Source organism: Emys orbicularis, chromosome 2, assembly GCF_028017835.1.
Source record: "Emys orbicularis isolate rEmyOrb1 chromosome 2, rEmyOrb1.hap1, whole genome shotgun sequence".
Classification (NCBI taxonomy): domain Eukaryota; kingdom Metazoa; phylum Chordata; order Testudines; family Emydidae; genus Emys; species Emys orbicularis.
In genome coordinates this window covers 238,838,824-238,983,002 of record NC_088684.1, presented here as the reverse complement: position 1 = coordinate 238,983,002, position 144,179 = coordinate 238,838,824, and the positions used below count along the sequence as shown (strand labels likewise).

The 144,179-nt window shown below is 44.6% G+C and overlaps 1 protein-coding gene across 1 annotated transcript; it reads left to right on the top strand.

The window, feature by feature from the left end:
• Positions 1-25,677: 25,677 nt before the first annotated feature.
• Positions 25,678-139,696, top strand: LOC135873824 (ATP-dependent translocase ABCB1-like). Its single transcript, XM_065398438.1, has 31 exons — positions 25,678-25,881; positions 25,998-26,600; positions 26,756-26,982; positions 27,512-27,679; positions 37,311-37,424; positions 56,768-57,002; positions 78,474-78,627; positions 79,838-79,865; positions 80,061-80,252; positions 81,337-81,508; positions 82,229-82,353; positions 85,836-86,013; positions 88,083-88,196; positions 90,427-90,537; positions 92,934-93,059; positions 94,610-94,813; positions 95,297-95,467; positions 99,483-99,644; positions 100,536-100,760; positions 103,856-104,002; positions 104,952-105,056; positions 105,721-105,798; positions 107,180-107,263; positions 118,212-118,415; positions 125,565-125,665; positions 127,613-127,753; positions 133,228-133,384; positions 135,577-135,774; positions 136,655-136,861; positions 137,824-137,970; positions 139,499-139,696. Exons 1-31 carry the CDS (start codon positions 25,678-25,680, stop codon positions 139,694-139,696), a joined length of 5,280 nt encoding a protein of 1,759 aa, XP_065254510.1.
• Positions 139,697-144,179: the final 4,483 nt, after the last annotated feature.

Genomic DNA, 144,179 nt, shown 5'->3' with positions numbered 1-144,179 from the left:
AGCCAAACCGAGGACTGCCAAAAACCTCTGAGGTGAACAAATCTGCCAGAAAGTGCAGAACCCACCAAGGTAGAGGAGGAATTTTATCACAACTCCCAAATAATAATTAAAAAAACCAGTAAGAGGACCAAAAACATGCCACCATGGCTAACCAACAGAGTAAAAGGGGCAGTTAGAGACAAAAAAACATCTTTTAAAAAATGGAAGTCAACACCTACTGAGGAAAATAGAACGGAGCATAAAATCTGGCAAGTCAAGTATAAAAGTAACAACAAAGACTGGTGGCACCTTAAAGACTAACAGATTTATTTGGGCATAAGCTTTCGTGAGTAAAAACCTCACTTCTTCGGATGCATAGAGTGAAAGTTACAGATGCAGGCATTATATACTGACACATGGAGAGCAGGGAGTTACTTCGCAAGTGGAGAACCAGTGTTGACAGTGCCAATTCAATCAGGGTGGATGTAGTCCACTCCCAATAATAGATGAGGAGGTGTCAATTCCAGGAGAGGAAAAGCTGCTTCTGTAATGAGCCAGCCACTCCCAGTCCCTATTCAAGCCCAGATTAATGGTGTTGAATTTGCAAATGAATTTTAGTTCTGCTGTTTCTCTTTGAAGTCTGTTTCTGAAGTTTTTTTGTTCAATGATAGTGACTTTTAAATCTGTAATAGAATGACCAGGGAGATCGAAGTGTTCACTTACTGGCTTATGTATGTTACCATTCCTGATGTCCGATTTGTGTCCATTTATTCTTTTGCGGAGGGACTGTCCGGTTTGGCCAATGTACATGGCAGAGGGGCATTGCTGGCACATGATGGCATATATAACATTAGTGGATGTGCAGGTGAATGAGCCCTTGATGGTGTGGCTGATGTGGTTGGGTCCTCTGATGGTGTCGCCAGAGTAGATATGGGGACAGAGTAGGCAACGAGGTTTGCTACAGGGATTGGTTCCTGGGTTGGTGTTTCTGTGGTGTGGTGTGTAGTTGCTGGTGAGTATTTGCTTCAGGTTGGGGGGTTGTCTGTAAGCGAGGACTGGCCTGCCTCCCAAGGTCTGTGAGAGTGAGGGATCATTTTCCAGGATAGGTTGTAGATTGTGGATAATGCGCTGGAGAGGTTTTAGCTGGGGGCTGTATGTGATGGCCAGTGGTGTTCTGTTATTGTCCTTGTTGGGCCTGTCCTGTAGTAGGTGATTTCTGGGTACCCGTCTTGCTCTGTCAATCTGTTTCCTCACTTCCCCAGGTGGGTATTGTAGTTTTACGAAAGCTTGATAAAGATCTTGTAGGTGTTTGTCTCTGTCTGAGGGGTTGGAGCAAATTCGGTTGTATCTTAGGGCTTGGCTGTAGACAATGGATCGTGTGATGTGTCTTGGATGGAAGCTGGAGGCATGTAGGTACGTATAGCGGTCAGTAGGTTTCCGGTATAGGGTGGTGTTTATGTGGCCATCGCTTATTTGCACTGTAGTGTCCAGGAAGTGGATCTCTTGTGTGGACTGGTCCAGGCTGAGGTTGATGGTGGGGTGGAAATTGTTGAAGTCCAGGTGGAATTCTTCAAGGGCCTCCTTTCCGTGGGTCCATATGATGAAGATGTCATCAATGTAGCGCAAGTAGAGGAGGGGTACTAGGGGACGAGAGCTGAGGAAGCGTTCTAAGTCAGCCATAAAAATGTTGGCATACTGTGGGGCCATGCGGGTACATTGTTTAAATTAGTATACTTTTGTAGCTGCTTATTCATTTCAGTTGACTACTAACTTCTATTTGATTATATTTATTAATGAATTGACACTGTAGTGTACTGTGAGCTGTTTATTTTTCTATCAGAGCTGTAACAGCTATGACATAGCATTAAGTTAATGCAACGTTATTGTACTTGCTCTCTAAAAAAATAAAAAAAGCAGTATTTCATCCCTGTGGAGTGTCATGTTTTGTAATACACTCATAGTATTTTATCATTGACGCTTTAAAAAAAAAATGTTTGTTATCCTCACTATCACACTTCCTCTAGGAATATAAAGGTAGTTCATTAGTCTGTAGGACTATGTTAAGGAAAGAGGAGTTTGCTTAAAACTGATCTATGATGGAATAGGACTGTATAAGGAGTGCTGGACCAAAATCTCAAGAAGCATGATTATTAGGTTTAGGTAAACATATGAAAGCATATGATGGTCCAGAACTCTGTCTGACACTGTAGCTAGGAATTTATCAGCAAACATATGGGCAGCATTGAGTATGTTGGAATAGTATCTGACTCCCCTTTGGGCATGTCTACGCTGCATCTGGAAGTGAGCCTTCCTGACTTGTGCTAGTAGCGCTCCTGCTAGTGCTCTAAAAATAGCTTTGTAGACAGTGCTTTGAGGTTGCAGAGCCTGAGCTCCAACCTGAGCTGCGAGGTCTACACGTGTATTTTTAGAGCACTAGCATGAGGCCCACTGGCACAAGTCTGTGGACCTGGGCTGGGAAGCTCACTAGCAGATGCAGTGTAGACACGCCCTTTGAAACATTGCTGAGACACTACTCAGTAAACTGTCTCTGAACCTCAGAGGAGTGTAACATAGCATAGCTAAGGGCATGAAGGCATGATTTGAATATTAATACGTGGCTAAAAATATCCCTCCTCCCTCTCTCTACAGATTATTCCTACTCTGGGTAAGAATTGGCTTGTTGGGGTTGGCTTGGAATAGGGTTGTACTTTTGAGCATACATCTGTTACCCGGGGTTCTTTCAACCCAAAGCTCTTGGTAACTTTTACTCTGTGCGAGGAGGTGTCAGGAAATAAATCAGGGGAGACACGGCCATCTGACCGATAGATGGCTGGCACAAACAGGACAACACAAGAGTGCTTTCACTTAAAGCTAAACTTTACTTAGACTCAGCACTTACACACGTCTGCAACAAGATTAGTAAAACACCCCCAACCCTTGATAATTACCAAAGCTGAGTGTGGCTCTCGAGTGGCACAGTGGCAGCCCGTCTGCCAGTGGGGAACACAAGATGCATCCAGAGGGAGAGACCAGTCCTGAAGAGTCCCCAAACGAGTCCCCTTATTTATACATTAGTAATAGAATGACATGTCCCTTAAAGAAACCTTGTTAAGTAAGCAGTTTCAAGCAAGAGGTTCCTTCTGATTATTGATTAACCAGGTGTGGGTTTTTCCAGAACTTGCAGCCTTGAGACCTCAATAGACATTCCTGGGGCATATCCTACTCTTTTAAAACGCATGTATCAGCAACTTCAACACAATTCTTATCAGGAAGGACGCGGGGTCAAGCTGCCCTTTCTGTGGCACCCAAAACCCCCTCCCCTCCTGCCTTGGTCAAGCTGCATGGCCATTTTACAGCCTGCTGACTAGGTTGCTTTTTAACAATAAGCCATATGGCTTCAAGCACTTTACTGGTTTGCCAAAGTCTCCCCGTACACATCTGTATCCTCATAAGACACAGTTATGCTGCTTTTCTAACACTGGCCAAAATGTAAATTGTGAAAGGGACATGCACTTTGTTCTTGTGTTGATTCTGGTCATAATAGTTTCCCTACAAAATTCTAGGCCAAACTGTTGACATGAAAAGGACTTCTATGCTTTAAGGACATACCTGATCAACTACAGAGACCGACAGGGGGCCAAGAAAGTCTAAATGAGCAGAGCTGTTTTCAAAACTTGCCCATGATGCGACACCACCAAAATTAACCTTTTTAGCTCAGTTTTGTTTCACAAAATCACTTCCTAGCCCTTAGTCATTCTTTCATCGTGACCATAAATTGCTAATTCTGGCAAGAACTGTTTTGTTTAATTGAAAATAGCACAACAGTGCCGGGACAAGACTTAGCATTCAAGTAAGGGCTGCTGTGTTCATGACAATCTGTATGTCACTTACATGAGCCCTTGGACTCAGCAACGCAAGAGAGAAACCTTGGAAATGATATAGGGCAACATAAGAAGAGAATGTTCTAAATGTTAAGAAAAGGAAAAATGTATCATTTTACGTCTTTTTTTTCTTTCAAATGTTAGAACGATGACCACAATTTTCATAATTTCAGTGGAAGAGGACGAAGTTGAGGAACTGTTAGAGGCAAAGTATGAGCTATAGCAAATAAACTTATGCACCTACAAAGCCCTCTCCCCATTAACGACAGTGGTCCTGGTACCAAGCTATGTGGTGCATCTCCCAGTGCTCACCCCTGTTGTGGAATGATGGTAAAAGAGCTTTATGAAGCCTTTCTCTTTCTCCACATAGGATGTGAAATGCAGCTATTAAACTGGACTATTTGTCCACATAGTAATAGTTTTTGGCACCATTATAGCATAATGTCTTATAATTATTCACGTCATTCATCTCATTGCATAGTCAGTGACCCTAATAGGGATTAAGGTGGTTTGGCTCCAATCTAATGCTACTCATATTGTTTTGCAGATCCCCTTGACAAGAAAAAAGCTTGTAGTTCAAGCTCTCAGAAGAGAAGGGAAACCTATCTTACAGCCTCTAGAGCCTAGGGATGAAAGAGGCCCTGACTTCAACTACTTCTTTGACAACAGTGATGTAGGCGTACTCCCCTATTGTGTAATTTCAGTCTCTGCAGGATTCCCGTTGTGCTAAGGGCAAGATTTGACCCAACATACCTAAAGAAGTGTAAGAGTCGTCTGTGTCTGCGTGAGTGAGAGAGAGAGCTGACCAAAAAGATCTGTGTTAAAAAGCACAATGATGGTTTGAGTAAAGATCTGGAGTACATAGTGGCACTATAGCAACTAGAAAGGGATCATTGGGAGGGGGGAGCGAGGAGAAGAAGCTGTTATCGAGCTGAGCATTACTAGCAGAAGAGCGGATTTTGAAGGGTGTTGGAGGGTTTTATTTTGTTGATCTACAATAAAGAAAAGAACCTTGGAAATATGCGCTTGCAACGCTGGGTTTATAACAAAACATTTAAAATGTACGAAATAAATAAAACTTTAATTGTACAGAAAACTTGCCTGGCCTGAAACTGTCTGAGAGGGCGCTATCTCCTGTGTTGTCAGCATGAACGAATAGCTTGTGGTACTGAAGCTGCTAGCTCCCGTTGATGCTGTTGGGAGAGAGTGCGTGTGTGCGCACGTCCAAAGAACTGACCCCTAAATGTTTAGCTAACCCAGGAAATAAGATCTGTTCCCCATGATGGGGAGTAATGGGTGCACAGCACTCACCAACCTCTAATACCTGGACCCAGGGCCTACCAAGGCTGCATGGCGAGAGTGTGGCATGCTCCGCGTCAGCTCCTGTGCTTTCCACTCAGCCCAGATCATCATCTGGCCTTTAATCATTTTCTTGACTTCAAACCAAACAATGCCCCAACATATGAATGTTGTTGTTCTGTAATGACATTTCTGAATGTAAATAGAGATGCAATAAAACGATTAGCAGCAAAACAAATCATTCAGGTATCAGTTACTGAAGGGAGGCTCTCCAATATATTTTTAAATTCAGTCAAATTTTAATTAGCAAACAGAAACCAACACATTTGGCCAGATTCATTACTGCTGTAAAAGAGTTTGCAGCTCCATTGAAATCAACAGAACTGCACTCGAAACAGGTCTGAATTTGGCTGATGGAGATCGTGATTTCCACCACTGAGGACTCCTCACTGCAGATATCTCACCCATTGACCCAAAGGGCCTTCTCAGCAATGTTGGTAATTATTTTTTTATTTATTTTTTATTTTTTTGGTGAGAAGGAAGTCTATTGTGCAGGGCACAGTGACTCTCAAATGGGTCAACTTGACCTGCTCTGCAGCCACAGCCTTCTGGGTCTCTTGCAGCATGGAAAAAAAACAGTTGTTTCTTTCGGGACTATCCAGCCTAAAATAAATGGGGATTCTCAAGCTAAGTTGTAGTCTGGGGGGCCTATTGTTTCATGGCCTCTGCAATGGATATGCCACACAATGTGCACAGTACCCATCAAATACCTTAGTTGTGAGTGAGCATAAACATGCGTTTGTGTAACTATGACATTTCTCTGTGTATCTGTGCACATGGGAATACATGGAGTTTACTCACTTACATGCATATTTTCCATGGCTCAGTTATTGGACAGGACTTTGAAAGTGTGACCTTGTATATGACAAACAATTAGGAGATCAATGTTTTCTCATTCTTCTTCTTCAAGAATAGATATGAAGGAGAATGCTTATGCAGACTGTTCTGCAAACCAGCAGAAAGTTGAATTTCCTATTAAGAAAATACATTGTTGTATGAAAGAGGGAAAACGGACCATCTACTGTGTTACATATTATCAAAAATAAAAATTAGTTGGATCAAGTTCCAGCCAAAGAACCAGGCCCTTTCGGTTTCAATGATTTTATATTAGCCTTGACTTAAGATTATAGTCCTGCCTCGCCATCAGCCTCAGAATTCACCTTCATGCCTCCACATGCCCACGAGGGACGTCAATTTCTCATTTTCCCACCCACAACCCAATTCTATTCTGGTGGAAGCAGCAAAGCAAAGAACAAAGCAGCCACACTACCGGCCCACTCCAAAGGACAAGGACCTCAAAGCCTTGACCTCCTAGACCGCAAGGTTTTTCATCCTGTTCTACTCTACAATTTAGAATTGCAAATTATTATGCCCTCCTTGCAAGCTATGACCATGACAACTACAACAAGCTCTTTGATTTGCCTCCCACATACTGGAGGACAGGAGAGCGGACTTCAAGTTAGTCCTCGTTGAAGGTCAATTGGTGTCTAGGACGGCACTACAAGCGTCCATGGACATGGCTGATCCAGCAGCCCGCACCACTGCAGTGGTGATGCGCCATTCTTCCTGGCTCTCGGCATCTGGTATCCCCAAAGATTTGAAGTCCAAAGTGGAGGTTCTCCCCTTTGACAAAGATAAACTCTTTTCCAACAACAACAACAAAAGATGAAGTCCTTCACACTGTGAAAGACTCTAGAGCCACTTTGCGCACATTGGGCATATACCCATTCATCCCCAGGAGACCACAGTATCAACCTTATCAGAGGCCCAGCGCACAACAATATCACCGACCCCAGTCCAGACAGTAAGACACTGGGAAAAACCACAACAGACCTCATAGGTGCAGGCAAAATGAGGCGCAACAAACTACTTCCCACCATCAGGTAACAAACAATTTTGAAGTGCTGGTTGGGGTCTGTGCGACCACCCCTTGACTCCGCCGCCTATTTGCCCATTTGGCTACCGCCTCCAGGCTTTCCACCATGTCTGGCAACAGATCACGCAGGACTGCTGGGTCCTGGAAATAGCTCAGTCAGGTTACTCCATCCATTTCCTATCTCCCCCACCCACCCTTTCCCCTTCCCCGTCCCTCTTAGGGACCCCTCTGACGAGCACCTTCTCTGCGTGGAGGTGGCTCATCTTCTCCACCTAGGTGCAGTCAAACATGTACCGACGCAACATCGGGGGAAAGGATTCTACTCCCACTACTTTCTAACCCAAAAGAAAGGCGGGGGGTGGAGACCTATATTGGACCTACACCGACTGAACAACTTTGTATGTGTACAAAACGTTTTGGTGCTTTAACCATGCTGATATGGTACAACCTCCCCCAGGGCCGCCCAGAGGATTCAGGGGGCCTGGGGCTAAGCGTGGGAGCTGCGGCGCTTGTACTCACCCGGCAGCGGACTGGATCTTCGGCAGCATTTCGGCGGCGGGGGACCCTTCAGTCGCGTGGAGGAGTCCTCAGTTTTCTGTTCATTTTATAATGTATAATACTAACATTGGGTACGGTGAGATGGGAAAAGATTTTTAATTGTATTTAATTTCTCGGTGGCTGTGTTTTACTTAGGAATTTATTTGTTCATTGTTCATTTGTTCATAAATCAATTTGACAAATAGGGAGAGGAAATTTTATGACAAAGGAAGAAGCTAGGAGTCCAAAATTAGTGCACAAGCTGAACGTATCCTGGAAATGTGTATTATTAGCCCGATTTGTATATTAAGTTGAACCTTCCTCTTTGTATTTTAAAATAAATTGGACCAAATTTCCAAACATAGATGCAATGGCCAAACCTGCCAAAAATTGCTCTTGCACATACTCCTGGGTAGCTGCCACCCTTACTTCTATGCTGCTGCTGGCAGTGGTGCTCCCTTCAGAGCTAGGTGCCTGTCCATCAGCCACTGATCTCCACTTTGCCTTCAGAGCTGGCAGCCAAAGGCCAGATTTCATGGGGGAGACCAAATTTCGCAGTCTGTGACATGATTTTCATGGCTGCAAATTTGATTGACCCCTATTTATAAAGCTGGAGTAATGCCATGGTTGAATCAGGCCCAAAATTATATGCATTGTAAAGAGCTGGCTGTAAGTAACCATGCGCTTTAATTCATGCTAAGGAATTGGTTGCAGATTGTGGCATCAGCGAAGCCCTGAGACTAAATTAGTATATTTATTCTGTATCAACTATTATCTTCTCAATTGTTGTACAAGTACTGTAAATCAACACATTGATTTATACAGTGATGCAGTGACACTGCAAAGTTGCAACATCATCCTCTACAATGCATTGGATCTATGCCACCCGAGGAGCCTCCTACTTTAGAGTAATCAGCCACTAGCCAGCACTGTCAGCTTCACGTTCAATTTGTGCCAGTGGAGCAGGGAAATTGCAAGAAATTGATTTTTTTTTTAAAATATATTGATTCTTTGCCTTTAAAGATGAGCATTGTTTTATGAACTGAATATAGAATCTGATTGTAAATTGTAAACTCGCAGCAAAAATCTATAATGAAGTATGGCCAATACGCCTTTTATAACAGCATCAACTAGTGCAGCAATTGTTGTATTCTAATAATATCAATATTTCTATTAAAAAGTGCTGTTTTCATGATGACAAGCTATTACTTAACAGTGATGTCTTGGATCTGTGAAGGAGTATTTGGTAGTATTTAACACGGGCTTTTTCAGTTCTGTCCAGTGGTTTCAAATCTCAAGGGAACACTCCTTTCCTCATCAAGGAATCCCTCCTCCACACTTGAATTGGTCAGATATTCATATAACTACTGTTTATTCATCTGTTTCTGAATTATGCCTATTAAAAATCTGCTTTGTTACAGCTTGGGAGACTCTGGGATTCTAAACTGGCCATGTGCCATTGTTTCCACATGTAAACTCCGAGTTACTCTCAATCTCCATAGTTGCTTTGCGTTTTTACAACTTCATGGTTATATTTATTTCCGTTCGTTTTTACAGGGCCTGTCTGGGATTCTAGGTGCCTTACAAATTTTAAAACCAACCAATTTAAAGTCATAAATCCTTAGACTCCACTTCTGTGCCTTGTTTTGTGTGAGCAGACACCTGTTCTCATTCACCTTACTGAAATCAGCAATACACCCATTAGATACAACTTCCAACAGCAGGGCCAGATGGCAAAATTCACCCTTGTGCAGAGGTTCAACATAAGGACTGTGCCCCTCTTTAATTACACTTAAACCCGAGATCTTAAATTTGTGAAATTTGTGGTGCATAGACATTGTTCTACACAAGGATTAATTGTCACCCCTATAGAATTTTCCATTCCCAATAACACAATAGCCCACCAGATTGTTGTAGCCTATAATCTAAACCCTCCATACCACTGCATATGTAAAATTGATTTCACATCTTTTTTTTTTTTTTTTTTTAAAAAGGAACCACAGCAAGGCAGGGCGCTGGATCAATTTGTACAGTGGGGATGCTGAAAGCCACTGAACCAAACTGCAATCCCTGTGTATGATAGAAACTACTTCAAGCCAGTAGGCTGTGGTAGCACCCCCAGCACTCCTTTTTCCAGCACCTATGCAGCTAGATACAATAGTTTGTGTTGTGTATTGCATAATAAATAATGTCCTGGAAACATGAGGAGCCAAATCGTAGTCCCAGTAAACTCAACTGTGAAATTCCCATTGACTTCAATGAGAGCGGAATTAGGTCCTATGAATTTATTATAAAAAAAAAAAATAAAAAAATAAAAAAAAAAAAAAATTAACAGGCCAAATTTCATTCTGTTAAACTTCTGTATTGCCACTGAAGACTTACCTGCCTTTGTTTCTGCCTTTGTTCACTCCCTTGAAGTTAATGAAGTTGCACGGGTGTAAATGAAAGCAGAGTTCTGCCATTTGTCTATTACTCAAATAATTGATTTTTTTTTATTTGTTAAACTTAGTAGTTTTTGCAGAATGTTATACGCTTATGGATTCAAACACTGTGCTTCTTCCTTGCAGTACCTTGTTGGATTTGCACTTACATTTATTACATTTTTTTTAAGAGAAGTAGATCAAATTGAGACTGTTCATGTTATTTGTTCAAGTTATTTATTCAGTAAAAGAAAAACTGGTTTAGTATTATTTAAGTAGAGCAATTGTGCCATCCAGTGGCTGGCTAGATGAACTCATATGAACTGTTTTAGTGTGATCATTCAGGTAGTTTCTTATTTAAGGATAGATTTAATTAACATGGATTTTTTAAGGTGAATGACTACAATGTGACGAGAGTAACAGACTGGATGTTGTGGATGTGCAAGAACCCACTCAATGCATTTTCTAAAAATAGATATTTGAGACAGAAAAATGTGAATGAGATGAATATTCCTATGGACTGTGCTGGTGCTGTCACATGCTTGAGAAATTCCAGGCCTGAGAAATTCAATGTAATAGCCACCCTCTTCTGTATATAGACATTAATGACACAGTACACAGTAAGAGGCACCGCTCCATGAGTCAATGTTTGGAGAAAGAGTGCACCATTACAAGGATGGTAGATTGCTAAGTTGTGGATCATGTATTACTCAACACCAAAAGTGCCCAAACCAGCCCTGTTTCATAGTGCAATACACTGTGTATGGTAAGATCAGAAATATGCAAAGTTACAATACAAGTAAAGGGCTATATTGTTGCTGCTCCTGCAAGAGCGTTTGCAGGGTAGAGAAGGATGCAAGGAGCCTTTTCCCATCCCTCTGCACTTCTGCTTGGGCTTGTCACAGGCCTTGTGGTCCCCAGGTTCAAGTACAAAGACTACCTAAAGGGACTGGAAAGGAGTGGAAGCAAGGGAGAGCAGAGCGCCCATCGTAAGGCATATGTTGCACCCTGTTTTGCAGCTCCCACTCTGATGTGTGCTCCCGCAGAGGAATTCTGACTGAATCAGCCATATCAACTCTTAGAAACACCACTATCATGGAGTCACGGTTCTCTTTCTCCACACAGCCCTAACATTGACCATGGCTTAATGAATCATGATATTGTCCGTAAAGAATTAAATTTTTCCTTGGGAATTGGGTATTTTCTGTATGACAAGGGATAATAACTGCACAGTCAGCAGCTGAGAGTTTCTATGAAATCTCCTGGTAACATTGTAGTGTGATAATGCCCCTGAAAGACTTGACTTGCTGTGGGTTCTCACTGTATTTTGTAATTTGCAGTTCGATAGAAAAGAATAGTTGACCCAGTTGTAACTTTCTTCTTATGGAAACAGTATGTGTCTCTTGAGGGGAAGTACTTTGAGCTACTCAAAATTATATCTTGGCCTAATTTTTTTTTAAATGGCTAGTTGGTTGGGGTGTGTGGGATTTTAGGTGTCCAATTTAAGATACCTTAAAATGGCTTTGTTTTCAGATGGTGGGAGCTCAGCCCCTTTTTCAAAATCAGGCCCCTCCAAGACATGTCACTTTGGACACACAGAAAGTAAGGCCTCCAAAATCACTAGTCATTTATTAGAATGTAGTCTGAGATGCCCGGGTCCCCCTAAAAATATCCGCATCTGTAAAACAGCTTTGGTATGTGTCATTATATTGTAGCACTGAGGCTGAAAAAGGCACTTTTATTATTAACCTTTGTTTTCGGACATTGCCAATTTTCATGAAAAAAAATCCATTGCCCTGAAATCTCATATTTGGTCTCAAGCTGAGGGTGAAATTTTTGGTAAATTTAGTAACCTTACATTGGTTTATTTTTGAGTTCTTCTTTCAAGGAAAGCCCAATTTTTCCATGCTTAAAAAATCAGATACTTATTTGTCCTTAGATAACTCAAAAATTGCACAATCGTTTTTTTGTTTGTATTTCATTCAATTCAATTTTTTCTCGGTTCTTATTATTTTCCTTATTGTTGAAGACCAAGGCTTGTTAAAAACACGTAAGCTTGGCCTGGACCTAGTTCCCACTGATAAAATGTAATGAGGAGAAGTTAAGGTTGACTGGAGCCACCTGTTCTTGGTCCCCAAGGGAAATCAAGTCCTGGTTAGCTGACAAGAGCTTCTCAATCAAGGTTCCACTTAACTCTTCATTAATGCAATTCCATTTGGGAGAAGGGACATTGACAACTTTAAGGTCAATGATAAAACTTTTTTTTGACTTCACTAGGAGTAGGACCCAGGGCCTCTGCGATATCGGGCAAGCTGTTTAGAACTGGATCTTGGATTAACCTTTGTGAGGTCCTTTGAAAAAGGAAGGTGCTAATAGGTATTCTCACACTGCAGTCCAACCACATTATCTGCAGTGCGAGTCTCTGCTGGGTATCCTATAAGTGTACAACAGATAGAACCCACAAGTGAAGTCAATGTGACTTCTGCAAGCAGATACAGATTCATACCAAAGTTCTCATCTCTGCTATGTAAGGGCTATCTTTTCAAAGGCAGGCATCTAAGCTGTTCTAACAAATATGTAATATTTGTAAATGTGAAATATTGGGCCTGCATCCAGGGCCGGCTCCAGGCACCAGCCTACCAAGCATGTGCTTGGGGCGGCACCTGGAGGGGGGCAGCGCTCCCGCCGGTCGGGGAGAGCGGGGCCCCCGCCGGGCTCGCCGCCCTCCCCCCGGCGCTCCCGCCGGTCGGGGAGAGCGGGGCCCCCGCCGGGCTCGCCGCCCTCCCCCCGGCGCTCCCGCCGGTCGGGGAGAGCGGGGCCCCCGCCGGGCTCGCCGCCCTCCCCCCGGCGCTCCCGCCGGTCGGGGAGAGCGGGGCCCCCGCCGGGCTCGCCGCCCTCCCCCCGGCGCTCCCGCCGGTCGGGGAGAGCGGGGCCCCCGCCGGGCTCGCCGCCCTCCCCCCGGCGCGCTCCCTGCCGGGGGGCGGGGGGCAGCAGGCAGCTTTTTTGCCTGGGGTGGCAAAAAAGCCAGAGCCAGCCCTGCCTGCATCAATGCTTGCATAAATTTTGCATGGTGGAACTTAAGTAATAATAAGCATACCTCACTCTTTCTTTATGTTGTGTACCTATACCTCTACCCACATATTTAATTTGTCATCCCATCATGGGTTTTTTGCCTTATTTAGACTGCATACTCCTCAGAGAGCTTTGTACTTGGCAGCAAAACGCCACGCATAGCTATGATATCTGTAACAGTGTGGACTCACCCCTGCGGCGCTTCCTGCTGGTGACTTCCGGGAATTAGCTCGTTCCAGCTCCGGAGCACCCTCTGCAGGCTGGTGATCTGCCTGTCCTCTAGCCCTTGTGTCCCTCCCTGGACCCCAGTGCCCTTGTACCTGGGGTGCTGCCCACTGGCAGTAACCCCTCAGTCTTAGGGTGTCCCCTCCCAGGGGAACCCCCACCCACTAGCCCCACTTTGCCTCAGTCTTGGCTACTGCCCAGTCTCCATCTAGCCCCATTCACTAAGGCAGACTGCAGTATCAGCCACTCATCACAGGCAAAGGGGTTCAGACCTGCTGCCTCTGCCTAACCATGGGCTGCCCCCTGCAACCATACACCTACTAGGCCTTGCCAGGCCTGCAGCCTGAGGCTTTCCTAGGCCAGAGCTCCCAGCTCCTCTGGCCCTTCCACAGCCCTGCTCCCAATCTAGGTATCTGGTAAAACTCCCTACAGCCAAACCCTTCTCTCTCTGAACACAGAGACTGTCTGCTTGAGCTCCTGGCTCAAGCCTTTATAGGGCCATCTGGGCCCTGATTGGGGCGTGGCCCCAGCAGGGCCTACTTCCTCCCAATCAGCCCAGGCATCTTGCCCTTCCACAGCCCTCTTCCAGGGCTGTTTTAAACCCCTCAGGGCAGGAGCGGGTAACCACCCCGTTACAGTGCCATATACATAATTTTAAAAATTAAGTTTGATCTTTTACACAAAATGGTGAAAATAAGGGACATTTAATCAAATCATTGAGCAGCTTGTCATTCATGGTATTTCCAGTTGAAACCTGGTTTTAGACATAGGAAAACACACATAGGAAAAAAAGGTTGGTTGGCACCAGACACAGTTAGGATTCTCGGCAATGAGGGTGGCATCTGTTCTGTTTAGAGGGCTTTGAAATTATTAGCAAACTTTCTCTGTTTGGTGCTGTATCTGACATAGGATATGGGGCTGATTGGAACAGAAGTAGGAGATGTAGGTGGCATTCCAGGCTTCCTTCCAGAAGACCTCAACATGAGGGATTGGAAAGTCTCTGCTCTAGTTCTGTAAATACATTTTTTACTTTTGCCTTATTTTAACATAGTGAAGATACATGGGTTGGAGTGTAAAATCCAGGACTGCTGGCAGCTGTGCTCTTCTAATAATTCATTAGATTCTGACTAGAACTGGAAGGGGTGGGGGGAAGAGAGCATCACTTGGTCCTGTCATCTGCTCTTAAAAGGCTCTAGGCTATCTCTAGAGGAAATACATATCAATCCCCCACATTCCAAATTTCCTTCTGAGGATAAATTCATTAGTGTTTGGAAGGCAGTCAGGCCCAGATACTCAAAGGTATTTAGGTGCCTAATTCCCATTGAAATCAGCAGCAAAATATATTTGAGAATCTGGGCTTCAGTAACAACACTAATGAGACCGTATAAGTACTAAACTAGCTAGCTGTCACAGTAGCACTTTGTGAGATAGTAATAAAAATAAGATCCTTAGATAGTAAAGATTGAAAACCACGAACCAGGGTACATAGAAGTATACATGGCAGAGATGTGGTGTCACTCATTTTCAGGTAAGTAGAATATAATCGCCTTAGTATTTAGCCAAGAAAAGACATCACTCTTAGCAAAACCTCTATGCTTGAAAGAAATATCGTGAATTTTAAAGGAAAGCAAGTTCTCCTTTATTTGGGTGAGTATAAAAAAGTCCTAGTTTGTCTTAATTTTGTGTCCTGCCCAAGTACATTTTTATAAATATTTTGGGTATACTATAAAACAGGGTTAGGCAACCTTTCAGAAGTGGTGTGCCGAGTCTTCATTTATTCACTTTAATTTAAGGTTTTGCGTGCCAGTAATACATGTTAACGTTTTTTAGAAGGTCTCTCTCTATAAGTCTATATTATATAACTAAACTATTGTTGTATGTAAAGTAAACAAGGTTTTCAAAATGTTTAAGAAGCTTCCTTTAAAATTAAATTAAAATGCTGATCTTACGCCGCCAGCCTGCTCAGCCCGCTTCCAGCCTGGGGTTCTGTTCACCTAGGCCTGCAGCGGGCTGAGCGGGGTGACTCGAGATCAGGGCAGAGGTCTGGGGTGTGTGTGGAGGTGCAGGGAAGAAGGATGGGTGTTGGGGGGAGGTCAGGGCAGAGGGCTGGGTGTTGGGGGTGACTTGAGGTCAGGGCAGAGGGCTGGCGGTGTGTGGAGGTGCAGGGCAGAAGGCTGGGTGTTGGGGGCGACTCGAGGTCAGAGCAGAGGGCTGGGGTGTGTGTGGAGGTGCAGGGCAGAAGCCTGGGTGTGGGGGGGTGCAGGGCAGAGGGCTGGGGTGTGTGTGGAGGTGCAGGGTAGAAGGCTGGGTGTTGGGGGGAGGTCAGGGCAGAGGGCTGGGGGTGTGTGGAGGTGCAGGGCAGAAGGCTGGGTGTTGGGGGAGGTCAGGGCAGAGGGCTGGGGGTGTGTGTGGGGGTGCAGGGCAGAAGGCTGGGTGTTGGGGGTGACTTGAGGTCAGGGCAGAGGGCTGGGGTGTGTGTGGAGGTGCAGGGCAGAAGGCTGGGTGTTGGGGGGAGGTCAGGGCAGAGGGCTGGGGGGGTGTGTGGAGGTGCAGGGCAGAAGGCTGGGTGTTGGGGGGAGGTCAGGGCAGAGGGCTGGAGGGTGTGTGGGGGTGCAGGGCAGATGGCTGGGTGTTGGGGGCGACTCAAGGTCAGGGAGGAGGGCTGGGGTGTGTGGAGGTGCAGGGCAGAAGGCTGGGTGTGTGTGTGGGGGTGCAGGGAAGAAGGCTGGGTGTTGGGGGTGACTCGGGGTCAGGGCAGAGGGCTGGGGTGTGTGTGGAGGTGCAGGGCAGAAGGCTGGGTGTTGGGGGGAGGTCAGGGCAGAGGGCTGGGGGTGTGTGTGGAGGTGCAGGGCCGAAGGCTGGGTGTTGGGGGGAGGTCAGGGCACAGGGCTGGAGGGTGTGTGGGGGTGCAGGGCAGAAGGCTGGGTGTGTGTGGGGGGGGTGCAGGGCAGAGGGCTGAGGGGGTGTGGAGGTGCAGGGCAGAAGGCTGGGTGTTGGGGGCGACTCGAGGTCAGGGCAGAGGGCTGGGGTGTGTGTGGAGGTGCAGGGCAGAAGGCTGGGTGTGGGGGGGTGCAGGGCAGAGGGGTGGGGTGTGTGTGGAGGTGCAGGGCAGAAGGCTGGGTGTTGGGGGAGGTCAGGGCAGAGGGCTGGGGGTGTGTGTGGAGGTGCAGGGCAGAAGGCTCGGTGTTGGGGGAGGTCAGGGCAGAGGGCTGGGGGTGTGTGTGGAGGTGCAGGGCAGAAGGCTGGGTGTTGGGGGGAGGTCAGGGCAGAGGGCTGGGTGTGTGTGTGGAGGTGCAGGGCAGAAGGCTGGGTGTTGGGGGCGACTCGAGGTCAGAGCAGAGGGCTGGGGTGTGTGTGGAGGTGCAGGGCAGAAGCCTGGGTGTGGGGGGGTGCAGGGCAGAGGGCTGGGGTGTGTGTGGAGGTGCAGGGTAGAAGGCTGGGTGTTGGGGGGAGGTCAGGGCAGAGGGCTGGGGGTGTGTGGAGGTGCAGGGCAGAAGGCTGGGTGTTGGGGGAGGTCAGGGCAGAGGGCTGGGGGTGTGTGTGGGGGTGCAGGGCAGAAGGCTGGGTGTTGGGGGTGACTTGAGGTCAGGGCAGAGGGCTGGGGTGTGTGTGGAGGTGCAGGGCAGAAGGCTGGGTGTTGGGGGGAGGTCAGGGCAGAGGGCTGGGGGGGGGTGTGGAGGTGCAGGGCAGAAGGCTGGGTGTTGGGGGGAGGTCAGGGCAGAGGGCTGGAGGGTGTGTGGGGGTGCAGGGCAGATGGCTGGGTGTTGGGGGCGACTCAAGGTCAGGGAGGAGGGCTGGGGTGTGTGGAGGTGCAGGGCAGAAGGCTGGGTGTGTGTGTGGGGGTGCAGGGAAGAAGGCTGGGTGTTGGGGGTGACTCGGGGTCAGGGCAGAGGGCTGGGGTGTGTGTGGAGGTGCAGGGCAGAAGGCTGGGTGTTGGGGGGAGGTCAGGGCAGAGGGCTGGGGGTGTGTGTGGAGGTGCAGGGCCGAAGGCTGGGTGTTGGGGGGAGGTCAGGGCAGAGGGCTGGAGGGTGTGTGGGGGTGCAGGGCAGAAGGCTGGGTGTGTGTGGGGGGGGTGCAGGGCAGAGGGCTGAGGGGGTGTGGAGGTGCAGGGCAGAAGGCTGGGTGTTGGGGGCGACTCGAGGTCAGGGCAGAGGGCTGGGGTGTGTGTGGAGGTGCAGGGCAGAAGGCTGGGTGTGGGGGGGTGCAGGGCAGAGGGGTGGGGTGTGTGTGGAGGTGCAGGGCAGAAGGCTGGGTGTTGGGGGAGGTCAGGGCAGAGGGCTGGGGGTGTGTGTGGAGGTGCAGGGCAGAAGGCTCGGTGTTGGGGGAGGTCAGGGCAGAGGGCTGGGGGTGTGTGTGGAGGTGCAGGGCAGAAGGCTGGGTGTTGGGGGGAGGTCAGGGCAGAGGGCTGGGTGTGTGTGTGGAGGTGCAGGGCAGAAGGCTGGGTGTGTGGGGGGTGCAGAGCAGAGGGCTGGGGGGGTGTGGAGGTGCAGGGCAGAAGGCTGGGTGTTGGGGGGAGGTCAGGGCAGAGGGCTGGGGGTGTGTGTGGAGGTGCAGGGCAGAAGGCTGGGTGTGGGGGGGGGTGCAGGGCAGAGGGCTGAGGGGGTGTGGAGATGCAGGGCAGAAGGCTGGGTGTTGGGGGCGACTCGAGGTCAGGGCAGAGGGCTGGGGTGTGTGTGGAGATGCAGGGCAGAAGGCTGGGTGTGTGTGGGGGTGCAGGGCAGAGGGCTGGGGTGTGTGTGGAGGTGCAGGGCAGAAGGCTGGGTGTTGGGGGAGGTCAGGGCAGAGGGCTGGGGTGTGTGTGAAGGTGCAGGGCAGAAGGCTGGGTGTTGGGGGGAGGTCAGGGCAGGGGGCTGGGAGGGATATGACCTGTTCCACCCCCTTCCCCAAGGCCCGTCCCTACCTCTCTCTACCTCCTCTACGGAGCAGGGAGCACGCTGCCGCTCGGCTCCGCTCCCCCTCGCAAGGGCTGTCGCCAGCAGGGAGAGCGGGGAGGAGGAGGAAGAGGGGCCGGAATGCACCACGTTGTGGGAAGAAATGGGGGAGGGGGGAGCTTGGCTGCCGCAGGACCAAGCTTCTGCCTCCTGCCCCCGCACGGGAGAGCGGTGGGCGGGGGGGCTGAGTGGGGCGGGGGGCGTGGGGCCGGGACCCCCCCCCCCCGCTCTCTCCTGCAGGGGCAGGAGGCAGAAGCTTGGTCCTGCGGCAGCCAAGCTTCCCTCCTCCCCCGCTTCTTCCCCCAGCGTGGCGCTTTCCGGCCCCTCCGCCCCTCCTCCTCCTCCTCCTCTCACCGGGCAGGCAGCGTGCCACTCAGAATCGGCTCGCGTGTCGTGTTTGGCATGCGTGCCGTAGGTTGCCGACCCCTGCTATAAAATATTAAACTTCACACTCTCACACATGGAAATATTTGAAATAACTAATTGAATGTGAGGAACGTGTTGCTCTTTAGACTAGTAAGCCTGACTAATCCATATCCTACTTAAATGTCTCTAATTTATAATGTCCATTCCTACTTCTCCATAAGTAATTTTCTTTCAACTGGTTTGCATGTAATTTGCGCCCACATTCTCCCCATTTTTGTTTAATATTTAGTTAACTATTTCTTTGTGCCACTGAAATTTGAAGACATATTAAACCTCGCAACAGAATTCTGTCACACCTACTGACAATACACCAGTTTTTCCTGAGATGTCATTTATTATGTTAGTGCCAATATACTATGTACTGTACAACACAGAGAGAAAGACATTGTCCCTTCTCTGAGGCGCATAAAATATAATATAAGAACAGACACCATGTATAGGATAACAAACCATAGAAGGTGAAGGGGCAAGGAAAGATGAGGGTTACCAAAGTAAGATCACACAGGTACTCCATTTAGTTACATGCACATCTTGGTGTTTGAATTCAAAGGTGGCTTTTAAAGACAATACTCAGTATTTGTTATAATTGACTCACGTATTGGGGGATCATTCATTCATTGTTCATTTACAAAACCTTTTCAGTTCACCCTTAAAAGGCCCCGGGTGCTCCAACTGTGCTGACTGGGAAGGAAAGAGACATTGCCTAAAATTAAAATAAAATGCCTATGTTTGAAAAAGGGATGGTAGTGAAGTCATCACAATCTCATTCATCTCAAGTTGTCTAGAATCAACTCAAATCAAATGGGCAAAGTATGAGAAACTGTATTTAGTATTATGTGAAGCATGCTTTATCTTAGAGAAATAATGGTTTAGATTTTAAAATAATATATATTGTTCTATTAACACACATTGAATCCTATGGATTTAGTTAACAGTTAATTAAGGCCCCCGATTTAATTGCCCTTTAAGTCTGGGCATCTTTCCATTGGTTTTGGTGGGAGTCGGATTGGGTCCCAAAAGAAGGTATGTTTTCAGAGTGAGCTTCAAATGAAGGAAACTGGATTGCTGATGCTATGACTTATGACTTTGTGCCTAATATGATCTGGAACAGTTTTAATTAGTTTTAAGGCCTAAAAGATTATTGGTTTATTATTCATTATTTTCCACTGTACATTTTTGTCCTTATATTTGGTATTCAATAATGAGGCAATATTAACATTTTTAATTTAAAATATTTGGACATGTTAATACCATGTGCACATGACTAATAATGGCCCAAGGAAAGAGAGAGGACTTTGGAGGGAGGTTTTTTCCCCTCTTTCCCTGTCCACTTGTCCAAGATGCTACTCCCCCAATCACACCAAAGACAAGCCCACAGCTTCTCTGACTCATTGAGCTTCCCACAGCTTCATTGACTCAGTTCTGAGTAAAAAGGAGATAAAGCAAAAATGTGTAAGTAGAAACAGCAAGCTCTTCTTTCTCCGCTTACCATAATATTTCTCCAGTTAACACTCCTGCTCAGTAAATACCATGAGATAGATTTTCACAAGCAGCTAAAGGATTTAGAAGCCCAGGTGCTTTTGAATATCTCCTTCACAGTTTTTATTAACCAGGAGTAACTGTGTGGGACTTTGAATGGGACTTAGGCTCCTGAATTGCTTAGATGTGTTTGAAAATTTTACCAAGTCCCAGTGGAACTTCAGCTCCCAAATTTCCTAGTTTTTGAAAATCTCCCCATGTAGTTTAGTGAGCACCTGGGTGAGCAGGAACCCAGCTATCCTCTGGTTGCAGAGATGGGGCAAGGCTGGGACAACCAGAGAATACTCAGCATCAGGACATCTTCACTGCCACCTTGGACAATGTCTGGGTGGCCTTCTAACATCATCCCCATGAGTAACAATGGCTCTGTGTGATTTATGAGATGGCAAGGCTTACTAAGCTTAGTTTCTAACCATTGCAGCCTGGCTGCCCCAGGTATTGAATGGGGCTTGGGGAAAAGATTAGGTAGGCTGATGGAGTGATTTAGGTGAAAATCAGAGGCAAGTTTTATAGGGACAGAGGGTATGAAAGAAGGATGGAACACCACATCGTGTGAGTCAGCAATGACATCAGAGATCTCACAGATTCTCTAAACTGATATGTTTATTAAGAATTATGTATTCAGTGAGACATGGTGCAGGAAGTATGCTCTGTTCCCTGGTAGGAAGTATGGTCAAGCAGTTAGGGCATTAGCCTGGACCTCTACAGACAGGGATTCAATTCTCTGCTCCACCAGAAACTTCCTGTCTCACCTTGGGCAAGTCACTTGGTCTCCCTGTGCTGCTGTTCCCCCTCTGTAAAATATAGATGACAGCTCTTCCCCACCTCACAGGTGCATTGTGAGGATAAATGAATTAGACTCATAGACTTTAAGGCTAGAAGGACACATCATGATCATCTAGTATGACCTCCCGCACACTACAGGCCACAGAACCTCACCCACCCATTCCTGTAATAGACCCCGAACCTCTGCTCAGTTACTGAAAACATAATTTAAAGACTTTGAGTTACAAAGAATTCACCATTTACACTAGTTTAAACCTGCAAGTGACCCGTGCCCCAGGCTGCAGAGGAAGGCAAAAAAACGTAGGGTCTCTGCCAATCTGATTCAGGGGGAAATTCCTTCCTGACCCCAAATATGGCCATCAGTTAGACCCTGAGCATGTGGGCAAGACCCAGCAGCCAGACACCTGGGAAAGAATTCTCTGTAGTAACTCAGAACTTTCCCCATCTAGTGTCTCATCATTAGCCATTGGAGATATTTGCTGCTAGCAGTCGCAAATCGGCTACATGCCATTGTAGGCAGTCTCATACTCTCCCCATTAAAGACTATGAGTGATCAGATGTAATGGTACATTGTATATACCTTAGATTGTGACAATGGCTCAGTAGTTCTGCGTATGAGTGAAAGGAAAGCAATGTTGCTGTCCCGCATTTCTAACTGGCTGTAGCCAAAAGCCTTTCAAAGCAACTACAGAATGGAGTTGAAGAACAATAGCATTCATTGGAGGCAGATTTTCAGTGAGGTCTGTACACACCTCTCTAGCATATCTCATTGGCTTTATGTAATGTACTGAGTCTACAGGTCTCACCCAATGAAGTTTCTCCTTCTTTTTTTGCCTTTCTAGAGTCAGCTGTCCTTGCAGGCAAAACTCTCAGAGATGTAAATGTAAGAAAATTCCTATCAGTTAGAGAGCTTGATTCACTCTTGTATCAGTCCAGTTTACACGGGTCTAACCCAGTAAAGCATATTGAGACCTCTGCTCCATGGTATTTTATGTGTATTTGGTACAAAACTGCACCATGTGGAGATATCCTCTGCCCCTTCACTCCCACCCCCCCCACACAGCGGAAGGCAGAACAGTTGAGTCTGACCCTTCAGGAGAATTATCTTTTACCTGGCTGAAATGATTTATCTTTTGGCCTGCCACACCAGAGTGTCTAGATAAAGTGCCATGTAAAACGTTGTCTATAGAGTTCTGTCTGTAGTGTCATGTTGTCAGTAGTGTTGTCTCTATTGTTTCCTGGCTCTGACTGTGATGCAGCATAGTGTTTGCAAAACAGTATGAAACCAATTGCTCTTGGAAATGAATTGCTCTAAGAGTCTGTGTGGTGAATGCCAATGGTACGATGCCTACCGTAGCTGTGTCTCATTAGGCACAAGTAATGACTGTGCACATGAATAGAGACCCTTATTCACAGAACTTTAAAAGCTGATGGTAAGGGCATGACTATTTGAAGATGACAGCACACTTACTCTTTGCTGGAGCTGTGCCTATCTGATGTTACTTCATTTTTGCTCACCATTCGAGGGCACAGTAACATCATTTTTCCTCCTTTGTTGTTCCATTCCTCATTATGTTTTCCAAGTTAGTCGCTTAGGTCTAACAGTCCATTAGCTAATAGTCAGGATTTATAAGTCAGCTTTTTGAAACAAGGGGGTAGTTTAGCAAGTCTTCAGTATTATGTTTAATAAAAAACAATATGGTGGATGCAGCTAAAAGTCCCTTTCTAGTTCCAATTAAGTTAAAGTGATTAGAAAAAAAATTGGGAACTGGATTTTTTCCCCAAGTTCTTTTTAGTTTTTGTCTATCTAGAAATATTTCAGTCTCAATTACTGTACCTAATGCACTCCTCGTTTCTCATTACGATAACCAGGGAGGGAGGCAACGCTACTAGACAAACCAATTTACATTAAGGGTAGTCATGGAAAGTGTTTACATTATTCACAACTGACCTGACATAACTCAGCCATAATCTCATGCTCTATAACCTACTTCAGGAAGTTTTATATCAGTATTTCTAAAACTGATTGATGATTCTCCTCCTCCTGTGTTGATAGCATATAGTTTGACAGAAAAGAGGAAAGGCTAGGCAAACAAACTTCAGAAAGTAAATAACCTTTCATACGCTATACTTTTGTTGGTTTGCTGGTATGATACAGAGACAATAAAAGTTCTTCTTTGAGTGATTGCTCATGTGTATTCCACAGTAGGTGTGCGTGCTCACCACGTGCACTGGGTCCGGAAGTTTTTCCCCTAGCAGTACCTGTAGTGGGGGAGCGCCCCCTGCGACCCCTGGAGTGGCACCTGCCTGACGCGGTTTAAGGGGAGCTGCACGCTCCCCCCAACCTCAGTTCCTTCTTGCCACCAGTGAAGGTGCGTCGGAACTGCTCATCTTCAGCCTTGCTACAGCTTGTCCCCAGAACTGTTAGTTCAGTAGTACCTGTAGTCAGTTTAGCTTTCAGTGAAGTTTAGTTAGTTAGTGAGCCCGGGCCGGGGCATGCCCCGTGCCTCGGGATTTAAGTCGTGCGGCTCCTCTAGACGTTCTATGCCAAGGAGTGACCCGCACACAGACTGTCTGCGCTGTTTGGGAGAAATCCATATCAGCGAAAGGTGTAAGATTTGCAAGTCGTTCAAGCCCCGGATTAAAAAAGAAAGGGACATTAGACTGCGGGCCATCCTGATGAAGTCAGCGCTGGACCCGACCCTGCACGCCACTCCGATCCGGTACCCGGCACCGCGGTGTCCGTGCACGGAGACCCTCCGGTACCTTCGACTGGTCAGCACTGCTCCCCTTCCACGGGGCATGCCAAGCGGACCAGAAAGACTCCCTCTTTGCAACGGCTCTGAGGGAAGTCTGGAACAGAGACGAGACCCATGTCGGGTAGTCCTCGGTCCCCATCGGGCCCTAGGCCTCCGACTCACGCAGAGCGCGTAGCCCGGCCCCTTCGGAGCAGGCCTATCCAGATGTCTGGATGCCATCTACGCCCGAAGCCCTCCAGGTGGCTAAGGACGTCATGTCCATGCCGGTGCCGGGAGTGCCACCGATGTCGGCCCCACGCTCCAGAGGCAAGCCACCACTGGGATCACCGCAGTCACCACCGACCCGGTACCGGTCTTGGTTGAGGGAACGTTCCTGACACCGCTTGCTGCCCAGGGACCGTTCAGGGCTCAGTCCTTGTGGATCGCCCTCGACGCCGGCTAGACTGTCTGGATGGGTGCCATCCGATCGGGACTCCCGGCACCGCTTGTCTTCATGGAGCGAGCACAGACAGGACCACGGCGGACGTCACCAATGGTCCTCGTCTCAAAGGCGGTACCACAGTCGGTCGTGGCATGACCATCGATGCCATTCCCACTTGGAATCCTGCTCAAAGTCTCCGCCAAGGCACCGTAGTGCCGGACATCAATCGCTGGCTCCTTGCTGTCGTGGGTCCACCCGTTGAGATCCCTTGCGGAGCACCCACTACCGTCAGTCCCGTTCTCCTACCTCGAGGTCACCCACGCCACTCCTGGTCCGGAGGCAGCAGCATGTCATACGCCAGCCCGTCCTCCGCTCACAGTCGCCCGTCTACAGGCCAGGCTAGCCAGCCTGATTGGCAGGCCCCACCGGTGCCTCAGCAAGTGCAATGGCACCGTGTGTCATGGCTGGCCCAGTGGTACCAGTGGGTACCGTGGACTCCAGTGCAGCCCCCGGTGGGGGCTTGCTCGGTGGCCGGGGCGTCGAAAGTAACATCGGCCTCCATCACTAGGCCGCCAAGAAAAGGGTCGATGGGCCCCTCTTCCTTGGTGCCATGCCCGGAGTCCGACCAGGTGGTGGACCCTCCGGTGCCGGCCGACACCCAAAGCACCACATCGGCCTCCTCGCCTTGTTCTGAGGAGCTGATTGTGGCCCGCCCCCCTCTGTCCCGCAGGAGGACTACTGGGCCCATCAGGACTTGCTAAAAAGGGTGGCAGCGAGCCTCCATCTCCAGGCTGAGGAAATGGAAGAGCCCTCAGGCTCCCTGTTCAATGTGCTGTTCCCCTCGGCACCGGGCAAGGTGACCTTGATGCTCCATGAAGGGGTAGCGAAAATTTCAAATGCCCTGTGGCAAGCACCAGCCTCGTTGGTTCCCATCTCTAAAAAGGCAGCACGCAAGTACTTCGTACCCACTAAGGCGCATGAGTATCTGTATACCCACCCGGAGCCCAACTCCTTCGTGGTTGAGTCGGTCAACCACAGGGAGCAACAGAGGCAGCCAGCCCCGACCCCACAGAACAAAGACTCTCAGAGGCTGGATGCTTTAGGGAGAAAAATTTATTTGTCATCAAGCTTCCAGCTGAAAGTAGCAAACCATCAGGCTCTCCTGGGTTGCTATGAGTTTAACCTCTGGGGATCCCTCCCCGAGTTCGAGGACTCCCTCCAGGAGCGCGATAGAAAGGAGTTTAAGGCACTCGTGGAGGAAGGGGCAGCCACTGCAAGGGCGTCTCTGCAGGCTGCTTTGGATGCAGGGGACACGGCCGCACGGTCCATGGCCTCGGCACTGTCCATGAGACGGGTGTCCTGGCTTCTGCTCTGGGCTATCCAGCAAAGCACAATCGTCGATGCAAGATCTCCGTTTTGACGGGAAGGCGCAGTTTGCGGAGGAAACGGACACAAGGCTGAACGGCATGAAAGACTCTCGCATGACCCTCCAGACCCATGGCCTCTATGTCCCTGCTCTGGCAAAACCCAAGTTTAAGCCACAGCAGGCTCCCGCCCAGGCTGCCCTCCCGAAATATGAGGCTGCCCACAAGAAGCAACAGGACTATAAGAAATGCCCGCAAAGACAATACCGGCCTGCCCCCCAGCCTGGGTCCTCTAAGGGCAAGCAGGCGGGTAAAAGGCGGTTTTGACGGAACGCTCGGGGGTACCCCACCAGTTTTCAGCAGGAATCCACCCCCAATAAAGCTCCCCTTTTCCAATCGATTGTGTGCGTTCCTCCCCGGAGTGGTCATGGCTCACCTCGGACCATTGGGTCCTCAACACCATCTCCCGAGCTTACACCCTCCAGTTTACCTCCTACCCGCCCAATCACCCCCCACCCCCATCCCTCTTGGGGGACCCATTGCATGAGGCTCTGCTCGAGCGGGAGGTCCGGAGGCTCCTGGAACTAGGAGCGATAGAGGCGGTGCCCAAGGTGTTCCTGGGGAAGGGGTATTACTCCTGGTATTTCCTTATCCCGAAGGCCAAAGGGGGGCTCAGACCCATACTGGACCTGCAACGTCTGAACCGGTACTTGGTAAAACTCAAGTTTCGCATGGTTTTCCTGGCCTCCATCATCCCCTCCCCGGATCCCGGGGATTGGTACGCAGGCCTTGATCTACAGGACATGTACTTCCACATCCACATATTCGAGGGGCACAGGCGCTTCCTCTGTTTTGTGGTGGGACAGAATCACTACCAATTCACCGTCCTCCCATTTGGTCTGTCCATTGCCCCCAGGGTCTTTCCAAAGTGCATGTTGGTAGTAGCGGCCTACCTCAGGCGCCGGGGGGTCCAGATATTCCCCTATCTGGACGACTGGCTGGTCAAGGGAACCTCCCAGTCGCAGGTGAGGGATCATGTGGCACTCCTCCTGTCCACATGCACTGCCCTGGGCCTGTTGGTAAACAACACCAAGTCGACGTTAGTCCCCGTCCAATGCATAGAGTTTATCGGGACGCTCCTGGACGCAACGTTGGCCAGGGCCTCTCTCCCCCCAGACAGGTTCGAGACCCTGAAAGGCTCATCGACTTGATCGTAAGGTTCCCGGTGACGACAGTCAGGTCCTGCCTGCAGCTGCTAGGTCACATGTTGGCGTGCACGTATGTGGTCTGCCACGCCAGGCTCAGAATGAGGCCCCTACAACTCTGGCTGGCCTCACAGTTCTCCCAAGCCACAGACAGGTTGGACAAGGTCCTCACCGTGCCAAACTCGGTGGCTACCTCCCTACGGTGGTGGTCCACACCAAGCAACATGCTCCGAGGGGTCCCATTCAGGGACAGAGCCCCATCCGTGGAGCTGGTGTCCGATGCATCGGACCTGGGCTGGGGAGCCCATGTGGGGAATTTTCAGACCCAAGGCCTGTGGTCTCTGCAAGATCTGACCCTTCACATAAATGTCAAGGACTCAGGGCGGTGCGGCTGGCGTGTACGGCCTTCCGCTCACACCTGAAGGGCAAGGTAGTCAAGGTTCTCATGGACAACACGGCCTCGATGTTCTATATCAACACGCAAGGTGGGGCCTGATCCTCCGCCCTCTTCCACAAAGCCCTCAGCCTGTGGGACTTCTGTATAGCCCACGACATCCACCTAAAAGCCTTTCAACTATCGGGTGCCCAGAATGAGCAGGGACTTTTCCTCTCAGCACGAGTGGTCCCTACACCCGGAAGTGGCCCTCCAGCTTTTCCAGAGGTGGGGAACTCCCCAGGTGGACCTATTCGCGACCCCGACAGAACCGACGATGCCCCTGGTTCTGCTCCAGGGGGGGCCTGGGGAAGTGCGCTATCTCCGATGCCTTTATCCTGCCCATGTCAGGCCACCTCCTATACGCCTTCCCTCCATTCCCGCTGATCAGCACTGTCCTAGAGAAAATAAAGACGGACAAGGCCAAGGTCCTCCTCATTGCCCCGGCGTGGCCCAGGCAGCATTGGTACGGGACCCTCTTGGGCCTGGCAGTGGCTCCGCCATGGCCATTGCCGCTCTGCCTGGATCTGCTCTTGCGGGACCAGGGCCATCTCCTCCACCCCAACCTGGCAGCTCCTCACCTCACGGCATGGCTGCTCAGTGGCTAGGTGGTGAGGAGAGGACATGTTCAGCTCCGGTTCAGCACGTCCTCCTTGAGAGTAGATGGCTCTCCACTCGCCGATCCTACATGGCGAAGTGGTCTCGTTTTGCTAGGTGGGCGACTGACCAAGGTGTATCCCCAACGGCCGCCCCGATCCAACTTATCCTTGATTACCTCCTCCGCCTGAGGGCCCAGAGCCTGGCACCCTCGTCGGTCAGGGTGCATCTGGCAGCCATATTGGCTTTCCATCCCCCGGTGCAAGAACACACGGTGTTCTCCCATGCTATGACCGGCCGGTTCCTTAAGGGGTTGGACTGGCTTTACCCATATTTTAAGCCCCTGGTCCCACAGTGGGACCTGAATCTGGTGCTGGCTCGGCTGTTTGAGCCGCTGTCCATGTTCTCCTGGTCTCACCTCTTATGGAAGGTGGCCTTCTTGGTTGCTATCACGTCGGCCAGATGGGTCTCAGAGCTCAGGGCCCTGACCTCCGAGCCACTGTATACTGTGTTTCATAAGGACAAGGTCCAGCTCCGCCCACACCCTGCGTTCCTCCCGAAGGTGGTCTCTGCCTAGCACATGGGTCAGGACGTTTTTCTACCAGTCCTTTGCCCCAAACCTCACGTGACTAATAAGGAACGCCGCCTACACACGCCCGATATGAGGCAGGCTCTGGCTTTCTACCTAGAGTGAACCAAGCCATTCAGAAAGTCCTCACAGCTGTTTGTCGCCTCGGCTGAGTGTGCAACAGGCCAGCCGATTTCCACTCAGTGACTGTCCAACTGGATCACTTCACTCCCAGCCGCCAATTGTTAAGGCACACTCGATGAGGGTGCAGGCCTCGTTGACTGCCTTTGTGGCCCACCTCCCCATTCAGGACATCTGTAGGGCCGCCACGTGGTCTGCGATTCACACGTTCACCTCGCACTATGCGATAGTTTCCCAAACCAGGGATGATGCTGGGTTCAGCAGGGCGGTACTCCATCCCAAGAACTTGTGAACTCCTACCCACCTCCAGCAGATACAGCTTGGAATCATCTACAGTGGAATACACATGAGCAATCACTCGAAGAAGAAAAGACAGTTACCGTTTCCGTAACTGGTGTTCTTCGAGATGTGTTGCTCATGTCTATTCCACATCCCGCCCTCCTTCCCCGCTGCCACAGTTGTCTGGCAAGAAGGAACTGAGGGTGGTGGGGAGCACGCAGCTCCCCTTATACCGTGCCAGGCAGGTGCCACTCCAGAGGTTGGGGGGGCAATCCCCCACTATGGATACTGCTAGGGGAAAAACTTCCGCCACAGGTGCACGTGGCGAGCATGCACACCTGCTGTGGAATAGACATGAGCAACACATCTCGAAGAACACCAGTTACGGAAAAGGTAACTGTCTTTTTCCAACAGGCATCCCTTCTCTGAGGAGCATAAAATATAATATAAGAAAAGACACCATGTATAGGATAACAAACAGTAGAAGGTGAAAGGGCAAGGAAAGATGAGGATTACAAAAGTAAGATCACACAGGTACTCCATTTAGTTACATGCACATCTTGGTGTTTGAATTCAAAGGTGGCTTTTAAAGACAATACTCAGTATTTGTTATAATTGACTCACGTATTGGGGGATCATTCATTCATTGTTCATTTACAAAACCTTTTCAGTTCACCCTTCAAAGGCCCCGGGTGCTCCAACTGTGCTGACTGGGAAAGAAAGAGACATTGCCTAAAATTAAAATAAAATGCCTGTGTTTGAAAAAGGGATGGTAGTGAAGTCATCACAATCTCATTCATCTCACGTTGTCTAGAATCAACCCAAATCAAATGAGCAAAGTATGAGAAACTGTATTTAGTATTATGTGAAGCATGCTTTATCTTAGAGAAATAATGGTTTAGATTTTAAAATAATATATATTGTTCTATTAACAAACATTGAATCCTATGGATTTAGTTAACAGTTAATTAAGGCCCCCGATTTAATTCCCCTTTAAGTCTGGGCATCTTTCCATTGGTTTTGATGGGAGTTGAATTGGGTCCCAAAAGAAGGTATGTTTTCAGAGTGAGCTTTAAATGAAGGCAACTGGATTGCTGATGCTATGACTTACGACTTTCTGCCTAATATAATATTTTTCCAGTTAACACTCCTGCTCAGTAAATTCCATGAGATAGATTTTCAAAAGCAGCTAAAGGATTTGGAAACCCAGGTGCTTTTGAATATCTCCTTCACAGTCTTTATTAACCAGGAGTAACTGTGTGGGACTTTGGCTCCTGCATTGCTTAGATGTTTTTGAAAATGTTACCAAGTCCCAGTGGAACTTCAGCTCCTACATTTCCTATTTTTTTGAAAATCTCCCCATGTAGTTTAGTGAGCACCTGGGTGAGCAGGAACCCAGCTATCCTCTGGTTGCAGAGATGGGGCAAGGCTGGGACAACCAGAGAATACTCAGCATCAGGACATCTTCACTGCTACCTTGGACAGTGTCTGGGTGGCCTTCTAACATCATCCCCATGAGCAACAATGGCTCTGTGTGATTTATGAGATGGCAAGGCTTACTAAGCTTAGTTTCTAACCATTGCAGCCTGGCTGCCCCAGGTATTGAATGGGGCTTGGGGAAAAGATTAGGTAGGTTGATGGAGTGATTTAGGTGAAAATCAGAGGCAAGTTTTATAGGGACCCAGGGTATGAAAGAAGGACGGAACACCACATCGTGTGAGTCAGGAATGACATCACAGATCTCACAGATTCTCTAAACTGATATGTTTATTAAGAATTATGTAGTCAGTGAGACATGGTACAGGAAGTATGCTCTGTTCCCTTGTAGGAAGTATGGTCAAGCAGTTAGGGCATTAGCCTGGACCTCTACAGACAGGGATTCAATTCTCTGCTCCACCAGAAACTTCCTGTCTCGCCTTGGCCAAGTCACTTGTTCTCCCTGTGCTGCTGTTCCCACTCTGTAAAATATAGATGACACCACTTCCCCACCTCACAGGTGCATTGTGAGGATAAATGAATTAGACTCATAGACTTTAAGGCTAGAAGGACACATCATGATCATCTAGTATGACCTCCCGCACACTACAGGCCACAGAACCTCACCCACCCATTCCTGTAATAGACCCCGAACCTCTGCTCAGTTACTGAAATCATAATTTAAAGACTTTTGAGTTACAAAGAATTCACCATTTACACTAGTTTAAACCTGCAAGTGACCCGTGCCCCAGGCTGCAGAGGAAGGCAAAAAAAGTAGGGTCTCTGCCAATCTGATTCAGGGGGAAATTCCTTCCTGACCCCAAATATGGCCATCAGTTAGACCCTGAGCATGTGGGCAAGACCCAGCAGCCAAACACCTGGGAAAGAATTCTCTGTAGTAATTCAGAGCTTTCCCCATCTAGTGTCCCCTCACTAGCCGTTGGAGATATTTGCTTCTTGCAGTCGCAAATCGGCTACATGCCATTGTAGGCAGTCTCATACTCTCCCCATTAGAGACTATAAGTGATCAGATGTAATGGTACATTGTATGTACCTTAGATTGTGACAATGGCTCAGTAGTTCTGCATATGAGTGAAAGGAAAGCAATGTTGCTGTCCCGCATTTCTAACTGGCTGTAGCCAAAAGCCTTTCAAAGCAACTACAGGCTGGAGTTGAAGAACAATGGCAATCATTGGAGGCAGATTATCAGTGAGGTCTGTACACACCTCTCTAGCATATCTCATTGGCTTTATGTAATGTATTGAGTCTACAGGTCTCACCCAATGAAGTTTCTCCTTCTTTTTTTGCCTTTCTAGAGTCAGATGTCCTTGCAGGCAAAACTCTCAGAGATGTAAATGCAAGAAAATTCCTATCAGTTAGAGAGCTTGATTCACTCTTGTATCAGTCCAGTTTACACGGATCTAACCCAGTAAAGCATATTGAGACCTCTGCTTCATGGCATTTTATGTGTATTTGCTACAAAACTGCACCATGTGGAGGTATCCCCTGCCCCCACCCCCCACACACAGCGGAAGGCAGAACAGTTGAGTCTGACCCTTCAGGAGAATTATCTTTTACCTGGCTGAAATGATTTATCTTTTGGCCTGCCACACCAGAATGTCTAGATAAAGTGCCATGTAAAACGTTGTCTATAGTGTTCTGTCTGTAGTGTCATGTTGTCAGTAGTGCTGTCTCTATTGTTTCCTGGCTCTGACTGTGATGCAGCATAGTGTTTGCAAAACACTATGAAACCAAGGACAAAGAGTCCTGTGGCACCTTTGTCACTTTTTACAGATCCAGACTAACATGGCTACCCATCTGATACTTGACACTATGAAACCAATTGCTTTTGGAAATGAATTGCTCAAACAGTCTGTGTGGTGAATGCCAATGGTACAATGCCTACCGTAGCTGTGTCTCCTTAGGCACAAGTAATGACTGTGCACATGAATAGAGACCCTTATTCACAGAACTTTAAAAGCTGATGGTAAAGGCATGTGTAGCGGGATGGCTACCCCACTCCTGCCAGGAAGGGCTTAACACACCCCTGGCAGCGGGCTGCAGCTCTAAAAACCCTGGCTGATTGGGGGAAGTGGCTGCAGCTGGGCCACGCCCCAATCAGCCTTCAGCTGGCCTGTATAAAGAGGCTGGGAGCCAGAAGCTCAGCAGTCTTTCTCTGCCTTCAGAAAGAGAAGGGCCTGGTTGCAGCAAGCTTGAGACAGAGTACCTGAGTGGAGCAGGGCTGGGGGGCTCCAGCCTGGAAAGCCCCAGGCTGTGGCCTAGTAGAAGGCCAAGGGGTACTGGGGGTTGCAGAGGGCAGCCCAGGGCTAGGTCAAGGCAGCAGGTCCAAACTCTCCTTGCCTGTGATGAGTGGCCTATACTGCAGTCAGCCCCAGGGAGCGGGGGCTAGTTGGTGACTGGCAGTGGCCTTATTCTGAGGCAAGGTAGGGATAGTGGGTGTGGGTTCCCCAGGGAGGGGAGACCCTAGTACTGAGGGGTGTACTGCCAGGGGGCAGCACCCCAGATACAAGGGCACTGGGGTCTGGGAGGGACATGGGGGCCAGAGGACAGGTGGACCACTGGCCTGCAGAGGGTGCTCTAGAGGCTGGATTGAGCTAATTCCCAGAAGTCACCAGCAGGAGGTGTCGCAGGGGTGAGTCTGCTCCTCTACAGCATGAATATTTGAAGATGACACTTACTCTTTGCTGGAATATTTCATTTTCATTTCCTCGCTAGAGCTATGCCTATCTGATGTTACTTCATTTTTGCTCACCGTTTGATGTCACAGTAACATCATTTTTTGTCCTTTTTAGTATTGTAGTTCCATTTCTCATTGTTTTCCATGTTAGTCACTTAGGTCTAACAGTCCATTAGCTAATAGTCAGGATTTATAAGTCAGCTTTTTGAAACAAGGGGGTAGTTTAGCAAGTCTTCAGTATTATGTTTAATAAAAAATAATACGGTGGATGCAGCTAAAAGTCCCTTTCCAGGTCCAATTAAGTTAAAGTGATTAGAAAAAAATGGGGAAAAAAATCCAGCTCCCCAAGTTCTTTTTAGTGTTTGTTTATCTAGAAATATTTCAGTCTCAATTACTGTACCTAATGCACTCCGTTTCTCATTACGATAACCAGGGAGGGAGGCAATGCTACTAGACAAACAAATTTACATTAAGGTAGTCCTAGAAAGTGTTTACATCATTCACAACTGACCTGACATAACTCATCCATAATGTCATGCTCGATGATCTACTTCAGGAATTTTATATAAGTATTTCTAAAACTGATTGATGATTCTCCTCCTCCTGTGTTGATAGCATATAGTTTGACAGAAAATAGGAAGGACTACGCAAACAAACTACAGAGCATTAAAAACATGTGTAATCTTATAGTAAATAACCTTTCATACGCTATACAAGACATAACCTTTTGTTGGTTTGCTGTATGATAAAGAGACAGTAAAAGTTTTCAACAGGCTTCCCTTCTCTGACAACAATATTACTTTCTTATGCTTTAGAAAGTGGATTGGAGGTCTGTTTTCATACAATGAAATATTGAGCGCACGAACTGTTCTGCCCTTGGTATTTCATGTTTGCTCTGCCCGGCACTGTTGGTATTTCATGTTAAGGATTTTATAATTAAAGGTATGCCCACCCTCAGTCGTTGCATGGCTAAAAAACAAAAAGTGGTTTAGCCTAGAACTGGAAGGGACCTTGAAAGATCATTGAGTCCAGCCCCCTGCCTTCACTAGCAGGGCCAAGTACAGATTTTTGCCCCAGATCCCTAAGTGGCCCCCTCAAGGATTGAACTCACAACCCTCGGTTTAGCAGGCCAATGCTCAAACCACTGAGCTATCCCTCCCCCCTATTCTTCTCTTCATCCTGGTCCACTCTGGGCGGTGGGGGACATAGTTGCAGGTGGGTATACCCCCAGTTGTAATAGGGTGGGGCAATTAAAAAAAAAACATAAAAATCCCCGCTCCAAGCAAAAAAAAAAAAAAAAAAAAAAAAAAAAATCCTTGGTGCATACACCCTCAGCTGTAGCATAACTAAGCATAAAAGAAGAACTTAGGGTTTCTCGCTCTGCCCATGAAGGGTTTTATATTTGGTGTAGGGACCCTCGGTGGTGGTAGGCTGAGTAATACAGGGGAAGGCTTAGCGTTTCTCCCTCTGGCGCAGGCTGGGTTAACATTGTAAGCCCCGGAGCCGGCATGGGCAGCGTAAAATCTCAAGTAACTAAAAAAACCCTTAAAAGTTGTACTAACAAATTGTGACAACATGTTCAGGAAACAGAAGGGTACAACTGCAGACTCGAAAGTCCTGCAGTCATGAGTGATGGCCTCAACAATGGGTTCAAGGCAGGATGGATGGGCATTAGGGAGCTCGGACACGGGAGTCCCGCTGCCTGGCCCGCTGGTGTCACAGGAGGCTGGTGGACTTGATGCCCGTGCCATGGAAGGGGCGACAAGAAGGGACATGACTCTGTTGCCTCTTTCAAAGGTGGGGGTAAGAACCCCACCAAGGGGGATACAATCCCTGGGGATCCGTGGCAAAGCTTCAAAAAAAGCGTGCATACTTGGCAAAATTAGTTAAACCTGTATGCCAAGTATGAGAGACAGAAGGGTAAAAACTTAGGGGCAGCTATGGGATTGATGTAAACTGCAGTGGCTATGTGGTACCAAATGTTGTCAAAAATAAAAAAAAAGTTGGGGAAAAGGGCAGAAGTGTGTACCCGGCAGCTAGTAAAAATTAAGCAACTAAAAGAGCAAATTACTAACCAGGCAGCAACCCAAGCCTGTGCTCGTGAAAAGGGATGGTTCAACAACAACAACACAAAATTGGCCCCAAACAAGCAGGCAGGCAACAACAACAACAAAAAGTTAAAAACAGGTTGGAAGCCCTGAGGGCACAGTGACAGGAGTAAGGAAAGGAGTAAGTGCAGACATGGAAAATTCAAATCCCTAAAATAGTACTTAAAATGGTAACTTCTAAGTTAGGTAAGGTATCATTTTAAAAAATAAGCAAGTAATTATATAAAAAAAAGTAATAAGTGAACTCTGCAAAGGCTAAAAAAAAAGCAGTGAAACTTTTTTAAAAATATTTTTTTAAAAGTGTTATAAAAAAATTCTTGGTTTCTTTGCAGCCATTCTGAAGAAAAATGAGCCCTTTAAAAAAAAAAAAATGTCTGTAAATAATCCAGGCAAAAAAACTATCCAACTAAAATAATTTAACTATAAACAATTTAGTCAGATTTGCTAAAAAATGTAAGGGGGGTTCTATTAAAACTTAATTGCCCCAAATATATAAAAAAAATGTAATCTATACAGGTATATAAAAACAAAACAGTGTGAAAAAATGTGCATTTTCCCCAGAACATGTGCAGTGTGTATTGTAGAAGGGGTAAAAAAAAAATTGCAAACATACCATGCTACATAATTAAAATCCTATTCACGCTCCAAATAAAGCCACAATAGGTTGTTTCCTTTTTCAAATTTTTGTAGGTTTTAAAAGCAAAAGTTAACTTTTACCAGAGTTTTGATTACTTTTAATTGTATCCCTTTTAAAACAAAGTCTCTAAGATGCTAATGGTTTTGAATCCAAAAGCAAGCCAAAAAGCATCTGGCTTAATGCAAATTACCTAACTAAGAAAGGTAAAAACCATTATAAACTGGCCTGCCTATAAAACAAACACAAAAAAATATGGGGGTAATTCCTCTGTTTTGCCTGCAATCAGCAAGGGTACTTATAAAAATATATATTTTTTAAGCAATAATCTGCCACCCTCCAAGTGGTAAAAACATGTTATTTTTGTCTTTCAAAAAAAGCTAATACCCGCTATAAAGCAACCCCAAATACCATAAATCTACGGTCACAATAAAAATTGTGTTTTGTGTTCTATGTTTTGTCTTGTGGTGTTTGTCTTGTTGCTAGCACTATTGTGTATTTAAAAAAAAAAAAATACTCCAAAAAAACATCCTCAGGTAGTAAACACCATATTAGGGGAAATTGGTTTTAAAGCAAAAATTATAAATACTGTATACCTAAAGGTAATTAAAAATAAATTAAGCTCTCTGTCCCAGCTACAAAACAGCCTAATACAAAAACAAATAGAAATAAAAAAACATACTGCTATAGCTATAAAATGTACTAAAATGGAAATACGTGCTTTGTCCACCTTAAAACACACAATGTTTTGGGTAATATCAAAAAATACTAAGGTTTTAATATACTTGCTAAAGCAAAAAAAAAAAAAAAATCACTGTCTAATACTTATCAATACAAATAAATGCAGTGTGTCTCTAGCAGAGTAAGGCCAAACCTTTTAATTAAAAAATGTTATTAAAAACGCATAACCAACAAGCTCTAAAAGCAAAAACATTAAATTAGCCCACTCCTTATATGGCACATAAAATCCTTCTGGCTACCCCAGACCTCGAGCCAGTCGGCTGGGGAGGGAGGGAAGCTATTGAACACCAGAGGTTGTACCAAGTAAACTCCTCAAAAGTGGGTGTGCTTGTCCTTGCCTGTTGCTCCAAAGCCCTGTAGTAAAAACATTGTACTAAAATCCTGTATATAAAATAAATTAAAGAATATAATATTATATAAACTGTATAATGGGCAATGTGTCTGTGTTAATTCCTAAAAAAAGGTTAGTGTTAGCAACCCACTAGTAAACAAATGTAAATGTAATGTAAATACTGTGTTTACCAATAATCACATTTACTGTTTGCCACAACCAAAAAAGTCTCAGCTTTGCCCAGTTAAAAAAAACGCTATGTAAAACCCTCAAAGCCGTAAAGGCAGCTTTAAATTAAAAAAGGCCAAGTGTAAAAAATCGTCATTAAAAACATCTAAAAATGGCAAATTAAAAACAAAGTAATGTTGCAAAAGCTAAAAAAGGCAGCCCACACTCTGAACACTAGGAGGGTGGGTCCGTACCCCATTGTAAATCGCATCTCCCCAGTAGTGTACAAACTTCAGCTACCAGGTAAACTAAAATGGGTGCATGCCAATCAGCTCAAAACATATGCTTCTCCCTAGGTTTCCGGTCATGGCGTCGTGGGCCTCGGTTGTGGACCTGCCATCTGCCTGGACTATCCGGGTCTCCATCTGCTCATGGGATTATCTGGATAATTATAATTATGAGGAGGGAAAGTACCTCCAAAGCCTCTCCCTGGTTCAAGCAAGTGATGGGGCCAAAGCCACAGTGTGGCATAAGGCTGGAGGGGAGGAGCCATAAACACAATGCATAGTCCAAATAAACACAGCAGGGCCACAGCAAAATACCTGGTGGGTGGCCCCGGACCACCCATGGACCCCCAAGGGGCAGACCCTGTTCCTCATGTGGTGGTCTGAAGCGAAATAAAAGGCCCTTTGGTGGGCAATAGCAAGTATTAATCCCTAAATACAATATCATTGTTGTAACCTCCTAAACCGGGCAAACAACATCCATAACGGAAGCCAGGGTGGGATGTAATGGGACAACTAATGGCTTAAAAAGTTTGTCTCATTTTCCCCAATAGGTGCATTTACATTTTCCTTTTTCTTTCCTTTGCTTTGTTAACAGAACAGGCAGTAATAGCAAAAGCCCAGGAACACCGCAAAAAAAGTGGTAAAACTGCTCCTGCTGCTTCAAGCCTTCAAAATCCTTCATTGTAATACAATGTATATATGGTGGCATATTTTTATAAAATTCCTTGTGTTTCCGATGTTTTTGTCCTCCTTTGTTAATTTTACCATTATCCAAAATTGGCCATGGTATAAAAGGTCTATTGTCCATTGGCAAGGGGGCAATTGCAGCGTGTCATCCTGGAAGTGTGGCACCGTGTATTACCTGGGCAACACCTGGCAGCTATGGCCTATCAAGCCCCCTCAAATAATGTGTGTGTGTGTGTGTGTGTGTGTGGTATGTGTGTTTATAATAAAAAAAAAAAAAAGCAATGCCAGGCCGCTTTTATGAGGTGAGTCAACACATCTGCTGAAAAGGGGAGGCATCGGGATACGCCCCCACTAAGGCACATACGTTTACCAATACCGCTGCATGTGTCTGAAGGACCACCTACCCCAGGGTGCCCCTTGATTTGCTGTTAAACTCTCAGGTGCAACATTTTTCTGAGCATTGGCCCACAATTATGCCAAGTAAGGTTAATATTTCTAACTATATTGTGTTTAATTTTTCATGGATTACACCCAATGTTTTTCTCCCATTGACGCACGTCCAGGAGCAACTCACCGTATTCCAGATAAATGCCTCCTCCTTTACAGAGTTGCAGCACATCTTCAATGTGGAGAAAGCCGCCTTTGCCACCGCCATTCGGATGGGGCATCTATGTCAAGAAGGGAATGTGTTATGCTATGTTACTAATAAAGCCAGAAGCCATTACTGGCTTGTGTATGCAATTGTTGCTGCCCTAATAATTTTGTTTGGGTTATATTGCTGCTTGTGTAGGAGGCCAACGGTAACACTGGCCACGGTTTCGAAAGGAGGGTGGAAACCTAAGTGGTGACCCCTCAAAACCGAACGTTGATTCGGGATCAAGGGGGGAATGTCACAATAAAACTGCCCCCCAGGGGGTCCCCTGGGTAAGCACCAGCATTGTATATTGCTAATGCTTTTACATGCATTGGAAAGGATTTTGGGAAGGTTTGGAGGTGTGAGTGTGGAGTGAAAGATGCCTTTGCAGGTTCCGAGAGGCCGAAGCGGGAGGAAGGGAGTAAGGAACGGGTTAACTCGTTGATTCAGCTTGGCTCAAAGATAAGGAGTGAAATTGCCGCTCTAGGCCAATGCACACTACAAGCTCCCTGCTGCCAAACAGCCAAAAACCTGTGGGAAAGGAGAACTGAACAAAACAGACCTGTAAAACAAGAAAGATTGCAAAGGCCAGTGAGTTAAAAAACAACAGTCTTGCATCGCTGAAGCCAGTGTGTTTTGGGGAACCTAAGGGAGCCACAGAAGTCCGGTTTGGACTGGTACAGAAAGCACGGGAGACGAGGATCCCTGGACGAAAACGCCCCTGGAAAAACCCAGAGCTTAGTGCGAGAGCTGAAGCAAGTCAGAGATCAACAGCGGACCCTGGATGGCCTGTGCACAGATCAGAACTCTCATCCACCCTTCCCCCTCTTCTTCTTATGTTACACCCGGGCTTGGCCAGCCTTTGGTTGTGTGTGTGCGAGTATGAAAGCAGGTGAGGGCTTGGGCACTAATGCTTTCTTCCTTCCTTTGAGTGACCTGGGAAAAACCCAGCTGTTGTTTAATTAATAAAGCTTTAAAATTAGTCACTTGTTGTGTTCCTTCATCTCCTCCCCTAACAATACTGCAGCTTCAGCCTAATCACTTGACAACTCAGAGTGGTAACATAAATCTGTCACAAAAAGGGGAACACTTTAGAGTTCTCTACAATTTACACTCCCATAGACCAGACTGTGGTGTCATGTAGACAAGCGCTGAGATTTCTTCCCTCTCATTTTGATGTGTTGTGGATGCAGGGCTGTCCTTAGGATTTATGGAGCCCTACGCAGTATTATTAAACCAGTGCCCTTATGCCTGATGTCAGCCCAGGCTCATAGCCCGGTGCGGGGGTGGACGAGGCATCAAAAGATAGCGAGACGCCCAGCCCACCTCAGGGTGGCGGGGAGTCAGTTCCCCGCAGAGACCCCCGTACCCTCTCCCTCACGCAGAATGGACATGCAGAAGGTACCTAATTAAAAGCATTAAATTTGGGAATAAAAAATGTCAGTCACAGGTTTTTTGATATGCCCTGAAATTTGTCAGACATTTATTTGCAAAAACTTTGTAGTAAGGATGAGTCAGCTGTCTTCCTGAATACAACATTCAATATTATGGAATACATGATGCAGCTCTTCTCTGCTTTACATTTTCTTAATCAGTATTTCTAAACTGATTTTATATTTTAAATGTACTCTTAAGCCTTCATAAAGTAATCATTCCAGATTATTATATATTCAACTCTATAAAGACATTATTTTAAATTAATCAGTCACAGAGGTTTAGTGTGTTCATAAGAATGTTCATTGCTTTTAGAAAAAGGGAACACTAATTTACTTTGTGTGATCTCCCTAACAATAGACATGTTTATGAAATTTCACCAACTTTAAAAAATAAGTTTCCAAAGATTTTAGCCATAATAAAGGATTTTATATCTTACTAAGATACTGATTTTGCTGGAGGGTTCTCTTAAAACTAGTTCATCATATAGTCAGAAGGAAGGAAAGGGAAACTCTTTGTCCAGCGATCTGGAAGGAAAGGGGTGTTGTCCCTTTAAGGGCTCTCTTCAAGCGAAGTGGAAAAGGGATGGACAGAGAGGACTTTGGAAGCAAGGTTTTTTTTTTTTTTTTTTTTTTTACTATAGTAATTAAAATGAAAATGTGTATTTTAGATAAGGGTGGTCTTTTGAAGGATTTATTTAAAAAACTATGTCTGAAGATCCAAACATTTAAGGCTAAAGATGATTGTGCATCTAAAAATCTATGCAAGGATTTTTTAGAGATGTGATTTTATAATCTTCACCAACTCACTAATGAAATATTTTGAAAGCAAATTTTAAACTAAGGTCCTGTAGACTAACATGTTCTGAGTAAATATTACAGTAATGCACAACTGTTTTTGTTAGTAAATTCAGAAACTGACAGTATATACCTGGGGGTTGGCAAATGCCTGTTAAATGGCTTCATTACCCCCTTGAATGGCTCTTAAGCAGTTTCAATGTTGTGCTAATAGGTCTGGCAGGCTGGAGGCTTTTTCACTTTTAACTTACTAGGTCCCCTCTGGAGTAAGAGTCACCAGGCTGCAGCAGCCAGCTGTGGGAGTTTGCAGGAAGGGTCAGAATAGGGATAGGAAAGCTGGAAGGGTGGACACTAAGACCCAGTGGTGCCCCAAATTTTCAGGTGCCCTACGCAGCTGCGTATTTGGTGTATGCCTAAGGACGGCCCCGTGTGGCTGCTTTGATGGTAGGTCTGAAGTGGGGCCTGTTCTGTATCTAAAATCAGTTGGGAACATGATTCTCTCTCTGCCTGCATTTTTCTATTTTTTCCAGTTGTGTTCATGAACAGGGCTAGTGTTCATTCAGCATGTTCTTTTAACACCCCAGAAGCTCCCATTTTTTGGTTAGTATAACACTGCAGTACTCAGTGATGCAGTAAGGTTTCCTTGAAGCCCTTGTGTTTAACATCAAGCAGACTCATTGTGTGTCTTCAAAAGCCCCAAATGGTACATGCTGTCAGTATTTAAAGATTCTCTACATGATAAAACAAATAAGAAATACCCCTTTATAGACCCTATCCTGCAAATCTTCTGCATAAGGAAGTACCATTGAGTACAATAGGAGTTGAATCCAAAGGTTTTGCAGAATCTGCATACATTTTAAAGATGGAGTTTACTTTGGTTTCCTTTTATGGTAAGAGGATAACTGAGAAAACTCTCTCACATTAATAAGTCAATCATAATGTCTCTTCTCATCACATACTCCATCCATAGGTGCCGACTCCATGGGTGCTCTGTGTCTGGAGCACCCAAAGGGAAAAATTGGTGGGTGCTCTGCACCCACTGGCAGCTCCCCGCCCCACCCATCCGCCCCAGGTCACCTCCACCTTTGCCTCCGCCTCCTCCCCTGAGCGTGCCTTCCCCGCTTCTCCCCATAGCTCTCAGCGCTTGCCACTGCAAAACAGCTGGTTCGTGGCGTCAAGCACTGAGAGGGAGGTGGGAGGAGGAGGAATACAGTGCGCTCAGGGAAGAGGCGGGGCCAGGACAGGGATTTGGGGAAGGGGTCCAATAGGGGCAGGGAGGGGGCAGAGTTAGGACGGGAACTTTGGGGAAGGGGTTGGAATGGGGGTGGGGCAGGGACGGGAGGAGGCAGGGCAGGGGTGGAGTCGGGGTGGGGCCGGGGGCAAGGAGGGGGGCCGAGCACCCACCAGTGCTGGGAAAAGTTGGTGCCTATGGGGGAGGGGAAAGTTGAAGCATAGTCACAAAATGCTGACTGCTAAATTCAGATGACAGCACTTAAGCAATGAGTATATCAGCTGTATAGCTCCCTTTGCTCCATGAATGTCCCCTACCAATAATAATGGACCTAACATGGGCAATACCTTGTTGAGAATTGGCCCTTCATTTATCCATGCTGTAGGAATCTAAAATTGATTGCATGGGGTAGAAGGCCAATAGTTAATTATTTTCACATTCCTGAGTCACCCAAAATTGAAAAGGAAATATTATTATACATTATTACATATTAGAAGCAAGAGGAAGAGCAAGGACAGGATAGGCCCATTACTCAATGAGGAGGGGAAAACAGTAACAAAAAATGTGGAAGTGGCAGTAGTGCTAAATGACTCTTTTTGTTTCGGTTTTCACCAAAAAGGTTAGTAACGATGGGACATCTAAAATAGTGAATGCCAGTGAAAATGAGGTAGGATCAGAGGCTAAAATAGGGAGAGAACAAATTAAAAATTACTGAGACAAGTTAGATGTCTTCAAGTCACAAGGCCCTGATGAAATACACCCTAGAATACTCAAAGAGCTGACTGAGGCGATATCAGAGACATTCGCAATTATCTTTGAAAAGTCATGGAAGACGGGAGAGATTCTAGAGGATTGGAAAAGGGCAAATATAGTGCAATCTATAAAAAAAGAAATAAGGACAGCCCGGGGAATTACAGACCAGTCCACTTAACTTCAGTACCCAGAAAGAGGATAGAGCAAATAATTAAGCAATCAATTTGCAAACACCTAGAAGATAAAGAGTGATATGTACCAGTCAGCATGGATTTGTCAAGGACAAATTGTGTCAAACCAACTAAATAGATTTCTTTGACAGGGTAACAAGTCTTGTGGATAGGGGGTAAGCGGTAGATGTGGTATACCTTGACTTGAGTGTTTTGATACTGTCTTGCATGACCTAGATGGAGCTACTATAAGGTGGGTGCATAACTGGTTGCAAAATCGTTCCCAGAGAGTAGTTATCAGTGGTTCACAGTGGAGCTGGAAGGGCATAACGAGTGGGGTCCTGCAGTGATCAGTTCTGAGTCCGGTTCTGTTCAATAGCTTCATCAATGATTTAGATAATGGCATAGAGAGTACACTTATAAAGTTTGCGGATGATACCAAGCTGGGAGGGGTTGCAAGTGCTTTGGAGGAGAGGATTATAATTCAAAATTATCTGGACAAACTGGAGAAATGGTCTGAAATAAATAGGATGAAATTCTATAAGGACAAGTGCAAAGTACTGCACTTAGGAAGGAACAATTAGTTGCACACATACAAAATCGGAAATGACTGCCTCGGAAGGAGTACTGTGGAAAGAGATATGGGGGTCATAGTGAATTGCAAGCTAAATAGGAGCCAACAGTGTAACACTGGTGCAAAAAAAGCAAACATAATTCTGGGTTGTACTAGTAGGAGTGTTGTAAGCAAGACACGAGAAGTAACTCTTCCGCTCTACTCCATGCTGATTAGGAACTGGAGTATTGTATCCAGGAAAGTATTCTTTTCAGGAAAGATGTGGACAAATTGGAGAAAGTCCAGAGAAGAGCAACAAAAATGATTAAAGGTCTAGAAAATATGACCTATGAGGGAAGATTGAAAAAACTGGGTTTGTTTAATCTGGAGAAGAAAAGAATGGGTGGCGGGAGGGACATAACAGTTTTCAAGTCATAAAAGGTTGTTACAAGAAGGGAGGAAAATTGTTCTCCTTAACCTCAGGATAGGACAAGAAGAAATGGGCTTAAATTGCATAAGGGCAATTTAGGTTGGAAGCACTAGAATAAATTGCCTGGGGAGGTTGTGGAGTCTCCCTCAGTGGAGGTTTTTAAGAGCAGGTTAGACAAACACCTGTCAGGGATGGTCTAGATAATACTTAGTCCTGTCATGAGTGCAGGGGACTGGACTAAATGACCTCTGGAGGTCCCTTCCATTCCTATGATTCTATGATTATTATGTACCGGGGGAATTGAGGTGTGTGTGGTCGCACTATGTTAAGGATTAAATTTATTGATAAGATATTGGATTGGATTGTAACTCCAGTGGATGAAGTGGAGTTCTTGAATTCAAGTCAGAAAACTTGTCGATTTTCTTTTTAGCCACGAAATATATACTTTAAAAAAAAATATTGAATCTTGGATGCCTGTGAAGAGAAAAATGTGTTGTCTGAAAAGGAACTGATGAAGTCTCTGTGCTTATCAAAAGTAATGTTTATAAGGAAGGAAACTAAATGTATCAATCCTTGATCTTTCTGGTCTTGTTTAACTTAGCCAGCAGCACTTACTGTCTAGAAATCTCATCACTTTGGAGGTGTTTTGATAGTCAAGTGGTTAGACAGCTCTGCTAGGGTACAGCCTGGAAACTACAAGAAACACAGACACAAGACACTTAGACATTTTGGGAAAGGAACTTAATGTCCCTTGGAAAAGTCTCACTGAAATATCACATCAATGGGAAAAAATTCCAAGTGCTGTACTTCCAAAGCAGATGGAAACTTTGGCAGATAGATTGGAGTGACAATAGGAAACAGCAAATTAAAAGAGTAGGAGACAAAGGTTCAGTGGAGGTATCCTGGATCCAGCATTTCTGGGCACCAGTGCTTCAGGGAGAGGAGTAGAGAGAGACTTTGATTAAGCAGATTTAAAAATAATAAACCTTGTCCTTATAGCAACTAGATACTAAAGAAAGATATGAGGGTTCTTGTGTAAAATTTTATATTATTTTGTTCTAGGTCATTTTGTGAGACAGTAACTTAATTTTTTTCCACAAAAGCGATATTTTCACAGGGAAATCTGAGAGGTTAGAAATGTTCCGATTTCCATGCCAACTGATTTTACAGTCTGAAATAAATTTTGAATGTCCAGAAATGTTCATGTTTTGCTTAAAAAATAGATTCTGGTTTTGATTAGGTGGAAAAGCCAGAATTCCGGTTATTTTGGAGGGTTTTTGTTTAAGAAATCAGACCATTTTCCAAAATTTGAAATAAAAAATCTTGGTTTCCCCACCCCTTAAGGTTTCCACATTCCTCCACTGGAAATTGCCCAGATCAATTTCTCAGGCTAAATTTCTAAAATGCCTAGCACATGGTGTTGGCCCTTATCATGAAATTATAGAAATTGTTTGGATGATATTACATCAGTTAGTAAAAATGTTAGGATGCTGCCAGTGGGGAAGAGAAATATCCTGATTTGTAAACTAAGTAATAACAAGAAGTTCAAGATGGTGTAAGGAGGGCTCATGTTATATTTTCTATTAGTATATGTCCACACACAAAAGATCTAATAGAATGTATAGATTCTCCAACTTTGTTACTTTACTCAGCAATGAGGATCAACCTCTACCTTATTCACCAGGTGTTAATGATCTTGTGCTCCTGGTTTGCTATATCACCCTCTGCACTATTATAAAGCTGTCCTCTTATCCATATAGCCAAACCTTTGTTCTGTGGATGTTTATTCTGAGTACAGAGGCCAGCCACTTCCCCATGCAATCTCTGTTCTCCTGCGTTACCTCCAGGTATAGGTTCATAGAATATCTGGGTTGGAAGGGACCTCAGGAGATCATCTAGTCCAACCCCCTGCTCAAAGCAGGACCAATCCCCAGACAGATTTTTGCCCTAGATCCCTAAAGGGCCCCCTCAAGGATTGAGCCCACAACCCTGGGTTTAGCAGGTCAATGCTCAAACCACTGAGCTATCCCCCTTCCCATTGAACTTTGGAAGATATGAGCATACACAGAAACCATCTTTGGCATCCATCACTAGACACACAAGGGAACTGAGCTCTTGCAAGCTAAGAAAGGTGGGTTCTTCAACCCACCCATTCCCAGTGGATGGGTTTTTTATCTGCTGAAAATATTTAACATGAACCTATAAATATTCAAGGCAACATTTGAGAGAAATTCAGATAGTGCTTTTGATTTCTGGAAGTGGTTGGTAAGATAAGGTAGTTTTGATAAAGCCGAGGACAGTATATCTGACACACCAAAAGGACACTGAAAAACTGTGCTGCATGTCATATAAAGTCAATGTTAGGGAGACATTTAAAAAAAAAAAGCTGAGTGAAGGTGAGGAAGGGACTACTGCTATGTTGTGTAATGCTCACAAAATCCAAAAGCTAAGAACAATAAGGAAGTTTCTCTTTTTCTTAGCATCTCCAATAGTCTCCATCTCAGTCTAGTAGGTCATTGAACTACTGGAGTCTATACATAGCATTTGATGGGGTGGAAAGCATGATGTGTCGCCTCCTTTCAGTTCAGTTCCACTGTGCCTGTGTTATGAACAGTTTCAACATCTGAATTTTAACTCTAACATTTTTGGGAAGTGTAACACTAACCAGAGATCTTGCGAGATTTAATAGCAAAGCTTATATTATACAGTGGTCAAACTGTGCATCTTTATCATCTCAAATATGCATTCCCTGCATACCTCAAATTGCCATTGACTTTAATAGGAACATGTACAGGGCAGGACCTTATAATGGGAGGAGCCTCACACCCCAATCTCTCACTGTCTATTCCAGGCATAATATACCAAATGCTTACAGATATGAATGGCAGGAAGGACAGATAGCCTTGTGACTGCAGGACTGATAAACAGGAGATCTACGTTCAATTTCATTTTCCGCCACTGACTTCCTTGGCAAGCCATTAATCTCTGTGCTTCAGTTTCCCCATCCAAAAAGTATTGCTACCTAACTGGAGAGCCGAGGCTAAATTAACCCCATCAAATGAGCCATGTATAGACTCCTGTAGTCCAATGACCTACTAGAAAAATTTTAACTGGTTCCTGTTATTATTTACTATTTCTATATGGTAAAGACTATGGACCTCCGAGAGGGATGAGGGCTCCATTGTACTAACAAATAACACAGAGAGGCCCTGCCCCAGAGAGCGCAGTCTGACAATATACACCAGATGACTAAATAGACAAACAGGGAAGTAGAAGGTAGCCGTAGAGGCAAGTTATTTTACATTATTAATCACAATAGTCTATCTAGTCTAAGATAATTACAGGACCCACATTACCACAGTACCTGATTGCTTCACAAACTTTAATGTATTTATCTTCACAACACCTCTGAGATGGAATCTGGGGGTGCTATGCTGACCAGAGAGAGGTTGTCACCATGGGTCTACAATGCTTTGCTACTTAGATCCCATCCTGGGATGCTCACAACCAGCCTACAAGCATGCAGGTCACACCCTGAAGTTTCTGTGCGCTAGGCAACCCTAACTCAGCAGCTCTGACCCCAGCACCCTGTCTACTACACCACAGCCCCACTCAGACTCCCAGCAGCCTTGGTTACAACCAGAAAGATGACCGCAACAAACTCCTGGTCCTGAATTTTCCCAAAATAGTGTGTTCTCTATTATCCAGACCTCTCCTGGAGAGTTCAGAGAAATAAAAAGGTCCATTTGTTCCTCTAAAGACCCAAAAGCATATCACAGCCTATTAACTTTAAAGGGAAGGGTGTACTTACTCCAGTTAACACACCATGGAGTTGGTTTATAATAAAAATAGAACAAATTTTATTAACAATAGGACATAGGTTAAGTGATGCCAACTAAAAGGAATAAAGTTAGAAAGGGTTACCAGCAAATCAAAGTGAAAACATGCTTCTAAAAGTCTAAACCTTAATTTGGCAAGTTACAGGCTTTGTTCAAGACGGTTTCTCATTCTTCTTCCTAGCCATGGCTGACATTCCTTAAGTCAGGACCTTCCACAAAAGTACAAAGTGCTGGCTTTCCTTGTCTTCTTAGGCTGAAAGATCTTTACTAAAGTAGGTTTCTCATCTATATTCAGTTCCAAAGACTTCACCCCCTTCCCACCCTTGGTTGAAGGACCCATCTTTCTTAGCTTGCAAGAGCTCGGTTCCCTTGTGTGTCTAGTGATGGATGCCAAAGAAGCCTTCTGTCTATGCTCATATCTTCCAAAGTTCAATGACTTTGTTTCAAGAGGCAGGATGACCTCATGTTGTTCTTTGCTTCCTATGGGCTTCCCAGCCCCCTGTATGTAACTGGAGTTTCCATTGTTTTGATTCCAGCATGCTTAATTTACACAGGAGACAGGTAAATAGTTGCCTCCTCTCCTGTATGGGAGAGAAACTGTTCCTCCCTGTTTGCCTGCAGAATTTGAAACATAACATCATTAAGTATCCATATATCCTCAGATAGTGGTAATACACACATTTCATAATGATATCATCACTAGTGTGTCATTAGCTTTCAGAAAAGACCTTGGTCTATACACTCTTATAATACAGTAATATTTTTTACAATCCATTGATTCAATTGCTTATTACTTGAGGTTCAACCGCCTATGTTTATACACACGCAAACCTTTAAAATAGATTCTTCTGAAGGTTACCCCTCAAAGTGAAGTTTGTTCAAGTTGTGAGGAAGGCAACGTGGAGGTACATGCTCTTTCTTCCCTCAATTGTGTTTGCTGAAATGCAAATTGTTCTGTTTCCTGCCATCTCCTCCCTCTGCTGTCTTGTTGTAAACTCCCCTGACACACTTTAATAATAATTCCAGCATATATTCATAACTCTTAATACACATTGCATACATACATCACACAAGAATGTTAATGATCAGGATTAATTAGTTTTCAAATGATATCTCACAAGACATACTTTGTTCAAAGGTTATTACATCAGTGTGTAAATACTGCAGTGCTTAGCATCACAACCTCTGTGAGGTAGAGAAGTGTTATTATCTGCATTTTATAAGTGAGGACCTGCGACACAAAGAGGCGAAGTGCCTTGCCCAAGATGACACAGGAAGTCTGTAACAGAGCAGGGACTTGAACCCAGGTCTTCTAAGTTCCAGGTAGAGTTCCTAGTCACTAAACCATCCATAGTCTCTAGTAGTCACAGCCGATCAGAGGCGCTGACTCCATGGGTGCTCCGGGGCTGGGGCACCCACGGGGAAAAATTGGTGGGTGCTCTGCACCCACCGGCAGCTCCCAGACCCGTCCCCCACACACCAGCTCACCTCCGCCTCCTCCCATGAGCGCGCCACCGCGTCCTGCTTCTCCCCCCTCCCTCTCAGCACTTGTGCTGCGAAACAGCTGTTTCGCGCGGCAAGCGTTGGGAGGGAGGGGGAGGAGGAGGAACACAGCACACTCAGGGAAGAGGCGGGACCAGGGTGGGGATTTGGGGAGGGGTCCATTAGGGTTAGGGAGAGGGTGGGGCTGGGGGCGGGGGGGCACAAGCACTCACCGGCGCCAAAGAAAGTTGGCGCCTGTGCAGCTGATCACCAACTGCTGCTTTCAGTTGTCACCTGAGATTTGAAACAGAGTAACAGGTCTATTGATATCTCCAAATCCCTGGAGCTATTGGTCCTCAATTGGAAATCAATGGAGACTAGTTTAAAGAGTCTTCTGGGGTATAGCATTATTTTTACTGAGCTGTAGAAATATACCTCTCTATACAGTGTACAATTTTAACCCTCTCTTCATTGCATTGTTTTGGGAATAATTAGTCTTTCAAATTAAAATAAATTCTGGTTGACTTCTGAGTTCCTGAAAGCCATACAGAGATCTTCCAATGGGCAAATGTGGACACAGCAAACACAAACAGACCATTTCTCTCTTTACCATTTAATCTCTCTAACAAATTATTTTTTGAAGGCAGACCAATATTACTTTAAAGATTCAGAGGCAAGCTCCAGTAGATGTAAATTCAAGCCTAGAGGCTACACAGATACAGTAGCAAATGACATACTTAAGGTTTCATATAGAGTTCCATTTTAACTTCCTGTTTACACTTTCCCATTGTAGGATTTGTGTCATATAGGATCATAAAATGTAGAGCTGGAAAGGACCTTGAGAGGTCATCTAGGCTGATCTCCTGTGCAAAGACAGGACCAAGTATACCTAGACCAGGGGTCTCAAACTCAAATGACCACAAGGGCCACATGAGGACTAGTGCATTGAACGGAGGGCCGCATCACTGACACCCCCCACGCTGCCTCTGGCCCCGCCCCCACTCCACCCCTTCCATTAGGCCCTGTCCCTGCCCCACCTCTTCCCACCCCTTCCCTGCCCCATTCCAACTGTTTCCCTGAAGTCCCCACCCCAACGCTATGCCCAGGGGGTGCAGAAAGGGTGCAGGGTGCAGCGGGGGCTCAGGGCAGGGAGTTGAGGTGCAGGTGGTGTGCAGGGAGCGGCAGGGGTCTGAGGGCAGGGTGTTGGTGGGTGGGGTGCAAGAGGGTGAGGGGTGAGGCAGGTGGCTCGGCAGGGAGTGCAGGAGGGGTGTGGGATACAGCAGGGGGCTCAGGGCAGGGGGTTGGGGTGCAGGAGGGGGGTGGTATGTGGCAGGGGGCTCAGGGCAGGGGTTGGGGTGCAGGAGGGGTGTGGGATGTGGCAAGGGGCTCAGGGCAGGGGGTTCGGGTGCAGGAGGGGTGTGGGATGTGGCAGGGGGTTCAGGGCAGGGAGTTGGGGTGTGGGATGTGGCAGGAGGCTCAGGGCAGGGGTTGGGGTGCAGGAGGGGTGTGGATGTGGCAGGGGGTTCAGGGCAGGGAGTTGGGGTGCAGGAGGGGTGCAGGGTGCGAGCTCCAGCCCGGCGCCGCTTACCTAGAGCGGCTCCAGGGTGGCAGCGTCGCACACCCTGCACCCAGGCTCCCTGCCTGCCTGCCCTGGCCCCCAGCCCCACGCCGCTCCATTCCAGGAAGCAGCTGGAACCATATCCCTGCAGCCCCTGGGGGAGGGGGGAGGCTGAGGGTTCCGTGCGTGCACTGCTCTTGCTCTAGGTACCTCCCTCAAAGCTCCCATTGGCTGCAGTTCCCTGTTTCTTGCCAATGGGAGCTGCGGGGGGCGGTGCCTGGAAAGAGGCAATGCAGGAGCCCTCTGCCTCCTTCCCCCTCCCGCCCCAGCCCGAAGGGGCGTGCTGCCAGCTGCTTCAGAGAGCTGTGCGGGGCTCGCAGCACCATAGAGGGCAATCCCGCGAGTAGGCAGAGGGGCAGGGGTGGGCGCGGGGAGCTTGGCAGGCCACATGCAAGAGCCCAGCGGGCCGCGTGTTTGAGACCCCTGATCTAGACCATCCCTGACAGGTGTTAGTCCAACCTGTTCTTAAAAACCTCCAATGGCAGGGATTCGACAACCTCCCTTGGTAACCTATTCCAATATTTAACTATCCTTATAGTTAGAAAGGTTGTCCTAATATCTAACCTAAATCTCCCTTGATGCAGATTAAGCCCGTTACTTCTTGTCCTACCTTCAGTGGACATGGAGAACAACTGATCACCGTCCTCTTTATAACAGTCTTTAACATATCTGAAAACTGTTACCAGGTCCCACCTCAGTCTTCTTTTCTCAAGAGTAAATAAACCTAATTTTTTAACATTTTCTCAGGGTCAGGTCTCCTAAACCTTTTATTATTTTTGTTGCCCTCCTCTGGCGATAAAACTCTCTCCGATTTGTGCACATATTTCGTACAGTGTAGCACTCAAGCCTGGACACTATACTCCAGCTGAGGCCTCACCAAAGCCACGTAGAGTGGAAGTATGTCTTACATATGACACTCTTGCTAATACACCCTAGAATGGGGTTAGCCTTTTTCCTAACTGCAAGGCATTGTTGACTCATATTCAATTTGTGATCCACTATAACTCTCAGATCCTTTTCCGTAGTATGGCTGTCTTTACATTGTGGAGTTGTGTATTTGATTTTTCCTTCATAAGTGACTTTCCACTTGTCTATTGAATTTCATCTTGTTGATTTCAGACCTGTTCTCCAATTTGTCAAGGTCATTTTGAATTCTTATCTTGTCCTTCAAAGTGCTTGCAACCCTTCTCAGCTTGGTGTCATTCACAAGTGTTATAAGCATACTCTCCATTCCATTATCCATGTAGTTATCTAAAATGTTGAATTGTACTGACCCCAGTACAGATAAATCCTCTCAGTTTGACTGTGAACAATTGATAATTACTTGTTGAGTTTGGTTTTTCAATCAATTCTGCACCTGCCTTATAGTAATGTCATATAGCCCACATTTCCCTAGGCCTTGGCTACACTGGCAATTCACAGCACTGCACTTGCTGCACTCAGGGGTGTGAAAAAACACCCCCCCATAGCGCAGCGAGTGCAGCGCTGTAAAGCGCCAGTGTAATCAGCGCCTGCAGCGCTGCACGCTCCCTCGCAGCGCTGCAAGCTATTCCCCTCGGAGAGGTGGAGTACTTGCAGCGCTGCGAGACAGCTCTCGCAGCGCTGGTGGCGCGACTACACTCGCGCTTCACAGCGCTGCCGCGGCAGCGCTGTGAATCCGCGAGTGTAGCCAAGGCCTTAGTTTGCTTATGAGACTGTCATATGGGACAGTGTCAAAAGCCTTACTATAATCAAGATAAATTATATTTATTGCTTCATCCCTATTCAGTAGGCCAGTAATCTTGTCAAAAAAGAAAATTAGGTTGGCCTGATATGATTGTTCTCTTAGCAAATCCATGCAGACTATTACTTATCACCCTATTATCTTCCAGGTGCTTACAAAGTGATTGTTAAATACTTTGTTGCAGTATTTTTCTAGCTATCAAAGTTAGGGTCACTGATCTGTAATTCTCCAGGTCCTCTTTGTTCCCCTTTTAGAGATAGGTACTAGGTTTGCCCTCTCCAGCCCTCTGGGAACTCACCCATCGTCCATGAGTTCTTGAAGACATTGCTCAGGGTTCCTAGATTGCTTCAATTAGTCCCTTAAGTATATCCTAGGGTGAATTTCATCAGGCCCTGCTGACTTGAATACATCTAACCTCTTTAAATATTCTTTAACCTGTTCTTTCACTATTCTGGCTTGCGTTCCTTCCCCAGGTTGTTAATATTAATTGTGCTAAGCCTCTGGTCACAGTTACCCTTTTTAGTGAAGACTGAAACAAAACAGGCATTAAACTCCTCAAGGCTTCTTGATGTCATCTCTTATTAACTCTCCTTCCCTGCTAAGCAGTGGACCTACACTTTCCTTTGTGTTCCTCTTACTCCTAATGTATTTATAGAATACTAAAGACATATTACATTAAACATTAACATTGTTCAAATTTGACTTGTCTCTCACATGAACAGTCCTGGTTTCTGTAGGGAGGACTCAGTTTAGTTTAGTTGAATGTATGGCCACGTGTCTGGTTGATATTAATGTTATATCACCATGTTGTCTGTAAGATCATGTTCTATTCAAATCTGTATTAAGGGGATTAAATATTTCATGCTAGGAAGCTACTTTTATAACAAATATATTGCAATTTTTGGGGTAAATTTTGCAGTTAAAAAAATAAGTTATAATTATTATTGAATGCATTTGTGGATTATGCTGCATATTGGATTACACCTGGTTACAATATTTTTGAAAATGTTATTGTACATTCGCTATGAAAAGGAAGTGTCATTTCAAATATAAAGAAAAAATAATTTACCAACCAAAAAAAACCCCACCACTTTTAAATACATTTTGAAACTTACCTGAAAACAATGTTCAAAGTAGAGGGATTTTCCCAATGAAATTAATGTTGAAGCAGAAAACAAGTTTGAACATTACTTTTTATTTTTATGGCTTTCTTTTTAAATATCTATATGAGATTTGATAGAAAAAACACTGGTGATTCCATTTAACACTGTGATCCAAACCGGAAAAAAACAGGGAAATTCAGAGTTAAGGCTCTCTCTTCTCCACCTATATCCTTTTGTGGTTAGTTATTACAGGACATCATAGGCACAATACATAAAAACATCTGTTGTTTGTAGACTCCAGCAATAAATGGTCATAGCAGGATCAGTTAAGCTTTACCCAGGAAACTAAAGGCCTGTCTACACTACAATCTTAAGCAGACCTATGTTACGTTGACTTACAGCCACTGCAGTAATTACTGTGTTGGCTGATGTCCTCACTACCTTCCTTCTGTCAAAGGTGCATGTCCTCACCAGGAGTGTTTCCACCAACTGAAGAGAGCCATTGTGGGGGGCTGAGAGCCCGGGCTTCTCACCTCTGGCAGGGAGATCCACACCCAGAGTCTGGTTACCATGCTACCAGCTGGGAACAAGCAGCCAGGACCTCATGGGGCAGCAGGGTTCCAGTGGGGAGCCTGGGCAGCAGCCCAAGCTGGGACCCTGGGTGGCAGCCTGACTTGGAGCAGAGACCTGCCACCCAGCTGGGGGGCCAGGAGCTGACTTTCTTGTCAACTTCATGGCTCCAGAGGAACTATGAAATTGACAAGACTGACAGCCAACAGTTGACATAAGGAGCAGTGTCTACACAGACACTGCCTAGCCCTAACTACAACAACATAAGCCCTATGCCTCTACTGGAGGTGGAGTTATTGTGTTGGTGTAGTAGGGAACTTACATCAGCGGGAGTAAGGCTGTAGTGTAGACACTAACCTCGTTAGGTCGACATAAGTGGCTTTATAGACGAAGCCTAAAGGACTAATCTTTCAGCAACGGAGTTTGAACATAGATTTCAATGGGAGCTGACTCAGACCCCTTATAGTTAAATTCCTTGTTCTTAAAATTAAGTTTATAACAAACCAACAAAACAATAAAATTAACAAATGTTTCACAGGTTTGGGAATTTTTAATAATCTCTGAATGCGTGGGAGCATTGACTGAATAAACCAAGTGACTTCTCCGAATGTCAATTCACCTTGCAAATTGTAGAGTGCAAATAGACTGTTACCACACTTTTAGAGCTGTTACTCTCTGCTGTACACCAGTGTCAGATTTTTAAAACATGTTTTCACATATGAAGAAAAATATCCAGATGCAAATAATAGGTTTTAAAAATATATTTTTAAAAACCTTCATCTTACCTTAGCACCTGCAAGGTGGATCCATTCTTTCGCAACCTTAGAAGTACTGGTAGCTGTGATGTCTTTGAATGTTGAATTCTGGGGCACTTCAGTAGAAATGGACCTGGATATGTAACAATAAAAGACATAAGTATTTTGGTCCCAATTGTGCCTCCCTCATTGGGTGTAAGGTAGAATCCAAAATAACTAAGAATAATACAGTCCTGAGCCATTTTTCAATGAGATTTTGTGAATGCTCCTCTTATTCTTTCTATTTGGGACTTTCAACACACTGTATTATTTTGGGGCTGATTCATTCAAAGAAAAACCCAAACTTTCAAGAATGACTTCTAAGGTCTCTACCCACTTCTATTTTATTTTTTAAATACCACAGTCAATGGTCTCATTCACCGTCATTTACAATAAAAATATTGATATTCTATGAAACATACACCACAGAGGGAAGTGCAAGTGCATCATGTGTTATTATTTCAAGGATGATCATTAAGCACCTGGTTGTGCAACCCTTACTCAGTTTGCCTTAGGGCTTGTTTGTCAGCGTGGAGTAATTGATGGGAATAAGCTGTTCTGCAATAGCTATTCCGGAACAGTTCCCTACGTGAACACTGCATTCCAGAATAAAAATCACCTTATTCTGGAACAGTTACTCCATTTTGGATGTGCAGTAATATTCTGGAATAAAAGTGATTTTATTCCAGAAAGATTAAAAATCGAATTGACTGTAGTGGAAGTATAGTCTTTTTGGTCATATGTGGTTAACTGTTGTCAAATTAGTTCTTTTTCAGAACATGTATTTTATCAATATTCCGGATTTTAGACTAGAATACAGCTTTACAGACCGTGTCAGTGTCTGCATTATTAACTCCATTCTAAGCAATCTTTACTGAAGTGGCAATCTGCTGTAGGGGTGATATTTCAGATTTTGCGGGGGGGGGGGGAGCCCAACTTTGAGCAAGGGCCCAGGAGCTACTTACGCCCTTATAAACTCATGGATCTTTTTGAAGGATAAAATGTAAAAAAATCAGACAGCTAACTAGAGTTAGAGGTGAATCATCTGCCAAGCTTAGCAAGAATTCATCCAGCACAGTATAGTAGAAACCGTTTTTTATATATTGTTGACTGCTCTTCAGAACATCATATGCAGACGACTGATCCTGTGTGCCAGAAACAAAGAGCTGTGCAGGCTTGGAGTATATTTTGTTTGTTCTTTGTGGCCTTGCTGGTTTGCAGTGCTGAGGTCAACTTTTGCTACTGCCTGAGGGGAAAAGGCAATTTCAGGTTCCTTGGCTATGTGTTCAGCTTCCTCACATAACTCCTTCCATTTGCTTTCAGATGATCTCATTTCTTCAGAAGCAGGAGTATTGCTTGCTACTAATTCCAAGGAACTAGATAAATTCCGGCTTTAATTTTGCAGTTCTTCTGAAGCACTGTTTAAAATTTGAAGATCTATTCCTTTTTGCTGAGGTTCTTAATTTTTCAAAAATTATTCAGTCTCTGCAGGAGGTCCTTGGCAGTGCAAATACAGCTGTTATTAGATTTACAAAGAATTTTCTGAAGTGGAAGTCTTGCACCATTTATATCCTAAAACAAAAACAAAAACATATCACTTTCAACTGACCGACTGTAGTGAGGCGGATTGGCCGCCCACAAACCCAGAGGGGGAGGGGCCCCTCACTGAACCCTGGTGGGCAGAGCCACGCCACGCTCAACCCTCCAGCCGGAAGTCAGTGGGCGGGACAGGAAGTACAAAAGTCGGGCCGGAAAACTCAATTGGGGCCCAGCTGCTGGAGGCACCAGAGGCTTCCTGCAAGCTCCGGAGCTGGGAAGCTGCCACAGACCTGGAGGAATCTGAGGAGTGGCCAGGGCCATTTAGAGACCCAAACACGGAGGAGCTGCAAGCCCTGACAGAGGCCCTCTTCCCCAACAACATGGACGACCCTCTACAGAGCCAGGTACGCCCTGAGGGAGAGTTAAGAAGTGGCCCAGAGGTAGCCGACCCCTGTCTGGCTGCAACACTGTCAGCAAGTGAGTCACTGTGGTGTGCTCAGGATCCCCGCTGACCCAGTGGCAGACCGCTCTGGCACTGCTAGGGCCCTGCTGGGATGCAGGGGAGTGGATGGGCCTGCGTCCCCTCTGCCACCCCAATCCGTGGGTGGCAGTCTCCCTCTCTCTTAGGCAAGAAGCCTGCGCTTGTTGGCCCTCCGCTACAGTTAGGAGGCTCGACTGTTTTGCTGCACAGCCTGAGTGCAGGCCTGAGCCAGAGACTCTTTGCTGCCCCGCCCTCACCAGGGGCTGGGCTATGTAACTTTGTTTGTCATTCGGCCCTGATCACAGACCCATGCTCTCATCTCCCGTCGCCCCGCAGATTCCCCATGCCAGGCGACCTCCCAGGCATTTGTCCTCCAAAGAGAATAACACAGCCAGTAAGTACCCAATAAAGATTACCAAGATTGTGAACTTATTTTTACATTTCCTTTTGGTTTCTTAGGTATGTTTGAGTTAAATTTACCACTCCTGTATTTGAACAGTATGAGAGCCTCTGATGAAAGGTGTTCTGTAAATGCCAAGTACTATTATTTTTAGCCTCTTATTCTGCCATTCCCCTACCTAGATTAAATATTAGACATTGACTGAAAGTCAATGCCCGTGGACATCCTCACAGAAAATAGAAATCCATTCCATTCTTGCCACTTTTGGCAAGGCAGCAATTTGATTCAGTGACATGATTGTGAGATTCATGATGCACATAAGGACATCTTAAACACGCTTGGATTTTATACTGGGATCCCCCTGGATGAAAGGGATTTGAAGCTAGTGTAACCAGATAACAAGTGTGAAAAATTGGAACACTTTTTTCTCTGGGGTGGGGATATAGGTGCTGTGACGCACGGCTAGAAGTGGTTAAATATCCTGCAAAATAAATAACCCTCAAAAGACATGTGGGGAGATAATGTTTGTGTTTTTGTGTGTTTACATATGTATGAGTAGGGTTGACAATGTAACCAACAGTCTATGCTGTATTCTGATAATTCAGAGGTCAAAAGAACATCCTATCATGAATTGTAAACATGGGATATCTTGGTATTCATCTCTCTTTGAAATGTACTGTGAATGGAGGAGGAACAAGCAAATGGCCTTATGTTAATTCGTATAGCTAATTACCAGTGATGGACCTCCTTCAAAGTCATCCTAATTACCTTTTGTTCCCTGAGGAACTCCAACTTGTCAAAAGATATGAAATTGTATAAAAGATCTTTGGGTCTTGATTCTGTCATTTCAGATCTACTTGGACTTCATCGGGAGAATTTTGAGTTGCAAGACCGAGATCCCAGTTATGCTGGTACACCCTGAATATGATATTTGGACATCGGACTATAACCTATGAACTATTTCTGAAAGAACTCTTTGCAACTACAAATCTCACCATCTCTGCTATGAATCTGCACCTCAATGAATTGAATTCATGCCTGGATGTATACTGATCTTTTAACCATACTCTCTCTTTAGTTTTTTAATAAATTTTAGTTTAGTTAATAAGAATTGGCTGTGTTGGGGCCTTGAGGTGCTATCTCCAGACTATAAATGTCATAATAAATGTTGTGTTTTATGTTTCACAATAATGCCCTAGAACTAGGGAAGGTGAGTGTGACAGTGGGGAATACTGGGATTGTGGAGGTGACCTTGGAAACTGCAGAGTGTTGTGCCCTCAGTTTCCACCCCAGCTCCTGATTTTTAACAAATATTGGAGCAGAAGGAATTTTTGTTGGTTGTGGTGGTGTTGGAGTACTAATTATGTCTCTATTTAAAATGTAGTAGCTTACACTATCAACTAGAATTGGTACAATGGGCTAAATTCTGCCCTCAGTTACACAATTCTAACCCCACACGGGTTGCATGGTTGTAACTGAAGGAAGGATTTAGCCACCAAACTCTTAACTCTGTCACAGTTGTCCAACACCAACCAGGTCTGGGTACTGCTGGGAGAGGCACCCAAGAAAGGAATTCTATCTTCCTGGTATTTGCCTACTATATCAGGGGTGGGGGTGGTAAGCCGAAAACGGTATCTATTATTTTACCATTGCCACATGCAGATATATTAATGTGAAAGTTGCCACACATTGGGGTATTTTCAGCTCAATCACTTCAGGAAAACAAAGTGTAGCTTGTTTTTTATGAATGCTATAGTGGGTATAGTCCAGCTGTAACCAGTATTTCCTTTAAGCAGATACCACTCTCCAGTCTAACCAGTTAGGGCTGATGGTAGTTAACTCAACTTGACTGATGCTGCACTGTAGTGATTAGGCCCTTCCCATTAGCAGCTGCCTCTTGGAAGGGCAATCAAATACAGTGAAGTTCTGGACCAGCCTCACAATAGGAGTTGCTGGGACAAGCAACTTAATTTTAAGAGAGAGCTGGACAAATTTATTAGTGGGATTGTATGATGTGGTTGGTTAGGGGTGCTGACTTCACAGCCCTGAGCGTCCCTTCTGGTTCATGTTTTATGTTCCTAAAATATCATGCTTAAGGGCTTCAGCTGGTCACCTGCAGGGATTCCCCTCTCCCGCCCCCCATTGTATTCTGGTGTTTATCTCCTTCCTCTAAAGCATCAGAGATGGTCATGGCTGGAGATGGGACACTGGATGAGGTGGGCCCTGCTCTCAGGTGTTACTGAGAATTTTCTGATGTGCTTAGCCAGCTGGCTCTTGCTCACATGCTCAGGGTCTAACTGACCACCATATGTGGAGTTGGGAAGGCATCTTCTCCAGGTCAGATTGGCAGTGAGCTGGAGGCGGGAGGGGGTTGCCTTCCTCTGCAGCATGTGGTGCAGTTCTTGTGTTAGAATCATCAGGGTATATCTTATGAACTCAATTCCTTGCCATGCCTGGTGCACCTCCACGCCTCCTATTCTCTGCCTGTGACAGTTTAATCTCTTGAGGGATTTAATACTTTGGTCTAATTTCAGTTGTTGGGTTTAATGCCTGGGTGTTGGTGGCCTGTGATATACAGCAGGTCAGACTAGATGATCTGGTTGTCGCTTCTGGCTTCAAAGTCTGACATTTGGGCCTGAAGATTTTCTATTTCTAACCAAAGATGATTTTTAAAATTAATTGAGTGGTTTGATAAAATAGAACACCTAAAAAGGGAAATGGCATTCTTCCTTCCAAAGCGCACACCTTCCTTAAATCATAAACAAAACAGTCTACAGTATTCTACAGTAATGGCCCAAAATACTACAGAGACACGATTGTAAACTATAGTGTTGTGGATCATGACAGTGTAAAAGAAAAAAAAAAGGGGTTAAGTTGCCATTTAAGTATCAAAAACAAAGCATCTGTTAAGCTAAATCTTAGCCTAATATTGCTGAGCCTGTAAAAGCAGGGCTCACATCAAAAGCAAATAAAAACAGCAAAACAGTCAGTGTGACCCAGCCTTAAAATAGCAATAATTAAAAACAAAAATTAAAAAAAGCAAAACTTAACATAAACAAACTGCAAATGTTTTAAATTAATCCATGCCACTAAAATGTATAAATGCTTGTGTAATATTGCTTGTACTTTAAAAAAACTAAGGCAAAGATGCTCTCTGTCAGCTGTGTTCTTCCCTTGCAATTGCATGTCCTAAATAAAGCTGTCTCTAATTTTATTGCTTCCAACCTAAAAGTAAAGTTTGTTTCTTCCACAATATTTGGTGCCGTGTGACTGGGATGGCTACGCCCGGCTGAGGCAGTGACCACTACTACAGACCCTTCCCCTTCGAACCCCAGGCGTCAAGAGACCTTTTGAAATCTCTGCTGGGGTGTCGGAGGAGGACTGACCGTGGGGCCGTCTGTCCCTTTGGGCTCACGCCATGCGACCTATTGAGTTGAGGGGTTGTGGTAATGCCCTCAAAAAAGAACACAAGTGTGTTCAGTCCGGACTAAGGGGTTGTGATGACGCCCTCAGGTTAAAAAAAAAAAAGGAGAGAAAAAAACCCGATGCATCGTAGTAGAAATTTCCTATAAATTAAAAAAAGCCAAACCCCCCAACAAACAAACAAAAAGCTTCCCCCCCAAAACCAAACAAACAAAAACAAAACAAAACAAAAAAAACATAGCTAGCAAGCTTAGTCCAAAAATAAAATGCTGGCCCTGTTCAAAGGCGCTGCTCACAGCTAAAAATTGGCTAACAAAAAAAAAAAAAAAAAAAAAAAGGGACTTAAATATGCCCAAGCAGCTGTAAAATCTGCAAAACACTGCCAAGCATTAATAAAATGTGTTAGGTTTCTTTTCTCAGAAATAAAAAAAGTGCTACCCAAAAACCCTAGCAGCCCTGCCACTCCTTGAAACCAAAAAATTGGATCTATGTAAAGGTCCACCAACAAAAAACTGCTTTGGCTCCATGCTAAAAAGGCCCTTACCAAGTCGTGCTAACTACCAACACCGCTGTAAAGTGCCAAAAACTAACTGCCTGGACCCATGTTTCTCACTGCAAAAAAAAAAACCCTCCGCCTCAAAATAATTCCACTCCTACTATTAATCAGCCTGTCTCTCCTTCTAGTATTTCTTTTCCTCCTAAACAGCAAAAGAGAAAAACAAGGTAATGTGCTAGTAACCTCTCCCTTGTCCACTGACAAAGCTAACCTGAATTCAGTATTTGCTACAAAAACCAAAGCACTACAGGGTAATATGCTGGTGACCTCTCCCCTTTATAATGCTAAGCCACAATTGCTTAAAAAAAAAAAAAAAAAAATACTAGCTCCGCTAAAATTGCCAAAGTCCAAAAATTCCTAACTCCAAAAAATATTATTAACTAACCCTAAAAAAAAAAATACAAAAAATTATACACTGGCAAAAAAAAACCTTGTAAAACCCATGCTTAGGAATGTGGTATTAATTAAATGTTGGGGTTTATTCTACAGGCTGCGCCCTGTGTTTTTAAATAAGTACCTTCTGCATGTATTGCCCTCCCTAATTAAATTTTAAATAACAAATACCAAAGGCACCTTGTTGCCACTACTCCCGCCATCTCCTCCATTACACTATTACCCCTGTAATACATCCAAATACAATCAATGCCATATATCTAATAAAACCCAATGGCCAAAGCCTTTACACTTTAGTAATTTATTTAAATATTGTTTACAAAAATTATTTTTAAAGTTCAAAATATCCCATATAAGCAAACAATTAAATAAAAAAAACTAATCAAAACAAATAAAAATATATAACATCACTACAAATAAGCTTCAAAAATTTAAAATTAAAGTTTTATAATGGGGTTAATAGAATGGCCAAACAAAAAGTGTATAGTATATGAAAAAAGTCCTTATTGTTTTGGTTACCCAATTAATAAATAATCAAACTCATACTCAGAGTATGTTCTGCTACTAAAAATTTTACATGTACTAAAATAATCCCAGTAACTAATAATTTAACCTGTATCATATTACAAAATACCCCTTCCTATGCTATTAATGTTAATGCCTCTCAAAAGTACCTAAAAATATTTAAACAATAAATATAATATAATGCTATCCCCCCAAAAATATACTAAAATATCAAATAACAATAATTAATGCCACATTAAAAATTGTAAAATTTACCCTGTCCCTATCCAGCTTTCAAATCACTTTCATGTATCTAAATCGCTCAAAGGGGCTGCTATTTGGCTAGCACAGCAAAAAGCCCAGGTCTCCTCTTAAAAAAAAAAAGAAGCTTAGCTAAACACTTATAAAATGGTGCAAATAGTGTACAGCAATTTGAAATATTCTTAAGGGCCAACAACATAATAAAAAATTAAAGCAACTAAAAAAGCCACTGGTCTTATTACTAAAGGACAGCTAACCCAAGTGCAAGCTACAGTTGGTAAATTACATGTTATTTCTGCCCTTAGTTTAATAACCCAAAAGCTGTTAACAAAAATAATATTAAAAATCACTAAGGCAAAAAAAAATTGCAATAAAATCTAGCATGTTCAAAAATTCAAAATTTCCTAAATGACCAACTAATGGCCGTTCAAAATAATCTCAAGCAGCAAGCGTGGCCCACTGCCCTTACTAGTGCTTCAAAAATGCCATCTAATTTGTGGCCATAAAAACATACTTAAAATTTTCAAAATAAATGTACAAGTACTCGCAGTGCTCCTTCCAAACATAGGGGCCAATAGGAGAGGCGTAGGCTCCCACATACCAAATCCTGCCAAGCCCATAAAAAAAATGCATGTAAAATTAAATAGTTCACCATAATATCTAAAAAATTTCACCATAACCGCAAAAAATCACATTATTTATTGGCCTGCAAACAAGTCCTACAATCAAACCTTAGGTATCAAATTCTTTTAATTGAACCACTTTAATATCTAACCAATTTCAAAATTTGCGCTTACTCCTACCAAAGGTTCAAAAAATTTCTAACTTGCAGGGTCAAATCCATGTGCTTCAAAATATATATTAAATAAAAAAACATGTTTTTCATACAGCCTATAAAGTGTTTACTTTATGTACTAACTATAATGTAATGTGCTATATAACTAAGGCAGTAAAACAACCCCAGCATATTATTACAATAAAAACATTAATGGGTGTATTGCTTTTATTTAGTCTAAAAATATGTTGTTGTTGTTGTAATAAATGTAATAACAAAAATGCCTTTCATGTTCATACTAATCATGCATTATTGTTATATCCAGTTAAAACTTATAAGGCTAATTCTAATCCTCCTAAGCTAAAAACAAAAATACAAAGCTTAATGCAATTAAAAATTTAAAAATGTTTAGCTATGCTAAAAAAAGCACAAAAGGGGAGTGTAAAAGCAAAAAAATGGGGGGGGGGGGGTTAAATTGCCATTTAAGTATAAAAAAACAAAGCAAATATTAAGCTAAGTCTTAGCCTAATATCGCAGAACCTATAAAAGCAAAGCTCACATCAAAAGAAAATAAAAACAGCAAAATAATCAATGTAACCCAGCCTTAAAACAGCAATATTTAAAAACAAAAATACAAAATACAAAAATAAGCAAAACATAAAATAAACAAACTACAAATGTTTTTAATTAATACATGCCACTAAACTATATAAATGCTTGTGTAATATTGCTTGTACTTTAAAAAAACTAAAACAAAAATGCTCTCTGTCAGCTACGTTCTTCCCTTACAATTGCATGTCCTAAATAAAGCTGTCTCTAATTTTATTGCTTCCAACCTAAAAATAAAGTTTTTCTTCCACAACAGTTAAATACTGAAGCTTTATTTATAAGCTTATGTCCGTTCTAGTTACCATCGCATTTATTTCAGTCCACTACTATCCGTTCTGTTCACCTTTTAAATAATTGTGGTCATCTTTTATTTATAAAGGAGGTTTAAAAAAATAATGCAATTTGCTTTGACTTTCCCTGGTCTTCTACCAAGTGATAAGTAGTGGGGCCCTTATATCTCACTGGGTTACTGCAGGAATTATTTGCCAACTCTTCCCTTTCTCCTCCTCTCACTTTCCCTTTGCTTCCCTGGTTTTTACTTTTTAAAGTTGCTTATTAACATAACAGCTGGTCAAAAATTTTCAGATAGAACATTTTCCCATCATAAAATGCCATTTCATCAAAATCTAAACTTTCTGTGGGACTGTGTCAACCTTGACAACATTTTATTTTGGAGGGAAAAGCATTTTGATAATGCTGAATAACGTGTATTTACAATGCTTAGCACAATGTGGCTCTAGTCTTGGCTGGGGCTTCTACACACAAAAAGAGCAGAACCTCTGTTTGACAAACTAATTGGGGACTGAGGAGTTCATAACATTGAAAAATTCATAAAATTGAATATCTCGAACTGACAGTAGGTACAGTGTGAGTTGCAGCATGGTGCACTGCATCACTTTCTTCTTGTTCTTCAAACCACAGCAAAACATTTTCCAACACACTGAAGAAGGCCTCAAAATGTGAAGGGATGTCAACTTGTTCTTCATCAGATCACATTCATGCTGTGATTTTCTACTTCCTCCCCCCAGTCGGGGGGTGGGGGGGGGAGGAGGAGGAAATGATCCTGTAACTGGTTGTTCGTCAGATTGGTGGTCATAAAATCAAGGTTCTACTGTAATAGTAAAATGGCCTGATTTTCTGATGTGCCAAGCACCCAACAACTCCTCGAGATTTCAAATAAGAGTTGTGGGTGCTTAGCAACTTCAAACTTTTGGTCAAGACCTTCCTATTTAATTCTGCTTATATTCTTATATGGCATTCATTGCTATGGTATCTGAGTTCAACCATGAGCACAGCTAAACCAATGGCCAGGTCTACTCTTGAAAAGCCTTTGCCAGTAAAGCTATCCCAGTATACTACACCGGCAAAACGTTCCTAGTGCGGATGCAGGAGTTGTTCCTCTTCCTGTTCCCACTGAAATGGCAAAAATTCCATTGACTCCATTGGGATTAACACAGTTTGGGGCTTGGGACAATCATGTATTTGTGCTTCTCACCTTTCCCCCCTGCTAATCTACAGACACAGACATCTGAGCTATGGAAACAAGGAGTTGTTAAACTCTTAGGAAGAGTCAGTCCCTGTCACAATGTGTTTTGTACAATGCCCAGCATAAAAAAATAATGTAATGGTAATGAGAGCGTGGGGCCCTAGAAATAAACAGACTTGAGGTGTAGGGTTTTGAGCAACATTGAAGTCTAACTGGAAAGTAAAAGGTAATGGTGGGGGGGGGGGTGAAGAAAGCGATGGGAAACGTTGCCTTTTCTTTCAAAGGGAATTGTATGATTTTACCCTGAACCTTGTGGGGGGGGAATGAAAAGAGGAATCATCACACAGTGCCCAGGCCTGAACACCTTAATCAGGCAAAACTACCACTGGTTTCCCTGACTTTCCAAAAACCTTGGGCGCTCAGATTCCAGCATGATGAGGATGATATCAGCACCCAGATGGAGGGGAAGATAATTATGGGATTTTGTTTTTGCACAGTGGAAAGGGGTGGGGAGCCACAGGGTACTGTAAGGTCTGCATAAGTTTTCCCTTAGTAACTGATAGACGTCCCTACAAGTGTGGTGAAGAATCTGAGCTTTGGGGTGTTTTTCTGAATCAACTCTCTGAACTTTTTAGGAGACATTTAAACTCATTTAAGCAGGAAAGAACCACAATTGGAGGCTTTAGTCCTTTTACCCATTTCTGGTCCACACAGCGGCATGTCTTCACCAGAAATGGTTTTCTTCTTTTGGGCGGGGGTAACTGTGGGGAAGGAATCACTGATAGGAGATGTGGAAAGGGGGCCCCAGAGCATTACCTTGAAACCTGATCCTTCAGTACGTGGAGGAAGGGAAACAAGGTAGCTGAAAACTGGGCGGCGGGAAGCATCCTGCTGTTTATAAGGGGCAGGGTAAAGCGGGCACTGAGGTTTAGGAAGAGCAGCGTCTGGGACACACTACACCGGGGAGTCTGCCTTGGTTAGGGAGTGAAGGCAGGTGTGGGCACTCCGCAGTCACACCCGCTCTGGGAGCAGCGCAGGGAGCAGCGGGCAGGTGAGGCTCAGAGCCGCTGGGACGGGGACAGTCTCCTGCTGAGGAATCTCTCCCATCCCCCGAGACAGGCTTTACCTAGCTGCCTCCACAGTCACACACCCCGCCCCGGGCAGGAGGCCGCCTGGGGTCGGCCCAGGGCTGTGCGATGGGGAAGCTCCAGCCGCTCTGGCGCCAGCGGCGTGTCCGAGCAAACCCCTCGCCCAGCCCCTCCGCGCTACTCGCTCTCCTCCCACGGGGGCTCAGGGGCGCTCCCCGGCTGCCGCACGCGGGCAGCAGGGCACCTTCCCCGGCAGGATCGGGGCCGCGTCTCTGGGGGCTGCGCGCTCCATGGCCAATGGCAGCTCGGAGTGACACGCAGCAAGGGAGCCCTGGCCGCTGGGACTGAAAGCAAAGGGATCGTGGCCACTGCGGGGGGCGGAGGTGAAAGTAACCGGGTCCGATCCTGTCCGGGACCAGACAGGTGTAGTGTATTAAACTGCTCTGGGTAGGACTGTGTTACTGGTAGCAGTTACCGATAGGTAATGGATTATAAGAAACTGCTATTGTAGTAAACTGATACCTGATGTAGCAGATGCCTACAGGTAGCAGTTTCTTGCACTGTAGTATATGTGAAATTGCTAAGTGTAGAAATGTGCTATCTGTAGCAGTTATTTATACTTATAGATTGTAAGAAACAGCTTTTGTAAAAAGATGCTACTTCTCTCATAGGTCAGGTTTTCTAGACCTTATTTTTTCCCCCCTTCTCTGGACTCTCTCCAATTTTTACTACAGTTGAGACCTAATCAGCGCAGAGTAGAGTGGATATCCCAGAGTGATGTTCTGTTTTTTGGAATAGATCCCTTTCCACAGTACTGATATCCAGCTTGTGGTCCACTGTGACCCCCAGACCTCTTTCTGCAGTCATCCTTCCTAGGAAATCATTTCCCATTTAGTATGTGTGCAGCTTGTTATCATTCACAAACTTAATAATTGTACTCTCTATGCCATTATCTCAATCACTGATTCAGATTTTGAATAGAAACTTATCCAGAACTGATCCTTAAAGAGACCCATTTGCTATGCCCTTTCAGCCTGACTCAGCCCTTTCAGCCTGTTAATCACTGATAACTACTGTCGGAACTGTTTTCCAACTAGTTTTGCACCCATCTTATTTTAGCTCCATCTAGGTTGCATTTCCATCGTTTGTTTATGAGAAGGTCATGGGAGACCTGTAACACTGCAATCTGATGAAGCTAATTCCTACAGATAGCAGTTTCTCACACCGTAGGTATGTGAGACTGCTGTCTGTAGGGCCAGGTCTACACTACCGTGGTAGTTCGACGGCTGGCAATCGAAGTTCCGGGTTCGATTTATCGCGTCTGGTCTGGACGCGATAAATCGATCCCGGAAGCGCTCGCCGTCGACTGCGGTACTCCAGCTCGGCGAGAGGAGTACCGCGGAGTCGACGGGGAGCCTGCCTGCCGCGTGTGGACCGCGTCTGAACCGCGGTAAGTTCGAACTAAGGTATGTCAACTTCAGCTACGTTATTCACGTAGCTGAAGTTGCGTACCTTAGTTCGAATTTGGGGGTTAGTGTAGACCAGGCCTAGCAGTTAGCTACATCTGATGGCCTTTGTATAGCACTATCATTCAGAGGTTCCTATTGCACACAGTTCCGGGGGTAATCTTTATGTGTTTGTGCATTCCTTCAATAAGCCACTAACATTGTCTGGCCTCATCTAACAGAGCATAAGAACATAAGAATGGCCATACTGGGTCAGACCAAAGGTCCATCCAGCCCAGTAATCTGTCTACCGACAGTGGTCAATGCCAGGTGCCCCAGAGGGAGTGAACCTAACAGGTAATGATCAAGTGATATCTCTCGTGACGTCCATCACCACCCTCTGACAAACAGAGGCTAGGGACACCATTCCTTATCCATCCTGGCTAATAGCCATTAATGGACTTAACCTCCATGAATTTATCCAGTTCTCTTTTAAACCCTGTTATAGTCCTAGCCTTCACAACCTCCTCAGGCAAGGAGTTCCACAAGTTGACTGTGCACTGTGTGAAGAACTTCCTTTTATTTGTTTTAAACCTGCTGCCCATTAATTTCATTTGGTGGCCCCTCGTTCTTATATTATGGGAACAAGTAAATAACTTTTCCTTATTCACTTTCTCCACATCACTCATGATTTTATATACCTCTATCATACTCCCCCTTAGTCTCCTCTTTTCCAAGCTGAAAAATCCTATCCTCTTTAATCTCTCCTCATATGGGATCCATTCCAAACCCCTAATTATTTCAGTTGCCCTTCTCTGAACCTTTTCTAATGCCAGTATATCTTTTTTGTGATGAGGAGACCACATCTGTACGCAGTATTCAAGATGTGGCGTACCATGGATTTATACAAGGGCAATAAGATATTCTCCGTCTTATTCTTTATCCCCTTTTTAATGATTCCTAACATCCTGTTTGCTTTTTTGACTGCCGCTGCACACGCATGGCCGTCTTCAGAGAACTATCCACGATGGCTCCAAGATCTTTTTCCTGATTAGTTGTAGCTAAATTGGCCCCCATCATATTGTATGTATAGTTGGGATTATTTTTCCCAATGTGCATTACTTTACTTTTATCCACATTAAATTTCATTTGCCATTTTGTTGCCCAATCACTTAGTTTTGTGAGATCTTTTTGAAGTTCTTCACAGTTTCCTTTGGTTTTAACTATCTTGAGCAGTTTAGTATCATCTGCAAACTTTGCCACCTCACTTTTTACCCCTTTCTCCAGATCATTTATGAATAAATTTAATAGGATTGGTCCTAGGACTGACCTTTGGGGAACACCACTAGTTATCCCTCTCCATTCTGAAAATTTACCATTTATCCCTACCCTTTGTTCCCTGTCTTTTAACCAGTTCTCAATCCTTGAAAGGATCTTCCCTCTTATCCCATGACAACTTAATTTACGTAAGAGCCTTTGGTGAGGGACCTTGTCAAAGGCTTTCTGGAAATCTAAGTACACTATGTCCACTGGATCCCCCTTGTCCACATGTTTGTTGACCACTTCAGAGAACTCTAATAGATTAGTAAGACACAATTTCCCTTTACAGAAACCATGTTGACTTTTTCCCAACAATTTATGTTCTTCTATGTGTCTGAAAATTTTATTCTTTACGATTGTTTCAACTAATTTGCCCGGTACTGATGTTAGACTTACCGGTCTGTAATTGCCAGGATCACCTCTTTTTAAATATTGGCGTTACATTAGCTATCTTCCAGTCATTGGGTACAGAAGCTGATTTAAAGGACAGGTTACAAACCATAGTTAGTAGTTCTGCAATTTCACATTTGAGTTCTTTCCGAACTCTTGGGTCAATGCCATCTGGTCCTAGTGACTTGTTATTGTTAAGTTTATCAATTAATTCCAAAACCACCTCTAGTGACACCTCAGTCTGTGACAATTCTTCAGATTTGTCACCTACAAAAGCTGGCTCAGGTTTGGGAATCTCCCTAACATCCTCAGCTGTGAAGACTGAAGCAAAGAATACATTTAGTTTCTCCGCCATTACTTTATCGTCTTTAAGTGCTCCTTTTGTATCTCAATCGTCCAGGGGCCCCGTTGGTTGTTTAGCAGTCTTCCTGCTTCTGATGTACTTAAGACATTTTGTTATTACCTTTTGAGTTTTTGGCTAGCTGTTCTTCAAACTCCTTTTTGGCTTTTCTTATTACATTTTTACACTTAATTTGGCAGTGTTTATGCTCCTTTCTATTTACCTCACTAGAATTGACTTCCACTTTTTAAAAGTTGCTTTTTTATCTCTCACTGCTTCTTTTACATGGTTGTTAAGCCACGGTGGCTCTTTTTTAGTTCTTTTACCGTGTTTTTTAATTTGGGGTATACATTTCAGTTGGGCCTCTGTTATGGTGTCTTTTGAAAAGTGTCCATGCAGCTTGCAGGGATTTCACTCTAGTCACTGTACCTTTTAATTTCTGTTTAACTAACCCCCTCATTTTTGCATAGTTCCCCTTTCTGAAATTAAATGCCACAGTGGTGGGCTGTTGCGGTGTTCTTCCCACCACAGGAATGTTAAAAGTTATTATATTATGGTCACTGTTTCCACGCGGTCCTGTTATAGTTACATCTTGGACCATATCCTGCGCTCCACTCAGGACTAAATCGAGAATTGCCTCTCCCCTTGTGTGTTCCTGTACCACCTGCTCCAAGAAGCAGTCCTTTAAAGTATCGAGAAATGTTGTTTCTGCATTTCGTCCTGAGGTGACATGTTCCCAGTCAATATGGGAATAATTGAAATCCCCCATTATTATTGAGTTCTTAATTTTGATCGCCTCTCTAATCTCCCTCAGCATTTCATCGTCACTATCACTGTTCTGGTCAGGTGGTTGATAATAGATCCCTCATGTTATATTCTTATTAGAGCATGAAATTACTATCCATAGAGATTCTATGGAACATGCTGATTCACTTAAGATTTTTACTTCATTTGAAATACAGAGACACATTTGAAATACAGAGACATGGTAAATATTTCTATCCTCAGATACAAATGTTACATGCATACAGGTTGGATAAACACAGTCAATAGGTCTTCAGTTTTGCAATGATACCCCACATCAGCCATCTTGCATAAAGTATATATTAGCTATGTCATATCCATATCATAAGCATATTTTCATAAAGAATGTAGAGTATAATGTCACACCCCACATGTATGTTTGCTGATCTGCAAACAGTAAAGGAGCATGCACCTTTGGGTGCAAACGCTCATGACAATAGTGCAGAGCCATGCAAGTTCCATGATTCTGTGTGAGATGGCAGACAGTGAGGAGGGCCAGGCAGCTTAGTGGGTTTAGAAAAAAAGGTGTAAACATTATGTATACATTTATGTATGGGATACATATAAAATTAGTGGATGGTTAACAATGCATCATAAGAAGTTGGATCCCATGGCCACAACCACCCCTGTCTGACCTGTTTGGTACCCAGCATACACTGCCAAAACAAAGCTTCCCAAAATACAGTGGGATATCTATTCATGGTGCACCTCACTCTGACTCTATACAAGTGCTTCTGGTGAGTACCCTGACTGCTGAGACAAGGAGTCCAGGAGGCATGCACACAAGTGACGTAGTGACTCTATGCTGACATAAGTTGAGTTAACCCACATTTAAAGTGTAGATATGGCCTTAGGTATATTAAATGTTTGGGAGAGGTAACAGGAACTGTATGAGGGTAGACTAAGATTCATTCAGGTGTTTAGGTTCAAGGCATTGGAACTGGCCTTACTGCACCCTACAGGCTCAAGAACAAAGAAGCACATAAAAAAAATCATTTATTTATTAAAATTTCTTGACTCGAGGGTGTATCACTCATGCTGGGAGTGGACAATGGGATGGTTCACCTAGTCATTGCCTCGTCTGATCATTCCCAAATTAGCACCTGGCATTGGCCACTGTCACAAGACAGGATACTAGATTAGGCGGACTATTGGTGTGACCCACGATGGCAGTAATTACAATAGATTTTTTTCCAGGGAGAAAGACGTTATAGGAGATAATATACTGCCTTTATTGAATATTTGAGAATCAAGTTGTACACAGTGGCATGCGGAAAAACACTAAGGGCTAGACTGAGAGGCAAAATAACAGTTGCAAAAATGCAATCCCCATTGGTGGATTGACTCAACACAAACTTTTGACACTAGACCAGAAATTCAGTCAGCTCTAAAATGAGAAGAAAAAATTACATTTAAAAATTCAGGGAATTCAGGGAATCCCAGCAACAGATAAGACAACTGCTAGGAGACTCTATACCATTGTTTACCAAACTTGGGACGCCACTTGTGTAGGGAAAACCCCTGGCGGGCCGAGCCGGTTTGTTTACCTGCCCCATCCGCAGGTTCGGCCGATCGTGGCTCTCACTGGCTGTGGTTTGCTCCAGGGGCTTTCCCTTCACAAGCGGCGTCCCAAGTTTGGGAAACACTGCTCTATGCAATCTGATACTACACTGGCAAGTTAAAGTGCTCTAATTTGCTGGCTCAGGGGTGTGAAAAATCACCCCCCCCCCCATCACAGCAAGTTTGAGTGCTTTAAAGCGCTAGTGTGGACAGGCTCGGTTCCCAGTGCTCGGAGCTAATCCCCTCATCGAGGCAGATTACCGGAAGCACTGGCACCCGCAGCAGCGCTTTGAACTTTGTAGTGTAGACATAGCCTCAGTAGGTTAGATCAGACAAAGAGGAGTTGCATTGACTAGGCATTGGGATGCCTGTGCCTTTAAGAACCCAGCTCTGGGAAGCCGATGCTGAGAGGAGCTGTCTGTGAGAGAGGAAATAAAAAAAGCCCATTTCCCCCGACCATTTTTGCAAACACGGGTGTCTCAATGCCACTGGGGTAACTGTTACCCCTGTGCCCCTGCCTGTGCCGGGTTTTGCCTTCTGTCACCCTCTGCCAGCACCTCACCCCGAGCTTAACTCCTGATCCTCCCCCCAGCCCTGATTTTCCCTTTAGCCCCTTTCCTAATGCTGCATCCAGCTGCTTGACCCCCCGACCAGTAAATTTCCACCCCCTTCTCACACCCTGGCCACCCCCGTCCTCCAAAGACCCTTTGCCACTTTTTAACCTGTCAAAAGCAAACCGCAGAATCTTACGGCTAATAAGGGCAGGGTGAAGGGCAGTGGCTTCAGCAGATGTACTGAGCATGCTCAGTACACCGTAAGTAGCACACTACTATGGAGAGCACTTTAATACACTACATCCGCCGCCGCTGCCACTGCTACCGCAACAGAGCCCCGGGCCCTTTAAATCTCCGCCAGAGCCTCGAGCCCTGGTGTAGCGGCAGCAGCTGGGATCCCCCGGGGCTCCGTCGGTGATTTAAAGGGCCCGGGGCTCCGCTGCGGCCGGCAGCCCCTGGCCCTTTAAATCACTGCCAGAGCCCCACTGCCGCTACCCCAGGGCTCCGACAGCGGGGCTCGGGCGTTGATTTAAAGGGCCCAGGGCGGTAGCGGTGGGCAGCCGGGAGCTTCTGGCCCTTTAAATCACCCTGGGAGCCCTGGGAAAGCAGGAGGAAGTCTATGAATAGCTCAGCTTTTCCCACCATGTGGGAGAGACCAGTTGGGAAGCAGAGGGGAGAGCAGGGCTGCCTGCAGTCTGCCAGCACAGCACTTCCAGGCCCAGCAACTGGCCTAACTTGTAACTCCAGCCTGCAGAAAAGCCCCAGGAGGGGACAATCCTCCTGTCGCCACCTGCCAGCAACCTTAGGAGATAGCCTGTCTCTCCTGCCATTTACTGCTTCCAGCCTGCCTGCCCTGCAGCCAGCTCACACCAGATCCGGGATTTTAGAACCCATGGGTTCCAAGCTTTAACGACTGTCAGCACTGTGTCAGAAGGGAGTGGGTAGTTAGTCCATTTCCAGTGATCCCTAGGCAGGACCTGCTTGCCTGAATCAGCCTCCTGACCACTCAGCCAGAAATGGAACCTGAGGGGGTATCCTGTATTAGGTCATGGCTACACTTGCAAATGTAGAGCGCTTTGAGTTAAACCAGCCTTCGGAGACCACAGTAGGGAAAGCGCTGCATTCTGTCCACACTGACAGCTTCAAGCACATTGGCGTGGCCACATTTGCGGCATTTGCAGCAGCATTGGGAGCGGTCCATTATGGGCAGCTATCCCAGCATGCAAGTGACTGCAACGTGCTTTTCAAATGGGGGGGGGGAGTGGAGTGTGACAGGGAGTGTGTTGTATGTATGTGGGGGGAGAGAGAGTGGGTTTTTGGGGGGCTGAGAGCATGTCAGCATGCTGTCTTGTAAGTTCAGAGAGCAGCAGACCCCCTTTCCTCCCCCTCTCTCTCGCACGCAGCATTCCACAGTAATGGTTTCTTTGTCTCGGAGCAGATAAGCATGCCGGCTGTCAGAAACGGAGCTTTCAAAGGGCATATCCGCATTCCTGCAGTGATTCCAAAACAATGACAAGAGTGGCCACTTGACTTAAGGGGATTATGGAAAATTCCCGGAGGCCGATCAGAGCATAGTAATGCAACACCCCATTCACACTGGCGCCTCAGTGCTCCAGCGGGGGCGCATCAAACGTTATTCCACTCGCCGAGGTGGAGTACCAGGAGCGCTCTACGTGCCTTGCCAGTGTGGACAGGTAGTGAGCTAGAGCACCGGTGGCTGCTTTAATGCGCTCTAACTCGCAAGTGTAGCCAAGCCCTTAGAGTTATATGGGCAGTTGGGTTGTAATTTTGCACCATGAAGGCACATTGCATCTGCGGAAGGATTTTCATCTACCTGGATCATCAAGACCTGCACTGCCAATTCCCAGTATAATAAAGTGTGTTTCTATCAGCATCTCCTTACAGGCCTGCAACATGTCTCCACATGCACCAACTGAGACATGGGGAACAGACAGAACTTGGAGTGGGTGTGGGAAGAGACACTTTTGTTTAGGAACATTGAAAGAGTGTATGATCACATGACCTAGTATGCCTCTCGGCAGAGCCTTTAGTAATTACATAGCATTATTGATCTCAAATAATTTTAATCATTTAATATTTTCACTTACTGTCTATTTCTCTTTGGTCAAGTCCTTACATAAAGTTTATAGTTATTGTTTTTAATGTGTTTGCTTGTGTGAGTTTGAATTATTTGTGAGTTCAAGTGCTGTAGCCACAGCATTAGTGTGGTTATCCCTTGTCTCACTGGAAGCACCACCAAGTAGCTTGATCCTTTAGCATACCAGGAGGGGGAGGCAGGCACCTACCAGCAGCACAGTGAAATGAGCCCAGGGTGACCGAAACTTTGGAACTGTCCAAAAGCTGTGAGGTATCCCTCTCCTGTTTGGACTGCATTCAGGTACTAAGCCAGCACTGAAAGGGGAGTTACATCTCTACTTTGTTAAATAAACTTTTGCTCGTTTTCACTATAAACGTATCTAAGTGTCGTGTGTTAAACAAAGAGGTGATCTGATCTGGAACTGGTAAGCTGGGGTGTACTGTTCCTTTCCAAAGAGCAAATCTGTAAATACTGTGAGTTTGCAGTGGAGCAGGGGCTTCACACTCCAGGGAGATGCTCGGAGAGCTCAGGGGTTGGAATGTGCCTATCGCTAACCTGTAAAGAGACAGCAGGGCCTGCCTAGGCCTAGAGGGGAGTGTTTGTGTTGCCTGTGGCCACTAGAGTTGGGGAGCTGACCCCCATCAGGCACAGACAAGTCTTTCTCATGCTAAGGGCAGGTGGCCACAGCCCTGGGTACCCCCAGGAAGCAGGCCACATTGTTGTCCTAATTTTTAAAAAAGAACATAGTTCTTTAGAAAAGTAATCTACCCTGATGTAAAAGTAGTATGTAATGATAAATATTTTTTCTTCTCTAGGAAAAGTTGTTGAAAGGAAACAAATAATTAATAAAGAAACATAAACATATCTTAATGTGAACTCTTTGAATGGCTATTGTCTCTGAAAGGTTGTGCTGTTTCCTTGTGTATGCAGATTTTATCCAAAGTGATTTACTTCTGCAAGTCTAATAACCATACAACAGAATAACACAATGAAGGATGATTTCATAAATTACACAGAAAAGGAACCACTTGATCCTAGTAAGTTTTTTGGTTAGTTGTTTCTTCTTTTGAATGTTAGGCTAGTTGTTGGAAGGATGTACTCCATTGCCACGAAACTAAGCCACATTTTGAATCTTGTCTGGTAGCCATGAGGGATTTCTATGGAAAAACTGATCAGCCCTCCCGTCGTCCTCCACAAATCACGCTACTCTGGCTATTAAGCTTTCTTCTGTGGTGTCTTTACCCAGCGTGTATGGACCCTTCTTGGGGATCTATGTGGAGGAAACAGCATTCAGAAAATATTCGTAGTTAGCACTGAATACATGTATTCTCTTGTAACTTAATCACAGCACTGGCTGGGCGTAGCTCTGTGTGGCCTTTCTATCAACTTAAGTGACCCTGGTGTGGCACTCTAGCTTAACAATAACTAAGGCTCCCATCCTGCGAGCATTTATGCACACGAGTAGTCCCATTGAATTTCAATGTGGCCTCTCATATGCCTAAAGTTATTTACATGCATCAGCAATGGGGCCTAAGCGTGCAAATACTCCACTATGTGAGTCAGGAGCCAGTTAACTGCATTTGATTTGTTATATAATCAAAACAAACATAATAGTGTCCTGTAAGACTCTACAAAGGTGTTCTAAAAGCACAGTAGGGTTGCGGCCTGTAGGTACTACTGAAATACCAACAAATAATAAGATGCCTGTTCCACTCTAAGGCCCCAATCCTGCAAAGACAAACGCCTGGTCTACACCTAAAAGTTAGGTCCACCTAGCTACATTTCTCAAAGGTGTGAAAAATTCATGCCCTTGTGAGACATAGCTAAGCCGACCTAAGCCCCAGTGTAGACACCATTAGGTTGACAGAAGAACTCTGCCATCAACCTAGCAGGTGGATTCACTAATCCCTTCCATCATTGTAGTAAGTGTATATGCTACAGAGAGCATAGCTGCAGCTGTGCCACTGTAGCACTTCCAGTGTAGACATACACTTAGGCATACCCTCAGTTTTTGCAAGACTGAGGCCCAAGTTAGTCTTTAATGACTTCCCTTAAAATTAGTTTGTTTGTTCTCAGCTTGGATGTGATTTTTGGGGAGGAAAAAATTGAAAGTGATTGAGCTGTTTCAAGAGCATGAGAAAAATGTAGTTTTCCTGTTTTAAAAAAATCAACTCTTTTGGTGCTCAGATAATTCAGAAAGGGATTTAATGTGCTTCATAAGAAGCTGACTTAAAAGACCTTACTATTTGTGAAAGCAAAACCTACTTTCCCCTCCACAGAATCTGCAAGGAATGGCTATGGCAATCCTACTTTCCAACATGATGAAAAACCTGAGCAAAATGACCAGTTACAGAACAAGAAAAAGTAGGGGTTCCTTGATCTTAATACTCTGTTAAATTTCTTGCCCTGCCTTTCAAGAAAGGGCCTGGATTAATTTTGCATTAATCTCTTTAGAAAGAAAAATGAGAAGTCAAAGGAAAAGATGGTTGGCATTTTGAAATTGGTTAGTGCATAGTTTATTGGTTTGATTTATATTTCTCATTGTTCCTTTTCTTTGCCTGTTGTACGTTATGGTGACTGACTAATGTGCAACCACAATATTGCATTTCGAAAGAGAAGAAAGAGGTCTGTGCAAAACTTAGTATTGGGCACAGCCATTTTTTTGTGTTGATCTCAGGCTTCCCGCTTTAAAAATATGGCCTGTTGTGCAAAGTTCCCCCCACAGCTAACTGCCAGTGCTTGACGATGTTTCAGCACTAGCACCATGACGGAGTGAAATTAACCCATGTTAAGGACTGAAGTGAAGCATGTGCGGTAGGTAGGGCCTTGCCCTGGCTCTCTCAACTGGAGATAATTTTACCATTCATGCATAATGTCTCATGAATTATCCAGGGAAACAAGTGCTGTGTTTTTCTTAAATGTGATAAAGGCTACATACCCGTTTCTATTGGTAGGCAGCAGCCAAATGTTTGTCAACTACCTTTTCTTGTTTACATTTTAAATGCACTGAGTAAATGTGTGATGTAGTAGAATGCACACAGAGAGGCAGTGAGTTGCACAGGTGATGTTATCACTTTGTGAAAAATGGAAGATAGATTCTTTTTTCTGCAGATTAGGGGATTCATCCTGCCATTCTGCCAACATGTCCTAACTCCCTCAATAAAAACTGGCCTAAAACTGTGTGTAAGCTTTTTCAAAGTGCATCCGAAATGTTGTGTTTGCCTTCACATTCTCTAATTCATTGCTTCATAATGTGTTTTGGGATACCCAAATCATGAATGGTGCTATGTAAAAACAAATCCTATTCTATGTGTTTTAGGAGAATATTGTCACAATTATGTGAATTTGTCAACCTTCAATTAATACCTTTTTCTTTATATTCATGTAGTTTGGGTATGCCGATTGGCTGGATATCATTTTGATGATAATAGGTTTGATTGCAGCTGTTGCAAATGGAACAGGGCTGCCACTTTTAATCGTTGTCTTTGGAGAGATGACAAACAGATTTGTGACGACTGGCCAAGCAGTAAATATGTCTTCAGGTAAATAAAGTTTGTTCAACTTCTGAAAATATTTGTTAGAGTCTCTTATTTACTGGATTGGCAGAGGTTCAGGATGGAGTGCTGCTGTGGTGTTAAAAGCCATGAAGAGCATAGTGAATTAAATAATATAATATATGGAGATATACCTATCTCATAGAACTGGAAGGGACCCTGAAAGGTTATCGAGTCCAGCCCTTGCCTTCGTTAGCAGGACCAAGTACTGATTTTGCCCCAGATCCCTAATTGGTCACCTCAAGGATTGAATTTACCACCCTGGGTTTAGCAGGCCAATGCTCAAACCACTGAGTTATCCCTCCCCCAAATTCTGAGCAGTCCTTCCTTTTTACCCTGCTGTATAGTACAGTAGCAATATAGACACTTGATAAATTACAGAGCAGTACATTTGGTAACTGTAAAACAATTTACTACTTTCTATAGCATATAGTTAATCCATGGAATGCACTGTCCCAGGAGGTCACCAAATCAAGTTATGTGATTGGATTTTTAAAACAACAAAATAGGACCATTAATACTACTTTGCCTTTATAAGAGCTAAGCTTATGATAAGGGCAATCATAACTTACCCTAAAATATATGTGCTGACACCTGGAAGGGGTCTCCTATTTCTCCCAGGTCTGAACAGTTTTGCACCTTTGGTTAGGTGCGTTATTAGTGAAATTTACCTTTTTGCAGACAGCCAGCAAAAGGCTGAGCCACCACTTGGACCCCACTTGGGCCAAGTTTTGAGGCTTGGGTGGAATCTAAGTGGTGCATAAAAGTCAGACTTATGGTGTCTGCATGGATGAATTTTGCCTTGTGTGAGGTAGAAGGGGGAGTTATCAACTTCTGAAAAATCAGATATTGGCCACTGTTGGAATCAGAAGGTCAGATCAGATGAAGCTATGATCTGACCAGTGCCCATTGACGTAGTGAGCTAAATCCGTGACATCACTCTACAGTAACCCTCTGAGCTGACTCAGAAGTTTGCCCTGTTTGATCCTCCACTGGAAGGATGATGGCCACCATGAAAGTCATAAATCTACAGAGCAGTTGCAGGGAGTGTAGTGTCCTACAAAACACCCATAAGATTATGGCCTTAAACCGCCATGATTTCTTTTAGGCCTGTTCTAATAAAACTGAATATTTTTCTTTCTTACAATTAATCTTTCAGTTGTGATGAATAGTAGCTCTACTTGTCCAGCAATTCCAGGTTTGGATATAGAAGCTGAAATGACCAGGTAAGAACCTCTGCAATTATTTTCATAAGAATAGCACAGTGTAGTTTCTATATATTTTTTGTCCATTAGACTGTAAGCCAAATTTGGCCCTCAATTACATCCCATTGGCTTCAGCAGGGTTGAACGTGACCTGATGTGTCCAACTTATCTTGCAAGATGCAATTGACCTTATGGACTGTTACTGTTTTACCACAGGTTTGCCTACTACTATGCGGGTATTGGCTTTGCTGTAGTGATATTGAGCACGATCCAAGTCTGGACATTTTTGACCTCAGCTGCAAGACAGACAGCAAGAATCCGACAAAAGTTTTTTTTTTCAATACTTCACCAGGAGATGGCTTGGTTTGATACCAGCCAGATTGGAACGTTGAACACCCGACTGACGGAGTGAGAAGGCTCTATTTATCTATGCACCGGGAACATGAGCCAAAGAGAAGTCTGATGTTTACCTTGATAGAATTAGCTACAGGGAATGTCCAGGAAACCTTTTTAACTAAGACTCCACATATTACTGCTGTCTGAGGGAGGAATTCGTTATCATTTTGCACTTCATTTTCAGAGTTTCAGTGACATTCCATTGCGAGGGTCTATGCTGTGAAATGCAATATCTTACTCATCTGACATTGGCTTTGTAGTGTCTATGAGCTATTTTGCAAACTACTGTAGATGAACAGCTCTGCTGTCTCCAGCTAGTTTACAAACACTGAAAACCCTGACATTGTATGAAATGAAACTGCACTCATAATTACAAGCACTGTGTTATCATTTTGAACCTGATCCAAAACCAATTAAAATCATTAGGAATCTTTGGATCAGGTTCCTTGTGCAGGGATTCAGAGGAAGGTATGATCAGGGTATGAAGAGTTTCTCCCGATTTTATTTTTGCAGGGAGGGATATGCCCCGTTTTTGGAAGATGTGAATCCTGAAGGGAATGAGAGAGGCTTGAATTTCACCAATCCTAGCTCCCACATATGTAACTAGCAAGAGAAAATTAGTGTGACACACAATGGTTTTCCAAATAATAATTTACTAACACTGTGCTTATCACTGTATAGGATGCAAAATGGAGATATTCCTGGCCTCAAAGATCTTAAAATCTAATAACAAAATTGAAGAAGATAGAATACATAGGGGAACTTGGAGGAAAAAGTACTGTAAAGGTTTTGGGGGTGAATTTTTGTTTTTGTATGGATTATTCCTTTTGGATATTGCATAAATGAATTGGGTCACGTGTGAATGAGCAGGGGTAGCAATGGCAGAAGTCTATCTAGAGGTTACATCACAGAAAATGAGTTGGGATCTGCTAGTTCCTAGCCCCACAAAGAGCTGTTCAATACCCATGTCCAAAATTCCTACTGCCCAATGATTTGAACAGTTAAACTTCTGACAAGCTTTTCTCCAGCAAAACAGAAAAATTTGTGAGGAGGAGGCATTCATCAAAGTTAACAAATCTCTTTTTTTAATTAACAGTGACATTAACACCATCCAGGAAGGCATCGGAGACAAGTTCTGTATATTTGTACAATTCTTTGCCATATTTCTGACAGGGATTGTTATAGGATTCGTCTACGGGTGGAAACTGACTTTGTTGATTTTGTCAGTTATCCCTCTCCTTGCTGCAGTAGCAGCAGTTGGATCAATCGTAAGTGCTGGGGGAAAACAAATAAGAATTCTACTTCTAAAAACAGATTGAGAGGGAGTGAACCCCAAAGCAACATGACCCCAAAGTTTGGAGAGCATGGAGAGCAGCCCTTCTCCTACTCCACTGGCTCCTGCCCCAAAATTTGCAGAGCTCTGTCTACACTGAGCATCAGCAGGCAGGCATTGGCATACCATGGAGGCCTGGACTGCTTCCAGTCACCACCACTCACCACATGGGAAGAGGATGATCAGCATTCATCAACTGTGCCCACATTAGTAGATATTGCTTGTAATGCACAAAAAAATTGATAAAGTGTTTCCATTTATAGGTTGTATTTTATTTTCTTTCCCCCACCCAAGCACTGAAAATGGTGGAGGAAGAAACAGGATTGTGACCTATAATTAAGATAGCTAAGTTATTTACATGGCCTCCATTACTATAGTTTCTGAGTGCCCCACAATCTTCATTGTATTTAGCCTCACAACACCATGCAAGATAGGGGATTCCCATGTTACACATGAAGAAGTGAAACACGGAAAGAAGTTACTTACCCGAAGTTGCCCAGGAAAACTGTTGGAGTGGGGACTTGAACCCAGGTCTCCTAAATTCTAGGCTCTTCCCTAAGTGCTTGATCCTCCTTTGTATCTGTACATAATTTACACCACTTAAATAGATTGCAATAAAATACTTTCCCCTCCCCCCACCCTCTGAATTTTCCAGTTCCTGGCATCGTTCACTACAAAAGAGCTGACTGCTTATGCTAGAGCAGGAGCTGTGGCGGAAGAAATTTTGACTGCTATCAGAACAGTGGTTGCTTTCAATGGACAGATGAAGGCATTAGCAAAGTGAGTTTTTTTAACCAATATTGATTGTACATAATATTTGGGAAAGTGATGTGGTTATTTTAAAAAAATCAAAGATGATCCATCAGTTTATTCCCCAGACAGCTGAGAAGTTCAGATGAAGATAAATATGAGCATATGGAAGGAGATGTTTTCTGTCACTCATGAATATTTGCAATCACTCAATTGACCTACATTATGGAGGGGCATTGTAAGGCCCAATTTCCCTCTGACACTAACCTGAAGTTGAATTTGGAAGCTGAAGCTATAGAAAATGCAATCTTCTCTAAGGCTCCAGTCCAACAAAGCACTTCTGCAAATACTTTAAGCACATGCACACTCCCACTGAAATCATTGATTAAAATGTTTACAGTTAACCTCATGCTTTACTGGATCATGACCTTAGGTAAAATTGCCTATCACTTTCCTATGTCATCGACTTCAAGGGGGCTACCCACATGCTTAAAGTTAAGTGTGTGCTTAGTGCTTTGCAAATATTCCTCTTCTTGATCTAATCTGAACAGCACCAATGATATATAGTGTATGTGGAAGAAATTAATTACACATCATTTTAGTATCCCTTCACTACTGCGCAAACTGTGCCATTCATTTTGGGGCTTCCCACTTTTGGTCAGGGCATTTTTTGTACATATGTGTTGAGAGGTTCCTACAAAGCTTCTGAGCATGCCATTGAACAATAAAATGATATGTACGTCCTCCTGAAACGTTCTGAGAACATGGCTGGGCTGAGCGGTTCTTTCTGTAATGCCCTTGAGAAGCTAAAGGGGATTAGATAGCTAATGAGTGAACAGAAGCTGTTATTGATTGATGGAAAACCATAAGCTTGTAAAGGAATGGCAAGGAAAAAGAGTGATTTTTTTCATTAACTAACTGTTAATCTTTGTCCTTGTCTCACAGGGGTTAACTAGCATAATATGGTGCTTAATTTGTATTTGATTGCTTGCTATTGGCATATATCTTGGTAACTTAGCTTATGAGAATAGTTCCTGGCTTCCAACAGTGTTCAGCAAGAGCGAACTACTGCCAGGTTGTGGAGTCAAAGGGGATTCTGGCTTCTGTTTACTTGTTTGGTTTTATCTAAAGCAGCTTTTCTTCAACAATTGAGTGAGCACTAATTCTTCCCTTTGAGAGCTGATATTCATAGAATCCTAGAAATGTAGGGCTGGAAGGGATCTTGAGAGATCATCAGTTCCAGCCCCCTGCACTGAGGCAGGGTCAAGTATACCTAGGCCATCTCTGATAGGTGTTTGTCTAACCAGTTCTTAAAAACCTCCAATAATGGGAATTCCACAACCTTCCTTGGTAACACATTCCAGTACTTAACTATCCTAATATTTAGACAGTTTTTCCTAATATCTAACCTAAACCTCCCTTGCTGCAGATTACCCTGATTATTTCTTGTCCTGTCTTCTGTGGATATGGAGAACAACCGATCACCATCCTCTTTATAACACTCCTTAGCATATTTGAAGACTGTTAGCCAGGTCCCCGCTTAGTCTTCAATTTTCAAGACCAACATGCCCAGTTCTTTTAACCTTTCCTCAGGTTTTCTAAACTTTTTATCATTTTTGTTGCTCTCTTCTAGACTTTCTCTAGTTTGTTCACACCTTTCCTAAACCGATACACTACTCTGGCAGAGGCCTCACCAGAGACAAGTAGAGTGGAACAGTTGCCTCCCATGTCTTAAATGGCACTCCCCTGAGTGCACTCCAGAATATTATCTTTTTTTCACAAATACATCACGTTGTTGGTTCATATTCAATTTGTGATATACTTGAATTCCCAGATCTGCAGTACTACTACCTAGCCAGTTATTCTCCATTTTGTATTTGTGCATTTGATTTTTCCTTCCCAATTGTAGTACTTTGCACTTGTCTTTATTGAATTTCATGTTGTTGATTTCGGGCCAATTTTTCCAATATTACATAAGAATGGCCACATTGGGTCAGACCAATGGTCCATCTAGTCCAGAATCCTGTCTTCTGACAGTGTCCAGTGCCAGATACTTCAGAGTAAATGAACAGAACAGGACAATTTTTGATTGATCCATCCCGTCATCCAGTCCCAGTTTCTGGCACTCAGACGTTTAGGGACATCCACAACATAGGGTTCCACCCCTGACCATCTTGGCTAATAGCCATTGATGGACCTAGCCTCCATGAGATTATCTAATTCTTTTTTTAACCCAGTTATACTTTTGGCCTGGCAAAGAGTTGTTCACTGCATTATGTGAAGAAGTACTTCATTTTGTAAGTTTTAAACCTACGACCTATTAATTTAATTGGGTGACCCCTGGTTATTATGTTACATGAAGGGGTAAATAACAGTTTCCTATTAACTTTCTCTTCATTCATTTTCTAGACCTCTATCATATCCTCTCTTAGTCATCTCTTTTCTAAGATGAACAGTCCAGTCTTTTTAATCTCTCCTCAGCTGGAAGTTGTTCCAAAGCCCTAATAATTTTTGTTGCCCTTCTCCGTACCTTTCCTAATTCTAATACATCTGATTTGAGATGGGGCAACCAGAACTGAATACATTATATGAGGTGTGGGCATACCATGGATTTACACAGTGGCATGATGATATTTTCTGTCTTATTAGCTATCCCTTTCTTAATCGTTCCTAACATTCGGTTAGCTTTTTTGACAGCTGCTGCACATTGAGCAAATGTTTTCGGAGAATTGTCCATGTTGTCTACAAGATCTTTCTTAAGTGGTAGCAGTTAAATTAGACCCCGTCGTTTTTTATGTATAGTTGGGATTGTTTTCCAATGTGCATTACTTTGCATTTATCAACATGGAATTTCATCTGCCATTTTGTTGCCCAGTCACCCAGTTTTGTGAGATGCCTTTGTAGCTCTTTGCAGTCAGCTCTGGACTTAACTATGTTGAATAATTTTGTATCTGCAATTTTTGCCACCTCATTGTTCACCCTCTTTTTCATGTAATTTATGAATATGTGAGCAGCACAGGTCTCTGTACAGATCCTTGGGGGAACCTGCTATTTATCTCTCCCTGCTGTGAAAACCGACCATTTATTCCTACCCTTTGTTTCCCATCACTCTTATCCCATGTCTTTGCTTAAGAGCCTTTGGTGTGGGACCTTGTCAAAGGTTTTCTGAAAGGCCAAGTGCACTATATCAACTGGATCACCCTTGTCCCCATGCTTGCTGAAACTCTCAAAGAATTTTAATAGATCGGTGAGGCACAATTTCCATTTACAAAAGCCGTGTTGACTGTTCCCCAACATATCATGTTTATCTGTGTGCCTGATAATTCACTCAGAGCAGCCACGGGCCAGATCCTCTGTTGATGAAAATCAATGAAGCTGTGTTGATTCACACGATCTAAGAATCTAGATAATTTATTTTTATGGCAGAAAACCCTAGAAGCATGAAAGGAAGCTCGGGAACTGAATGTCATCTGGGTAAATACCAAATTTAACATTTTATCATCTGTTTTCAGATATGATGTTAACCTAGAGAATGCTAGGAAAGTTGGAGTCAAAAAATCCATTACCACCTACACATCTTTGGGTTTCACAGAGTTTATTTTATTTGGAGCCTTTGCTCTTGCATTTTGGTATGGAACCAAACTCACAGTGGAGGAGAAAGAGAATTATGACCTCGGATGTGTGTTAATTGTAAGTACAGCACAGTATAGTCTGATTAGCTGAGGCAAACTTTTTAAAAATGGTCTATAAATTAGAGAAAATGCTTTGTTGTTTAAGTACCGCGTAAAAAGCTCTATAATTTCTACTCAGGCACAAAGTACCCATCAGACTAAATGTTAAAATATGTTTAATATAAATCAACAGAGATGTTGAATCTACATATTTAAGACCTCAAAGTTCCTAAACAAATATCTCATTTGGTCACTGTCATGCTGTCTGGAGTGGTTCACGACCAGGAATGCCTATCTCAGGGCAGGCTGTCAGAAAACAGGGCAGACACCCCAAACTGGTGGTGTGTTCTATAATTAGATTTTATCAAGCCAGTAACAAATGTGAATTCCGGGATCATTATACCAGTCTTACCATGGAGTCACAGACAGACTCTCTAGTCTATCTTGCTACCCAGACAAACTTGACTTCATGATAAAGGGTCATTTACACCAAAAATCACACCACATTCAGGTTGCTTCCAGTACCAGAGTCTAATCACTTACCCCAGATCGATTAGTATCCTAGATTTTATACCAAAGACAACGCTGGTAGACATTTCTATAGTAAACTAACTAAAGGTTTATTAGCTAAGAAAAGGTAATAAGAGTTATTGAGAGATTAAAGAAGATAAAATATATGTACAGATGAGTCAGTCTATAATTCCAAATGGTAGCAGAGATGTAGTGATCTGCCGGTTTCCCAAAAGTCTCTCAGGGCGACCCAGAATAACTCATGGAATCTCTATCTCCATGTTCATTTATTCTGCCCTGTTAGAATCCAAACAGTGTAGAGATGAAGGATTTTTCCCTGAATCCATACTCATAGTTTTCTTCCCACAGAAAACAAGCTGACAGAGTCAATACCCCTGTGGGCTTTTCCTTTGATGGCAGAGAGTGAGGAATACATTTGGAGTCTTTGACCTTCGATCATCACACACAATGACCACTTGCTTTGAAATCTTCTTCATCCGAAGAAGTGGGTTGTAGCCCACGAAAGCTTATGCTCTAATAAATTTGTTAGTCTCTAAGGTGCCACAAGTACTCCTGTTATTTTTGCGGATACAGACTAACACGGCTGCTACTCTGAAACCTGCTTTGAAATTAACACTTTTCTGTTAAAGTTCTTCATTTGCATTCCACAAGGTTTCTTTCTCATTTAATGGGTTATTTACTGACAGGGGCATACACTATGTGAATATTTGCTACAGCATTATAACGGGATCCAGATAAGTGAAAACAATGCATTAGTTAAAACAATGCATTAACATCCCATTAGTTTTCATGAAGTTTAAACAGCAAATACATTCTGATACATTTAACAATCACGTTGATCTATACTAATACACAAGTGAATTGGCCTGGCTTCCAGCTATGCATCTGTAAGCATTCAGTGAAGTCTGGGGCTTTGGCATGAGCTGGCATCTGGTTTGCTGGTGTCATAGCCATGTGACCATCTTTCATTTTTTTTAAATCCCTGCAAGGGATTATTGTACTTTACCAATACTTTTAGATTATTTTTCCTTTGGAAAGGAATAAGGCCCTGATCCTGCAAAGACTTAGGTACGTACTTTATGCACTGTGAGTAGCCCCATTGACTTCTGATCAGAACTTGACTTCAGTGGAAGTAGTCACAGTGCATAATATGCACTTTGAAGGATTGGGGCCTCAGGAAACTGTGGATTAACTCTCTTTGAGGACACTGAGGTTTTTAATATTGCAAAGAGATGGAGAGATGGCTAATTTCACTATTTATTCTCTTCATGGGAGATAGTGAAAGCAGCAGCAACAAAAAAAGCTAATCCAACTGTTAAAGGGCATGTGGCTGCACACAATAGCTACATTCACCACTTCCTGTGTCAAATCCAGCGAAAGAATAAAAACTGGGGGAGCTGGAAAAATGCAGCCTGAAATTTTAGTTTTGATTTTCTTTTTTTATATTTTTTCTGGAAAAGCTCTTACAGAACCACCAGGATTACCATGACATTTAGCACTAAGGAAACTGCAGGTCTGGAACCACTGTACGCTAGCTCCTGTTTTTGTTCCCTATAGGTATTATTCTCTCTGCTCCGTGGCGCATTCTTTCTCGGACAGGGCTACCCATACTTGGAGAGTGTTGCCAATGCTCGAGGTGCTGCCTATGAAGTGTACAAGGTTATCAGTAAGGTACTTAATGTTGCTTTTCTAGCAGTCTGAAATTTCTGATTTATTTCTCAAAAAATTCAAAAAGTGGATGAACTCCATAGACTCATACCACTGAAAACAAAAATAAGACGACATTTCTATTCATATTAAGAAGACACGAGCCTTAACCAAAGCCCTAAATGTGCTTATTGCAAACTTGGGGGAAATTCAGATCTATAGCTCAACTTTACAGATTGGGGCCCTCTTTCCTGTTAGGTTTGTCATTCCCTTTATTTATTTATTTATTTATTTATTTATTTATTTATTTATTAGAGTAAGTGGTGAAGAGCTAAGTGAAATGACATTGCTCTTTAAAACACAAGTATATGGAGTAGACATGATTTCAGTTCAACTGCTTTTGATTTGGAGATTAACTGTGCTGTTAAAAGCTATGGTAAGACTGTTGCTGGGGAAGAGGGATGCCACACTTTCAGTAACTAACTCTTAGAATTTTGTACAGCAGTTTGTTATATATCTGCAGTCTCACGTTCATATTAGGTTAGAACAAAGGGCTGAGTTTTGTCTTCTGTTATGGCCATAAATGTCTATTGGTTTCAGTGAGGTTGTGTGGATATAACAAAGTGTGGAATTTTGCCCAGAGAAACTAAATTAAGGGTGATCAAACTCTGTGTAACCACCTCTGGAGTTGGTTGTTCCTGACCTATTACAGTAAGCAAGTCTTTAGGGGACTCGCCCCGGACTACAGCAACAATGGTTACAGAGGCTCAGGACTCTGTTTCCCAGATTGCCTAGAACATACATAAGATAATAAGAACGGCCGTACTGGGTCAGACCAAACGTCCATCTAGCCCAGTATCCTGTCTACCGACAGTGGCCAATGCCAGGTGCCCCAGAGGGAATGAACCTAACAGGTAATGATCAAGTGATCTCTCTCCTGCCATCCATCTCCACCCTCTGACAAACAGTCTAGGGACACCATTCCTTACCCATCCTGGCTAATAGCCATTAATGGACTTAACCTCCATGAATTTATCCAGTTCTCTTTTAGACGCTTTTATAGTCCTAGCCTTCACAACCTCCTCAGGTAAGGAGTTCCACAAGTTGACTGTGCGCTGAGTGAAGAAGAACTTCCTTTTATTTGTTTTAAACCTGCTGCCTATTAATTTCATTTGGTGACCCCTAGTTCTTGTATTATGGGAATAAGTAAATAACTTTTCCTTATCTACTTTCTCCACATCACTCATGATTTTATATACCTCTATCATATGCCCCCTTAGTCTCCTCTTTTCCAAGCAGAAAAGTCCTAGCCTCTTTAATCTCTCCTCATATGGGACCTGTTCCAAACCCCTAATCATTTTAGTTGCCCTTCTCTGAAACTTTTCTAATGCCAGTATAACGTTTTTGAGATGAGGAGACCACATCTGTACACAGTATTCAAAATGTGGGCATACCATTGATTTATATAAGGGCAGAGTCCTGGATGGAGATAGAACAAGCTGGAAGCTACTACCAGAACCAATCGGAAACCAGAACTCAGAGACAAAGGGTTTGGTTTTATTTTTGGTTGTGCTGGTCTTGGAGTGGAGCAGAGAGAGCCGAGGAGGTCGCCTTTAATCTTCCCATTCCTACTCAAAGAGAAGTTTTGAACTCTGCCGGTGGTTACTGGGTCATTGAAAAGTGTCAGTCCAACAGAGATCAGCAACCTGGGAAGTGGAGGAGCAATTCCAGGTCAGGCTATTTAGCGCAAGGCTAATTTTCCATTGGACTTCAGACCAGGGAGCCTCAGGATGATGGTATCTTTTTAGGGGTGAAGACTTTGTAATAAATCCCCAGTTTGTTTATTTTGCTTGTGCATTTTAAGCCCACCAACAATTACAGGCTGCATCATTCCTCCAAGAACTAGTTCTCAACCCACATTCTGCCTAGGCAGATGTTGGGAGGGAGCTAAGGGATTTGGGCCCATTGTAAATGTTGGGAGATGGATGATTTAAGGTATAGTTGATGTTTTATTATTCTAGTTACTCCTGTTCTTCCCATGTCCCCTATCCCAAAATGCTTTGCAGGGTATACACAAGGATTGCATTTCACTGATATGCAGAATCCTCTGGGGTGAAATTCAGCAACCACTGATTAGTTAAACTGCTATGTAGTGTTGCAGTGTTTCTTTTACTGTCTTAAACAACTTATCCATCAAAAGCCACAACTGTAAAATCAAAAAAATGTGTAATACCTTTTCAAAATCTCTCTCCAGCACCGTCTTCTAGATAGCAGTGCCAAGGAAGGATACAGACCAGACAAGCTCAAAGGAGACATTAAATTCAAAAACATCCATTTCTGTTACCCATCTAGACCTGATGTTAAAGTAAGTGTTCTTATTAAATTAATCTTTGCAGTGAAAAGCTGCTGCTATTATCTGTGTGACCAAAAAGAAAACTGATATTTTATCAATTTAATGTGTTTAAAAAAAATGAATTAAAATAAAATGTCCATCCTGTACTTTGGATGTATGGTCTAGTTGAAAGAACATTGGATTCTATTCCCAGCTCTGCCATTGTCCTGCAAAGTAACACTTGGCAAGTCACTTCACCTCTCTCTTCCTCAGTTTCCCCATCTGTAAAATGGGAATAGTAATACTGACCTCCTCTTTAAAGTCCTTTGAGATATACGGATGAAATGTACTATGTGAGAGTGAAATGTTATTATACTAGTTATAAAAATACAACAATAATGCAGGATGAATGTCCTTCCAAAACTAAAGCTCTGTCTTCACCACCATCATCCACCTTTTCTTCATTTTTACCTGCTGGAAAAAGCAAGGGAGAACAAATGGGACTTACAGCATAACCTGAAGATGAGTAAATTTGGCCTCTGGTGAATTGAATCAGAAGCAAATTCTTCTTTCAAGCTCTCTCACCAAGAATGCCTCACCACCAGCCCTCATGTGGTTAAATCCAGAAAGCTGTTTGTGTCAGTGCTTCAGAAGATCTCAGCTGCTGTGACATCCCATGTGGGGAGAGGTAATCTTGGAGATAGCCAGGACTCAACCTATTTTAAGGTCTATTGGTTAAAGCCATTATTCTATATCACTCCTGACAATGAAATGGAAGCCAGTGCAGATCACAGAGCATGGAGGTAAGATTCTCCCTACAGATAATGCCCTCTAAGAAACAGACTGCCATACTCTCCACCAGCTGAAGTTTGTGAGGGGAGTCATCTTGTTGTACAGTCTCATGTATGGTACTTTGCAGTAATCCAATACTTCTTTCTGGATTGACATCAGTACCAGAATTGGAAGTTCAGAACCTTCTGGCCAAGTGTAAAAGACAAACAAAATGCTATTAGCTATTACTGCTTCCTGCGTGCAAAAGCAGCTGTGGATCCAACAGGTTACAAACTCACTTGAGTGTGCTGCTGTTAGCTGTGCCAGTTCTTCGGATGGGTTCCTCCAACCTACAAGCATAAACTCAGTCATCTCTGAGGTGAGTCATAGCTGACTTGCCTGCATCAAACCCACCCTGTAACTTGCTGGCTAAGCCAGTCAACTTCTCCCAGCTGGGTCTCATGAAACAGAGACCTAGAGCTATGTTATCTGAATACTGAAGACAGTGTAGTCTGTACTTTCTCACTGTCTTCCCCTAATGGTCTTGCATACAAATTTGAGCAGGAGGGTGACAAGACAGAATCCCACATCACTCTACACAAGAGAAACTCTGGACCGGATGAGCCACCCTTTGGGCCTGTGGCTGGAATGGGATGGAGCCATTCAAGAATGATTCCATCCATCCCTTCCAGAGTTCGCCCTGTGTCAGCAGTGGCTCATTATCAATGGTCTCAGAGGTAGCTGGCAAAGCTAAAAGAATCATCCTGGATACCTGGTTCTCATCAATAACCAGCCAAAGATGATCAACATACAAGATCAAGGCAATCTCCATTTCGTACCTAAATTTGGAATGAACCGGGTCACAGAGAGCTGAAGATTCTAATTATTGTCAGCGTTAACTTGACATGCCCTTTCCTGCCTTACCTAAAAAGGGAGGTTAGAGATGGGATGGTCGTGATGAGAAATGATGTTAAAGGGGTGGAGAATGATGCTCTTGCTTGGTCAAGCAAACACCAAAGCTTATCTGCTATCAGCTTACTGGAAAACTGGAGCTCTTCTGGTATAGTATAAGGAGACGAGAACAATATTACTGTTGTTTTGATCTTCTATTGCAAAAAAAAGTGTAGTCATAAATCAGCCTAAATGTCAATATACATAAGAGTTCCCATAGGAGACAAATATTTTGGCCACTAATAATATTAGACATTTATAAGATGGGATAAACGGACTGAGGTAAAATGTTCCTAAATGTGAACATAGCAACAAAAGTGTCATTACTCCATAACTAATCCCTCCCTGGTAAATTCTAGAGATTGTCAAACCCTGACTCTTCATTCCATTGGGGATATTAAAACACCCACTTTGTTTTCAGAGCCAAAGGTTTTTTCTTAGGACAGTCTTTATAGAATAAGAAGAGAACAAAGCAAGATTGTTATTAGTAATAAAACCTTTTTCTTGTCATCTTCAAAGTGCTTTCCAACCAGGGTTGGAACAAAGGACTGAAAGCAGGCCTGGGAGTTCAATACACTGTTAGACCAGACCTCTCATTATTGGCTTGATCATGATGCCAAGCATCTTAATAGATCTTTTTCTAAACAAACCATTTATTTAAGTAGCTCTATATTTACTGGACTAACATATAAAGATGATATTTCCAGATTCTCAAGGGCCTGAACCTGAAAGTTCAATCGGGGAAGACCATCGCTCTGGTTGGTTCCAGTGGCTGTGGCAAAAGTACTGCTATTCAGCTGCTACAGAGATTCTATGATCCAGTCCAAGGAGAGGTTAGTTTGCATGAACTGTCGATATTCCTGGCTACTAGGATGAAGATTAATTTCCTGACTAGATTAAACCTACACTTTAAAAGGACATTACACAAAATTGGATTCTTAAAAGAACAAAAGATACGTAGCATCCAAAGAAATTCTGAAACTGATTTTTCATTACTTGTATGCCATGATGATGAGAATATTGTAAAAACCTAGATAGGACTTTACTGATATTAAGGGAAGTCAAAATTTGGATTTAAATATTTGAGGATATTGTTATGCTGTACAAAGCACACGGGATCTTTTCAGGGAGAAAAGGCAAATACGCCACATTTATTGAAAATACAACAGTTAGCATATGCTTTTTACACACACACACACACACACACACACACACACACACACACACACTCACTCCTGCCAGTTGATGTTTATAGTTACCAATTTGTTGTAGCTCGAGTCAATTTAATAGCCAGTTAGATTGAGCACGAGTGTGGAGCTGGGCTCAGTCGATCACGATCTGGTGCTCCGAGGCTTTGCAGGATTGAACCCAGAGTTCCATGACAAAACACCCCAGCTTTATAGTTCTAAATTCCCATTTGAGCCCATGAATTTTGCAATGTCATCCTGTCCTTAAGTGGTGTTAATCTTGGGGTTTTCTGCTGTTATCATTTGATGGTTATTGTCGGGCTTCCCATCCTTATCTCCTATTTGTTGTCTCACCTTCGGTGGTGCCTGCCTCACCTTTGAGGTCGTCAATGCTGTTAACATGTTTAGCATCAGATACAATGGATGTTTACTGATTGTCTCCTAGTCTTTCCAAGTCTCTCACTTTTTCTTGACCATCTGGACATTTGTGATAGCTTTCACACCTTACCTTTTCCTGATGCATGCATTCCTCATTCACACAAACAATCTCTTACAGAAACCTTCAAAGGTATAGAGACAGCAGTATTTTATATTCAGCAGAATACATTGTAAATCAAGCCTTGCTAAATCTTATAACTAAAACAATTCACATTGGGGCTTTAGGCCCTCAACATTCCTCTAATCTCCTTAACATAGATACAATACAAGATCCTGTCTCTTACATACTAAAACCTTAAAACAAAGAAATGTATATTTAACTAGAGTGCCTAATTTGTAATACATATAGGAAACCATAGTAGACATTATAACTTATCCTAAAACAAAAGGGTGACCATAATCAATCATAAGGATTGTTCTGGTCTGTCATTCCTTTCTGCTATTCAAAAAGGGTGGCTGGCAGGATGAAATCAAATCATACATTAATTCTCAAAGTACAATTATAAAACACTGCTCCGACAATATCCTTTTTGTTTATCCTGCTCCTTCCATTCTTCTAATCTGAGGTGATCGTGAAGATATATTTTTAATTTTTCCTGGTCATTTTGTTTAAATGTTATTGCTTTATTCCATGTGAGAAGCTGCTAAACAAATACTTAAGTCAATTATTATATCATTATTATTTTACCATTATAACAACTAATTATTTTAAACATAATACATTTCCTCAAACTCTTCATTTATGCCTTTCCACTCAGATTACCTTAGATGGACGAGATATTCGGACACTTAATATAAAGTGGCTAAGAGAACATATTGGCCTTGTAAGCCAGGAGCCTATTTTGTTTGCTACAACAATAGCTGAGAACATTTGCTGTGGCAGAGAGGGTATTACTGATTATGAAATTGAGAAAGCAGCTAAAGAAGCCAATGCTTTTGATTTTATATCCAGACTGCCTGATGTGAGTTCATGTACTTTTGAGTACCTTATAACTATGATGGATTCTTTGGTCTCTCTCTCTCTCTCTCTCTCTCTCTCTGTTCTTCTGAATTTTTGTGGCCCAAATTCTCTGCTGGTGCAAATAGACGGTGCTTCACTAGTTTTTCACTAATGTTTTGTCATTTATTCCAATTGACAATTTGGCCCACAATGTTCTTAATTTACAATACTAACTGTATGTTACATGGCAAAAAATTTTAATAGGGTGGATAAGGAATTTCTATGGACAATGAGAGATTTTTTTTTACCAAAAACACTGAATGTAATTGGCCAAGACAGTTCTTATAGAAGTAATTATTCTTAAAGCGTTTATTGGAGTATCCATCATAAAACTTTTAAAAGAGGGAATTTTTGTTTGTGATGGTAACAATATGATGGGAGTGGGGGTGTAAAAGGATTTCAACTGACCCCTTCTGCAATCTCTATGCTCCTCTTGTTTTCTCAGAAATTTAACACCATGGTGGGGGAAAGGGGAGCTCAGTTGAGCGGAGGGCAGAAACAGCGAATTGCTATTGCCCGTGCCCTGGCAAGGAATCCCAGGATTCTGCTGCTGGATGAAGCCACATCTGCTCTGGACACTCAGAGTGAATCTATTGTGCAAGCAGCTCTTGATAAGGTAGGAATCCTATTGCTAGAGTTATCAATCAATCAATATTAAGAAGCACAACAACCATATGGCAAGCTTGACATTAAAGACTATAGCATGCCATCCGTTTTTAAGCACAGCTCTCCACTGGTTTCAAGGAGGGCATTGAAATCAATAGGGATGCATGCTCAAATTTTGGTGTCAGGCTATGACCCTGTAATATTTAATCAAAACTCCATTAAGCAATCTCGGGTTGCCACCCCTGAAGCCCCTCCCCCTCTTCCACCTCTTTCCCAGAGGCCCTGCCTCCATCACTCGCTCCTCTCCCCACGCCCCCCCCTATTGCTCGCTGTACCATCTCAAGGAGCTTGCCTGCAGGTAGGAGGTGGCCCGGCTGAGCAGAGGCTGGTACGCATTAATGACCTGGCACTCTCCCTGCCCTGCAGTAACTGAGCTTTTGGTTCAGGTGCCATAGGGTTGCCAAGTCACCAAAAGCTGGGCACCTGGAAACCCTAAATCGCACCTGGACACAGAAGCCAAAAGCCAGACTGTCCGGATAAAACCCAGACAGGTGGTAACCCTAAAGCAATCACAGGCTCTGTTTCTGTTAGCGTCATTCCTGATTGCCAGGATATTTGCATGTGGACAGAAGTCGTCTTCTTTAATGCTGGCCTGCACCACATCCTGCCTCACATCACAATTGCTTGCCTGGTGGTAAACTGTGAATGTGGCATCAGGAATTTAACTCCTACATTATCAAAGCAAGGTGCCAGCATTGTATGGATTTCTACAGGGCAATAATAAAAATACATTGTGCTTATCCAGCACTGTGTCTTCTCCAATCACTAAACAGATGTTTTAATAATCTTCATAACACTGCTGGGACTTAGGAATTATTTTCTCCATTTTGCAAATGAGGAAACTGAGGCACGGACAGGTCAAGTGGACACACGGTGAGTCGGAGACAGAATCTGGAGCTTTGCCTGAGTGAGGCCTACAGGACTGGGCTGCAGCACTGCTTTAAGTTTCTGATGTGTATTTGTATATAACCAGTGGTGTATCCTAGAAATAAGCTCTATAAAAAAGCCGGCCTCCCACTAGTACTCAGTAATAGTAAACACAGAATAGCATAAGTTCTATGCATGGCTCAAGGGCACTATATGGCCCCCAGCATTTATCTGCAATAAATTTTAAGTCTATGGGCTTAAATTCTGCCTTCACTTATACCCATCTGACCACACTGATATCCGTTAGGTTTGCAACCCTCCAGGATTGGCTTGGAGTCTCCCAGAATCGGCATCGATCTCCCAGTGACCATTGGAAGCAATCCAGGAGATTTTAATGGGATGTTTTAAGAAAATGACATTGTCGAGTTGGGAAAAAAAATCTCCTGGAATAGCTTCAGTCAGAGTTGGCAACCCTAATATCAGCGGTAGTGCACGGTGTAATTGAGGGTAGTATTTGGGTGCTGAGCCCTTATATTCTGCATAGATAATATCATTATTTATACTGAATTACACACACACACTACATGAAAAGACCATTAAGATTCCAAAGTCACGCACTCAAAATTTAGGGAATGACCGAATTAAAGTTGCTTGGTCAGCATTAATAAACCCTTGTGTGTCTGCATTAGGGGACAGTCTTCGGTTACATGATCACTGTAGCAGGGTGGACACCCGCTCCTGCCCTGAGGGGCTTAAAACAGCCCTAGGAAAGGGCTGTGGGAGGAGAAAGCAGCCACTGCGCTGATTGGGGGGAAGCAGGCAGAGCTGCAGCCACGCCCCAAAGAGAGCCCAGCTGACCCCTATAAGAGGCTGCGAGCGAGGAGCCCAGGCAATCTCTCTCTGCCTTCAGAGAGAGAAGGGCCTGGCTACTGGGAAGCTCATGGTGCCTAGAGTGAGGCAGGGCTGGGGAAAGGCCAGAGGGGCTGGGGAGCTAAAAAGCTGGTAACTCCCCAGGCTGCAGGGCGTTATCCAAGGCCCCATAGAGGCACTGGGTTGCAGAGAGAGGCAGCAGGTCCAGACCCAACCTTGCCTATGATGAGTGGCTTACACTGCAGTCTGCCCCAGGGCGCGGGGGCTAGTTGGTGACTGGCAGTAGCCTACAACTGAGGTGAAGTAGGGATAGGGGATGGGGGTTCCCCGCGGAGGGGAGACCCCGAGAGAGAGAGAGAGAGAGAGAGAGAGAGAGATGAAAGAGGCACTGGAGTCCAGGGAGGGACATGGAGCCAAACGGCAGCGGGACACCGGCCAGCAGAGGGTGCTCGAGAGGCTGGATGAGCTAATTGCCAGAAGAGACAGCAGGAGGTGCTGCAGGGGTGAGTCCCATTGCTACAAACACATACTATTTCTTCCACAGGGCCCCTGCTTCATTCAGTGCACAGGATGGTGCTATTCAACATTCAGTGCTAGTCAATATTTCTTTTTATCCTCAGCATTCAATGTATGCCCCCATGCCATTCAAACCCTGCTCTGAAAGCAAAATTATTAACTTCCTCATGGGCTTTTTTATACCTCTCATCCCTCTAGTATCTGAGTGCTTCATAAACACTAATGAATTTATCTTCACAACACCCCCGACAGGTAAGGCGGTAGTATTACTCCCATATTACAGAAGGGGAACTGAGACACAGAGATGTTAATGTTGAAAGTTCATACTACTTTTGGGTGCATGATCTGCGATGCCCAGGACTCAATATTTCAGAGAATTGTGCATTATACAGCGCTATATATGTTAAAAGTACATCTCCCATTGACTTCAGTTGCAGCCGTGAATGCTCAGCACTTCTGCAAATCAGACCCCACTGCCTCAAGTCAGGCATCCAGAAAATGAGGACTACACAATTAGTATCAGCATCACATAGTAATAGGGTGACCAGATGTCCCGATTTTATAGGGCTAGTCATGATTTTTGGGTCTTTTTCTTATATAACTCCTATTTGCCCCCACCCCTTGTCCCGATTTTTCACACTTGCTGTCTGGTCACCCTACATAGTAACTCTGTGGCAGAGACAGGGCTAGAATCCAGTTCTCCAGGGCAGTATTCAACTGCTAAAACAACGAGATCATCCTTTCTTTTCCTGCAATTCTCTGCCTCATTCACTACACACCTTACAACTTCTGCAACAAATAAGGTGGGTTTCCTGCATAACTTTGATTCCTTCCATAATCACTGTTCATTTTGCTCTCCCTACTCTTGTTTCCTGTGCCTGGAGCCACAACTCCCCCTGACTATAGGGAGGAGAAATTGCAGGCAAAGTCCTGCTCAGGCCCCACCGTCCTGGGCTGGAACATGCTTAGTCTCTCTGTGGGGATGGCGCATGTGCACTCCTGTCATACAATGCAGTGAGCTCAGACTGTCTCTTTGGGGAATTTAGCTGTTGAGCTCTAAGAAGTCTCTACTGAACACATGCAAATTGAGATTTTCAGAGCCTCATAACTCGGCCACATTTGGACAGATTTTCATGGGAATGGTAAAAGGCACATCCCTGATAACCAATGAGACATGCCCATCTCCTCCAAATTTCAAGTCCTTGCTCTCGAGCATTTAGGTGATAAAGCTTCTCAATTAAACAGTTATAAGAATTTTTTTAATATGTGCAAAACAACATTATTTTTTCTCTCACCTCATTCTGAGAAACCATTGAACCATTTTTGCTGAAATTAAAAAAAAAAAAAAAAAGACAGCCGAGGCATTTACCAGCATGGAAAGTTTCAGCCCAAATAATTAAATCTTGGCAAAGTTATAAGCATCTTACAATTGGAAGTGTCAGGCAACCTTAGCTATAGGAATTGGTACTTGCATAGTAGCCTATAAAATTAATCCACTTTTCCCTGTCATTATTATAAATGTGTATTTTGTAATCAGAAGTGTCCTTTGGCTGTTAAATCAGACAGTATGCATGGAAATAATGATCAGCTATAAAGGGTCAGAAGGGCTTTTACGCTTGTATTTTCCACACTATTGCTGTGCTGTTAGGTAGAGATTTTTTTTTTCCCCACCACATTTTAAAGTAAATCTATCGTTTTTTCCCCCCGGTAAGGCTAGGGCTGGACGTACCACCATTGTGATAGCTCACCGGCTCTCCACAATCCGGACAGCTGACATTATTGCTGGATTTCACAACGGTTTTGTTGTTGAACAGGGAACACACAATGAACTCATGACACAGAAGGGTGTCTACTATTCTCTTGTGATGCAGCAGGTAATGAGATGTGATCGAGCACTCCTGACTAAATGCTTCAGATGTACTGGCCATCTCTCTACTCCAGAAAATTATCTGTATATCTCACTCACAGGTGCTGATTTTTGTATTCGCTGGTGGGTGCCCTTCCTGTGTGACCTGTGGGCAGGGACTCGGGGGGAGGGGGGGAGAGGGAGAGGGGGAGGCTGAGCAGGGATGGGACCTCTGGGTAGAGTGCGGGTGGGGCCTTAGGGAGGAAGAGGCCAATCAAGGGAGGGGCCCTGGGGTGGAGTGGTGGGCGGGGCCTTGGGGCGGAGCAGGGGCGGGGCCACAGCCCAGGGGCCCACAAAACATTATCCAGCCATGGGAGAGCTGAACACTCCCTATTTTTTGGGGTGGGTGCTTGAGCCACGGAGCACCCACAGTGTCGGCGCCTGTGATCTCACTGATACTATTGCTGACACATGCAGGTTCTGCACTCAAACAGCTGGGCCATTTTCGCTTTGCAGTTTCTGCATGTTTTCTAGTTGAGTGAAAGTTGATCATTCAATCTTCTTTATGAGTTGGAAGTGGTTGTTTTTCACCGGTAGCAGTGCTTCATATTTACCCAAAGTAATGAGTCAAAACATAACTGAGCAGAAGAGGTGGATGACCTCATAGAGCTGTTAGATCCCAGATTTGACTGACCTTTATAGATAGCAGGGCGGGGGACATACAGAGCCAAATTCTCTGCTGGTTTAAGTTGCAACTGCACCAACTTATCCTGGCAGAGAACTTGGCCTATACAAATTACAATGTGAAAGTGACCACGAAACCAGTGTTTTTGTTTGTTTCCATACCAAGTATACTGTTCCTTCCCCTTGCTGCAAAGTGTCTTGTAACTGTGTATCACTGTTCTTTGCTTGTCACTAGGGTCATGGTGGAAACACTCAAAATGGGATGTCAGAAGATGAAGACTATGAGGAAGAGGATCTAGATGATCTCAGGATGGAGAACCTAACTGATGTTGGTGGTTTTGAAGAACCAGGAATCATTGAGATGGGAAGCATTCCTAAGGGATCCAGAAGGCATAAAAGCAGAAAGACCTCTTCTAAGAAAAAGTCGTCTGAAAAGAAGAAGAAAACAAAGGAGAAAGAGGTTAGTGTTAAAATTTAGTTTAATCCTAAAGTTTAGTGATAGCTTGTGAGAATAGGAACAAAGGTGATTCTGTTTTCTTTTTTTAAAAGGCCTTATGCCATGTCACCTTTGCTATGATCCTGTCATATGCATCATTGACCTGGGTGAATACTTGAATTGGGAATCTTCAGGGAGAACACAGGTCTAAATAAATCAGTCTGACCTCTTGAGACCAAATTAACCTGATACACAATATGGTGTTAAGGAGCTTTATGCTTGTTATCTTTTTATTAAGATGTTCAAACAAGTTCTCAACCTCTTGTCAAACTTCATAAGATTACGGTGTTAAGGCCACTGTCCTGGCCAAGTTCCTACTCAAGTAATTAAATTATACCTACTTACACAGACATGGCATTTTACCAGTGGATGAGACGATCCTTGTGATATGTATACCAGTTTTTAAAGCACTTTGGGATGAAAGGTGCTATATAAATGGAAATTATCAAAATTAATAATAGTGTTGGTCACATACTAAACAGAGAAAATGTTCAAAACTCTATTTTGAAATGCAGCCTAAATTAAAACGATAGAAAAGGTTTACCTTTTTCTCCAACCACCTCTCTCTCTGTTTCAATTGGGCCAGCTCCTGAGGTCCTTACTCTATTTTTATTCAGACAAAATTCCCCTTCATGTTAAGGTATTTTTCCTGAGTTAGAACTGAATAAAAACCAGGTAAGGGCTTCAGGTTTTAGGCCCTGCTTCAATGGACTCATTGAAGTCAATTAAAAGAATTTCAGTGGTCCCTGGATTAGACCTTGGCCATGGGGCCAAGCAAGGACTTTATTGCAGAATATATATAGTTTGAACTGCACACAGTATAATTATTCACATCCTTGTATGAGGCTGGTTGTAGAAGACCTACAGAACATTTTTCAATCATCTGCCAGTGCAAAGAGCTAGAATATAAATTTAGGGTGAAATCCTGCTGACATTGAAATCAATGGGAGTTTTGCTGGGATTTCTCCTATAATAAAAGGTTTGATTAGTGAATACAATTTCAGAATCCATAACGTACCTAACCTTGCAGATGTTTCTGTTTGTTTTTCAACCTTTCTCAGCTCAGACCCTATTTGTAATGGTCTGTTATGACCCAGAGACTTCCTGAGACACTCCTAGACTCAATACTCCTCCCTCCACCCCCTTTGCAGGGATCCGTCAGGGGCTTGGTGGGCCTCAGAGCTAAGATTCCAGATGTTCTAGCCAGATGTAAATAGCTGGGGAACTCCCCCCACCAGCAACTGGGGGGAGGGGTGGTAAACCAAGACACCCCCTCCAAAAACACACAACCCTCCCCCACACACAGCCCATGGGGGGGGAGAATAAGGGGTGGAGAGGAATAAGGGCTGAAGGTAAAATGGAGAGACTGGGATTCTGGGGATGTAATGAGGAAGAAGTTGGAAGGTCTGGGGAAGGAAATGGGGGCAGAGGGGTGTGGAGGTGCAGTTGGGGGCTGGGGGAAGGATATGGAGGCAGACAGGTCTAGGGGAGGGGTGGCAAACTGATAGCTCCCCAAAAACCACAGACATGTGATGCAGCCCCTGGAGAGAAGAGGGTAAAGGAGTGGGGGGATTTGGGGTACAAGGGTTACAGTGAGAGGTTGAGGGAAGGCGGTGAGGGGGCTGGGAGCCAGGATAGATGGTATGACAGAGGGAGGATCACTTGGCTGTGGGGGAAGGCTACATCATGGGGTCCAAAATGGGGTGCAGGACAAGGGTTATGGAAGAGGGAGTGTTGCCCAGCTGTGAGGTGGGGGTTACATCAGGGAGCCAGTGTTTACCAGAGATTGGGATACCAGCTGTTCTCCCAGCTCCTGTCCCGCAGGGCTAGCTGGGCTTGGCTCCTTACTCCAGGTGTTGCAACCTCAGAAGTTGCAGCACTGCTCAGGTTTGGCCTGGCCCCCCTGATGAGGGGGCCAACCAGGCCAAATTAGTGAGAGTGGCATTGCGACCACGTGCACCTGGTCACAAAGCCAGAGAGGGGAGCTGAGCCCATCCAGCCCTGTGATCCTTTAACACGTTCAGATGACCCAATTTTGGGTCGCAACCCACCAGTGAAGAAACCCTGCTCTAGGAGCTCTTTTTTTATTATAGTACAGTCTACTGGTAGAACACGATGCAAACAATAAGCACTGGATGCATTCTTACAATGCCCAGAAGTCCAGAACACACTTTTTATCTATTCATAACCGTTGCATTTGGGCCTTGTCAGAGGAAATAGATGGCAAGATACATGGCTTCAGAATTCATACTGTTTGCAGTAAAGTGAAGAAATCAGATGGGAAGACATGCAATTTTTGGTGTCACAAAGTTCAGCAGGCTTGTATGGTTGAAGTGTGGACAGGCTTTTCCAGTCTCTGAAACACAGGCAAAGATAACCAGGCGAGGCCATCGCAACTGGCTGAAAACCTCATCTAATAATTTGTACCAGTTCCTATGTTTTCATTTCATTTTCCACAACTTCCTCAACAAATGTATGGACATTTTGAATAGTTCAGTGAAGCTGAACTGAGCTGCCATGTATTTTTCAAGGGAAATGAAGCCTAAATCACTGTTTCATATGCCTTTTCCATGCATCTGGTAATGATAGTCTGTTTTGTCTTTTACAAAATACAGACTAACTGACATAAGTAGACCCAATTGCATTACTGCCAACCCACTAGCATTTAGCAGAGGCTGAACTAGACTGATCTCTTTGTGCTCTGAACAGTGAGACTTTTAGGTCGTTATAATGATTCATGTGTTAAAGTTGCAATCCATGGTCACTGACCCTATTTGATATTTCACTGAACTATATATACCCCATCCCATCCACCCCCCAGTTAACCTTTTGTTAAATTTATGCCTGCAGATTTTTTTGACTTGCAATTGCAGTTTTAAGACCTTAAATTACAGAGTGGCAAATCTTCAATATGTTTGCTCATTCAGTGTGTATGTTGGAGGCTGGGGCGAATTATCTGTGAACAGTTGCTAGGACAGTTTACTGATTTACCCCCTAGCTGAGGAAATTGTCATGTTCCGCAACTTTCAGGGAACAGTTGAATTTTATCTCTTATATAGGAGGAAAATCTCCCGGCTGTGCCTTATTCCAGAATTCTGGCTCTGAACAAACCTGAGTGGCTGCATATATTCTTTGGCGTGATTGCTGCTGCCTTCTCTGGTGGCATCCACCCTGCATTTTCTGTTCTATATGGAAAAATCGTTGGGGTAAGTTCAGAACTGTATGGTAAACTAACGAACCAGGCACAAATGCAGAACTTTAAATCCTGCTCGACCCTCCAGCTAGTCCTCTCTAGTGATGCCTTAGAGCCTCCTTCTACTCCCACCGTCACTGAACTCTACAAGTCTTTCCATTGACTTTAGTAGGAACTTGATCAAGCCCTTGATCTCCTCTCCCCACTTGAGATTTCTTGCCTATTTTCCAGCCCCGTATTTGGAATGACTTCACCTTTCCAGTAAAGCAAATCACGTTCCCTTATCAAACTCAGTTTTCGTTTACCACTCTCCACTGTTGTGCACATTCCCTGCCTTGTACCCGACCCTACTCTTTGCATTGTACCCATTCTCTTCAGACAGTAAGCTCCTTCAAGGTACTTTGCATTCCAACATGGTTGTAAGTACCAGGGACGTCCATGGGACCGTCTGAATAATTAACCCCTTAATTCCTGAATCATTGCAGGAAAGAAATGGAGTCTTCCTTTGGATTCCAGTATATGATTGTTGGAAGCTGCTGGGAGTTGGAGCAGCAGCCAAGGGGAATGGTTGGAGCAAGATGTTTAGGAAATCTTTTATCTTCGGGCAAGAGAAGAGGGGTGTTGTAGTCAGCTGGAGGGGAGGTGGATGGTCTGACGGAGCGACAGCATTCAGTGGAAGGCAGATAAGAGCTGGTGAAGTGGCAGCCTGGAGGCAGGGTTTAGTGGAACTGCAGCTCCCAGGCAAATGTGGAGAGGGTCTGGTGGAGGGTTGGAGAAGGAGCAGCTGATGAGAGGCAGGTCAGCTGGGAGAGGTGGAGTGACCTCCTGGCCAGCAGCAGAAAGCTGAGAGGTGGCAGAGTTCAGGTGCCGGGGAAGAGCTGAGAGGAGTTGAAGTTCAATAGTTTCTACAGTGTTTCCTGAGCTATTGTAACTGGTGGTCACTTTGTGCTTTTCTTACATAGGGTTTTCAAGAAACAGATCCTGAAAAAAGGAGCAAAACCACCACATTGCTTTCTCTAATGTGTCTTGTACTGGGAGTGATCAGCTTAGTAACACACATAATCCAGGTAAACTTCACTACATTAAAAAGTCAAAGCTGAGTATCTGGTCACATACATTATGGTCAAGATTTTCAGATCTCGTTGAGAGGCTATGTTGGGGACATAATGCAACTTTGTATGCACTATGTTTCTTAAAAATTGTTCCAGAGCCAAGCCACTGAATGACTCAAGTGGCTGGTATGGAATACAGAGCCTTACCCTTCCCGATTGCCAGTTACAAAGCAGCCCAGGGCAGCAATGTCTGAAAGGTGCTGCTGACCGTTCTGTGTCCTTGGGGGAATGCGTTTGGGCACAGCCCAGTTCCACTACATTGTTGTGTACGTTACAAAAAACACCGGCCCAGTCGGCACTGTTAGATAGCAGAGTGAGTAGTGAGGCTAAGGAATGAGTAAGCAGGGAAGGTGACTCCACTGCTGACCTCTGCAGCTGGCTGTGGAAGCATGTGGGGGGGGCAGTATGAGGAAACTTCAGTTTCCAGGAATGTGTGTGGTACCTTTCACCAGCTTTAAACTAACATCTGAAACCATATCCCAAAACACTGTGTAGGTTCTGTAAAATGTGTGGCTGAATGGTTGAAATACCATAACATTTACAGCGGGTTGTTCTAAATATGACTGTACAGCCCAGCACATACAGTTCAACTGTTTTATTTCCCATTCTCCCTTTTCAGGGATTCATGTTTGGAAATTCTGGAGAAGTTCTGACCAAGAGATTGCGATCTTTGTCATTCAAAGCATTGCTTCAACAGGTATGGGCCACGTTTCTGGGTCATAGCGATAGACAGCAAATATGCAGCACTCCTGCCATGTGAGCCAGATGGCTTTTGTGGGCTGATGTGTGTATAACAGCATGAAAATTCCTGGTTCTCTGCAGCCTGTGTAGAGCCTCCCTCCAATACGGCTTGGAGAGAACCCATCCTTTTAGTGAAACTTTACCAATGCACAAGCGGCAAGTCTCTGAGCACACGTGCAAAACAAAATAAAGCAAAAACATGTACAAATTAACTCAGTGCTGCTAGGAGAGCTGTCTAATTTTGATGCCATCTCTTTCAATATCGACCATACTGAAGAATGTATAAAACATGCATGTATCTGAGTGCATTGGTATATTTGCAGAGATTAACAAAACAGAAGTTAAATCTCTATCTCACCCTGATGGTCATGATATAAATGTTTAGATAAATAGGTTTAGATCTGTTTGCATCAAACTCCATAGCAAACGGACCATATCATAACAGGTATATAGGTTCTCAAAGCATTATCTTTGCTCACTAGAGTGATTTCTCTAGTCAAGGTGACCAGCTGGATCGTGAATGATTTACAATAATATTATTGCAAAATGACTGCCCTTGGATACTTCCTGCTGATGGATCCCTGGGAAAGGACACACCTCTATTTGTTCCTTGCAGAGGATTCTCTGTGGGTGAATGATTAGGCACCCTGCACACCCATTGGTAGCGCTTGGTATCACAGGGTTCTGCATATGCACAGGAGCATTCTAAGGGGATAGGGGAGGAGAGGGAAAATTACAAAAAAAACCCAAACCTCTCCTTCTTTTCCACTACCTTTAAAGATAATAAAGTTGATTCTCCTCCCACATGCACCCATATTTATCAGGAATAGGTCTACAGAAGTCAGTGTAATATAAAACGTGGACGAGAGGAGCACTGTGCGTATCAGATGTTGGTATGGGCGTGGAAGGCACTCTCATTATGGTGTAAAAAGAACGAGGAGTACTTGTGCCACAAGTACCCCTTGTTCTTTTTGCTGATACAGACTAACATGGCTACCACTCTGAAACCTGTCATTATGGTGTATGACACATACGTGACTCTAAATTCTAAAATCTTTGCAGTTGTTAGCACCTGGACTGTTAACAGTTTAATGTTCTGAGGGTAAGAATAGTTTATTTTAAGATCGTTTTCAGTTTATCTGACAAATGTTATTCATCACAAAAGAAAAGTGAGTATCTTAATGGTTATGTTGTGTCTCTCTCTCTTCCCCACACACACATGCTAGTCAAGCTTTAAATGTCCATACATTGTAGAAATGACTCTGACAAGTCTGAGTTACGATAAGAACATTTCATTTGCAAAAGCAAAAATAACTGAACCATCTATTCCTTTGCAGGAGATTGGGGGGTACGACGATCCTAAAAATGCCATAGGGGTTTTGTTAACCAGACTAGCTACAGATGCTTCACAAGTCAAAGGGGTATGTTTGTTTTTGTTTTTACATTTTGCTTACAAATATGAATTTCAGTGTTGCCCAGGGACGATGAAATTATTTTGGACAACAAGTTGGTAAATCTTCTCTAGAGACTGGCTGACACATTTAAATACCACACTATCAACATCTTGGAAACAGTTTCACTAGTCCCAATTTATGACGATTATAAAGCTTCGGCAGATGTCCGTACACCTTCCATTTCCTTGCTGTAAGCGGCTAAGTAAACACCTTAGTAACTTTAAAAGTTAGCCATGTCCAAGGGCCAGTGTAAGCACTTCTGCACCACTTAAACTGCCTGATGGAGCAAAGTCTTCAGTGTATGAAGTGGCCCTAAAGCCCCACTTCAGTTGCTTGGAGGGGCTGTAGTGTGGGAGAATTGCATTGCAGCCAATGCCTGGCCTCATGTTGACATGGGTACATTTCTTCTTCCCAGCTCTGTACACTGCATTTCATACACAGAAAGACGGTTTATGTGGGCTTTATGGGGTGAAGTGAGTTGTCATTAATACAGAGTATCAGTGATGGCAGAAGCACGAGGGACTGTGTGACTTCGGGGAGTGGTGTAGGATAGGAGCCACTGAAAATCCTGCAGGTAAGTGGCAAATTCTGCAGAATTTGCCAATCTCCCCTTTCCTCCCCACCACACGACCCCATCAAAAAAATTTCGAAGAAAAAAATCAGCCATACTTTTTAAAATAAATTCACTGATGAGCAAAGAGTAATAAGTTTCCTGATTTATTCAATATTTTAAAATAAAATTAAATTTCTACTTCACTTGTCTTTAAATAATAATAATCTTCCTCAACTCCCGGATTCACTAGACTGACTAGATCCTCAGACTCACTAGATTTCATACTCCCTCCCATCTCCTCTTTACTGGCCAGCACAGAGTGGGAATCAATCAAATATTTGACTGAACGTATAATTACACTGCTCTACAGCCAAAATGCTTCTGAAATAAATGTAGTCAAACTTTACTAATTCTGGGTCACTGAGAACAAAAATGATGCTTAAAATTGTTGATTGGCTCTAGTTTTCAAGATATGCTATTGGGTCAGTATATACGACCCTTGACTTGGGAATGGCGGAGGATAAGTGAGTTATAAAGGGAAGGGATCTCAATTTAAACCAGAAATGACTAAAATACATCTTTGACTGGATCTATGAATAAATCTATGACTGGGTTTGGACAGTACTTGCTTTTTAGGCAAAACAGTGAATGATGCAATCTGAAGCTGGTATTGCGTCATACATGATATGAATTGCATCCTGTTATTCCTAGAAGTCATGGATGATGCAATCATAACGAAGCTTACATCACTCTGCTGAACAAATTGCCCTATATCAGCTCTAGAAATCCTACAGTGTCGTGCTCTCTTATTTGTCAGTGTTTGATTTTGCAAAGGGACACATTTCTGTTTAGCCAAAGTGAGCAGAGATGCCTCGTACTTGTGTGAACAGTGCAGATAACTTCTGCTATGTTTGTGGTGAAGTGACTTTTGCATCACAAAAGCGTAGTATAACCACTATGGTTAAGAAAGCCTATCACCTTTATTTTGGCTGCAAAATTGGAGATCAGGACAAGAGGTGGGCCCCACACATATGCTGCAACACTTGTGCAACAAATCTTCGCCAGTGGTTGAACAGGAAAAGGAAATCTATGCCTTTTGCAGTGCCAATGATTTGGAGAGAGCCAACAGATCATACCACCAATTGTTACTTCTGCATGGTGCCTCCAGTTGGGAAAGGTGTGTCAAAGAAGAAAAAGTGGACTGTGCATTATCCAAACATTCCATCAGCTATACGCCCAGTACCCCACGGAGAAGGACTGCCGGTTCCTGATGCACCAGAATCATTCTCACTTGAGTCAGACGAGGAAGAGGAAGAGGATGAAACTTCTGGTCCTGAACCATCAATGTCACAGGACCCACATTTTCTCCCATCCTCCTCCTCTGAACCACACCTCATAACACAAGGTGAACTGAATGACCTTGTCAGGGATTTGGAACTACCCAAGAGTAAGGCAGAGCTCTTGGGCTCCAGACTACAGCAGTGGAATCTCCTGGCAGGTGATGTTAGGGTTTCCATGTTCCGTGACCGTCAAAAGGATCTTGTCCCATTCTTCTTCATGGAAGGTGATCTTGTAGCCTGCAACAACATCGATGGTGTGATGGCAGCCCTCAACATCGTTCACGATCCAGATGAGTGGAGACTGTTCATTGATTCATCGAAGACAAGTCTTAAAGCTGTTTTACTGCAGAATGGCAATGTTTTGCCACCAATTCCAGTTGGTCATGCAGTCAATATGAAGGAAACCTATGACAACATGAAACAACTTTTGAGGTGCATAAACTATGACCAACATCAGTGGCAGCTTTGTGGCGATTTGAAGGTTGTTGCTCTCTTGCTTGGTCTGCAGACTGGATACACAAAGTACTGCTGTTTTCTCTGCGAATGGGATAGTCGTGCAAGAGATTCCCACTACATCAAGAAAGATTGGCCACTCCGACAGTCATTGGAGCCTGGGAGGAAAAGTGTTCAGCATCCACCACTTGTTGAATCAAGGAAGATTTTGTTACCACCCTTACACATCAAGCTGGGTCTGATGAAGAACTTTGTCAAGGCCATTGACAAAACACAAGCAGCTTTTAAGTACCTCCGTGGAAAATTTCCAAAGTTAAGTGAAGCTAAGGGCTTGTCTACACTACAAAATTAGGTCGGATTTATAGAAGCCGGATTTATAGAAGCCGGTTTTATGCAGCCGACTGTGTGTGTCCCCACATAAAATGCTCTAAGTGCATGAAGTCGGCGGACCGCGTCCACAGTACCGAGGCTAGCGTCGACTTCCGGCGCATTGCACTATGGGTGCCTATGGGTACCTATCCCACAGTTCCCGGAGTCTCCGGCGCCCATTGGAATTATGGGTTGAGATCGCAATGCCCGAATGATGCAAAGCAGTGCCGCGGGGGGTTCTGGGTACATTGCGTCACGCACCTCCCCCGCCGTCACAGCAACGGCAGACAATAGATTCGCGCCTTTTTACCTGGGTTACCTGTGCAGACAACATACCATGCCAAGCATGGAGCCCGCTCAGCTCAGCTCACCGTCACCATATGTCTTCCGGGTGCCGGCAAACGTGTGACTGCATTGCTAAACAGCAGCAGCAGATTACTGCCTTTTGGCAGTAGACGGTGCAGCATGACTAGTAGCCTTCATCGGCGCTCGGGATGCTGATAGCTGTGGGGCTGGCAGCCGTAGGGCTGCATTGCACCAGCCCCTTGCCTTTTGGCAGTAGATAGTTTATTACGACTGGTAACCGTCCTGTCAGTATTGTCTGCTGAGCATCCAGAAGAGGCCGAGGGCAATCTGGGTGCTCAGCAGATCTGAAAGAAGAGCTTTCCTCAGGTCTGAAAGCAAGTAAATTTAGAGGTTGCCTGAAATGCTCATAGATTATTGTAGCCTGAGCGCCTTTACCGAGCCTTCTGGCTACTGTACAGCAGCAACCCCTTGCCTTTAACCGTCCTCGTTGGACAATGATGGTTACCAGTCGTAGTATACTATTTGCTGCCAAGTATTGTCTGCTAAGCACCCAGAAAAGGCCGAGGGCGATCTGGGTGCTGGCAGACATGTGGCTGGCACACGTGGGGCTACATTGCTACACAGCAGCAACCCCTTGCCTTTAACCGTCCTCGTTGGACAATGATGGTTACCAGTCGTAGTATACTATTTGCTGCCAAGTATTGGCTGCCAAGCACCCAGAAAATGCCGAGGGCTATCAGTCATGCTGCACTGTCATCTTAAGATGTAAAAAATAGATTTGTGTTTTATTCATTTCCTTCCCCCCTCCCTCCGTCAAATCAACGGCCCGCTAAACCCAGGCTTAGGAGTTCAATCTCTGGGGGGGGGGGGGCATTCTGTGTGACAGTTGTTTGTATTTCTCCCTGATGCACAGCCACCTTTCTTGATTTTAATTCCCTGTACCTGTACGCCATGTCGTCAGTCGCCCGCCCCTCCCTCCCTCCCTCCCTCCCTCCCTCCCTTCTTCCCCTGGTCTTTAGATACTAGTTTCGCGCCTTTTTTCAGACCAGACGCCATAGCTAGCACTGGGATCATGGAGCCCGCTCAGATCACCGCGGCAATTATGAGCACTATGAACACCACGCGCATTGTCCTGGAGTATATGCAGAGCCTGGACATGCCAAAGCAAAACCAGGAGGACCAGCTGAGGAGGAGGAGGCGATTGCAGCGCGGCGACGATAGTGATGAGGAAATTGACATGGACCTCTCACAAGGCACAGGCCCCAGCAATGTGGAAATCATGGTGTTACTGGGGCAGGTTCATGCCATGGAATGCCGATTCTGGGCCCGGGAAACAAGCACAGACTGGTGGGACCGCATCGTGTTGCAGGTCTGGGACGATTCCCAGTGGCTGCGAAACTTTCGCATGCGTAAGGGCACTTTCATGGAACTTTGTGACTTGCTTTCCCCTGCCCTGAAGCGCCAGAATACCAGGATGAGAGCAGCCCTCACAGTTGAGAAGCGAGTGGCCATAGCCCTGTGGAAGCTTGCAACGCCAGACAGCTACCGGTCAGTCGGGAATCAATTTGGAGTGGGCAAATCTACTGTGGGGGCTGCTGTGATCCAAGTTGCCAGGGCAATGAGAGGCCTGGTGATATCAAGGGTAGTGACTCTGGGAAACGTGCAGGACATAGTGGATGGCTTTGCTGCAATGGGATTCCCAAACTGTGGTGGGGCGATAGACGGAACCCATATCCCTATCTTGGCACCGGTGCACCAAGCCACCGAGTACATAAACCGCAAGGGGTACTTTCCAATGCTGCTGCAAGCCCTGGTGGATCACAAGGGACGTTTCACCCACATCAACGTGGGCTGGCCGGGAAGGGTACATGATGCTCGCATCTTCAGGCACTCTCTTCTGTTTCGAAAGCTGGAGGAAGGGACTTTCTTCCCGGACCAGAAAATAACCATTGGGGATGTTGAAATGCCTATCGTGATCCTTGGGGACCCAGCCTACCCCTTAATGCCATGGCTCATGAAGCCATACACAGGCAGCCTGGACAGGAGTCAGGACCTGTTCAACTACAGGCTGAGCAAGTGCCGAATGGTGGTGGAATGTGCATTTGGGCGTTTAAAAGCGCGCTGGCGCAGCTTACTGACTCGCTGTGACCTCAGCGAAAAGAATATCCCCATTGTTATTGCTACTTGCTGTGCGCTCCACAATATCTGTGAGAGTAAGGGGGAGACATTTATGGCGGGGTGGGAGGTAGAGGCAAATCGCCTGGCCGCTGATTACGCGCAGCCAGACACCAGGTCGGTTAGAGCAGCACAGCAGGGCGCGGTGCGCATCAGAGAGGCTTTGAAAACTAGTTTTGTGACTGGGCAGGATATGGTGTGAAACTTCTGTTTGTTTCTCCTTGATGAAATCGCAGCCCCCCCCCACGCACCCGGTTAACTCTACTACCCTGTAAACCAAGCACCCCAACCTCCCCTACCCTCCCCTCTTCAAGCACCACTTGCAGAGGCAATAAAGTCATTGTTACTTCACATTCATGCATTCTTTATTAATTGAGCACACAACTAGGGGGATAATTGCAAAGGTAGCCCGGGATGGGTGGGGGAGGAGGGAAGGAAAAGGACACACTGCACTTTAAAACTTTAAAACTTATTGCTGTGGAAATCATCTAGGGTGGAGTGATTGGGTGGCCGGAGGCCCCCCCACCGTGTTCTTGGGCGTCTGGGTGAGGAGGCAATGGGACTTGGGGAGGAGGGCTGGTGGTTACAGAGGGGCTGTAGCGGCGGTCTCTGCTCCTGCTGTTGGTTACAGAGGGGCTGTAGCGGCGGTCTCTGCTCCTGCTGACAGAGGGGCTGTAGCGGCGGTCTCTGCTCCTGCTGTTGGTTACAGAGGGGCTGTAGCGGCGGTCTCTGCTCCTGCTGCCTTTCCTGCAGCTCAACCATACGCAGGAGCATATCACTTTGATGCTCCAGCAGCCGGAGCATCGACTCTTGCTTTCTGAGTACAAGCTCACGCCACTTCTCCTCTTCAGCCCGCGTTTCAGCCCGCCACCTCTCCTCTCGCTCATATTGGGCTTTTTTAAAATCAGTCATTGACTGCCTCCACGCATTCTGCTGTGCTCTGTCAGCGTGGGAGGCAGTCTGTAGTTCAGTGAACATTTCGTCACGTGTCCTTCGCTTCCTTCTTCTAATATTCACTAGCCTCTGTGAAGGTGAAACATTTGCAGCTGGTGGAGGAGAAGGGAGAGTTGTTTAAAAAAGATACATTTTTGAGAACAATGGGTACACTCTTTCACGTTAGATTTTGCTGTTCACATCACACAGCACATGTGCTTTCGTTACAAGGTCGCATTTTTCCTCTTATATTGAGGGACTGCCGGTTTGGTGTGAGAGATCACTCACGCAGTGCCAGGCCACAGATTTCAGCTTGCAGGCAGCCATGGTAAGACACAGTCTTTGGGCTTTTTTAACCTTGTTAACAAGTGGGGATGGTTTAAAACAGTACTGCTCTCATTAACCATACCAAGCACCCGTTGGGTTGGCCATTTAAAATGGGTTTGCAATGTAAAAGGAGGGGCTGCGGTTTCAGGTTTAACATGCAGCACAAACCCAACTAACTCCCCTCCCCCACACACCCAATTCTCTGGGATGGTCACTTCACCCCTCCCCCCCACCGCGTGGTTAGCAGCGGGGAATATTTCTGTTCAGCAGAGCAGGAAGGGGCACCTCTGAATGTCCCCTTAATAAAATCGCCCCATTTCAACCAGGTGACCGTGAATGATATCACTCTCCTGAGGATAACAAAGAGCGATAAGGAATGGATGTTGTCTGCATGCCAGCAAACACCGGGACCATACGCTGCCATGCTTTGTTATGCAATGATTCCAGACTACGTGCTACTGGCCTGGCGTTGTAAAGTGTCCTACCATGGCGGACGGGATAAGGCAGCCCTCCCCAGAAACCTTTTGCAAAGGCTTTGGGAGTACATGAAGGAGAGCTTTCTGGAGATGTCCCTGGAGGATTTCCGCTCCATCCCCATACACGTTAACAGACTTTTCCAGTAGCTGTACTGGCCGCGATTGCCAGGGCAAATTAATCATTAATCATTAAACACGCTTGTTTTTAAACCATGTGTAATATTTACAAAGGTACACTCACCAGAGGTCCCCTGTGTGCCCACAGGGTCTTGGGTGAGTTCGGGGGTTACTGGTACCAGGTCCAGGGTGACAAACATATCCTGGCTGTTGGGGAAACTGGTTTCTCCGCTTCCTTGCTGCTGTGAGCTATCTATGATGTTCTCTCCATCCTCATCTTCCTCGTCCGCCGAACCCGCTTCCCTGTCTCCAGTGAGGGACTCATAGCACACGCTTGGGCTACTGGTGGCTGCACCCCCTAGAATGGCATGCAGCTCCTCGTAGTAGCGGCATGTTTGCGGCTCAGCCCCGGACCTTCCGTTTGCGTCTCTGGCTTTGTGGTAGGCTTGCCTTAGCTCCTTAATTTTCACGCGGCACTGCTGTGCGTCCCTGTTATGGCCTCTGTCCTTCATGGCCTTGGAGATGTTTTCTAATGTTTTGCCATTTCTTTTACTGTTTCGGAGTTCGGCCAGCACTGCTTCATCTCCCCAGATGGCGATCAGATCCCGTACCTCCCGTTCGGTCCAGGCTGGAGCTCTTTTGCGATCCTGAGACTGGGACTGGGACTCCATCACGGTTACCTGTGCTGATGAGCTCTGCATGGTCACCTGTGCTCTCCACGCTGAGCAAACAGGAAATGAAATTCAAACGTTCGCGGGGCTTTTCCTGTCTACCTGGCCAGTGCATCTGAGATGAGAGTGCTGTCCAGAGCGGTCACAATGAAGCACTGTGGGATAGCTCCCGGAGGCCACTAATGTCGAATTCCGTCCTCACTACCCAATTCCGACCCCCATAAGGCCGATTTTATCGCTAATCCCCTCGTCGAGGTGGTGTAAAGAAACCGGTTTAAAGGGCCCTTTAAGTCGAAAGAAAGGGCTTCGTCGTGTAAACGTGTCCAGGCTTAAGTCGACTTAACGCAGCTAAAGTCGACCTAAACTCGTAGTGTAGACCAGGCCTAAGATAAAGGAAGGTGTCTTTGTTGGTCCTCAGATTCGTGAACTTCTTTGAGATGATGCATTTGACCATGCACTGCGTGGCAAGGAAAAGACGGCATGGAAAGCCTTCCAGTTAGTGGCAATAAATTTTCTCGGAAACAACAAGGCAGACAACTACAGGTTGTTGGTGGAAAACCTCCTCAAGGCATACAAAAGCCTTGGTTGCAACATGTCACTAAAGATACATTTTTTGCACTCTCATCTAGATTTTTTTCCTCCGAACTGCGGAGCAGTGAGCGACGAGCACGGCAAGCCATTTCACCAGGACATTGCAACAATGGAGAAACGCTATCAGGGCAAATGGAGCCCATCAATGCTTTCAGACTATTGCTGGACAGTGACAAGAGATGCTCCATTTAATGAATACAAGAGACAAGCCAAGAAGCGCCGAGTAGACACTGAATAGGACTAAACTATGTACAGAATAGTTTTTTGCCTTTTGTTTCATAATAAATTTTATTTATATAACCCTTTTGCTGATTTTTAAACTGTTACATAAACAGGACAGGTGAAATATTATCATGTAAAGCAACCATAAACACATGAAAAGACCTAGGTTTACAATTTATGATTAAAACTCTACTATCTACACAATATACAGAGACATAAAATGTAAAAACTTAAATATCTTAGAAACAGTAGCCAATCAGTTGTTTTAATTGTCATATTTGAATTCAGCACATCAAAATACATAATAAATAGCACATTTTATCTCTGAAGCAGATGACGTCTCAAAAATTGTAGACCAGTGTTACTTGAACCTTTAAAAACTGCAACTTAATTCTTGAGGATAAGGTCCATCATCCCAGCTGTCAAGGTAAAACAGGAAGAAGGTGGTGCATGGGATCCAAACTATTAAAAAAGCTTAACAGATCAAAATGAACATCAGAACATTTCATTCTCCGGAGCAGTGGTTCTCAACCGGCTGCGAGAAGGTTTCAGGGGGTCCGCCAAGCAGGGCCAGCATTAGACTCGCTGGGGCCAAGGGCAGAAAGCCAAAGCCCCACCTCATGGGGCTGAAGCCCAGTTCCCTGAGCCCCACCACATGGGGATGAAGCCAAAGCCTGAACAATGTAGCTTCGCGGGGGGTCCTGTGACATGGGGCTCCAGGCAGTTGCCCTGCTTGCTACCCCATAATGCCAGCCCTGGCTTTTATATGCAGAAAACCAGTTATTGTGGTACAGATGGGCCATGAAGTTTTTATAGCATGTTGGGGGGGGGGGGGGGGGCTCAGAAAGGAAAAGGCTGAGAACCCCTGCTCTGGAGAACAAAGAAATATCAGTGAGTGAGAGACAAGGTGGGTGAGGTAATATCTTGTATTGAACAAACTTCTGTTGGTGAGATTGGCAAGCTTTTGAGCTTACACAGAGCTCTTCTTTAGGTCTTCTTCACCAAGAGAAGTTGGTCCAATAAAAGATATTACCTCACCTACCTTGGTTCCAGGCTATTAGAGAGACAACACGGCTACTGCTAAGTACGTGGGCAGCCATATGTTGTGCTAGCTGAAGTCTCAAAGTGATCTTTATGTATAAGCCCCTAGAGTATATGGCAATAATTCATCTTGGCATTGGTTTGGTTTTATAATTTTATTGAACACAAAAGTCTCTTGAGGGCAGGAAAGCCTCTGGCTAGCAAAGAAAGAATCATACTTCCCACCCAAGGTTCTCTTGGTTTGTCCACAGTGCGATATTTGAAAGATGGATTGTTTCCACAAAACTTTCCTTTTCATCTGCAGGCATGAGTAGAGTTGGCCAACATGTTTTCAGTGAATGGTATTTTTGCTGAAATATGTGTTTTTAGGGACCCCAAATCTATTCATGAATTTGGGTAAAATTTGACAAATAGTCAAAAGAGATAGGAAGGGAGATTTGTTTTAAGTCTAAATGTTTCATTTTGACCATTTAAAAATATGCCATTTCTACTTTTGTTTTGAAATGGTATTTCATTTTCAAATTTGACCAAATAAAAAAGAGAAGAAAAACACTGCAAAATGGCCAAATCAATACCAAAAAAGAGTGGGGGGGGGGGGGAGGGGGAGAGTTTTTAGTGAACCAAAATGTTTTGGTCAATTTGAAGTATTATTTTTTTATTCCACAAAATTTTTTTTTAAAATTGTTTCAGATCTAATCAAATCAATTCCCCCCCCCCCCAATTTTCCAGTTTGGCCCCCAGCTGGAAAATCCACAGTTTGCTCAGCTGAGCCATGAGTATTGTCACAGTTTACATAGATCCGGTGTGCCAATTATCACTTTTAAATTTCTTGATGACATGGATGTGCAGATCCTCAGGGAGAGAAGAGCTCTTTGGTGTGAACGCTCATTTCCTGCTGCTAACGCTGCTGAAAACAAAGTGCCTAATTAAAGGAACCTGCAGCTTCCATCATCTTCAGCTGATGTACAGCACCTATGAAAATCAGGACCTCGGTGCCTTAAGCTGGGCACCCAATAACTGACATGCCCCAAATTAGAGGCTGTTGGCTCTTCATAATTTCTGTGCCTTGTTGTGGCACAGGAGGACCCTGATATTTTTTGTTGAATTGAGCCCATGTGGCCACATTTTCATCAGGCTTCCTGAACCTAACGCACAGCTAGGGGTATTTGCATATGTAATTGTCCATATGGGTTTTTGCATATACAATTGTCCATTTTAAATGCATAACATTTACTATTCTTCTCCCTCTGAATATTTGATCCTGAGTGAACGATGATTTCATACATTTCATCTCTATTTTGTGTCTCAGGAATTAACTTTGGACTCTTTTGCTTTTAATAGGCTACTGGAAGCCGACTTGGCTTGTTCACTAAGACTGCCTCTACCCTTCTGACCGCCATCATTATTGCTTTTGTATATGACTGGCGATTAACTTTGCTTATCCTGGCCTGCATTCCTTTCGTTATTGCTGCAAGTGCTATTCGACTGAGCTCTGTGGCTGGTCAGGCATCAAAAGATCAAAAAGCTTTGGAAGAGGCCGGACGAGTAAGATCTCCAATATAAACTAAATGGGTATAATGTTATATCGTTTTAAGGACAACATTGTCAGTGGTGATTTTCTACAGAAATTACTCTGAAAATATATTAAATAAAACAGTGATAAAGAGAGACATTCTATTATAGTGGGATGCTAGCTCCACTCTAGTTAAAATTCAATGGCAAAACAATTATGTTAACCCAAAGTTAAGGTTGCTTGGTGGCAGGTCATCCCCTTGGAGAACCTTGAGTTGAGCAAAACTCAAACTTCTGAACATCAGGAATTGCAGAGTTAAAGTTGCCCAGGCAACCTTAACTCTGCCCTCTTTCAGTAATTCCCCAGTGCTCCCTGTTAACACACATACCTTTATTCTGCCAACCCCACAATTGCTGAAATGTTTAAGCTCTTCACTTTCTTCTACAGTCCATTCAATGTCACCCCCAGGATTCCATCTTACACTATGAAAGGACAAAAAAGGGTAGGGGAAGGTTGACCATGCTAGCTTCCCTCTAGCCTCTTTCAGCTATGCCTCACTGTGCATGTACTCTCACTGGTCCTTGGCACTATAAAGATTCAGAAGGTTCCAGATCGTGGCGCTCACTCTCACACTTAGCCAACTCCCCAGAAAGAATATCATACATGTACAATGTGAGAACCGCTTTACAGCCTTTTACAGCTCCCGTGCCCTGATGGTACAGCTCAACTGGGAGGTGATTCCCAGGTCTCATAGACATACCCATGCTAGTTCTGCTTGAGCTAATGCACTAAAAAGAGCAGTGTAGCCAGGACGGTGGCTTGGGCGAGCCTCACAAGTAGTATGTGCCCAGGGGGTCTGGGTGGGTTTGTACTCATGCAGGTAGCTCAAGCCACTGCTCATGCCACCATAGCTATGCACAGTGGGTACATCTATGCGAGCTGGGACTCTCACCTCCCAGCTTAAGTGTAGGGCTACTGTTACATACAGGATACCATCTCAACGTACACTTTCACTTAGCCATCCTGAAAGCATTAGAATCCTTTCAAATTCCACCTCACAGCTGGCAATATCTTTGTAATTAAAGCCCCGTGCCCTGCTACTGACATAACCTACACAATTCCCCATAGAACTGAGACATTTGGAGGGAGGGATAGCTCAGTGGTTTGAGCATTGGTCTGTTAAACCCAGGGTTGTGAGTTCAATCCTTGAGGGGGCCACTTAGGGATCTGGGGCAAAATCAGTATTTGGTCCTGCTAGTGAAGGCAGGGGGCTGGACTCAATGACCTTTCAAGGTCCCTTCCAGTTCTAGGAGATAGGATATCTCCATTAAAAAAAAAAACATACTTCATCCTGAAGGTACACATCCTCCTCCTGCCTTTTCACACACACAAAGATCTCTTTATATCTCAGTCACAGCTCTGTCACACATCTCCAAGTCATCCATAGATCTCGCTAACACACCTACCAAGCAGAGCTAACTACTTCCTCCGCTCTTCAGTTCAGCTCCATCTACCACTGAGCACACTCACTTTGCCTGGAGTGTGCATAGATAATAAATGCTTAGATTGCTCATATGCCAGCTCGCTACTGAAAATACCCTTTCTAATACAGCCCCTGTGTCCTGCTAATGATATAAGGTACACAGGATCCTGAAGGTACATACCTAGCTCCTCCCTTTGTTCGGACATTGGAGGGTGGCAAACACAGAGTTCCTCCTGTCCTAAACTCTGCTCTGCTCTCTCACATACCTCAGAGTGATCCACACATCCTCACATCACCAACACACTTACCAAGCAGGCCCAGCTACTGTCTCCACCATTTAGTGTAGGTACACCTAGCATCCTGATTGCAACTGGAGTATATGCAAATAATTCCCATCGGCTACTGCCAGCTGTAGGGAACAGATGGAACATGGGGTGGGCAGCCTTTTTTTTTTTTCTTGTCCTGTAATATTGTTAGATGGAATCCTGTGGGTGAGAGTGAATGGGCTGTAAAAGGAGGTAAAGAGCTTGTACGTGTCAGCAGTTGCGGGGTTGGAAGAGCAAAGGTATGTGTGTTAACTGGGCACTGCGGAAAGAGGGCAGAGGTAACCTGCATGCACAACCTTACTTGTGCATCTCCTGGTTTTCAGTAGTTTGAGTTTTGTTCCACACAGCATTCTACAGGGGTACGACATACCCACAAGCAACCTTAACTCTGCATTTAACGGCGTTCTTTGCCATGGAATGTCCAAGGTTTTTTGTGTTTGTTTTTTTTTTAAACAGGAAAAGCTCTGGTGGCGTTAGGAGGTAGTGGCCATATAGGTAGTTGTACATCTAGTGTTCCTCAATTAGCATTCTGAGCCAGCTGCACCCCCTGACACACACATTCATCAGCTGTGCCTCACCAGCCCTCCTTCAGCACACCTCCCCCGCCATACCTCTGACCCAGTCACTGCATTCCCCCATCCCCACTACCATACAGAGGCCTCCCTATTGCAAGCAGGGAACACCTCTCCCTGAAGTTTTCACTCCCTGTGTACTAACTTTTCTATTGCTGTCACTTCCTCCCTCCTCTAAGCTGACTCACATGCAGTGCCTGGGGTGAAGGACAGCTGTGTTCCAGTGGCATAGTGTTCCTGGTCGTGTTTCAGAATGGCTAGAGGGTGGGGTTTGTAGCAGGCTGGTGGGAGAAATCACAGATAGGGTTTGTGTTCCAAAACACTGACAATTTTATGTTTGAGAGAAAAATCCTCTGACCCCTTTCCAATAGATGTGCCCCATCTCCAAGAACAGTGCAATGTCAGAGCTTGTAATGGTTTCTGGTAGGCCACGAACCCTCCAATTAATGTGCGTCCAGTAGGTTTCCTGTAGTGTTGGGGTGCACTGACAGAGCTGGGAGGTCCAATGGGTCAGGTGCACTGGTAGAGGTGGGGTATAGGAAGGTTGGGGTACACTGGAAGGGCTGGGGCTGCAGGAAAGTTGGGATGCATGAGGGGTTGGGGTGCAAAGACAGCTGTGGGATGCAGGGGGTTAGGATGCCAAGACCAAGCTGGGGTTTGGGGTGCAGGAAGGTTGAGGTGCAGGATGGCTTGAGTTTATTGGCAAAGGGGGCACATGGGTTGCAGTGCACGGCTGGGGGTGCACTGGCAGAGCTGGGGGGTCACGTGCCTCCATCACCTGAACCGCTTATCTCCCCTACCACCTATTCCTAGTTACCCCAATCCACCCTCCCAGCAGGGTTGCCAATTCTGGTTGAACCTATTCCTGGAGGTTTCCTCACATGACACAATCTTTAAAGATTAATCTTTAATTCCTGAAAAACAACGAGGAGTCTGGTGGCTTTGTGGATACAGACTAACACGGCTACTCCTCTGATACTTTAATTCCGGGAAACTCCAGGACAATCCTGGAGGTTTGGCAACCCTCATTCCAAGAAAGTTTACACATCCAATTTTCCACCCAAATGCTTTGATTGCATTTCTCCCAAAATGAAATTACCTCCTATGACTCTCACATTGTAGCAATCTCCAGCCACTCAGTTCAAAATTCCTTTTGTCTTAGGTGGGTGTTGTAATTAACTTATCTTTAGCAGTGTTAATTGAAGGGTGAGTTCACAGCCATCCAGTGGTCTGTGATTCATCTTCCAGTCCTTAGTATCTACCTATGAATTCTAGATCTAGAGTTCTAGCTCTAAATTTTTGGGTTTTTTTAAACACCCACCACCTAGAAACTTTTTTTTAAAAATGGCTGTTTTTAGGGCTTATATCTCCAGAACGTCTGGCTCAACAGATATCAAGTTTGGGTCACTAACCCTACCCTACCGTCTCCTGTGGTGCACCACTATAAATTGGTGAACCTTATGGGGGTGCAAGATACGTGTAGTGATCCAAATTTGGGGTCATTTGACCAAGGGGTTTACAAGATGTTATTTCCCACCAAATAATCAGCTTTTCTAAAGGTTCGTTCTAGAAATGTTTTTTTGCCCACATCTAGAGATCAGACCACGGGTCTAATCCTGGCACAAGGGTCTCACTCACTTGAGGGTGACCTCCAGAGATTGCATGGCATCCATTAGCCCTTTGGGGGAAGCAAGATTCAGAACATTATCAGCAAAAGAGTTTGGCCATCCACTTAGGCTCTTGAGTAAAGGTCAAGCACTCCACAAGTTACACTGAGCACGTATGTAAAGCGAACTCCAAAGGATTTTCAGGTAGAATATGGTCAAAGCAGCTGGATAGACTGAAGAGATGCACAGTAAGTGTTTGTTCCTGAACTCCCCCAGCTAGTGACAGTTCACGGCCCCCCTTTGCTGAAAACCTGGGAAAGCTTGGCTGGAATGTTGCTAAAATCTGTTATTATCAGGCTTTTATTTTGGAGGAGGGTGTAATGTCATCAAAGTATTTTTGTTTTAAAATATAGGCGTGCAAATGCTTGCTGGCAAGAGAGGAGCATTTTAGGGGATGGAGGAGTTAAGGGAATAGGGTGAGAGGGGTTTGGGGCTGCACGGAGAAGAGGGGGGATTATGGGGAGGGAGATAAATGGGAACGGGTGGTAGAGGAGGTTGGGTTTGGGGAATGGATACTGGGAAGCAGACCTGAGGGTTTGTTGCAGAGGGTCTGGGGGGAATAGGGGCAGCTCCACATTCTCCCCGTCTGTCCCTTTTGTGTGTGTGCTTGAATCTCGGGGACCCCCTAGCTCTCTAGGGGAGTCTTAGCTTCTCTGTCCACCCCCTGCATGTGAGGTGGAAATTGGGGGGGGAAGGGGCTTGCCTCTCTGGGGGTGTCTGAGCCCTGCACCTGACCCCCCTCTGTTTGCCAGGCTCTGAAGCTACCTTGCCCAGCCGTGGGGATCTATCTGCCTTCCATGCCCCCTCTCATGTGAGCCAGGGTCTGCAGTAGGCATTGCTTTCTGGAGACATCTAAGCCCCCCTCCCTACCTCCTCACATGAATTGGAATCTGGGGTGCTTTGTCCCTCTAAGGGAGTCTGGCCCCCTCTCTCTACCTCTCCCCATCTGAGCTTGGCTCAGGGAAATCCGGGTGCACTGAGTGGGAAGCTTAGAACAGGCATGCTCAGAGCATGCCCCAAGAATACACTGCTGAGAGAGCGGTGAGGAGCTGAGAATGGGCATGTCAGAAACTCTACAGTCTTGGGGAGGGGGAATGGAAAAATCCACTGGCATGAATGGAGCAGTTCATATGTCTCAGAGCTAGGTGACCAGGTGTCTTAATATTATAAGGACTGTCCCAATATTCGGGGCTTTGTCTTATATAGGTGCCTATTACTCCCCACCCCGTCCCGATTTTTCACACTTGCTGTCTGGTCACCCTACTCAGAGCTAGATTCTGGCTGAATTCAGGCTGGGTGTTCACTTTCAGCTGAGAACATCTCATTGAAATGAATGGGCCATTTCACAGCTCTCTGAGACTATTATGATGCTGATGGATGTGTGGAGCACCTCTGCTCCACTGGCCTTCTAATTTTATACAGCATTACAACTGAGCACCAGCTCTGCTCTAGCTAAGGTGGGGAAGCCCTTCCTGTTTAAAGGATGACTACTAAGTATGCTAAAATCTGTGTGTTTACACAGATTGTCTTGAAATTTGCTATGTGTCATGAAAGCATAGGGTAGGGTGAGTGATCCAAAGATGGGTCATTTGAGTATGGGGTTCCCCACAGCCTCCAGGGGGAAAAAATTAAGTTCACAGATTTTAGCAACTTTGAAGTTGTAAGCTCACCCTGAGCAGAAATCTGAAAATGAAATGTAAACTTTTGTTTTAATTTGGAGAAATGGAATCTGAGCACAGCCGATAATTAAGAAGGCTCTCAAACTATGTTTGAAAAGAAAATTAATTACAAGGGGTGATTGCCGTGTAAGAGTAAGTGGGAAGAAGGGGCTGTTTGGGGTCTAGAGCAAGGGATGGGGGCATAGGTGCTGACTCTGTGGGTGGAAAAAAATTGGTGAATGCTTAGCACCCACTGGCAGCCAGCTCCATCCCTTCCCCCCCAGTGCCTCCCACCCACCGGTGGCCCCGCCGATCAACTCCTTCCCTCTCCCTCCCAGCGCTTCCTGCCCACCACAATCTGCTGTTCCGCGGTATGCTGTGGGGAAAGGGAAAGCAGTGGGGATGAGGTCCGCTCGGGGGAGGGGGGAGGAACTGGGTGGGAATAAGCAGGGTGGGAAGAGGCGGGATGGGGGTGGGGCTTTGGGGGACTGGGTGGAGTGGGGGTGGGGCCTGGAGCTGAGCGGGGGTTTGAGCACCCCTGGGGAAAGGAGGAAGCCGGCACATGAGGAGGGGGATTAATGAGGATGGGTGGTGGGGGAGGGAAGAAGGGTTAGGGGCTCAAATAAGGGGGAGGGTGGGGATTGGGAGAGTGTGAGGGGAGAGAATGGGGAATGTGAGGGGTGGCAGAGGAAGTTGAGGATTTGGGGGTGGGCTGTCAGCCCTGAATTCTCCCCTTCTGTGTGTGGTTGGATCTAGGGGAGCCCTGCTCCTCCATGTGAGCTGGGATCTAGGGACCCTGCTCTTCTTGGAGTTTCTGAGCCTCTCACCTTGCCCCCCAATGAAGCCAGGATCAGGGGGGCTAAAGAATATGCAAATTTAAACATCTGAAATCCAGAAAATGAAAAGTGAAGATACACGTCACCCCTGTGGGAGTGCTGGCCAAAGTGTGTGGGGGAAGGGCCTGGTTTGGAGGACTGGCTGGGCCTGGCACATGGCTGGGGAAGCCTAGCAGAAGCAGGAACAGGAGTCCCCACTGGGGGTGGGTAGTAGGAGTGTGGGGCTCACCCAGCTCAATGTGCCGCTCAGGCTGCATAACCAAGGTAGCGTGCAGCCCTCCAGTGAGCTGCTGCCTGGGATATGTGTACTCAGAGCAAGGAGCAACTTCTTACCTTTTAATGGCTTCTATAGTGCCAGCTAATGCTGCTGTGCAACAAAATGGACAGGTGCGGGGAGGAGTACTTAGGAATCACACAGCAGCCATGTTGGCTTAGTAGAAAGACCACTGTGACCGTAGGAAAATAATTTAATGGTTGTGCCTCAGTTTCCCTGTGAATGATACTTAATCTCCTTTTTTTAAAAGAAAAACACTTGGAGAGCGAAAGATGAAAAGTGCTACAGATGTGCTAACTACGTAGTGGTAGGAGGAGACTCAAACATAAGAGAATACTTCATAGCTGTCTTGTCTCCCGATTTAGATTTCAACGGAAGCAGTTGAAAATATAAGAACTGTGGCTTCATTAACTAGTGAAGATGCATTCTATGAGAGATATAATGCAAGTTTGAATGGTCCATACAGGTAGGATTTGCTCTCAGACAATGCTGTTTTTTAAAAGCAATGAATACATATTTTCTTAATTTAAAACAACTCAAGATTTATTCATATTACATTCATTTTCAGACTGAAAATATTAAACATATAAATGATTTGAAAAGATATTGGCAGGGTAAAATGTATTTACTCTGTTTCTTTAAAATACGTTCTTAGATGCTACTGTGTGTGATGTAATATTTGTGTGTGAGAGAGAATGTAATGACCTGGTATAAAGTTTTTATTAACATGAATATGGGATATTTACTTGCTTCACAAGTACTGCAGCAGAATGAGCTTCATGGATCAAGTGGCAAAGACTTTCTACTACATAACGTCACCATATATTATGACTTTAACTACAAGTAAGGACTTGCAGGTCTTGAAATAAGGTGCATTTCTTTTTCCCCTTTGGCCTTTTCATTCACACTCTACAAGCTAAACCACTGCAGGGGCTAACTTCTAATATCCAAATATGTCAGACATTTTCCTAGTCTCCATTTTATTTAAATGAAATGATCTACCATCCATTTTGTTTCTTTCCCCTTAAATATGCTTTAAGTAAAAGTAGGGATTGAAAATTATAGTCCTCTGCCAATGACAGTTTTATGATTCAATATTCTATAAACCATCAGTATGAGAAAAAAAAATCTATATTTCATTGGAGAAATGGGATTCTCAGCTTTAGCACTTGTCTCTAGTCCTCTCAGATCATTGTATCACAATATTATGATTTTTAGAGAAACTATTTTGAAAAACATTTTAAAAATATATGAGCACTAGAGATGAGTGAAAATCTGAATTTCTATCCTGTGGGAAATTCTAATATTTCAACCTCTGTTTTGCTCTGAAGTGGGACAAAATGTGAAAATATATCAATTTTTTTTCATGGAAAGAAAAGTTTTTTAGAAAAATTTCAATTTAGAAATGGCAAATCATTCCATTTTTGCATTTTTTCTCCAAACAAAATATTTTTATATTCCCAAATAATTGAAATATTTAATTTTCTTTTGTTTAACTGACCTGAAACTTTTTGTTTCTATCTAGTTCAACATCAAACTGCATTTCCCTGTTTTGGAACATTGCCTCTCTTATGGGCCAGGCTCCCTGGTTGGAGTATATCTCCCATGATACAGTGTGGTCTCCCCTCTGACTGACTGGCATAATGCATTATCAGAGTCACATGGCTATGGGTGCAAAGCAGAAATATTTCAATTCAGGTCAAACCAACCCAGAATAAAATATTTTGTTACCTTTTTCCCAATGGAAATTTTCAAATATGCAGAAATTGCGTTTTCTGTTGAAAAATCATTTTGCCAGTTTCTTTGTCACAGCAAGGTCTGCACATAATTAAGGTGATCCAGTTTTACCATCCCACACAACAACATTGGTCACCATTTAAAAGTCACCACTGTACAGGGTGTCTGAGTTGCTACTTTTTCCTCTCCTGTACTCAGAACAGGCAATATCTGCAGTGCTTCAGTTATGCTGTGTTGTACACATTGACTGTTCTATGGTGACCACTACATTTATCCAAATTGTCCAAAAATTCAAGCATTCAAAGATCATAAGAGACTTATCGAAATTATCAATTTGCTTTGTGTCAGATCCTTGGCCATCCATAAACATTTATTCTGGAAACCAGCATTCAAGTGTTAAAATGTTATGACTATTAAAGGGAATTTTATCATAAGGTCCTATCCAACAAACAGCTGGTTGGGATGAAGGGGTCTCATTTGCCATAATTTCTCTCCAGAGGCACCTTCATGGAGCCTCTAGCATGCAGCTTTATTAATTATTATTTATTATTTGAGTGAGTGAGGTATATGGTTTGCCACCCCTAATCCAAAGGTCTGACCTTCTCCCGGCCAGTCTCTGTTCTTGGCATTTCATGACAATTTTTTCCTTTAACATAAATCTTTTTTTTTTTATCAGGGACTCTCTAACAAAAGCCCCCCTATATGGACTTACTTATGGAATAGCCCAATGTGCAAACTACTTTCTCAATGCAGCAATCTTCAGATTCGGGGCATGGCTCATTGCTAATTGTTATACAAACATTGAAAATGTATTTATGTGAGTACACATCAGTCCAAAGACAGTGATTTCAACACATGGTAGTTGTGTATAAGTCTAGTTACTAAGGCAATAGTGCAAGAGGTCCAACAGTTTAGAATCTGGTCAGGAGTTCAATTCAGGCAGAAGGGTTATTTCTGGGAGAGGAAGTTTGAAACAGGTGTGTTGGCATGTATAGAGCCTGGCTCAGTTTATTTACTATGGAGAAACTTTTACTGCTGACACTTCATTGCAGACAACGGGCTTTGTGAAATGCTTCTGCGTGGAGAAATTACATACCATTAGGGTATGTCTACACTACGAAATTAGGTCGAATTTATAGAAGCCGGTTTTATAGAAATCGGTTTTATACAGTCAATTGTGTGTGTCCCCACATTAAATGCTCTAACTGCATTAAGTCAGCGGACCGCGTCCACAGTACTGAGGCTAGCGTCGACTTCTGGAGCGTTGCACTGTGGGTAGCTATCCCACAGTTCCCGCAGTCTCCGCTGCCCATTGGATTTCTGGGTTGAGATCCCAATGCCTGATGATGCAAAAACAGTGTCGTGGGTGGTTCTGGGTACATGTTGTCAGGCCCCTCCCCCTCCGTCAGAGCAACGGCAGACAATCGATTCGCACCTTTTTACCTGGGTTACCTGTGCAGACAACATACCACGGCAAGCATGGAGCCCGCTCAGCTCAGCTCACCGTCACCATGTCATCTGGGTGCTGGCAGACGTGGTACTGCATTGCTACACAGCAGCAGCTAATTGCCTTTTGGCAGTAGACGGTGCAGTATGACTGGTAGCCGTCATCGGCTATCTGGGTGCTGGCAGACGTGGGGCTGCATTGCTACACAGCAGCAGCTCCTTGCCTTTTGGCAGTGGATGGTGTATTACGACTGGTATCCGTCATCGTCGTATTCCTCAGTGAGTTCAATCAGAGGCACCTGGGCAGACATGTTTTGTCTCCTGGCCTATTGAACCGTCTTGACGATGATGGCTAGCAGTCGTAGTACATCATTTTCTGCCAAGCATCCAGAAGATGCCGATGGCTATCAGTCATGCTGCAACGTCTGCTGCCAGCTTAAGATGTAAAAAATAGATGGATCAGATTTGTTCTGTATTCATTTGCTTCCCCCTCCCTCCGTGAAATCAATGGCCTGCTAAACCCACGGTTTTGAGTTCAATCTTTGGGGGGGCCATTCTGTGTGACAGTTGTTTGTGTTTCTCCCTGATGCACAGCCACCTTTGTTGATTTTAATTCCCTGTACCTGTAAGCCATGTCGTCACTCGCCCCTCCCTCCCTCCCTCGGTCAGACAATAGTTTCGCGCCTTTTTTCAGCCCAGACGCCATAGCACTGGGATCATGGAGCCCCCTCAGATCACTGCGGCAATTATGAGCACTATGAACACCACGCGCATTGTCCTGGAGTATATGCAGAGCCAGAACATGCCAAAGCAAAACCAGGCGAGGAGGCGATTGCAGCGATTGCAGCGTGGCGACGAGAGTGATGAGGAAATTGACATGGACATAGACCTCTCACAAAGTACAGGCCCCAGCAATGTGAAAATCATGGTGTTACTGGGGCAGGTTCATGGTGTGGAATGCCGATTCTGGGCCTGGGAAACAAGCACAGACTGGTGGGACCGCATCGTGTTGCAGGTGTGGGATGATTCCCAGTTGCTGCGAAACTTTCACATGCGTAAGGGCACTTTCATGGAACTTTGTGACTTGCTTTCCCCTGCCCTAAAGCGCCAGAATACCAGGATGAGAGCAGCCCTCACAGTTGAGAAGCGAGTGGCGATAGCCCTGTGGAAGCTTGCAACGCCAGACAGCTACCGGTCAGTCGGGAATCAATTTGGAGTGGGCAAATCTACTGTGGGGGCTGCTGTGATCCAAGTAGCCAATGCAATCAAAGACCTACTGATATCAAGGGTAGTGACTCTGGGAAACATGCAGGTCATAGTGGATGGCTTTGCTGCAATGGGATTCCCAAACTGTGGTGGGGCGATAGACGGAACCCATATCCCTATCTTGTCACCGAAGCACCAAGCCACCGAGTACATAAACCGCAAGGGGTACTTTTCAATGCTGCTGCAAGCCCTGGTGGATCACAAGGGACATTTCACTAACATCAACGTGGGATGGCCGGGAAAGGTACATGATGCTCGCGTCTTCAGGAACTCGGGTCTGTTTCAAAAGCTGGAGGAAGGGACTTTCTTCCCGGACCAGAAAATAACCGTTGGGGATGTTGAAATGCCTATTGTGATCCTTGGGGACCCAGCCTACCCCTTAATGCCATGGCTCATGAAGCTGTACACAGGCAGCCTGGACAGGAGTCAGGACCTGTTCAACTATAGGCTGAGCAAGTGCCGAATGGTGGTGAAATGTGCATTTGGACGTTTAAAAGCACGCTGGCGCAGTTTACTGACTCGAATAGACCTCAGCGAAGCCAATATTCCAATTGTTATTGCTGCTTGCTGTGCGCTCCACAATATCTGAGAGAGTAAGGGGGAGAAATTTATGGTGGGGTGGGAGGTTGAGGCAAATCGCCTGGCCGCTGATTACGCGCAGCCAGACACCAGGGCGGTTAGAAGAGTACAGCAGGGCGCGGTGCGCATCAGAGAAGCATTGAACACGAGTTTTGTGACTGGCCAGGCTACAGTGTGAAACTTCTGTTTGTTTCTCCTTGATGAACCCTCCCACCCCCACCCCCGGTTCACTCTACTTCCCTGTAAGCTAACCACCCTCCCCTCCCCCCTTCGAGCACCGCTTGCAGAGGCAATAAAGTCATTGTTACTTCACATTCATGCATTCTTTATTAATTCATCACACAACTACGGGGATAACTGCCAAGGTAGCCCAGGAAGGGTGGGGGAGGAGGGAAGCGCTGGGTGGGGTGGGGGAGGAGGGAAGGACAAGGATACACGGCAGTTTAAAACTTTAAAACTTTAACTCTTATTGAAGGCCAGCCATCGGGGGTGGAGTGGCTGGGTGGCCGGAGGCCCCCCCACCGTGTTCTTGGGCGTCTGGGTGAGGAGGCTATGGAACTTGGGGAGGAGGGCTGTTGGTTACACAGGGGCTGTAGTGGCAGTCTCTGTTCCTGCTGACTTTCCTGCAGCTCAACCATACGCTGGAGCATTTCAGTTTGATGCTCCAGCAGCCGGAGCATCGACTCTTGCCTTCTGTCAGCAAGCTGATGCCACCTATCCTCTTCAGCCCACCACTTGCTCTCTTCAGCCCGCGATTCAGCCCGCCACCTCTCCTCTCATTCATATTGTGCTTTTTTGCACTCTGACATTGACTGCCTCCATGCATTCTGCTGTGCTCTGTCAGCGTGGGAGGACATCTGGAGCTCCGAGAACATATCATCTCGAGTCCGCCATTTTCTCCTTCTAATCTTCACTAGCCTCTGCGAAGGAGAAACATTTGCAGCTGGTGGAGGAGAAGGGAGAAGTAGTTAAAAAAGACACATTTTAGAGAACAATGGGTACACTTTCACATTAAATTTTGCTGTTCACATTACACAGCACATGTGCTTTCGTTACAAGGTCGCATTTTTCCTCTTATATTGGGGGCCTGCCGGTTTGGTGTGAGAGATCACTCACGCAGTGCCAGGCAACAGAATTCGGCTTGCAGGCAGCCATGGTAAGCCACAGTCTTTTGGCTTTTTTAACCTTCAAACAGCAGCGCCCTCATTTCCCATACCAAGGACCCATTGGGTTGGCCATTTAAAATGGGTTTGCAATGTAAAAGGAGGGGCTGCGGTTTCCGAGTTAACATGCAGCACAAACCCAACTACCCACCCCCCCACACACACCCCCAATTCTCTGGGATGATCACTTCACCCCTCCCCCCCACCGCGTGGCTAACAGCGGGGAACATTTCTGTTTAGCCGAGCAGGAACGGGCACCTCTGAATGTCCCCTTAATAAAATCACCCCATTTCAACCAGGTGACCATTAATGATATCACTCTCCTGAGGATAATAAAGAGAGATAAGGAATGGATGTTGTCTGCATGCCAGCAAACACCGGGACCATACACTGCCATGCTTTGTTATGCAATGATTCCAGTCTACGTGCTACTGGCCTGGCGTGGTAAAGTGTCCTACCATGGTGGACGGGATAAGGCAGCCCTCCCCAGAAACCTTTTGCAAAGGCTTTGGGAGTACATGAAGGAGAGCTTTCTGGAGATGTCCCTGGAGGATTTCCGCTCCATCCCCATACACGTTAACAGACTTTTCCAGTAGCTGTACTGGCCGCGATTGCCAGGGCAAATTAATCATTAATCATTAAACACGCTTGCTTTTAAACCATGTGTAATATTTACAAAGGTACACTCACCAGAGGTCCCTTGTGTGCCCTCAGGGTCTGGGAGCACGCCTTGGGTGAGTTCGGGGGTTACTGGTTCCAGGTCCAGGGTGATAAACATATCCTGGCTGTTGGGGAAACCGGTTTCTCCGCTTCCTTGCTGTGAGCTATCTTCATTGTCTTCATCATCATCGTCTTCCGCGTACCCCGAACCCGCTTCCCTGTTGCGTGATTCTCCATTGATGGAGTCAAAGCACACGGTTGGGGTAGTGGTGGCTGCACCCCCTAGAAAGGCATGCAGCTCCGCGTAGAAGCGGCATGTTTGCGGCTCTGCCCCAGACCTTCCGTTTGCCTCTCTGGCTTTGTGGTAGGCTTGCCTTAGCTCCTTAATTTTCACGCGGCACTGCTGTGCGTCCCTGTTATGGCCTCTGTCCTTCATGGCCTTTGAGACTTTTTCTAATATTTTGCCATTTCGTTTACTGCTACGGAGTTCAGCTAGCACTGATTCGTCTCCCCATATGGCGAGCAGATCCCGTACCTCCCGTTCGGTCCATGCTGGAGTTCTTTTGCGATCCTGGGACTCCATCATGGTTATCTGTGCTGATGAGCTCTGCGTGGTCACCTGTGCTCTCCGCGCTGGGCAAACAGGAAATGAAATTCAAAAGTTCGCGGGGCTTTTCCTGTCTACCTGGTCAGTGCATCTGAGTTGAGAACGCTGTCCAGAGCGGTCACAATGAAGCACTGTGGGATAGCTCCCGGAGGCCAATAACGTCCAATTCCGTCCATACTACCCCAAATCCGACCCGCAAAGGCTGATTTTAGCACTAATCCCCTTGTCGGAGGTGGAGTAAAGAAACCGGTTTAAAGGGCCCTTTAAGTCGAAAAAAAGGGCTTCGTCGTGTGGACGTGTCCAGGCTTAATTCGATTTAATGCTGCTAAAGTCGACCTAAACTCGTAGTGTGGACCAGGCCTAAGTCACCCCTAAAAATGTTTGTAGCTGTAAACCTCTGTCTCTAATCCTTTGTGTGTAATTTTTCTAAACCATAAAGTTGTAAAAATGTCACAGTTCTCAGATTTATAGATAGTGTTAAATAAGGAAAACAATATTTGTAATTTATGAACAATAATAAAAAAGTCTCTCTTTAGATGAACTGAAAGATGTTTTGTGTTTGGTTTTCAGAGCCGCCTTCTCAGTTCTATACGGTGTTATAAATGTTGGGCAGTCCACTTCTTTGGCACCAGATTTTGGCAAAGCTAAAGTTTCTTCCCAACGAATCTTTCAGCTTTTGGATCGGAAACCCTTAATTGACAGCTATAGTGAAGAGGGTACAAAACTGGTAAGGCCATTCAGAAAGTCCTTGAAACTAATAAACCTGGTGGTACTGTATTGTCCTTAATTGTATTAATCTTATTAAATTGCCTTTTGCAATGTCACAGAAGACAGGACCAGACAGGTAGGGTAAAATTTAACAGCAATAACTGAATAATTTTATATTTGCCCAGTGCCATTTAATACCTTTTTGCTTGAGAAATTAATAGAATACTTTTAAGTGTGGTTCTGTTTTGAAAAATGACTGGAAGAATGACATTTCATTCACCTGTTCTGTCCGTTGGATGTATTCTGAGGCCTTGTCTACACTACCGGGGTAAGTCGACCTAAGTTACGCTACTCCAGCTATGTGAATAATGTAATTGAGTTTGATGTAGCTGAGGTCGACTTACCGCGGTGTCTTCATTGTGCTGCGTTGATGGGAGATGCTCTCCCATCGACTTACCTTACTCTTCTCGTTCCGGTGGAGTACCAGACTCGATCAGAGAGCACTCCGCTATCGACACCCGCTGAATCAATTGCAGCAGTGTCCATCCCCTGGTAGTGAAGACAAGCCCAGAGTTATAACTGCTTTCTTTAGTAATACAAGTATGTTTTCGCTGCTTTTTAGGCCTGTAAACTATGCAGCTGTGGGGGAGAGTGAGTTAGAGTCTATTCCTTCTTGTGCATTATCAGCAGACTTGTTTGCTAAGTTCCAGTCGGTTACATCTGTGTAACAGAGAGTCAAGGTGGGTGAGTTAATATCTTTCATTGAACCAAATTCTGTTGGTGAGAGAGACAAGCTGGCAAGCTTACACAGAGCTCTTCTTCAGTTCTGTATAAGCTCAAAAGCTTGTCTCTCTCACCAACAGAAGTTGGTCCAATAAAAGATATTACTTCACCCACGTTGACTCTCTAATATCCTGGGACTGACACGGCTATAACAACACTGCATACAACATTTGAGTAACCTCATTCAAGTCAAAGGGGTTGCACAAGTATTAATGAGGACGTAACTTGGCCTGCAGAACCTTTTGTTCCTGGTGATTATACGTGAGATGGAAAGAACCCAGCTTGTCTCTCAAAGTCCAGTGTTGACAGTTAGAAACTCATCTTTGTATTTGTTAACTGAATACATTTCATATTGTCTCTCAGTGCTTTTCATAAATGCTTTTACAAGCTGAACCAGCCTTTCAGAAACTTGAAATTGCTTTAGAATTCTAGCTTTTGGATAGTGGCCTCGATTCAGAAAAGGACTCAGGCACATGCTATAAGCATGCCAGTAACTCATGTGCACAACTTTAAGTCACACATGTGCTTGACTACTTTCCTGAATCAGCTCCACATGCCCAGACTATTAATGCTCCAGGGGAAATATCTTCTTGCGGATAAAGATGTTAATTGAAAGTGAAACCACTCTGGGCCAAGTCCTGATGCCAGTGAAGCAGCTGCCTTTGACTTCAATGAAGCTAAGATTTGGCCCAAAGAGTTTAAACCTTGAAAGTCCAGTTCTCTAGGTGCTGTAAGAGCCCATTGTAATCGCAGTGCTGGTATTGTGGTCCTAGAGCTGTCCCATCCCCCAGGCATCAGAGGAGGCTTCCACAGTCTCTCCTAACATCTCCTTCACTCACCCTTGTCTTCAAGTCTTCTTCCTTGCTACCTCTTATACTCAGAGCTCCCTTCCTACATAAAAGAGACAATCAGCTACCCTTTCCTTATTCAAACCTACACTTAAAACATAGTTGTCCTTGAAAACTATGAATAATCCACCAAAGTAAAAATGTTTAACCCAATCTGAGATCTGATGTCCGCCTTGTACTATGTTCATCCTGCGTACTATGTGTTTAAGTGACACTATTTAGAGAGTGAACTCCCAGGGGCAGGAACTATGTTTTCCACACACAATGATAGTGTCTGGATTATATGCAATGATGACATAAAAGAGAGGTATTAGGGTTGTTTACTTACCTAAAGTAATGATAGTCCTTGTGAACCAGGCTGAAAAGGAATGATATAAATGAGAGAGAGATGCAGAAAAGAACCACTCAAGAAGGAGGTCCCGTACACAGAAGATACCAATCCAATCGCACTGCATATTTAAGCAATAATAAACTGACTTGTCACGCCTTCATTTAAATGACCATAATGAGTTGTGTTTGATGCTTCTGTACAAGATAGACAGGTCTTCTGTCATACATTTGTATTTTCTACCGTTTCCAGAGTCAGTTTGATGGCAACATTGAATTCAGGGACATCCATTTTATATACCCTACAAGACCAGAAGCTCAAGTTTTGCAAGGACTCAGCGTGAAGGTTAATAAAGGACAGACGCTAGCCTTGGTGGGGAGCAGTGGTTGTGGCAAAAGCACATCCATTCAGCTGCTGGAGAGATTTTATGACCCTATGGCAGGACAAGTGGTAAGAAGAGATTTGTGAAGCTGTTAATGCTTTGAGCTTATAGAACTGTTCTTCAAAGTATTTTACAAACATTAAATCATCTGCACAACACCCCTTTGAGGTGGATAAGTGTTGTTACAGGTCCGGGTACTGCAGAGAAGACTTGGGACTTCCTTAAGGTAGAGCCGGGAGTAGAACTTTGGATCTTCTGACTCCCCATCCTGGCTTTAGATCACTGGAAGGCATCTCTTGGTTGATTTACTTGATATATTGGAGGGGACATTAGAATATACTTCCCATAACGTAACCCTTGCCACTAGTCCTGTACTCATGTTAACATGACACAATTTGAGGTCTAATTCATCACTTGATGAGACTTTTGATGCAAGTCCTATTAATGATGATGAGAGCTCCAAGAAGAATAGCCTAGAGATGGTGAGTCAAAGGACGTTTGAATAAATGCCCAAAGATGTGGATTCTTATTGGAGCTCTTCAACCGTCTAGGTCTAAGAAGCTCATGAACAGACTTTCTCATGAGATCTCTGGTACCTGCCATCATCAGTAAAGATGGAAATTCTGTGGGCACATCTCATTATAGATTGGCAATTCCACATCTATTACGGAAGCTAGCAGAGCAGACATGCACAAAAAATACTTCTGAGAAGAAAAGGTTATCTGATCTTCTTTTGAATTTTCAGAGTTTTGGTTCAGTTCAAGTTTGGATGAAAGATCTGATCATCTATTATTTCATCAGAAGTGGTTCACTAACCACTTTACTTTTACTGTAACTCTAGCACAGGTCAGAGGATTTTTACAGATTGGTGTTTCACATTTACATTGTACGCCTGAGGAGGAGTATTGCATTCTGCAGGGAATGATTTTTCCCTTTTTCTGTTTCTAGTTTGCAGACGGGTTCGATACCAAGTCTTTGCATTTGCAATGGTTAAGGTCCAAATTGGGTATTGTGTCACAGGAGCCTATTTTGTTTGACTGCAGCATTGCTGAAAATATCCAGTACGGAGACAACAGTAGGGTTGTCAGTCAGGAGGAAGTTGAAGAGGCAGCTAAAGCAGCAAATATTCACACCTTCATAGAACATCTCCCAGAGGTAAATGAAAAAGTCTTTCCAGTCTCAGTGTGGGGTAAATACTCACTGTGACTTATCTAAGCAACTCCCATTAATGCAAAACAATATGCTTTTTTAAAAAAAAAAAAAAAAAAAAAGCTTATTTTTTGTGTTTACTATTCTCAAAGAGGAAAATAGGAAGCTGATGTTTAAAAATGTAACTTGCAATATGTATTAACACATAGGCAGTCATAATTAGCTAATTCAAATGCAAAATCTGCGCTCCAGTTTTCTTGTTTTCCTCTACCACAGTGATGTTATATAACAACTATAAAAGAGACATTCGATTCTAAACCTTTATTTTCATTTCCTCATAAACTTTGCCAATTCTTTTTCCTTTTTTGGCAGAAATTTTCTCTAGTTTTAGTCTTATCTGAAAGGTAAAATGTTTCAAGTACATCTTAACCTTCATGTTTGCCATGGACTTAGTTCTCAAAGTGGAGAAAGACCTTGGAAAAGCCCAGAGAAATCGGGCTTCCTGTAGAGTTGCATGGAATTGAAAAAAACAATATTTCTTTTTCATTACCACCTAGTTTTTGAAAATGTACTTAGAAGAAAGTTTTGGATGTGTAAGAAATAAAGGGTCACCTCCTGAGTGTGGGTCTCTAGGGCCTTGAAATTATAAAAGTCTCTTGAGATCTATATGTTTAAGTACAAGTGTCTTTGACTAGACACATCAGTGGTTGCACCACTTAGGAGTTAGTCTTTTTCTAATGCTGAAATGAATTTTCATTACAGAGCAGTTATCAATACGTGTAGCTGTAGATATGCATTTTGAGTCAAACAGTTAATAAGATCTTATAAAATTTTATTTTTTATTAAAAACCATTACATTATTCTTTTTTCTTTCATGGTGGAAATGTTTAATATAGTACATTATCTGCTATTAAAAATATAACTTTCTGTTTCTAACTTTCCTTCACAATGAATATTTACTTATACAGAAGTATAATACCCGAGTGGGTGACAAAGGAGCACAACTTTCTGGAGGTCAGAAACAAAGAATAGCAATTGCTCGTGCTCTAGTTCGTAAGCCAGCAGTTCTGCTTCTGGATGAAGCCACATCTGCTCTTGACATGGAAAGTGAAAAGGTTAGTAATATGCATTCTACCATTTATAATATACACAAAATTACGGGGTTCGAACGCTTCACTGCAAGAGCACAGGCGCTCCATCTACAATACAATTTTGAAAGTTTCACAGAACAATCCTTAGCTCACTCTCTGTCTACGGCCTGCTTTTGCAAGGTGTAGAGTGCCTTCAACTCCTGGTGTCTAAATTGGGAGCTGATGGTAGTCAGCAACACTTGGGGCTGGAGACAAAGTGGGATTTTCAGAACTCCTCAGTTTTGTCCAGCCTCAGTTCCTTCAAAGTCAGTTATGAAATCAATGGGACTTTTAATGGGTTCACAGTTAGGCCAATGCTGAGCACTTTGGAAAATCCCATTCATAATTAGCAGCTTTGAGTTTGAGACAGGTGTCTTCAAACAGTAGACTGTGATCTACTAGAGGAGGCCTTGTAAGGCAAGTCACCAGCTCCGTCCTCTTCCCTTCAGCCAGCAGCACTAGCAGCAAAGTGGGTCTCTTTCTGCACTATTTCCTGCTCTGTCTGGGTGAACAGGTGTTGCTACAGAGACCGAGAGGGATCCACTCTGCCAGTAGAACTGCTGGCTGTCAGGACAGAATGGAACAATGAAGAAGTTTAATGTTGTTCTGCCTCTGTCCGCTTCCCAGTCCTTTGATCCACCTGCGTTCAGAGGGTAAGAGGTGACATGCAGGAGCAGCTGGCTTGGAAAAAAGGCTTCAGCAACACCTCCTACCTCTCAGGAGATGTTGTGCAGTGAAGAGAGAGTAATTAAGCTATCCTCTGCTGCTGAGCTGGCTGAGCTTCCTCACTGCATCCACCATCTCCAGGAGAGGGGGGAGACTCCATAGGGACGAATAAACTGTTCATTTGGATGGGGGTGCAGTAGAAGTGAAAAATGCCACCATGCAAACCGCCATCCAGTTGTGAGCCAGATGTCAGGATCCTGAATTTTGGATTTTTATGGACAACAAGAAGTGTCTGGCATTGCTGGTACTATCAATGAACACACAAGTTTTAGTCATGTCTATGTATTTGGCTGGTCTGCTTTCTCCAAACTGATCTAAGTATTGTGCATGTCTGACTGACAAACACGTGGACAAGTGCATATGGCAGGGAGGTCAGAGGTTGTTAGTTTCTCTAAATTTGGCATGTAGTTGGAAACAGACAGCATGCGATGTCAAATATAACACACACATTTGGTAAGCAGCCAATATCACAGACAATTCATTACACCTCTGCAAATTAGTTGTGTTGCATGTTAATCTAAGTTTTATGTTGGTCCAAACTAGATCCTTATGGAGCTCATTCTGCTAGCCTTTGTTCATGAGAGTAGTCTCAATGACTTCAGTGGAATTACTCACACAAATAAAGGTTGGAATATCAGGCCCCTGTGTTTGAGGCCTCCTTCATGCATGGGAAGTACTGACTCCTAAACCCCAGTGAGGAACACCCAAGTGATAATGTGAACTATAAAGGCAAAGGTGAACGGGAAGATTCTCCAAGTAATAAGTTTTTCACTGCATCTGTCTGCAGATTGTCCAGAAAGCCTTGGACGATGCCAGGAAGGGTCGAACCTGCATTATTATTGCTCACCGCTTGACGACCGTCCAGAACGCTGATGTCATAGCAGTGATTCATAATGGAAAAGTAGTGGAACAAGGGACTCACAGCCAGCTGCTGGCAAAGGAAGGACATTACTATGCACTTGTAAATGCACAAGTTTCTCATTAACATTAATGTTACAAACTAATCTATTTATATAAATACACACACAACCCACAGCTAAGTCATATTAAGGATGCACCTCATTACTGAGATGTCTGCAGGTTCAAAACACAGGCACGTAGTAAAAAACAGAGAAGAGACATTTATTTTTTTCCTTTTGTCACAGCTTTAGTATTACTTAATCCTATTGGTAAAATCCTTTGGGGCGTGTTGGTTAATTTTAAACTGCTTTTATATTAATGATTACAAGCCTTTCATGGAAATATATATTGTCAAAATAGATCACAAACTGTTTGTTTATAAATTATTGTTAAAACCTGTATTATTGACCTAACGGAACTTACTGGTTCTTTTGAAATCATTAAGGCTATGTTGGCCGCTCAAGGGGCTCGAGGGGACATCAAAGGTCCGTGGCCCGGTGTGCTTAGCACCAATAAAGACACTGAGGGGAGAAAGCAAGCCAAGTTTATTTCAGAGCTCTGAAATGGCACTAGGAGACCAGCATGTCTCAAATCCAGTGCAACAAATACAAATAACTTTTACCTTTTATACCCCAAACTGTTTCTGTGTAAGCCTTTGTCTGGCTATTCCCCCACCCCTCCCTTCCAGACAACTGTTACAATAAGCTTGTGAGAAAACTTTCCCAGTCTCTGCGACCTTGAATTAGACATCTGCAAACTAACTACCCCTCTGTTCCCTCCTCCTTATCTCTATTATTTCTGCTAGTGTGAGTGAAACTGCAGCCATCTGCTAGAAACGCTGACCAATACATTTCTGCTTCAGCCTGCTACAGAGCATGTAAAGCAGTAAACACAGAAGTAGGTGAGAGTTCACAAGATGGAGTTTGGGGGTTCAGATAGGCCCAGAGCAAGAGAGTTTCATCGACACTTTTGGTCTTCCGCTCTCCCGAGTTACCTGGTAGCTATGCCTAGTGGACCCCAACAATCCCTCCTTTGAGAACACTCAGCAAACCTTTGTCAGAGTTTTCTCATACTCTAAAGACAAAATGTGATTAAGCTCCATACTATCAGGATTATCAATGAGAGGGTATAAAGGAACTTCTGGGGAGGGGGAGGTACAAATCTTACGTATGAGCACTTTACAGCAAATGAGCAAAAGAACAAGAACAAAACATATCACCACACCTGTGAGCAAGATGCGAACAATGCTTCCCCCTATATCCCCTAGTTCCCCTAAACCAGGTATCCAACCCCAAAGGGAATCCAAAATAGTGGGTTCCCCTTCCTGGGCCTTCCACTGGTTAAAGGCCCGTTCTGCTGACAAGATGTGCTTGTTAATGTCCTGTGAAAACTCTGGGACATAGGTACAACACTCTTCTCCAATAAGGGCACAGACCCCGCCTCGTGAGGCTAACACATAATCTAGGGCCTGACGGTTCTGCAAAGCCAGCAGTCGAAGCTGGTACAGCTCAGAACTTATGCTTTTCTCTATGGCTAGGGTATCATTGGCAAACTGGGTGAGAAATTTAGACAGTCTTCTGTAAAGTTGGGCTAGTCGTCCCACCCCATAGGAAGGGAGGGCTATCATCCCAAACCTGTCTCCTTCACTGATGGGTTCTAAGGTAGCTCTCAAGGACCGATAGTACCTGGGACGACCTGAGGGAGCCTTGGGTAGAATGCGGAGGGGAGGAGCAAGATAGCCTTTGTAACAGCTACCATGCCAACCATTAGGAAGCCATTTGTAGGCACTAGTACCACAAACCCAAAAGGCTTCACCATAACTAGCCTTTCCATTGTTACCTTGTGAGTCCCGTAGGGTGGCTTGTGGGGAAAGGGTTACCACAAACCCAAATACCCAGAAGACAAGAAGAATTGTTGACACTAAACAAGTCAAAAAATAACAAGACCAAATACATAGGCCAGGTCGGCCTTCTGTGAGAAAATAAAACCAATGCTCAGGGTTCTCATGGAGAATGCTGTGACTGTTCAGAAAGATCACAACGCATTCCGAGCGACCCTTACTGTTTTTTGAATAGCAGCTTAAGTCCCAAATCGTCGTTAGCAGTCTTCTCTGCAGGCTGGACAGTCCACTGTTCAGGAGCGGGCACTGCTTTCAGTCGGGAGTGATGAATCCAGTTCTTGTGTCCTTCGATCTTTGCCGCTGTATGGGTGACAAGCAGGACGGTGTGAGGTCCCTTCCACTTCTCTTGGAGAGGCTTGTCCTTCCAGGTCCGCACGAGAACGGAGTCACCAGGCTGCAGGGAGTGGACCGGAGTGTCCAGCAGAAGAGGCTGTGAATCTTTGGTGTATCTGTGAAGAAAAGAAAGAACAGCAGACAGAGGGCACATGTACTGAGACAAGAAACCACACCCCACTTCCCATTCCCCTGCCAGAACTGGGGTACCATTCATAGGCCATGCTCTTCCAAACATAATCTCGAAGGGACTAAGCCCTATCCTACCCTTAGGGAGAGCACGAATGCGAAGTAACACAAGGGGCAAGGCATCAGGCCACTTAAGAGAGGCCTCCTGACAGACCTCTGAGAGGTGTCGCTTGAGTGTCTGATTTGTGCGTTCCACTACTCCACTGGCTTGTGGTCGCCAGGGTGTGTGGAGTTTCCAGGGGATTTGCAGAGCACTTGATATCTTTTGAACCACTTGAGATGTGAAGTGTGTTCTATTATCAGATTCCATCCACTGGGGGAGGCCGAAGCGAGGAATGATTTCCTTGACAAACTTAAGAGCCACTGTTTTGGCACTGTTGTTGCGACATGGGAAGGCTTCAGGCCATCCGCTGAATCGATCCACTAAGACAAGAAGGTACCTGTACCCTTGGGTCCTGGGAAACTCAGTAAAGTCTATTTGCCACACCAATCCTGGGCCTGGGGTAGGTTCCAGGGTGGCTGGTGGCACTGCTACTCCTGGTCGTGGGTTATTCTTTTGGCAGATTAAACATTCAGCTTGTACCTGTGATGCTAGGGGTTTAAGTCCAGAGGTTAGAAAATATTTATTCATGAGCTGGGTAAGAGCCTCTCTGCCTGCGTGTGTGGTTTGATGCAGTTTCTGCAACACTGGTCGAATCAGGCCCTTGGGCAGGAGGATTTTTCCCTCTGTGGAATAAAGCCATCCCTCCTTTTCCTGGAGACCGAGACTGTCAGCCAGGTTTCTGTCCTCTTGGGAGTACTGAGGGGCTGCAAGCTCACCCACTGATGGGATGAGGGCATGCATTTGGGCATTCTCCTCTGTTGGTGATTTCAGGGTAGCAGCTCGCTTAGCTTCCCTGTCTGCTCTGGCATTGCCCCTGGTTACATCTTGATCTTCCCTTTGATGGGCTTTGCAATGCACCACTGCTACTGCTGAGGGGAGTTGTACTGCTTCTAAAAGCCAGAGAATTTGAGACCCATGCTTGACCGGAGAGCCTTGGGCTGTTAGCATTCCCCTTTGCTTCCACAAACCAGCGTGAGCATGCAATACCCCAAAAGCATACTTTGAATCAGTAAAGATATTAACCCGTTTGTCTTTTGCCAGCTCGAGGGCACGGGTCAGGGCCACTAGTTCAGCAAGCTGGGCAGACGTTCCTGCCGGTAAACTCTCAGCTTCCACGGTATCATGAAGAGACACAATAGCATAACCAGCCCTCCTTTGCCCATCCACCACAGTACTACTTCCATCTGTATACCATTCCAAGTCAGCATTTGGGAGTGGCTGATCTTTTAGATCTGGGCGGCTAGAATACTGAACATCTATGATTTCTAGACAGTCATGTTCCTGCTTTTCTGTCTCTGGTAGCAGTGTAGCTGGATTAAGGGAGGGACAGATCTGCAGGGTGACTTCAGGATTCTCTAACAGCTTCGCCTGGTACCGAGCAACCCGAGCCTGTGTGAGCCAAAGACCACCCTTAGTGTCCAGCAAGGCTCGGACCATATGGGGAACATACACTTGCACAGTTCCTCCCAGTGTCAGCTTCTCAGCTTCCCCAAGCACTAGAGCAGTAGCTGCGACCGCCCTCAAACAGACTGGCCATCCCTTTGAAACTTGATCCAGTTGTTTAGAAAAGTATGCCACAGGACGCTTCCAGGCACCTAATAGCTGGGTAAGCATTCCCAAAGCTACCCCTTTTCGTTCATGCACATACAGTTGGAACGGCTTAGATATATCGGGCAAGCCCAGGGCTGGAGCTTCCATTAGCTTCCTTTTCAAGATCTTAAATGCCCTGTCCGCTTCTGGGGACCAGTGAAAGGGGTCTTGATCCGCTCCCTTAACACATTCATACAGAGGTTTAGCCCACAGTCCAAACTCTGGAATCCATATTCTGCAAAAACCTGCCATGCCCAGGAATGCCCTAAGCCGTTTACGGTTGCTGGGGATGGGAACTTGGCAGATAGCCTCCTTTCTTTCATTTGAGAGCTGTCTCTCTCCCTGCCTGATGTGAAATCCCAGATATTGAACCTCTGTAAGAGCAATTTGGGCTTTGTTTTGAGATACCCTGTATCCTCGCAATCCAATAAAGTTTAGGAGACTCACAGTAGC

Coding starts and splice junctions, on each gene's coding strand:
- LOC135873824 (XM_065398438.1), top strand. CDS start 25,678: ATGAAAGACTCTCGCATGACCCTCCAGACCCATGGCCTCTATGTCCCT. Junction 25,882..25,997: donor GGTCCTCTAAGGGCAAGCAG/GCGGGTAAAAGG, acceptor TCCTCCCCGGAG/TGGTCATGGCTCACCTCGGA. Junction 94,814..95,296: donor TTATATCCAGACTGCCTGAT/GTGAGTTCATGT, acceptor TTGTTTTCTCAG/AAATTTAACACCATGGTGGG.